Source organism: Lytechinus pictus, chromosome 7, assembly GCF_037042905.1.
Source record: "Lytechinus pictus isolate F3 Inbred chromosome 7, Lp3.0, whole genome shotgun sequence".
NCBI lineage: Eukaryota > Metazoa > Echinodermata > Echinoidea > Temnopleuroida > Toxopneustidae > Lytechinus > Lytechinus pictus.
This window is the reverse complement of record NC_087251.1, coordinates 32,747,959-32,892,137: the sequence shown is the minus strand read 5'-3', so window position 1 is coordinate 32,892,137 and position 144,179 is coordinate 32,747,959. Positions and strand designations below refer to the sequence as shown.

General features: G+C 36.3%; 3 protein-coding genes across 3 annotated transcripts; 1 reads left to right on the top strand and 2 right to left on the bottom strand.

Annotated features, from left to right (window-relative positions):
* Window positions 1–37,485: 37,485 nt before the first annotated feature.
* On the top strand, window positions 37,486–62,292 carry LOC129264531 (cyclin-K-like). The gene is made up of 9 exons (XM_054902412.2): window positions 37,486–37,661; window positions 43,118–43,291; window positions 43,745–43,826; window positions 46,101–46,232; window positions 46,441–46,604; window positions 47,454–47,623; window positions 48,340–48,440; window positions 50,688–50,715; window positions 53,992–62,292. The coding sequence occupies exons 2-9, from the start codon at window positions 43,155–43,157 to the stop codon at window positions 55,605–55,607; spliced, it is 2,430 nt and encodes an 809-aa protein (XP_054758387.2). The 5' UTR covers window positions 37,486–37,661; window positions 43,118–43,154; the 3' UTR covers window positions 55,608–62,292.
* A 5,663-nt stretch (window positions 62,293–67,955) lies between these two features.
* LOC129264532 (tetratricopeptide repeat protein 13-like) lies at window positions 67,956–102,699 on the bottom strand. The gene is made up of 18 exons (XM_054902413.2): window positions 102,201–102,699; window positions 92,098–92,225; window positions 88,801–88,876; window positions 88,086–88,222; window positions 83,415–83,507; window positions 82,796–82,912; window positions 80,551–80,661; window positions 78,335–78,417; window positions 77,649–77,790; window positions 76,538–76,706; window positions 75,093–75,249; window positions 74,528–74,791; window positions 73,691–73,864; window positions 72,000–72,203; window positions 71,344–71,488; window positions 70,322–70,401; window positions 69,443–69,601; window positions 67,956–68,900 (listed from the first exon to the last, which is right to left on the bottom strand). The coding sequence occupies exons 1-18, from the start codon at window positions 102,613–102,615 to the stop codon at window positions 68,786–68,788; spliced, it is 2,769 nt and encodes a 922-aa protein (XP_054758388.2). The 5' UTR covers window positions 102,616–102,699; the 3' UTR covers window positions 67,956–68,785.
* A 10,582-nt stretch (window positions 102,700–113,281) lies between these two features.
* On the bottom strand, window positions 113,282–143,834 carry LOC129265259 (mitogen-activated protein kinase kinase kinase 10-like; the record flags this gene model as incomplete). Its single annotated transcript, XM_064101473.1, has 9 exons — window positions 113,282–116,602; window positions 116,806–120,057; window positions 122,387–122,500; window positions 125,382–126,107; window positions 127,483–127,647; window positions 128,385–128,516; window positions 132,320–132,560; window positions 134,173–134,348; window positions 143,672–143,834. Coding segments are annotated over 8 exons (2,268 nt in total), but the record flags the coding sequence as incomplete, so codon positions are not given.
* Between the last annotated feature and the right edge of the window lie 345 nt (window positions 143,835–144,179).

Sequence of the window (144,179 nt, the reverse complement as noted above, 5' to 3'; positions counted from 1 at the left end):
TTGGGGGGGTTTCGGGGGAAATATTGAACAAATATTATTTTGCTTAATTTTGGCCAATTTTGCCCAATTTTCCATGTCGCGGGTGGGGCGAGGGGGTCGAAAATTCAAACTCCCTGGATCCTCTTGATTCTCGCTGTAATAATCGGTTAGGATGCTAAAACATTCCAGGGAGCGAAGACGGCTGATTTGGGGGGGTTTCGGGGGAAATATTGAACAAATATTATTTTGCTCAATTTTGGCCAATTTTGCCCAATTTTCCATGTCGTGAGTGGGGCGAGGGGGTCGAAAATTTAAACTCCCTGGATCCTCTTGATTCTCGCTGTAATAATCAGTTAGGATGCTAAAACATCCCAGGGAGCGAAGACGGCTGATTTGGGGGGGTTTCGGGGGAAATATTGAACAAATATTATTTTGCTCAATTTTGGCCAATTTTGCCCAATTTTCCATGTCGCGGGTGGGGCGAGGGGGTCGAAAATTCAAACTCCCTGGATCCTCTTGATTCTCGCTGTAATAATCGGTTAGGATGCTAAAACATCCCAGGGAGCGAAGACGGCTGATTTGGGGGGGTTTCGGGGGAAATATTGAACAAATATTATTTTGCTCAATTTTGGCCAAATTTGCCCAATTTTCCATGTCGCGGGTGGGGCGAGGGGGTCGAAAATTCAAACTCCCTGGATCCTCTTGATTCTCATGATTCTCGCTGTAATAATCGGTTAGGATGCTAAAACTTGAACAAATATTATTTTGCTCAATTTTGGCCAATTTTGCCCAATTTTTCATGTCGCGGGTGGGGGGAGGGGGTCAAAAATTCAAACTCCCTGGATCCTCATGATTCTCGCTGTAATAATCGGTTAGGATGCTAAAATATCCCAGGGAGCGAAGACGGCTGATTTGGGGGGGTTTCGGGGAAAATATTGAACAAATATTATTTTGCTCAATTTTGGCCAATTTTGCCCAATTTTCCATATCGTGGGTGGGGCAATGGGGTCGAAAATTCAAACTCCCTGGATCCTCTTGATTCTCGCTGTAATAATCGGTTAGGATGCTTAAACATCCCAGGGAGCAAAGACGGCTGATTTGGGGGGGTTTCGGGGGAAATATTGAACAAATATTATTTTGCTCACTTTTGGCCAATTTTGCCCAATTTTCCATGTCGCGGGTGGGGCGAGGGGGTCGAAAATTCAAACTCCCTGGATCCTCTTGATTCTCGCTGTAATAATCGGTTAGGATGCTAAAACATCCCAGGGAGCGAAGACGGCTGATTTGGGGGGGTTTCGGGGGAAATATTGAACAAATATTATTTTGCTCAATTTTGGCCAAATTTGCCCAATTTTCCATGTCGCGGGTGGGGCGAGGGGGTCGAAAATTCAAACTCCCTGGATCCTCTTGATTCTCTTGATTCTCGCTGTAATAATCGGTTAGGATGCTAAAACATTCCAGGGAGCGAAGACGGCTGATTTGGGGGGGTTTCGGGGGAAATATTGAACAAATATTATTTTGCTCAATTTTGGCCAATTTTGCCCAATTTTTCATGTCGCGGGTGGGGGGAGGGGGTCAAAAATTCAAACTCCCTGGATCCTCATGATTCTCGCTGTAATAATCGGTTAGGATGCTAAAATATCCCAGGGAGCGAAGACGGCTGATTTGGGGGGGTTTCGGGGAAAATATTGAACAAATATTATTTTGCTCAATTTTGGCCAATTTTGCCCAATTTTCCATATCGTGGGTGGGGCAATGGGGTCGAAAATTCAAACTCCCTGGATCCTCTTGATTCTCGCTGTAATAATCGGTTAGGATGCTTAAACATCCCAGGGAGCAAAGACGGCTGATTTGGGGGGGTTTCGGGGGAAATATTGAACAAATATTATTTTGCTCACTTTTGGCCAATTTTGCCCAATTTTCCATGTCGCGGGTGGGGCGAGGGGGTCAAAAATTCGAACTTCCTGGATCCTCTTGATTCTCGCTGTAATAATCGGTTAGGATGCTAAAACATCCCAGGGAGCGAAGACGGCTGATTTGGGGGGGGTTTCGGGGGAAATACTGAACAAATATTATTTTACTCAATTTTGTCCAATTTTGCCCAATTTTCCATGTCGCGGGTGGGGCGAGGGGGTCGAAAATTCAAAGTCCCTGGATCCTCTTGATTCTTGCTGTAATAATCGGTTAGGATGCTAAAACATCCCAAGGAGCGAAGACGGCTGATTAGGGGGGGGGTTTCGGGGGAAATATTGAACAAATATTATTTTGCTCAATTTTGGCCAATTTTGCCAAATTTTTCATGTCGCGGATGGGGCGAGGGGTCGAAAATTCAAACTCCCTGGATCCTCTTGATTCTCGCTGTAATAATCGGTTAGGATGCTAAAACATCCCAGGGAGCAAAGACGGCTGATTGGGGGGGTTTGGGGGGAAATATTGAACAAATATTATTTTGCTCAATTTTGGCCAATTTTGCCCAATTTTCCATGTCGCGGGTGGGGCGAGGGGGTCGAAAATTCAAACTCCCTGGATCCTCTTGATTCTTGCTGTAATAATCGGTTAGGATACTAAAACATCCCAGGAGCGAAGACGGCTGATTTGGGGGGGTTTGGGGGGAAATATTGAACAAATATTATTTTGCTCAATTTTGGCCAATTTTGCCCAATTTTCCATGTCGAGGGTTGGGCGAGGGGGTCGAAAATTCAGACTTCCTGGATCCTCTTGATTCTCGCTGTAATAATCGGTTAGGATGCTAAAACATCCCAGGGAGCAAAGACGGCTGATTGGGGGGGTTTCGGGGGAAATATTTAACAAATATTATTTTGCTCAATTTTGGCCAATTTTCCATGTCGCGGGTGGGGCGAGGGGGTCGAAAATTCAAACTCCCTGGATCCTCTTGATTCTTGCTGTAATAATCGGTTAGGATGCTAAAACATCCCAAGGAGCGAAGACGGCTGATTTGGGGGGGTTTGGGGGGAAATATTGAACAAATATTATTTTGCTCAATTTTGGCCAATTTTGCCCAATTTTCCATGTCGCGGGTGGGGCGAGGGGGTCGAAAATTCAAACTCCCTGGATCCTCTTGATTCTCGCTGTAATAATCGGTTAGGATGCTAAAACATCCCAAGGAGCGAAGACGGCTGATTAGGGGGGGGTTTCGGGGGAAATTTTGAACAAATATTATTTTGCTCAATTTTGGCCAATTTTGCCAAATTTTTCATGTCGCGGGTGGGGCGAGGGGTCGAAAATTCAAACTCCCTGGACCCTCTTGATTCTCGCTGTAATAATCGGTTTGGATGCTAAAACATTCCAGGGAGCGAAGACGGCTGATTTGGGGGGGTTTCGGGGGAAATATTGAACAAATATTATTTTGCTCAATTTTGGCCAATTTTGCCCAATTTTCCATGTCGCGGGTGGGGCGAGGGGGTCGAAAATTCAAACTCCCTGGACCCTCTTGATTCTCGCTGTAATAATCGGTTTGGATGCTAAAACATTCCAGGGAGCGAAGACGGCTGATTTGGGGGGGTTTCGGGGGAAATACTGAACAAATATTATTTTGCTCAATTTTGCCCAATTTTCCATGTCGTGGATGGGGCGAGGGGGTCGAAAATTCAAACTCCCTGGATCCTCTTGATTCTCGCTGTAATAATCGGTTAGGATGCTAAAACATCCCAAGGAGCAAAGACGGCTGATTTGGGGGGGTTTCGGGGGAAATATTGAACAAATATTATTTTGCTCAATTTTGCCCAATTTTGCCCAATTTTCTTTGTCGCGGGTGGGGCGAGGGGGTAGAAAATTCAAACTCCCTGGATCCTCTTGATTCTCGCTGTAATAATCGGTTAGGATGCTAAAACATCCCAGGGAGCGAGGACGGCTGATTTGGGGGGGTTTGGGGGGAAATATTGAACAAATATTATTTTGCTCAATTTTGGCCAATTTTGCCCAATTTTCCATGTCGCGGGTGGGGCGAGGGGGTCGAAAATTCAAACTCCCTGGATCCTCTTGATTCTCGCTGTAATAATCGGTTAGGATGCTAAAACATCCCAGGGAGCGAAGACGGCTGATTTTGGGGGGTTTCGGGGGAAATATTGAACAAATATTATTTTGCTCAATTTTGGCCAATTTTGCCCAATTTTCCATGTCGCAGGGGTCGAAAATTCAAACTCCCTGGATCCTCTTGATTCTCGCTGTAATAATCGGTTAGGATGCTAAAACATTCCAGGGAGCGGAGACGGCTGATTTGGGGGGGGTTTCGGGGGAAATATTGAACAAATATTATTTTGCTCAATTTTGCCAAATTTTTCCCAATTTTCCCATTGCGGGTGGGGCGAGGGGGTCGAAAATTCAAACTCCCTGGATCCTCTTGATTCTTGCTGTAATAATCGGTTAGGATGCTAAAACATCCCAGGGAGCGAAGACGGCTGATTGGGGGGGGGGGGTTCGGTGGAAATATTGAACAAATATTATTTTGCTCAATTTTGGCCAATTTTGCCCAATTTTCCTTGTTGCGGGTGGGGCGAGGGGGTCGAAAATTCAAACTCCCTGGATCCTCTTGATTCTCGCTGTAATAATCGGTTAGGATGCTAAAACATCCCATCCCAGGAAGCGAAGACGGCTGATTTTGGGGGGGTTTCGGGGGCAATATTAAACAAAAATTATTTTGCTCAATTTTGGCCAATTTTGGCCAATTTTCCATGTCGCGGGTGGGGCGAGGGGGTCGAAGATTCAAACTCCCTGCGCCAAGGGTTAATAATATAAGACGTAAGTAAATAAACTAGACAACTTTGAGGTTAAGTGTGACTGTCTTTAATGACCATGGCCAAGAGACCAACACTAGATGGCGCGCTTACAATTTGCGGTTGCAACATCGAATCATCATAATACTAATACAACATACTGGTGTAACTGCCTTTTACTTTTCTCTCCTCTTTTACAATATAATCTGAATCTAACAAAATCATGATGATTCGTAACTAGCTCACTATTAAATAAAAGGGTTAGACCTTCGTTGGTGTAAGACTCTAATAAATATAGACACCAATGTATCATAACGAGTTGAATATTAAACTAATATATTAATACAACAAAGGTCACAATACAAATAACATCAAATGGCACTGGATCTTCTTGATTCTCGCTGTAATAATCGGTTAGGATGCTAAAACATCCCAGGGAGCAAAGACGGCTGATTTGGGGGGGTGGGGGTTTCGGGGGCTATATTAAACAAAAATTATTTGCTCAATTTTGGCCAATTTTGGCCAATTTTCCATGTCGCGGGTGGGGCGCGAGGGGGTCGAAAATTCAAACTCCCTGGATCTTCTTGAATCTCGCTGTAATAATCGGTTAGGATGCTACATGTATCTTCATTTGAAGTATTCATATATTGCGTTTGTAAATCATTTTTCTAACATATTTTTCTAAGTTAAAAAATTTGAAGCCTAAATGAAACACTTGTACTCTCCTTGTAATATTGCACCCTAAGTGATAAAAGGTGAAATTGTCCTTATTATTGTTTGCACCCAGAAATGTTCGTTTGCACAATAAAAGGGGCAACATTTTACCTTTTAAGGTGTATGTTAAAAAAAATTAACTTTCATTACATGGTTCAAATCTGCACCCTATATGGTGCTTAATGTAGCTTATGTTACACCCATGAAGGTGCACAAATGAGCATTGCTCTCTCTAGCACCCCTTACTGTACCAACCCCTAAGGCTCAAATTTGAACCCTGATTCTTAGTGTGTTCATCAAACCATTTCAAGGTTGAATGACTAGACCTCATTCACAATGCACTCATGGATAGAATTCATTTTTACACAGTTCTTATAATAGCCAGTGAAACTGTACCAAAAGTCCAACACCCCTGTCAAATATATTTGACAAAATCTGTAATGATAACAATATTTTTTAAAGAAGGGACTTCAGTTGGTGTTGTTGATACAAAATGTACATATGAATTCATTCTCATCTGTTACTATGGAAAAATTTGGTATTCACTTTTCTAACAGGTGAACCACACAAACGGTGAGAAGAGGTAGAAAGAAAGAGGGGGACAGCGACTGGAAGGAGATGGAAGTCCAGACACTCTGCCACTGTGTGCCATTGAACAAGAAATCTCTCTTTGGATAAGGGGGTCAAGCTTCTAGTATGAAGGTGAGTTTGTATATAAAGTTGTATTTATTGAACATTCTACTTGTAAATACAAGTATACTGTAGGGTAATATTTATTTTTGTCTCACCTGCATAGCAGAGTGAGACTATAGGCGCCGCTTTTCCGACAGCGGCGGCGGCGTCAACACCAAATCTTAACCTGAGGTTAAGTTTTTGAAATGACAGCATAACTTAGAAAGTATATGGACCTAGTTCATGAAACTTGGCCATAATGTTAATCAAGTATTATTAAACATCCTGCCTGAGTTTCATGTCACATGATCAAGGTCAAAGGTCATTTAGGGTCAATGAACTTTGGCCGAATTAGGGGTATCTGTTGAATTACCATCATAACTTTAAAAGTTTATAGATCTGATTTATGAAACTTGGACATAATAGTAATCAAGTATTACTGAACATCCTGTGCAAGTTTCAGGTCACATGGTCAAGGTCAAAGGTCATTTAGGGTCAATGAACTTTGGTCAAATTGGGGTATTTGTTGAATTACTGCCATAACTTTGAAAGTGTGTTGGTCTAGTTCATAAAACTTGGACATAAGAGTAATCAAGTATCACTGAACATCCTGTGCGCATTTTAGGTCACATGACCAAGGTCAAAGGTCAATGAACTTTGGCCATAATGGGGGTATCTGTTGAATTACCATCATAACTTTGAAAGTTGAAGGATCTGACTCTTGAAACTTGGACACAAGACTAATAAAGTATCACTGAACATCCTTTGCGAGTTTCAGGTCACATGATCAAGGTCAAAGGTCATGTAAGGTCAATGAACTTTGGCCACGTTGGGGGTATTTGTTGAATTACCATCATATCTCTATAAGTGTATGGGTTTAGTTCATAAAACGTGGTAATAAGAGTAACCAAGTATCACTAAACATCTTGTGCGAGTTATATAGTAGTTTTCAAAATCAGCACTGCTGCTATATTGAATCGAGTGATGCAGGTGAGACGGCCAGAGGCATTCCACTTGTTTTATTTATTTTACTCTTAAGAGCGGTTGTAAATGTGATGTACTGTTATATCTATTTAATTCATCCACATCTTGTAATAAATTCATCTTAAATTTACTCACAAAAATGGATAATATCAATCTCATGAATTTTTATAGAATGTCAAGTTTGAATTGACATCTGAGCCCTCTTAATATTTCAATCAATGACAATATAATTATGGAATGCATTCTCAAAAATATGTAAGAGCAAGAACAATGTAACTCGTCAAAATGAAAACAAAATCTAGGTAGACTATTGGATCCATACTATTGTAACAATTATTTTCCACTTAACTTTTGCAAGAGATTCAGATTCAGTTGATTTTATTTTTTATTAGAATCTCAACAAAGAGACTAACAATGTGAGCTTACAAGCATAAACACAATATAAGTGCATTTAAGAATAAAATAGTAGTAGTAGAGATAGGTGGTAAGTTGGTAACATAAACATGACCTTGACCTCAATACCTCGTTGTATTTGTTGAATTACTGCCATAACTTTAAAAGTGTGTTGGTCTAGTTCATAAAACTTGGACATAAGAGTAATCAAGTATCACTGAACATCCTGTGCGCATTTTAGGTCACATGACCAAGGTCAAAGGTCAATGAACTTTGGCCATAATGGGGGTATCTGTTGAATTACCATCATAACTTTGAAAGTTGATGGATCTGACTCTTGAAACTTGGACACAAGACTAATAAAGTATCACTGAACATCCTGTGCGAGTTTCAGGTCACATGATCAAGGTCAAAGGTCATGTAAGGTCAATGAACTTTGGCCACGTTGGGGGTATTTGTTGAATTACCATCATACATTCTCTATAAGTGTATGGGTTTAGTTCATAAAACGTGGAAATAAGAGTAACCAAGTATCACTAAACATCTTGTGCGAGTTATAGTAGTTTTCAAAATCAGCACTGCTGCTATATTGAATTGCGTGATGCAGGTGAGACGGCCAGAGGCATTCCACTTGTTTTATTTATTTTACTCTTAAGAGCGGTTGTAAATGTGATGTACTGTTATATCTATTTAATTCATCCACATCTTGTAATAAATTCATCTTAAATTTACTCACAAAAATGGATAATATCAATCTCATGAATTTTTATAGAATGTCAAGTTTGAATTGACATCTGAGCCCTCTTAATATTTCAATCAATGACAATATAATTATGGAATGCATTCTCAAAAATATGTAAGAGCAAGAACAATGTAACTCGTCAAAATGAAAACAAAATCTAGGTAGACTATTGGATCCATACTATTGTAACAATTATTTTCCACTTAACTTTTGCAAGAGATTCAGATTCAGTTGATTTTATTTTTTATTAGAATCTCAACAAAGAGACTAACAATGTGAGCTTACAAGCATAAACACAATATAAGTGCATTTAAGAATAAACTAGTAGTAGTAGAGATAGATGGTAAGTTGGTAACATAAACATGACCTTGACCTCAATTTTGTGTTCATGTATTTTCCCCCCATTTCTTGTTCTTCCCCTCTTCTAAAGTTCTCTTATTTCCCCCACTACTAGAGGTGAGTCGCCTACCCTGCACCCTTGCCCTCCTTACACCACACATGAACATTTTCTCCAATGATATGATTGAAATTAAATATATTTTCTGACTTCAATATACGGGTATCAAAAATAATTTTCGGAGACTATTAACCCATTTTTTGTCTCACCTGCATTGCAGAGTGAGATTATAGGCGCCGCTTTTTAGACGGCGGCGGCGGCAACACCAAATCTTAACCTGAGGTTAAGTTTTTGAAATGACAGCATAACTTAGAAAGTATATGAACCTAGTTCATGAAACTTGGCCATAAGGTTAATCAAGTATTACTGAACATCCTGTGTAAGTTTCAGGTCACAGGATCAAGGTCAAAGGTCATTTAGGGTCAATGAACTTAGACCATGTTGGGGGAATCAACATCAAAATCTTAACCTAAGGTTAAGTTTTTGAAATGTCATCATAACTTAGAAAATATATAGACCTAGTTCATGAAACTTATACATAAGGTTAATCAAGTATCACTGAACATACTGCATGAGTTTCACGTCACATGACCAAGGTCAAAGGTCATTTAGGGTCAATGAACTTTGGCCGAATTGGGGGTATCTGTTGAATTACCATCATAACTTTGAAAGTTTATGGATCTGATTCATGAAACTTGGACATAATAGTAATCAAGTATTACTGAACATCCTGTGCAAGTTTCAGGTCACATGATCAAGGTCAAAGAACTTTGGCCACGTTTGGGGTATTTGTTGAATTGCCATCATATCTCTATAAGTATATGGGTTTAGTTCATAAAACGTGGAAATAAGAGTAACCAAGTATCACTGAACATCTTGTGCGAGTTATAATAGTTTTCAAAATCAGCACTTCTGCTATATTGAATCGCGTGATGCAGGTGAGACGGCCAGAGGCATTCCACTTGTTTTAATTTCACATTCTATCTTTTTTTTAATTTAAGCCCGTGATTGCAACATCATAAGGCTCTTCCATAAATCATACATACTGTACATGAATGTGAACACTCTGCTATTATCAAGTTGAGCTGCTAACGTGGTTTGCACTGATTCTTCTTATTTCAGATTGTTCAAGAGTCAAGACTTTTGAAGACGTGACGCCATGGACCTGGTTGCACCTGGCAAGGGAACTATATGACCATGATGACAAATTTGCTACCGCAGATCATATTCCAATTAGTATATCAATTCATTTGGGGCACTTGCCTGGTCACATGAAGGCTGGTTCGAATAATATTAGAAAAGGGAAGATAGATTGGGTGAGGATTAATGATAGTCTCAAAGATGAATATTGCCGCCGAACTGAGTTAGGGTTTAATAAAATAAATTTGGTGTCTGATGCCTTTTCTTGTAATGATCCTAATTGTACAACTAGTGGTCACATAGGTGACTTATGTAATTTGTATAACAGTATTGTAGATGTTTTATGTGATGCAAGTGATTGTTTGTATAAGTTTAAAAGGGTCCAGGGACATTCAAAGCCTGGCTGGAATGAACATGTTGCACAGCTTCACTCACAGGCTCGAGAAGCTCTTTTGCGTTGGATAGAGGATGGCAAAATTAAGAATGGCCCTCTCTTTGAGTTGAAAAATAAGGCGAATGCGCGATTTAAATATGCTTTACGTTTTGTTAAAAATAATGAAAACACTATGCGTGCGGATTCAATTGCTAGTAAACTGCAGAATAAGAGTTATAATGATTTTTGGAAAGAAATCAGGTACATGAATAATAGTAAATCACCCTCACCTACAAACATTGAAGGTGTCACAGGAGATAATGAAATATGTGAACTATGGAGAAAGCACTATAAGGATCTGCTAAACTGTGTTAGAAGTGAAAAGTTTTTAGTTAACAATGTTTCTTTTCATGATGATATGATTGTTTCCCCGGAAGAAATTGTAAAAGCCATTACGAAGCTTGATGGCAATAAGTCATGCGGGTTAGACGGTATAACTGCAGAGCATTTAAAGTATGCTAACTCCAAATTAGGTCCTTTACTTGCTGTATGCTTTTCTGGTTTTTTAATTCATGGAATACTACCCGATAGTATGCTATCTGTTATTTTGGTCCCTGTGTTAAAGGACAAAGCGGGCCGAATTGCTAGCAAAGATAACTATAGACCAATTGCGTTAGCGAGTGTAATTTCTAAAGTCTTGGAGAAGATAATTCTGTTTAGGTTAGAAAAATATATTTCAATATGTGATAATCAATTTGGCTTTAGAGCGAAACATGGAACTGATATGTGTATTTTTGTTCTAAAAGAGATCATTGCGAGCTATCAAAAGAGAAATTCCTCAGTGTTTTTATGTTTTCTTCATGCCTCCAAAGCATTTGATAGAGTCAATCATGGAAAACTCTTCCAAAAAATGTATGATAGGGGGATACCAAGTTATTTGATCAGGATATTAATATATTGGTATGGTAACCAAACTATGATGATTAGATGGGGTAGCTGCCTATCCGACTCGTTTACTGTTGTTAATGGTGTTCGACAAGGATATTGTCTCCATACCTTTTTAACTTGTACATGGATGACTTATCTGTGAAATTGAATGATTGTAGTACTGGCTGTTTAGTTGGTTGTACCAAGATTAATCACTTGATGTATGCTGACGATCTTGTAATTTTTAGTCCGTCAACTGCCGGGCTGCAGAGTTTGTTAAATGTTTGCACTCAGTTAGGTATGGATAATGATGTCAAATTTAATGCGAAAAAAAGTCATGCTATGTTTGTTACTTGTAAAGATCATAATAGATTAGTGTTTCCAGATTTCTATCTGTGTGGCACCAAACTTGAAGTTTGTAAGGAGACCCGATATCTTGGTCATTTTTTCACAGAGGACCTATGTGATGATAGAGATATTTATAGACAGTGTCGCAAACTTTATGCACAAGGAAACACACTGTGCAGGAAGTTCCATATGTGCTCCCATGGAGTAAAGATTGCATTATTTCGAGCATATTGTACACCGTTGTATACTGCACATTTATGGTGCAGATATAAAAAGAGCAGTTTAAGGAAACTTATGGTAGCCTATAACGATGCTATGAGAATGCTTCTTCAGTTACCTAGGCACTCTAGTGCTAGTAGAATGTTCGCTGACGCTCATGTACCTTCATGTCAAGCCGTTCTTAGAAACCTAACTTTTAAGTTTATTGAGAGAATTGACATTTCTGAAAATGCTATTGTAAATATATTGGTTAACCCCTTACAGAGCTGTACGAGGTACACCTCGGAACTGTGGAAGCGTTGGTATGACAATTTGTTAGCAGAGTCATAAGTAATTAGTGGTCTACTAATATTAGTCTGTATCTTTGTCTTTTTCGAGACAAGTTACTCATTTTGCCATATGTAAATATTTCCATTGTACTGTTGTACTATTCACTTACTGCTTAACAACTTGTTTTAGGTATTCATTGTTTGTTCCTAGTTATTAGTGTGATTTGTTTTACCCCTTTTTGACTGTTTATACTTTATTTGTTCTTTGTTTATTCCAGTATTATCTTTGTATGTTTGTCTTGATGTATATTACATGTATGTTATTTGTTGATATGGACCTCTGCATATGCAGCTGTGTCTGGATTAAAGCCTTGAATTGAATTGAATTGTTCACTGACTTAAGTATTCTCTAAACGCTTTGTAAAATTAACAAAAGTACTCATTTTCATTTTTCAAAGATAATAATCATTATATTGATATTGTGAATACCTTTTTATGATTTTTATCATAAAATTATTATAATGATAATGATGATAAGTCATAATACAAAGGAACAATAAGTAGAAAAGAAGGCGACAAAGAAGGAAGAGGAGAAGAAGATTATGAAGAAATAGAAGAGGAGGGGTGGAAGTGGAGAAAAGGAGAATAAGAATAAATTACTTCACTGTGAGTTCCTCTTCATGAAATCTTACAGAAATCTTTCTCTTTTAAATGGAAATATTTATTAAGCATACAAATGCGATATAGTTATTCATGTTTTTTTTAAATGTATTATGTGTCATGTTTGTAGTTGTACACTTGATTTAGGTATTGTATTAATTTAGGATATGAATAATATATTTCATTTGAATCGACACTGTAAAAAAAAATAGTTGAAATGACTGTATAAAATTGTGGCAAAAAATTACTTAAATTTTTTCCAGTATTTATGAGTTTGGTAGTTTTAAGTAAAATTTACTTTTTTTTCTTTGCATCCATTTTTACTCAAGAAAATTAAGTTACAATAACTTAATTCAATTAAGTAAAACAATCACTAAAATATTTGAAAAAATCAAATGGGGGAGTGGACTTTCGTGATTAAAAAGTCCGCTCCCCCCATCGTCCCACTTTTAGTGGCATCATTTTCATCTTAGACATCTTTTATCCAAATATTAGACTTTGTGCATTGTCACTTACCTGTACATGTATAGGTACTGACAGATATTTATACGCGATCGTTTCATTCATACAAATAAAACAATGAGAATAATATAAGCATTTTCCGAAAACCTAAAAAGAAATCTGAAATTTTCTGCTAAATTTAATGTTGCTCAATCTTTAATTCAACAAAAGAATAAAATGCACACCCTTATCCAAAACAATTTCAAACACAAATAGATAGGCCTATGACAGTAAAAAAAAAATGACTTGCTCTAATGAATATTCATGCATTATTTCAATAAGGCGTTAATTGAAAATATAAGTACATTCAACATGATTTTATAAGTAATAATCATCTTTGCCTAATTAAGTTAGATTCACTCAATTGAAGCAAGCTAGCAGTACGTGAATTTTCTTAAATGTATATTGAACCCAAATAAATCAAGTAAATTAAAAGACAAGTTGAAACTACTTTAAAAAAGCAATAAATAATTATGAATTATAATTTTGAAAAGATTATATTGTTTTACAAATTTTGGTGTGTATTTATTTTAAAAGTAATAAATTTACACAAAATGTCATTCTTTTTGCTTCATCTCTTTGTTTTGTTGCTTTCAATGAATCGGGAGGAAGAGGGGTGGAGTTAAAATATGATTTGCCCCTCAGAACACACGTTTCCCTACTAGAAATAGTAATTAATATTTGTAGAAAATTGTAGGATTATTTTTTTATAAACTCTGAACCCAGGTAAAAAAAAACAGTTGAAACCAGTTGAAATTTTAACTGGTTTCAACTGGATTTAACTGGGACCAGTTGAAACCGATTGGCACAACTGGTAAACTCCCATCATACCAGTATATTCCAGTTGAAACCAATTGTCCCAACTGGACATGCTGAAAACATACAAGTTGATTCCAGTTGAAACCAATTAACTATACTGGTATAAATTAGTACACCAGTTAATACCAGTTAAAACCAATAGGCCTTGCTGGTTTATCTACCAATAGATTCCAGTTTAAAACCCATAAGCCAAACTGGACCATTTGATGCCAGTTGGAACCCATAACTCAATGGGTGCATATACCAGTTAATGCCATCTTAAACCCATTAACCATACTGGTATATCATTTAACCAATTGATACTAGTTAGAACCAATAGGCCTTACTGATATATCTACCAGTTGATTCCAGTAAACACCCATAAACCAAACTGGACCAGAATGTACCAGTTGAAACCATAGACCTCCCATATCCACTTGAAACCCATTAACCATACTGGAATATCAAACCAATTGATACCAGCTAAAACCAATAGGCCTTACTGATATATCAACCAGCTGATTCCAGTTAAAACCCATAAACCAATATGGAACAGATTATGCCAGTTGAAACCCATAGACCTCCCATAACCCACTTAAAAAACCCATTAACCATACTGGAATATCAAACCAATTGATACCAGTTAAAACCAATAGTTGTCCCATGAATTGTCAAATTAGAAAAATAATTGATTGAGATGAAGATTTGAATTAGCAAGGGCGAGAAATGAAAAGGAAATATCATGAAAAAATTTGAAAGATCCAGATATGCAAAAATTACACTGTATAAGGAATAATGAGAGAAAGAGAGAGAGAGAGGCGAGGTGAATTAGAAATAGAAAAAAGTAGAAATGTGAAGAAGTCATTAACAGAGGTAGAGAGATGTATAGAGAATTAAAGAGATAAATTTCAAGAATGATAGTGGGCCAACCTCGGAGGGTGGAAGATAATGAAATGGAAAAATATGATAAAGCATTTTTTGGGGAGGGGGTTGGTTACATTTAATGAGAGATAGAAAGAAAATGGCCAGGTGCTTAAAGATGAAAAAAATATAAATGATGGGTGACAGAGGCATGGATCAAGGGATACAGGTGGCATGAATGTGTCCCAATTTAGGCACAAGGCTGTGATGAGTAGTGGCCCCTCATATGCACTCCTCTTGAAATTTGGACAATAAGTGGGCATTTTTTTAAAAGTACCCCCCCCCCCATCGCCCCATCTTGGCCAGTTTTGGGCAAGGAAAACCGTATCTCTTTTATTTTTTTCTTAGCAAAAAACAATAAACCAAACCATCGGATTAGACCATTGTTCTGAAGTGAGGAACATTTTTATTTAGGCCTATTTATTTATTTATTTATTTATTTATTTATTTATATTTTATGTCAAATATTTTCTTGACGAAATTGCCCCACTGTGCTTCCAAATGTGTAACCCTCGCCCAAACTGCTCAGGCAAGAGGGTTCCATGACACGATTATAAAATAGACAACTGAAATTATATAGAATTAAAAAAATAATGAATAAATGATTACAGGGATATATGCATAGTTGTCAATCGGAGTTAATGGTTTGGGGATGACTGATATAAATATTGTTCTCTGCAAAGGAGTTTTCTTTTAGTTTAAAGGGGTGGCTTCAGGAATTTAAATTTTTATAGGGCAGACATGGTGTAAAGGGCAAAATTTCAAAAAACTGCGAGCAAGCAAAATTTTGGGGTAACTTAAACTAGAACTATCAATGAAGGTGATTAATACCCCTGCCCTACGCCGTTATCATGGCAACAGTTTCCAACACATGGAAAAAATATATTTATTGCCCATCTTTACCCAAGATCTACATGTATGTGTGATCAAGTCATGAGAATTGCTGATGAAGTAGTTTGAACCTCAAGATTTTTGCCTAATTTTGGACATATTGTATAATGTTACCATGGCAACACGATTTCCGACACATGCAAAAATATGTCTTGTACATCTTTACCTCGAGGCAAATGTGTGAGCAAAATTTCATGAGAATTGGTTGAAAACTAATCAAGTAGTTGGAACCAATAGATTTTTACCTAATTTGGGGCCTATAATATGTTGTAACCATGGCAACACAATTTTCGACACACACAAAATATGTGTCTGTCACACCTTTACTTCTAACTTAATGTGTGAACCAAATTTCATGAGAATTGGTTGAAAATTGATGAAGTAATTAAACCTGAAAATGTTTTACCATTTTTTGTCATATAGTATGCCGTTACCATGGTAACATGATTTCCAACACACAAAATATGTTTTGGGGCTAGGGGGAATATCCAACTTCCAACACCAACGCCAACACCGGACTTGAAATCAGCCAATGTGTGTAGCAAACTTCTTGTTTAATCACATCTGAATTAAGCACAAAAGGGGCGATTCTAGACTGAAAGTCAGAGTTATTAGCATTATTTTGGGAGGGAGGGGTGGTGCTTGTAAAATATGTGACGTTGATATTTAAATTATGATATTATTCTAAGGAAAATGTCCTATCCTCAACGAAGTAAACACATTATAACTATTAAGCTTAGGCCTAGTTTTGGTTATAAAAATAAGGGAAATATTTATGATTGTTAGTTTTTCAAATATTGAAAGAATACATCATACGCTATCCAATGACACAAAAATTATTTCGAAAGTCCAAGTAAAACTCAAAATATCATCAAATTACAGAGGGCATAATTAAAAAAAAATAATCGTGAAATTACCCTTAAGTCACTTCTTGCGGAAAGCCGCCGCTTATGTCTTGATTTTAATCACAACATAAATTTATGTCATGATTTTATAGCGTGATTTATGCTGTATGACATAAATCGTGACATAAATCATGACATAAATCAATACATAAACTTTTATGCAACAGGGCCCAGAATTGTTTTTTTTTTTCAAAACCACTTGCTCGCTATGGCTATGCTTTGTCGCTGAGAAGTAAAACCTAAATCAAAATATCTATCTTATAATTAAAAATCACTTTAGAAAGCCTTTGCTCAACTTAATTTCTACAAACACACAATTACTTCACGCAGTTCATAATCTCATTTTAAAAATACATGAATCTGTTTGCACAAAAACTCATTTTGATAAATGAGTGCCTTTTGGCGTTGACCCCCCCCCCCATAATAATTTTATGCTGCCCCTGTCCCAGGGAGTGGAGAAAAACATACGTTGAGAATGCCAGGATCAGATGACCGTGGTAATAATAATTATTGCAATGTAAATCGCCTAGAAAAATTATGGATTATGTGTACACAGGTAACTATATCATTATTTTAATATGTCTCTATCATGAAATTATTTTTGTTTTAAATGTACAAAGGTTAAATTTTATTATCGCTCAGTCCCCTCGCTCACATACATTTTACCATGTGTGATCTATGCCGCCTAAGTATTGTTAGTTCATTGTTCTGGATATCGTAAGTTTGAAATGCCTTGGCCTCGAGGTTTTAAGGCCTTGGCCTTGGGTTTCCATGCCTTGGCCTTAGCCTTGGCCTTTGGTATTGAAGCCTTGGCCTTGGAGGTTTGAGCCTTGACTACAACACTGAATAGCCGACTAATGCCATGGTTAACTTCGAACTGGTTAATTCCGAACTTTACGTTTAATAAGGATTAGACAAATGTTAGCTTATTTGCCATGGTTTGTCTAGTCCGTATACGCGCCCATGGTTTGTCTAGTCCGTATACAAAACCAGTCCTAGATCTAAAAAATATTATCTTAGTTCGAGTCTAGTCTCTAGATCTAGATCTAGACTCTGATCTACGCTGTATCAGCATGGAACCACTAGTGAACCAAGGGGGGGGGGCAGACTGCCCCTCTGACAACTGACTCAGGGAACGTGCCCCCCCCCCCCTTTGAGAAGCCAAATTAATAATTTGTAGTGTAAAAATGCAATGAAAAAGACGTATGTCCCCTCTTTTGAACGTGAAGATCTTTTTTTTTTTTTTTTTTTTTTTTGGGGGGGGGGGGGGCTTGTCACATTTTTCGTGGATGAAATATCCTCCAAAAATTTGTCCCCCTTTTGGAAAATCCTAGGTACGCCAGTGCATCAGTGGCGTAGCTACGGGGGGGGGGGGGGGGGCTGGGGGGCACGTGCCCCCCCCCCTGAAAAAGCAAGGACCCCCCCCCCCCAAGAAAAAAATCCTAGCTACGCCACTGCAGTGCATAGAACGTATTCTAACGTCAGGCACAAACTAACGTCAGTGATCTTGATCCCTGTCTTCACCCCAAATTAAGGATTTCTTAGCTGAAAAAAATTTGACAAGCAAAAAAAAAAAGATCTTCACGTTCAAAAGAGGGGACATAAGCGCATTTTGACATTACAAATTAATTTGGTTTCTCAAAGGGGAGGGGGGGCGGGCACGTCCCCCCCGCGCGCCCCCCCCCCCCCCCTTTGGTACACTAGTTTGTTCCGTGCTGATACAGCGTAGATCAGAGTCTAGATCTAGAGACTAGACTAGAACTAAGATATTTTTTTTAGATCTAGGACTGGTTCTGTATACGGACTAGAATTATTAAACCATGGTAAATAAAATCAAACGTAAATTTCGGAATTTACCGGTTCGAAGTTAACCATGGCATTAGTCGGCTATTATTATTAGTATTAGGCATTAGACAGGTCCAGATTTGAGGTAAAGTTAATGCGCTAGCCTAAGCTAGCCCTAGCCTAGCACATGTCTTGCCATTAATGGCAGCTAGTTTGATAAGTGTTTAAGAATTGGATATATATACATAGATCTAAGCCTAGGTAAGGCCTGTTACAACCGATAATGTCGCACCAACGCATAATGTCGCAGCAACGCATAATGTCGCAGATTGCGACATTATGCCAAGAGCGTCCAACGCATAATGTCGCAGTCAACGCATAATGTCGTAGTTTTTCTAACGCATAACGTCACATGTCGCAACGCATAATGTCGCAGCAAAGTGTCAACGCATAATGTCACATGTCGCAACGCATAATGTCGCAGCGGTATTTTCTTCAGGACTCGAGCTACAGATAAGATATAAAATACGCTTTCACTAAGTATTTTGAGTCACGAGAAAGATAATTTGGAAATCAGGATTACTCTTTGTATGGATATTCATCGGTTTATTGCCATTTCGTCTACTGCCTTTTCCCCACTATCGCATGGTCTGATATAATTTCGTCTCCCAATAGTTAGTCAACAACTATCAACATAGTCCAATAACCATTTCGTCTAATTACCATCTCGTCTAATAGCCAGTTGGTCTAATAGCCGTTTTGTTTATTATCATTTAGTCTAATTGTATTTTTTTTCAATTGGTCCAATATCTACTTTGTCTACTCTCATTTCGCCCACGTTCCATTTGGTCTAATTTGGTCTAACTTCAGATGGTTCGCTATCACTTTGCCTAAACCCATTTCGGCTAACAATCATTTGGTATCGTTGCCATGGGCAGCGCGAGCCGAAAAAATAGTATCAGATCTAAGAACATAACAGGACACTCTTTTAATGTTTTGTAAATCGTAAAATGCATGGGTAACTAGGTATCTTCCTAGATTAATGTTAATAATGCGAGCAGAAGTTTTGTTGATATTTTAATCGGAAACTGGATAATTCAAGCACGTTATAAATATATAGAACAAGCTGCGTATCTCAATAAACTTGCGTGCTGAGTGCGCGTTTTTTTTTTACCTAGAATTTAGGCATTTTGAATACATGTTTTAATCATTTCATTTATTTCCGTTTCACAATGTTGTATATAATGAACATATCATTAAAAAAAATATATATAACATAACATAACATCTTATAAAACATAATAAGGCCTATACATTTAATAAACACAATTAATAACATTAAGCTGCCTTAAATATGTTTTTTTTTTTGTATTTTAGAGTAAAACGGAGGGGCTGCCGAAAACAAGCAATGCTTGTATGTGAGGCCAGCGCTTAAACTTAGTTTCATTACTTAATTTTACACAAATGCATAAAAATATAAAGCGAGAGCGAAGCGCGAGCTAAAAATACTTCATATTCCAGTCCGAAAAGTGGTAAATTTAAGCACTTTTTCAAGCACTATGCATGAACATTCTGAAGTGGATGTGGACTCGAGCACGAAGTGCGAACGAAAATGTTAGCCTATATAGTACATGGTGATTTTTTTGTACCTGGTTGCTAAGAAAGCATGAATACTTGTAAGCAAGGAACCAGAGAACCGACGACTTAATGTCCTCTCCAAGGGACCTGTTAGGTATAAAGACTATTATGCCTTACCAAGGGACACTAACGCACCAATTAGGAATCAAAGCATGTCACCGGAATCAGAAACCCCCGTTTTACCGACTGAGCTATCGCGCCTCTTTTGAGACATTAAATTTTTTTTTTTTCCAAGTCTTCACCTCACCCTATTTTATTCACTCTTCTGTCTGCTCTTATTTTTCCTCATTTTCCCTCCTCTCTTTCCCCGTTTTTTTCTATTTTCTTTCGTTCCCCTTCCTTTTTCATGCGGGGGGGGGGAGCCGGGCCTTTCCCTGGATCCGCCTGTGCCCTGTCGGCGGATGGTAAAGGGTTTTTTGCACTCGCGAGCTGATCTGAACCACAAATCAGGAGTAGTACTGCAACAAGTCGGCAATGATACATATAGTCACCGTAGAGGTCTAGTGCCAGTAGACCAAATATGGTTATAAGATGAAATGAATATGCCTATTGGACGAAATGATGATTGGACGAGATGGTGATTGGACCTATTGGTGATTGGACCCATGGCAACGATACCAAATGATTGTTAGCCGAAATGGGTTTAAATAGACAAAGTGATCGATAGCGAACCAACTGAAGTCAGACCAAATGGAACATGGACGAAATCAGAGTAGACCAAGTGGTTATTAGACCAATTGGCTATTAGACCAAAAGGTAGTAGACGTGGCGATATTGGACAAAGTGGATATTAGACCAACTGAAAAAAAATACAACTAGACTAAATGATAATAAACAAAACGGCTATTAGACCAACTGGCTATTAGACGAGATGGTAATTAGACGAAATGGTTATTGGACTATGTTGATAGTTGTTGACTAACTTATGGTAGACGAAATTATATAAGACCATGCGATAGTGGGGAAAAAGGCAGTAGACGAAATGGCAATAAACCGATAAATATCCATACAATGAGTAATCCTGATTTCCAAATTCTCTTTCTCTTGTCTCAAAATACTTAGTGAAAGCATATTTTATGTCTTATCTGTAGCTCGAGTCCTGAAGAAAATACCGCTGCGACATTATGCGTTGCGACATGTGACATTATGCGTTGACACTTTGCTGCGACATTATGCGTTGCGACATGTGACGTTATGCGTTAGAAAAACTACATTATGCGTTGACTGCGACATTATGCGTTGGACGCTCTTGGCATAATGTCGCAATCTGCGACATTATGCGTTGCTGCGACATTCCGGACCTTTCGTTTGAGGACGCGCACGCTTATTTACGACGTTAGTTGATTTTGGAAGAGACTTTTTGGGCCCGTCATCATGGTCGTCCTGCAATGCAAATTGTGTGACATGAGATTTTTTTTTCGTTTCGCATCTGCGACGGAAACATTCAATATGCGTTTCGTGTGCAAAATTTTGGTTGCTACTATGGTAACAGCGATATATCTCATTGAGGACGACGTTCCAAAGCCACATTTGACTCCTCCTAGAGCTCGAGAGGCCGCCCGGGGGGCCCACTTCCATTGATTAGTGGATACCAGGAGCGACCACGCGTAAAAGGGGACAGAGTGGGCAGGTACGTTACGTATAGGCCTATGTAACGTTATAAGGGTGTCAAAACGATGTTTAAAATGCTGACAAAAAAGGGATATCCATTACTTGTAGGGTTTCACAAGCTAAATTCTTGTTAAGAGATGCATTTTCATAATCTGGAAAAGAATTACTTCCCAGCTTGTTTAGGGTACTTTTCGAAACCCCATGGTCGTGCCTGGTATCCACTCATTAATGGAAGTGGTCCCCCCGGAATTTGAATCTAATCCCCCATTTCTGGGGGAAGTAAAACATAATGCCCATTACATCGTGTGCGAGAGGCATATCGTTTGTGTAGAAGGAATAAACAAAATAAACAAAAGAAACAAAAAGAAACGAGTTCAAACGTATCACATAATGGTGTGCACATATCAACTCACGCGAAATGTTCGGCTGGAGAGGTTGATCTGACCCATGAAATCAATTGCCAGTAATACACCAATAATCCACAATAAATGTAATATCGATTCGATGGACTGTAATGATCTATATCTAAGCCTTCATTCAGTAAGTTTTTCCTCACTCAATATGTACTCGATTTGTTTGAAAAACCACTTTCTTATCCATGTCATAATCTATTTTAGGTCTGCATTTCGAATATCTCAGGCCATCAGTCGTAATATACATGCTATGTATGGTGCGAGTGTCGCAGAAAAGGATTTTGCACACGAAAAGCAGATCTGTAGGGCCTGTAACCCCCCTGTAACACAAAGTTTAGCATTGATTGTAGAGCAGTTTTCTACGTTTGATTCTATTGACTATAATGCACATTCAATCTTAAAAATCAAGTGTATGATTAAGCGTTAACTTTTGTGTTAGGGGACCCTAATATTAGCGTCCGTGAGGATTGCGAAAGGTCCCAATTATCGGTTGTAACAAGGCCTATGTAACTATGTAATACCCTTTTTACACAGGATTTTCTTAACCCCGGACTATCGCTAACCCCGTACTATCCTTAACCCCGTACTATTTTTTTTCCTTTTTACACATGCCAAATTGTTATTGCTAACCCCGGAAAAGGAATGCTAGCTTTTTACACACGAAACTCGCTAACCCCGGACTAGTGGTTTTTGTCGATCATTCGTAGTACAAGTACTTCACTCGTACCATTTTACACACGCTACAATTCCCTTAACCCCGTACTATAGGTGGGGCCAAATTGCCATTTAGCCCCACCTATAGTACGGGGTTAAGCTTAGCCCACTTTCGTTTTACACTAGCGATCTTAACCCCGTACTATCGCTCTTAGCACCGCAATTGCTGGGATAACCCTGCTTTTTTGCAGGGCCAAATAATCCCGTACTAAAGGTGGGGTTAGCCCACTTTGCAAAAATGCTGTGTAAAAAGAAAGTGGGCTAAGCTTAACCCCGTACTATAGGTGGGGCTAAATGGCAATTTAGCCCCACCTATAGTACGGGGTTAAGGAAATTTTAGCGTGTGTAAAAAGGGTATAAGCTAGGTACCGGTAATTTGACGATGCTAATTCATTCTGAGCAACTGTACGTGAATGCTTACGACGGGCACTGGTCGAGGCAAAGTCCACGACCTATTGGCAGAGCAAAAAAAGGGCAAGGGAAAAACCCGGGGAAAAAGAAAGGAAAGAGAGGGGAAAATAAGAGGATGAAGAACTTAATTAGTGAATAAAATAAGGTGAGGGGACGACTAAGAAAAAAAAAAAAAAAACTTTCATGTCACTATATAACGTTTTCGCGTTCGCATTGCATGTTTGATGAGATATAGGCCTAAATGAGATTCTTCCTCAATAGCCTGATATGGAGCTTAAAATATCCAGTTTTGAAGTCAATATACAAAACATATTTCAACTCCGACATCGAGCTTTCATTAATTTGTTTGATTTATATATAAATTGATTTTCAAAAAGTGTCCTGTAAAATGTCTGTTTTATTGTCTCAGTATCAACATTTCTATGCTCGCGTTATTTGATTTGTCAGGTACCTATATTCTCTTCGTGTTTTCCATAAAGTTCTCAAAATATCCCTTTCAGGTTTGATTATCAAAATCTATGAGCCAGCGCTGCGCGCTTGCATTTTGATTGGTGAGTAATGCATACCTCAATAATTTCCTCTATAATAATAAGCAATTCTATAACAAACTTCTTAAATTCCCTTTTTCATGACATCGCGATTTGCGCTCTCATTAATTTGTTGAAAATATATTAACCCATGCATCCTATTTATAATTACAATATACAAAAGTGCTTAAAATCTCAAGTTTTCAGGAATTAATATCAACAAATTTCGAGCTGTCATTGGCTTATTAGATTAATAAATACAAACAATAAAATTTCATGAATTCCTAATAATTAAATTGTCCTTTTTTTCAGAATGGAATATCTCGCGCTTAGAAAGAGGAATAGATTAAGAAAGTCATCATTTTCATATGATTAAAAATGTCCTTAGAATGTCCAGGTCCTAGATGGATAAAAATAATAAGAGTATCAGCATGCGCTTCGCGCTCTTATCATTTATTAAGAGCGATCCATAATATCCAATTCACAATTTTCATACATAGTGCTTGAATTAGTGCTTATTTATTGACCCTTTTTCAGATATGAATATCAAATATTTTTAGCTCGCGCTTCGCGATCACATTATTGATTTTCATGATAAATAATAAATTTAGAATGCCCAGATACTAGGTATAAATCTTAAACACACGCACGCATGTTTATTGAGATACTCAACTTGTTCTTTATTTAAAACATGCTTAAATTATCCAGTTTCAGAATAAAATTTTCTGCTCCCGCTTCGCGCTCACATTGTTGATTTTGGATTCCAAATTACCCATTCTTTTCATGAATTACAAAAAATGAATAGAGTGACCCGTATTTAGGTCTAAATCTCTTTGTTTTTCCGCTAATGCTTCGCGCTCGCATCGTTTAGTTATATGCCTATCCTGCCCATGACTATAAAATATGCTTAGAATTTCCATATTTTAGGTTGGAATATCAAAAATTTTCAGCTCGCGGTTCGCGCTCGCTTTATTTGATTATTGAATATGTATCGATTTACGCCTAACTACAAATAGTCCTCATCAAGTCCCTTTTCGATGACAGTTATCTACGCATTTGTTCAGGATCACAAACATTGCCCATCAGTGTTCGCTATTTAAATATGGCTTATGAGATTAATATCTTTTATAAGAATAAAGCAAAGAAGTGACTGTTACGAAGAAACAAACAGAAATCATCTTAGAGTGGCCGATCGGGGAAAAGATTGGTGATTTTTTTTTCACCCCCCCCCCTTCTTGGCGAAAGCTGGATCCGCCCCTGAATTTAGGCCTACTTCAGCACCCCCAGCCAAAAAATCGTTCCCAGGGCCCGGGGGGGGGGGGTCAGTCAAAGTACACATGCGTGACCAAAAAATGCGTTTAAAGGGGTGGGTTTTTTCAGTTTTGAAGGGGGCAAGGCCGGGCGCCTGGTTTTGGAAAAATGGCCAATGGTCAATCGCGGGGTCAAACGTATTAAGAATATTTTTCCCAAAAGTTTATTTTTAGGGGTCATTTTCTGGCGACAACTTGTTTAGGGATCAAACTGTGTAAATGAAGCCCGCGAAAATTTGTTTAGGGCGTAGTGTTTTGAAATAATTTGGGCACGCATGTGTGTATACAGCAATATTTTGACCGGCCTCCCGGGGGCAAAAGGGGCGAAAAATGAGAAAAGGGACCAGTATAGGGAGGGGGTGGGGGAAAGATACATTGGAAAAAGAGAAGAAAAAATTAATATTATACTTCCATATAATTTTTTTTCACAAGTTGATTAAATCGGCTAAACAGCTATAGGCCTACGTGTATCTCCTATATCTGTACAGTCAGGCTCTACAGTGCGTCTAAAAAAAACTATACACTTTTGAAATGGCTGCCAAACAAAAAATATGTCACCTTGGGGAAAAATACCTATATATATGGAAAGCCAATAAATTAAACTTTCAAATGACACCAAAAAGTTGGAAAACTATTCATGCGTGAGTGAGCACTACACACTTAAACAAAGGGTATGAAAATTAGGGTGGGCAGGAATTAGCCTTCCAATTTCTTTCAGTTTTTGAGAGGCGAGTCCCTTGGAACTTGCAAAGTTGAGGGTGTTGTGATAAATTAATGATCAATCATTATTAATTTAGGTTCTTAGAGCTAATTTCAAGAATTATCATATTTAAATTTAATGCATGAGTGAACATGAATTACATTTTTAGTGCATCATTTTGACCTTTTCACGTGGATCTCAGCAATGTGTTAATGGGAGTCAGAATAGGGATGAGATATGAGGTGGGGGAAGTAGGTTGATGGGACAAAGGCCAACAGAACACTTAGCCACCCTCCCCCCCCCCTCTCTCTCTCTCTCTCCCCCTTCCTCCCATCCTGAGAGACTAGCCTTTGCTAGGGCGAGCAGGAATTAGCCTTCCAGTTTTGTTTAGTGGTGAGTCCTTTGGAACTTGCCAAGTTAAAGGTGTCATGCCAAATTATTGATAAATTGAGATCAGTTTTTGGTTTCTAATTTAATAATAATGTGGTTCTTATATAGCGCATTTCAGACCTGAAAGGACTCTCAATGCACTTTACAAAAATAAAAAGTATACAATATAAGGAATTACTTAGAATAGCAATTGGCAACAGCAACATTAATCAGTTACATACATGTATGGCATAAGTATTTGGAAAGGCCTAGTTGAATGCTTCATTAAAAAGAAATGTTTTCAGTTGTGATTTGAAAAGTCCAGGGTTATTTCGTGATCGGAGAGTACTGGGGAGGGAATTCCAAAGGATTGGGGCACTGTAGGAGAAGGACCTTTCACCATGCGTCTTAGTTCTTAGTCTGGGAAGGAGTAGTTGAGTTGATGATCTAAGTGTCCTAGAGGGGGTGTATGGAGAAACAAGTTCAGAAATATATTGAGGGGCAAAACCATGTACAGCATTAAATGTTATTAGAAGGACTTTGAAGCGAATTCGTGATTTGATAGGTAGCCAGTGAAGTTCTTTGAGGATTGGGGTGATGTGGTTGTGTTTCTTGGATCTGGAGACAAGTCTTGCGGCTGAATTTTGGATTCTTTGGAGCTTTGCTATATCTTTGTCCGGGGTTCCGTACAAAAGACTGTTACAGTTATCAAGAAGGGAAGATACAAAAGCATGAATGAGGATCTCAGTCACATTCTTACTAAGGTATGACCGAATCATTCCAATACGTCTCAGAGCAAAAGAGGCCTTGCGACAAACAATATTTACGTGTCGGCGCATGTTCACATTCTTATCAAAAATGACTCCCTGATCACATACTGAAGGAGATGGCAGAACCTGGCCAATCATTGATGTCAAAGGGAGAGGGAGAGCCTCCTGCACTCGTCTGAAAGGAGATGAAACATGAAGCAACTCCATTTTGCTGTCATTAAGTTTAAGATGATTGCTCACCATCCAGTTCCGTACTTCCTGGAGGCAGATTTCCAGTCTCCCTACAACATTCTCCCTTTCCGAAGACTTTAAGGAGACGATAAGTTGTGTGTCGTCAGCGTAAATCATTGTAGAGAAACCATGTGCCTGAATGATGTACTGAACTGGCGTAGTGTAGCAGATAAAGAGAATCGGACCGATTACCGATCCTTGAGGCACGCCCCACCGCAATGGTGTTGAATCTGAGGTGTTGTCTTGAATGCGCACTTTCTGCCCTCTTCCAGACAAGTAAGATGTGAACCACTGCAATGCCATACCAGTCACTCCAAATCTGTATTTCAGTCTAGAAAGCAGAATCTCATGGTCGACCGTATCGAAAGCAGCCGTAAGATCAAGAAGGATGAGCAGAGCCTCGTTCCCATTGTCTAGGAATTGAAGAAGGTCATTATGTACACGTAGTAAGGCAGTTTCCACACTGTAGTGTTGACGATACACCGATTGCCTAGATGGGAGAAGAGAGTTACTAGCCAGATATGATGTAAGCTGCTGACTGACCACACGTTCGATCACTTTCCCAAGTAGCGGGATGTTTGATATCGGACGAAAGTTCTTCAAGTCCTCAGGATCTAGATTCTGCTTTTTCAGTATTGGTGTAACAACAGGGACCTGAGAAGCGGGGGTGCTGGGGGTGCTGAAGCACCCCCAGAAATTATCCTGGGGGTGCTGCGTGTATTATTTTCCATAGGCAGCACCCCCACGAAATCAGGTTCCCCCTGTATTTTTTTAAATATGTTATAATGTACATAATTATCACATCCGACAATCGAAAATCATTTACATAGTCGTTCACATATTCCAATAACATCCCTCCTATAACGCGACTCAATCAAGCTCCGGCACTCGATACAGACGTGGTCGCGCGCGATACGGGAGGGACATGGCTGTGATTGGACTTGAAACTTCGAGGGTTTTATGCCGAATCAAGTGTGCGCGCGCCCGTGTTTTGTAAAAAACAATTACAAGTCAGACAATAGAAATCAAATTTCACAGTCTTTTTCACCCTGCCCCCATGGCCCTTGGAAGCGGGGGTGCTGGGGGTGAAGCACCCCAAATTTTGGGGATGCTGCATGTGTTATTTTTCCATAGGCAGCACCTCCTTGAAATCTAGTGGTAAGTTGATGAATGACAGACCCTTTTTCAGATCGGAATATCAAATATTTTCTGCTCGCGCTTCGCGCTCGCATTATTCATTTTTTTAATTAAAAAAAATGTATTTACAATGCCCAGATACTAGGGCTAACTCTTAACACGCGCACGCATGTTTATTCAGATACGCAGCTTGTTTTGGGGCTACTCCGGGCTGAAAATATTTATATCAAATACAATGTTACGAAAATCTGATAACAAATAGTTAAGTTATTTAATTCTAAAGTTTAGCAAAAGTTTATGAAAATGGTGATATGCATGTCGTCATGAATATTTAATAGGTGGGTTGACATAGGCGGAAATCTGTCCCCAAAGGTAGGGGGACCAGGGCCTGGAAAATTTGACAAGCAAAAACAATTTTTTAACCCAAAATGTAAGGTCATTTAGTCCAAAAGGTATTATTTCGATTGTGAAGTGATGTATTTTTCTCCATGAAAGACCCCCCCCCCTACTATTTTTAGTTTCTGGGATTTCTGCCCATGCGGGTTGAAGATATCACATCCCCACTATCTTGTTTCTTGTGTTATTACATGGAATCAAAATTGTTTCATTTTTTTATACCAGTGTAAATGATATGTCTCCCTTATGTATAATGAAAGACTAAATCAGTTGTCAATTCAACTGTTTTTTGGTTATTGAAGGGAAAATATTAAATAAACCTAACTTTATATAATAAAATACAAAAAAAAACAAGTGGGGATATGACATCATCAGTTTGCTCATTGAATATAAATGAAGACATGCTTAAAACTGTTTCACCGGAATAATGCTAATCTTTAAAATGCTTAACTTTGATATTCCTTGTCGGATTTTGATCATATCTTTATTCTTATGCTCGTCTGATTTCTCTTTATCTGTTCAAACCATATTAAATTCAGTGTGGAGTTTCAGATCAGAATATCAAAGATTTTCTGCTCGCGCTTCGCGCTCACATTATTAATATAAGAATATATCCAATTACCCATCTTTTTCTTGATTTACAAAACGTGAATAGAATGTCCCAATTATATATGTAGGTCTGAAATCTATTTTGTTTATGCTCGCGCTTTGCGCTCGCATCAATTGTATAGTTATATACCTATCCTGTTCCATGATTAGAAGAGTGCTTAGAATGTCTCGTTTTTTGGTCGGAAATCTCAATTTTGATTCCGCACGCGCTTCGCGCTCGCATCAATTGTATAGTTATATACCTATCCTCTTCATTATCAGAAAAGTGCTTAGAATGTCCAGTATTTAGGTCGGAATGTCAATTTTTTCAGCTCGCGCTTCGCACTCGCATTATTTGATTGTTGATATATGTATCGTCTACATGGATAACTGCAAACAGTCCTTATAACACTTCCCTCGATCAGACCAGAGCGTATATAAAAAATATCTGCTCGCACTGATCACGTTCGCAGTTATTATTTGTTACATACGCATCTTGTTCAGGACCACAAACATTGCTCAAAATGTTCAATTTTTTAGGACAAAATACATGAATTTTCTCCCCCAAAAATCGCTCGCGCTTCCTTCGCGCTCGAGTTATCTAATTATACAGTGCGTCCCAAAAAAAAAACTATACACTTTTGAAATGGCTGCCAAATAAAAAAATGTAGCACTTTGGGGAAAACAATATACATATATGGAAAGCCATTAAAGTCAACTTTCAAATGACACCAAAAAGTTGGAAAACTATTCATGCTTGAGCGAGCACTGCCCACTGAAACAAAGGGTATGAAAATTAGGGTGGGCTGGAATTAGCCTTCCAATTTATGTCAGTTTTTGAGAGGCAAATCCTTTCGAACTTGCAAAGTTAAGGGCGTTGTGATAAATGAATGATCTACCGTGACCAGTTTTGGTTGCTTAAGCATTTTTTTATTATTAAATTTAACTTTAATGCATGAGTGAACATAAATTACACTTTTTGGGCAGCATTTCAACTTTATCATTTGGATCTCTTTTTGGGCAGCATTTCAACTTTATCATGTGGATCTCAGCAATGTGTTTATGGGAGTCGGGAGAATAGGGGATGAGATAGGACTTAAGTGGGAGAAGTAGGTTAATGGAATAAGGGTCAACAGAACATTCAGCTCCCACCCCCTCCCTCTTTCCCGCCATCCCCTTCTGTTGAGAGACTGATGGCTATTGTCATGTACGCATGTAGTCCAGAGCAGAATGATGATTTGATTATTAATTCTGAATTGGGGCATCAACTTTTTCCTATCGATCATTTAATCAACAATTTATCAGTAAATCAACTCATTCAATGTGCAATGTGATCAATCAAACATTCAGTTTTTTTCAATAAATTACTTCATTAATCATCATAATCATTAAATTTCTTGGTAATCATTCAATAAAAAAAACTCAGCCACCGGTCACTTGGCGGCAGTTAAGTTTTGAATAGGCTACAATCCAGGAAGTGAGACAGAGAGAGAGAGAGGGGGGTGGGAGGTGGAGAGGGGAGGGTACATATGATTTTTTTAATTTGTAAAAGGACAAACAAAAGAGGAATGCCCTTTTAACCAAGTCTTAGCATATCCCGCCCTGTTGCTTGTAACAGGTACCATCACATTAGTGACTCTCACGAACACACTTCTGAGGTCCACGAGATGAATATGCTACACTAAAATTACAATTCCTGTTCAGTCATGCATTACATTTCAATTTAGTAACTCATGAAATTTGCCTAAGAAACCAAAACGTATCTCACTCATAAATTGCATAACACCCTTAGCTTTGTAACTTCCAAAGGACTAACCTCTAAAAAAAACTGTAAGGCTAATTTCTGTACAGCCTAGCCAAGCTTAGTCTCTCAGGAGGAGAGAAGTGGGGGGGGGTAGAGATGGAGGGAGGAGTTGCTAAATGTTCTGTTGACCTTTATCCCATCAACGTACTTCACCCGAGGAGTAGGTGATATCTCCTTGCTTCACCTACCCCCCCCCCCCCCTCTTCTCCTGACTCTCATGAACACACTGTTGAGATCCACATGATAAAGACAAAATGCTGCACTAAAATTTGCAAATCATGATCACTCATGCATTAAATTTCAATTTAATAACGCGTTAAATTTTCACAAACAACAAACTGATCACATCTGATCTTTAATTCACAAATAACCCTCAACTTTGCAAGTACCAAACAAAAAAACCTGAAAGAAATTGGAAAGCTAATTCCGGCCCACCCTAATTTTCATACCCTTTGTTTAAGTGGGCAGTGCTCGCTTAAGCATGAATAGTTTTCCAACTTTTTGGTGTCATTTGAAAGTTGACTTTATAGGCTTTCCATATATGTATATTGTTTTCCCCAAAGTGCTACATTTTTTATTTGGCAACCATTTCAAAAGTGTATAGTTTTTTTTTGGGACGCACTGTATATCTTTGTTCTTTTATAAGAAGAAACCTAAGAAGTGACTGTCATATATATGTATATATATATATATGTGGGGGGGGGGGGGTTGGGTGTGTGTGTGGTGCCATTAGAGGTGTGTGTGTGTGTAATTATGGAAAATTCAATTGGGTCCCCTCCCCCCCCCCCCCACCTTTGAGGAGAGATTTCAGCACCCCCACTGAAAAAATCGTTCCCAGGTCCCTGGTAACAACTGCAGATTTGAGTGAAGTTGGAAAATTGGCAGACATAAGACTCTGATTTGCCATATCTGTGATGGCAGGAAGAAGAGTATTAAGGCATCCGCTAAAGACACATGCAGGAACAGGGTCAAGTACACAAGTTTTCACCTTCTTAGATTTAATAATCTTGCGAACATCTTTCTCTGAAACTTGATGGAATTCTTCAAGGAATTCTTCATGAGTTACTAAATTGAAATGCAGTGCATGCGTAAACAGGAATTTTAATTTTAGTGTAGTATTTTAAGTTTAGTTATGTGGATGTTAGCAAGTGTGCTTGTGAGAGTCAGAGTAATGTGATGGTACCTGTTGCATGCAAGGGGGGTCAGATAGGGTAAGACTGGGTTAAACAGTTAGAAGGGCGTTCTTCTTCTTTGTTTTTTCTTACAAATTCCCTCCCCTTCACCCCCTCTTTCTTTCTTTCTCCTGGATCATAGTATTCAAAACTTAAATGCTAAGTGACTGATGGTTGATGGGTCTTTTATTTTCCATTGAATGATTCTAAGAAATTTACTAATTATGATGATTTATGAATTCATTGAAAAAGCTGAATAATTGATTGATAATTTATTGAAAAAGCTGAATGTTTAATTGATCACATTGATTTACTAACAAATTGTTGATCAAATGGTAAAAGTTGATGACCGAATTCTCAAAAGTTATCAAATTGACAGTCCGCTCTGGACTTTATGCGTACATGTAATAGCATTCAGTCTCGATCTAAGGGAGGCTAAACATTCTGTTGACCTTTAACCCATTAGCTTACTCCACCCACTTAAGTCCTATCTCACCCCTATTCTCCTTACTTCAATGAACACACTGCTGAGATCCACATGATAAAAAGTTAAAATGCTGCACTAAAGATTACAACTGACACTCACTCATGCATGCAATTTCAATTTAGTAATTCATGAAATTTGCTCAAACAATTTAAATTGATCATTAATTTATCACAACACCCTCAACTTTGCAAGTTCCAAGGGACTCGCCTCTTAAAAACTGAAAGAAATTGGAAGGCTAATTTCTGCCCACCCTAATTTTCATATATATACTTTGTTTAAGTGGGTAGTGCTCACTCAAGCATGAATAGTTTTCCAACTTTTTGGTGTCATTTGAAAGTTTAATTTATTGGCTTTCCATATATATAGGTTTTTTTTTAGACGCACTGTATGCTTATCAGGCTTATAATATTGGCTATGTGTTCACGACATCTTGTATTCATATAAGAGAGCATATTTTTTTACGATTGATTGATTGGTTGGTTGGTTGGTTGGTAGGTTGGTTGGTTGGTTGGGTGGGTGGGTGGGTGGTTTGTTGGTTGGTTGGTTGATTGATTGATTGATTGATTGATTGATTGATTGAATGATTGATTGATTGATTGATTGATTGATTGATTGATTGATTGATTGATTGATTGATTGATTGATTGATTGATTGATTGATTGATTGATTGATTGATTGATTGATTGATTGATTGATAATATTGATTGATTGATCTCTGAATCAGAAGGCTTGAAGAGGATAACCCACAAAAGTTCGGAAGCTTGCCAGTGCGAACTGCATATGGGGTCCTCGAAATGTAGCTAGCTAGTAATAGGCCTATTTTTTGTAAAATTTTATTTCATCATGAATAACCATAACGGCAAGCCAATAATCATTCTTCAATTTCAATGCAACTGCATCCTATCTTGCAGTCAATGACCGAACATGTAACATACTTGTGTCGCACTCTCAATAAATTGTCAAATATATAATCTCAATCGCATTAGAAGTTTCCTGGATAAGGACACGTGTCATAATGTTGTTAGGGCTCTTGTGCTTTCCAGGCTCGACTATGGTGATTGCTTAATTGCTTGGGGGTAATAGTAAACAGGATCTTGGAAGACTTCAACGCCTTCAAAACAAATGTGCACGATTAATCTGTCAAAAACCTAAATGGTGTCATGCTATACCCTCTTCTAAATGAACTACATTGGCTACCTGTTTCTGATAGAACACATTATCGAATACTTGTTCAAACCTATAAATCTCTGTCAACCACACTACCTTCTTACATTTCTTCGTTATTTCATCAACAAAGATCTATACATACTCTCTTCGTTCTGCAGCTGCTCCTTCCTATGTCATTCCAAAATCCAGAAAACAGGCCGGTTTCAACTCCTTTCAATCTCTTGCCCCCCGTCTGTGGAACAAACTCCCTCCATCTCTTCGAAACCTCTCTTCTTCAAAAAATATCTCAAAACACACTTATATAACCATAAACCTTAACTTGTCTTATGCAATCAACAGCGCTTTGTATCCTCTGGAAAAAGCGCTATATAAATCCAATTATTATTATTATTATTATTATTATTATCAATTTTTGCACAGAAGCCCTAGGTGAATATTAATGTGTTCACTCCTGGCATTCACGCCAAGGCGTGATTGGTGAGATGAAACTCTCAATGCATTTTTATTGAATAATTATAAGCAATATAAGCAAATGCTAGTGCTTGAAGATCACTTGGTTTCTCTTGTTCCATTGTGACAACAATTTCTGTATATTTAGATGTTTGAACAATAAACTCCCTATAGATTGACTGGGCGGTATGCAAATATAATTGTGAGTGATCGTGTGAATTCCTCCCTGATGAAGTAGATCGGGCCGATGAATTTCATTATTTTTTTTAGTGTCAAGTTCTCAATTTTTGTTGGAGACAATCCGAAATGGATCTTCTATGATCACTACAAATGAAAAGCACAGTGAATATCGAATAAAATTTTAAAGGTCAAGTGCATGTCTTAGTATTCTTACAAGCTGCAGCCAAATGCTTGTGACATGGCCCCTCCCCAAAAGGTAAGCCCCCCCCCCCCCCCCCCCGATGTCGAAATTACAGCCTTATATATTTCTCAAAATATAAAGCCTTAAATATCCGATAAAAAATAAAAACATTAAAGAGACATAATAATTGATTGACGCGTATTTTTTTGTCTCCTCCCCCTCTTTCTTTCTTTCCAGTTTCTTTCTTTTCATTTTTCTTTGGCTTTCTCTGTTGTTTGTTTCTTAACTACTTTTATTGTATTCGTTAATTTATTTACTAATTGCATACCAGAATGAATCCAGCATAATACTTCACAACCTATTTCCCTTTATTCTGTTCATGCTCTACCTCTGATTCAGCCCGGTGATTTAGAGATGCCAGAGATACTCCACCTAACTTTAGTATATCCTAAATTCATGTCGAAATGTTTATTGGGGGGTTCTTATTTTTATTTGGCAACCAGTCAATTTTAACTATTTTCGCCATCATAAATATTATATTATTATTATATATTATTATTTCTTTGAAAAAAGTAATTGAATAAAGTAAAATTCAAATATTTATTTCTGTTTCCTTTCTTTCTTCTTTTTCCCTTCTATGTCTTTTTTTTTCCTCAGTTTTTTTTTCTCCTTTTTTTCTTCTTTCTTTCTCTCTTTTCTTTTTTTATATTAGGATATCTACTAGGATTTAAAGTCGAGTAGGTGTGTCTCACAATTTAAAACCAGGGCTTTTACTTAAAATATGTTGTATAGGCCTACTTGTATGCAAGTAGGATGGAGATGACATGCAGAGAAAGAAATGAGGAAAATCACAGCTCCAATCCTACACCCGTACCGGAGTATGGGGATACGTCTGTCCCGTTGATGTGAACATCAACGTCAGTGAAGTCTCAATCTTTCCCGGAGACAAGACGCCTTTAAATCCTACCTACTTTGGGAGACAAGCCCTTGTAGGCAACCGCGTAGCCAGGATTTCATTTTGGAGGGGGCGGTAAATGCACGCGAAGCGTGCCAACACTTACAGAGCGCGCGAAGCGCGCTCCCTAGGGGGTGGGTGCAGGGAGGGGGAGTTTCCCCCTCCCTTGCGAAGCGCGAAGCTTTTGGTGTTTCATAAATTAAAATGAAAAGGAGCCGTCTCTCTTGTCTCTAGTACCTATATCAGCTCCAATTCAGTTGACTTTATTGTGATTTTGAACCTTGTTTTCAAAAGTGATTGTGAACGCACAAAAAGGAATACAATGGAGGAAATTAAAATCATTATAACCCCGCGCGAAGCGCGGAAGCTAAAGCGTTTTATCGATTTTTTTTCCATGAAAAGGGTCCCGAGAAAAGGGTATTCTCAAAGATATATTGAATACTTCCCTTGGAAATATCAGATTTGATTACAAACAATTTAGCGACAGTGCATATCTTTAACTCGCAAAACAGAGGAGAAGAAGTGTATATGCCGGGAGGAAGATATTCCTCCCCGCGCAGAGCAATAAAACTCTGAAATTTCAAAGGGCGGACGTTTCATCAAATGCAGATATATCTAATACCCTATCGGCTCTAATTCAATTGATTTCCTAAGATTATTGAACTTCATTACAAGGAAAATAGTGCGCAAAAAGTTGAAACTTCTGTGATTTATTAAAATAATATAAAAAAGGATGCCTAATTTCTTTGACTTATCCTGAAGCGCTTCATTTTGAATTATAAAGAAACCTAAGTGTCATTCAAAATTTCAAACTGAGGGCGCAAAACAGGACAGGAGATGAATGTGCAGGGAAATAACATGAAGATTAATAGAATTTGAAAAAAATATTGTACTTTTTTATTTAATACGACACGAATTTTATACATTCCTCTTTTTAAATTAGGAACCTGTTTGCCCCAAATTATGGTTGTTTAGTAATGACCTGAAAAGCGGGAGAAGTTGACTTTATGGAGGTGACGGCAGAAATTGATATAAAGATTTTACCCGCCCGGAGCCGACCCGACCAGAAGTTGCGCGATCAATAAAAAAAAAGATAACTTCATATACTTCGGCCTAACCTTACTCTAATTCCATGCCCTAATCTATACATTTGAACTTTAACTGGCAAGAAACACATATAGCTGAGGTGAAAAAGCAGAGTTAGAGAAAGGGTGGGGAAACAATTGAGAACTTCAATATTGTCATTCAATCGCGCGCAGCGCGGAAGCAAAATTCATATATAAATTTAAAGCAAGAGTGAAGGAGTTTCTCTTTTGAGAAAAAAAATAAAGAATAAAAAGAAAAAAAACCCGACAAAGCTACCTTTCTTCCCTTTCCTCCCTTCCCTTTTCCTTTTTTCCTCTCTTTTTTCCCTTCTCTTTTTTCTTTTTGGGGACGTTTTGGGGGGGGGGCGACCGCCCCCACCGCCCCCCCCCTGGCTACGCGCCTGGATGGAATGTGATTTTGGGTGAGTTTGGGAGAAAAAAAAATCAATCCATATATATCCATATGCATACTTATTCATCATTTAAATATAATTTGTAAACCGTAAGGCAATTATTCTGAAGGCTATACATGTTTGGTTAGTCATGACCATATAAAGATGTAATTGCAAAATAAACAGTATTTGGCAAGAATATACGGTAATTAAAAGTAATCAAGAGCAGTCCAACTTGTACATAAAACGTTTTCTATTTTTCTGTTTTCTTCTTTCTCAATACTTCCTCCACTTTCTCTCTCTCTTGTAATTCTTTTTTTTTTGTCGTGAGTTTGAATATTCCCCATGAAGCTTGGCATATTTGAAATGAATTGAATTGAATTGAATTGAATTGAATATATGATTATTGGCAAACATGGTGCTTTCGGTCTTTTTTCCGTTGCAGCTACCATATCATACTTAACCAATACATACCGGTGCACAGTTTTTTATTAGTGTCGATGTCGCGACGAGTCTGTTTAATTGTTACAAACTTATACCTTATTTGCATTGACCAAATGCATATTCCGTCATTTCTTCATATTCCACGGAAAATTGTGTAACCAAAGACATACAAAGAAGGTAAAATATTTCTTTATTAGAATTAGATTTTGACTGTTAAGTGTGGCGAGTGCTCACTTGTGTGTGAGTGGATTGACTGTCGATTCTGTGCACTGACTCTGTGCCTGTGGTGTCCGTGTCATTTGGTCCTAAAATCGAATGTCAATGCCGTGAATGCGTGCCGCTGATATGCGTGGTGTGGATGTGGCTAGCCTGGCCCTGGAGCCAGTGATCAGTGAGGGGAGCCCGGGGGGGGGGGGGGGGTAATTGACAAAAAAAGTGGTAGGTATGTGCCGCGGGCGAGACAAAAACCGGGGGCCTTGGAGCGGACTTATTAATGTAAAAAGGAGGGTCGTCGGAACTACAAATGTTTGTGAAAACGGGTCCTTGGAACCACTCTAGCCTAGGCGACACCGCTATTCCAACGCGTGTTGGAAAAGGCGACGCCAGACGGGTACGTTTTGGCCTTGAATTTCCAGCCCATTCCTCTAAATTACGGCCTAAATTTAGGTCTAACTTATTTATTATATACTAATTGACTAATTATGATGTAAAATGGGTACTCACCGGTTCTTTTCTTTCCAAATTTTGTGTTTTCATCGCCTCATCTGGCCAACTCTTGCGGCGGCTGTTGTCGCCATAGGATCCTGTACATGCAAATCCAGGGCGAGTTGTTACATGACGCTCGCGAGTCTCTGGGCTTTATGGCCTTTAATCAAGGCGTTCATTTTGTTATAATTTTATAATGACGCTTTATAAATATCGAAATCAATGTAGACGAGTCTGTGCAGGGGCATAACAGAGATGTTATATTCATTGAAGTGGTTTATAAATCTTATCTCGGGGGTCTATATGGACATTTATCAATTCTTTGTTCTGTGATATATTGTAATATAAATTATGAACGTCTGACAAAAAGATAACCAACCGATCACCTGACCGATCAGCTGACCAGTACGTGAATCACATCGGAGTTGATCAGTCCTCACAGCGTTTGGAACGCTCACCAAGAATTCAAGAAAAAAGACTGAAAATGTAAGTTTAACCTCAATCCATTAACTTTTAAACATTGTAAAAGATCATTTATGATGTTAAGAACTAATTCATACCAAAATTTTTACCATCCAATTTGTATTAAGATGTTGTTTGAAGGTTTGCATGGTGGTATGTACAATCGCTGATGTGGTTTACGGTACACCATGTGAAGTGTTGTAGAAACAGTGGATAGGAGAAGAGAAGAAATGGATAGGCGAGAAAGTGGAGATTTGAGAGTAGAGTATTCTTTCTTGAAAGTAGTCCTGAAAAGGACTGTAAACCAGGAAAGATTGATGAGTTGAGAACAGCTTGAGTAGTAGAGCTAGTGAGGAGATGCTGGCTTGAGTCGGCGAGTAGAGATGATGAGTAGTAGAGAGACTCTTTAGAGACACTCGTCGTTTCGGGCAGGTTGACTGTCCGTCTTCAGGAGTGATCTGTAAATGCGTGTGTTCAGTATTGCAAGGCTGGTCTGTAATACAATCACTTAAGTTACTTTACTGTGTCCATCCTATGTGACTCGCATGATTCGTGATCATCATGTTAGACTACTTGACTCTTTGGCCAGGAGGGGTTTTGAGAATGAAAAATATTTGCCAATGAGAGGTTACAGATAGACTTCCATATGTCCCCTCTCCCCTCCATTAAAAGGGAAGATTTCTCCCGTCCAGCCCCCCCCCCTAAAAAAAAAGACACCAAAAACCTCTCTTAATTTGTGACTTGCCTTCGCCACTTTGTATTTTCGTAGGATTTGATCCTATTGCACCTAATATAAGGCACGTCAGGAGTCAAATCAAGCACACATTGTGAGGGGTATTAGGCACGTGAGACATATGCATTGTTAGGCAGGTGTTCAACGTTCTCGCCAGGTTCACTCTGACGATTGGCGGCGCGACTTTATACCTCGGTCACATTTGTTCTACGGCGGCCGTACGGCGAGTCGAAAACAGCCGTTTTAACATTTTTTGTACCAGCTGAATAAAGGTGGTTTGAATAAAAATGAATAAAACGGCTGTTTTCGACTCGCCGTAGAGCAAATGTGACCGAGGTATTATTTGGAAGCCTCGGAAGTTTTCTTCCGAGGCTTCCAAATAATGGGCATCGGTATTCATGAGACGGGGTCCCCAACTTATATAATTTGCATGGTTTTTGTTTGGTTTATTCGAAACTCACTGAAACTATAACTCTCATAAGACTTCTGTTGATGATGTTTATACTAATAATTTCCAATCGAGATTATTTTATCGCTGTCAATTATTGCTGTGTTCATTTGTATTTTTCGTTACTCACCTATAAAATAATGAATGTGCTGTGCTTCATTATGAGCGTGAGAAATATTTTTAGTCATTCATAATACTCTAATATTACGAATTTGTTGTTCTTAAGTGCGATTTAAAATGTTTTTAAAGTATAGGTTAATTGACAGGAAATAAGATTTCTATTTTTACATAATACATTATGTAGGCCTACAAATACAGCGTGTGTGAAGGAGAGGAAGAGGGGTGGGGTTGTAGGATGGTTGAAGTGAGACAGCGATAGGGGAGGGGTCGTGGCGTGGACAATGACAAGGGGATGTTGAGATCGTGTGTGTGGGATTGGTGAAGAAGTCAATATTCGAAGCGAATATATTTTTATAGACGTGTCTATACTTCTACCGATGATGAAGGCCGAATAATCTTTCTTCACATGTATATTTTGGTGAATTTAAAAAATATTTTCTTCCACCATGAGTGGGATGATCGAGGTACGTGATTCAATAAATTGCATCACAATATCACTATAGGTGTAGTTTGAAAATAACGAACAGTTTATTAAAAATGAATAAAAGAGAAAGATCTTCTTAATTTTATAGCCCCCATCCAGCGTAAACACCATGAAGAGTTTTTGAGGTCACGAAATCAGCTGATTCGCACTCAAACAACAGAATAGCGTCTCATTCACATTCCAACTCATTTCATAAATATCATCCACTCGCAGTATAATTACGCTAACGACGTTGTCAAGATATAACTCCTATATTAAAAGCACAATTCCGATATAAAACATAAAGACATAAGTGAACTTGAAAAATTCATCCAATGATATTCAAATTATACTAGCAACTCATTGTGGGCGTGAAAAAACTATATACATATCCGATATCCTCTAAAACGTTCACACATATCAACTTCAATAATTCGTACTTGAAAGGAATATCTGTGAATGAATTGCCAATTCCACTTTGTTGAATGTGTACTTCTATCAAAATCTATTGAATCACGTACCCCTCCCGACCCAAGGTGGATTTTCCAATCGCCATAAAGATTATGCAGCCACAATCACAGTAGACACATCCATAAATGAATATCAATTTCATTCGCTACGAACAATCCCTCCCCACAAAGTCACAAACATCCCATCATTTTCATCTACATTGCCCACGGCCACCTCCCATTATTCTCCTGTTTTCCTTTACACAAATTAATTTCAAATGATATTTTATTTTAAATCGTAGTTAAGCAATTGTACAACAAATTCATAAAGCATTCACTGTGATGACTAAAAATATTTAATTGGCAGGCAAAGAGTAATAAAGAACAATACAAATGAAAATACACTGTACGTATAACTCACATTAAAAAATGAGTCGTAATGATAAAAAATGTGAATAATATTAATAAAGATTATTAATTATGAAAATTATAACAGATTCAATGAATATATGAAAAAATCAAATTAAATTAGTTTTGGATCCCATCTAATTTCGGAAGACTATTGGATCCCCGGATCAAGGATTTTGATGCCATGTGCGATTTGTATTATGAATGTGACCGTTGCGAGCGCAAGTGCAGTGGCACAGAACTTGGTAGACAATTAATCAACAGTTTCAAAAGATCGATTTAGAGATCAAGACTTTGGAAATAATGGAGTAAAATCGGAATTTAAATGTGAATAAATCATTTTGATGTAAGTAAATGAGTTGGACATTATATCAATCCATTCCATTTGCTTTGTCATTATTAATGTGATCTTTGAATAGTTTTCTCAATTCACTCTACGGCAGTGTCATCAGAATGCATTCAATGAATTCATGTAGATGTAGCTATAAAGGCTGGGGCCTGGGACGAGATGAAATTATATTTCGATCGAATTTTTATAGTAATTTTGACACACTTTATTTTGTGACAACATCAACTGAAATTCGTAATAATCTAAATTACATTGCCCAAGCCAGTAACCCACGATACCCCTCTCCCCTCACTTGTTTTTGAGCGTATTTACAACCATTTTAAAGACGTAAATAATGTGAGCAATGCGATACGCAAATGCAAAGTAAACATCTTCGCGCTTCCCACAAAAGAGATTGGGCCTCGAGTTGAGGTCGTATCGTATATACATGTATAGCGCACTAGTAGTAGTGAGTGAGTCAAAGAAATCCCGGGAAGAAATCGTGGACGAAATAATCGACAAGTTTATTTTAGGATCTGAAAAGCAGATTATTTTTTAAATATATTATTCAGTTTTTGTGTAGATCTAGGCCTGCTTTTCAGTTGTCGGCCACGGTTGTTCAAAAAAATTCATGAAATTCACCTTTGCAAAATGGAATTCAGGTTTATGCTGTGTACATTTTCAGTGACAAAACGGAATTTCTATTTTTAGATCAAGTTGAAACGGAATTACAAATTTTCAGAAACGGAAAACACAATTTTTTGAAACGGAAAATCACTGTCTCTATCCTTGACACTACAAAAACCATCAGATCAGGTTGAATCCATTAGTACACACGTTATAAATTCACATCACATTCGCATAATTGCAATAGTGATGTTTCATAATCAGTGAATTTACGTGTGAAGGAATGTGTATGGGTAATTTAAACCATCAATTTCGAAACTGATAAAACCATGGTTGCTTATCGCTAGAGTACATGTGTGATATTTATCATCAATTGTACTTAACGGTATTTCTAAAAAAGGTCATACAAGTTGTAAATCGACGGTCCAGTTTCTATGGACTCGACCTCATGGTTCATGAGTGTAGCGTACACAAAGCATCACCAGAGGTATCATCCCCCCTAATCTTTACTTATGCATACATCACAGGCTTTCCTCTTATAGGCTACATTAAACATAATGCCTGGACTGATCTCACACTGAGTTTCAGATCCCTGCCTAATAATCTCCTGCGTCCAACTTGCAGGCATCACTGGTCTTTGAACGTGGCATCTCTTGTATCTCATGTATTCAAAATTTCCTGGAAAATCACTACTACAAATCCTACTGGCCGATGTTACTATCAATCTTGTCGAAATTTGATAGATCTAGGACTAGATTTATCACATTTTAATAAGATTGGTGGGGCTTACTTGCCTTCTAGCCCTACTTATAGTAAAGAGTTTAGAAAATTTTTGCCTGTGGGGGAAAAGGGGTATCAGTTAACATTTGCAGTTATGTTATTTTTCACAGGTTATTCTTAGGAAGAGAGAAGAGATAAGATATCATCATGCCTTGTTGGTATTATGAGAAAGAGGATCTGGAGAATACGCCCTCTATCAAGGATGGGATAGATCCTGGCACCGAGGCTCGTTATCGCAGAGAGGGCTCACGCTTTATCATCGAGGCCGGAACTACGCAGAAACTGTATCCTATTTATATTACATACCTTGCAGTTGAAATACACAGTTTATAAATATGTCTTAAATTTCAAATGTGATCACAGATTTCTATGGTACTGGACTTGCTTCAATCTCTACAATTTTATCCTTCAAAGTAATAGCTAATGCTGTAACCAATAATTTGAATGCATTCATGAATTGAAGCAATTGTTGATAACCTATTGATAAGATGGAAAGTTTGCTTATCTGTGCCTTTCCTCATAATTTTCCTTTTAAAATGTTTTAAATATGTACATCAATAATATTATTTTGTATTGTTTATGGGAAAATGAGTATTTGAGCACATATCTTTACATGCATGTTGATAATATTGCAGCAGCTAGGAATTTAGATGCTGAGAATGAGTGTATAATTACAGGTAGTTTTTTCAACAATGGCATAGTTTCCCCAGCTTATTTTCCTTAATTTTGAGATTCAGACGTTATGATACCATGGCTACTGGAGTCGTGTATTTTCATCGTTTCTACATGTTTCATTCATTCAAGGAGTTTCCTCGATATGTAAGTATAGTAATTTATTTGAAGTGGTAAATTAATCGGTTTATTTGTAAAGTGTTCTATTTTTTCTTTCTTTTTCTCTCGCTGTTCATTTTAAATTGTATGTTCTCATCTCCAGATTGAATCAGACAATGAATCTAAGAAAAGCTATATCGTACAATGCATTCTTGCTTACTAGTGTACCTTGTTTTATTTCAGCAGAGATGTTGAGGAGACTGTGCATTTAGCAATGCAGCTCCAAAATTATGGAACCAACTTCCCCTTAGCGTTAGAATGACCCAATCTGTTCCTTCTTTCAAAGCATTATTGAAGATACATCTGATCAAGGGAGCTTTTAAGTAGATCATCATTTTTAGTTAGTATAAGCAGTAGGAGTAACCAAAGCGCAGTAGAGTATATTTATATAGTGGCTGCGCTATACAAATTTATCACATTATTATTATTATTAAAAAATTACCATATATATTGTAGAAAGTGACAGGTGGATGTGTTGTTTGAATTATTGTACTAAAAAATCATTCGAAAATAATGAGTGAATATATACATTTTCACGGAAGTAAGCCAAACGGGTCCAATTATTTAGTGCAGCTATTACAGTGAAACCTGCCCAACGATTGCTTGTCTATAAAGAACACAATTCTGGTTTCCTTTTAAAAAGTATTCTCCATTGACTCATGTATTATAGGAACCTGTTCGTACAGACCACTTTTCTTATGGGGGTTGGTGGTCTTGTGGTTGTGACTCTTGTCTTTCAATCAGTGGGACGTGGCTTCAAATCCAAGCCATCAACATATTTTCTTTCAGCAAGAAATTTACCAATGTTGTGCTGCAGTCGACCCAAGTGAGGTGTAAATGGGAACCCAGCAGGATTAATTCCTTGAATGCACCGAGTGTTGGAAGGCAGCTTGAGCTAAAGCTGGTTTAATAATAATAACAACAATGCGCCTCGGAGTGGATTATTTTGAGATAGATGGCACTCTATAAATGCCTATTATTTTATTTATTTTTCTTGTCTCCCTTGGGTGGTTGTGTAGACCGATTTCACTCCACATATGCATATAATCTAATGCCCTTTACATTATGATATTTCTCTGGCTGTAGCTGACTCCCCGTACAGTCTGTAAAACATTAATAACATTAATAAATCTTACTGGGTACCCATTTAACTCACCTCTTGGAAGAGTGTAGCACAATATTGGTACATTTTGTGCTGAACTAAATTAATGCCTGAAGCAACTTTCAAACCTGCTTCCTTATTGAAAGGGTCATAATACCTCCAAAATATGAGACTTAAAAAAATTGTCAATTATCCATTAGCTATGACTACTGATTTTAATCTATTAAGTTGAGTACTTTTGAAAAAAAATGAGCTGATGTGATATGTAGGGGAAGGCGGGGTAAGTTGAGGATAGGGGCAAGTTGAGCCACCACCCCCAGGCCATTTAATGAATGAGTCGGACATTGTGGTGGTGTCATGCATTGATGACCCATTACATAACCCTTAACCCCACCACATTGTTTTCAACTTTGAAACAAAAAGTACTTTTATTAGAGGGAAAAATACAAATTCCAGCCAAAAAAGTAAAAAATGGTGTGATATAGAAAAGTGCTTTTTACCCACACACGTCTTTAAATATAACAAAGAAATAAGAACAATATTGTTAGTCCAGGTATGGATTCTCATTCTTGTCATAGTCTTTTACATGATGGATGCATAAGAAATGTGTGGATGTGAAAATATCGCATTAAGTTCGGACTGGGGTAATGTGTGCCAGCCAACATGGGGCAAGTTGTGTCATGGTAATTCTTATAGTAATGTATAATAAAAAATAAAAAAAACCTTAAAAGCCATTGATATGGAGGCAGAACTGAGCAAATTTACATGACAGTTCTTTTACTTTTAGAGGATGTTAGCATTTATAGAGAATTAGCAAGTGAAGTCTTTAAATAAAACGTTGACATACCGGTTCTTCCCGCATACATTTTGTACATAGTTTTTGTGGCTCAACTTACCCCAGAAGGTAGCACAACTTACCCCACAGATGGGGCAAGTTGAGCCATTTGACATCGTTTTTTTTTCAAAGGTCACAATGACTTTCAGTGTGGGGGTAGAAAGTTATATATAGGTAAAAAATATTTCCCAAGAATCAAATTTAAAGGCAAGGTACTTAATACTACAATGTTATTATTCATATCAATTCTAACATGCAAAATGCAAAAAGTGTCACAACTTACCCCGCCTTCCCCTACTAATATAACTGTTTTATCTTTGTACAGATCATGGGTGCAGCCTGCCTGTTTCTCGCTGGTAAAGTTGAGGAAACTCCCAAGAAATGCAAGGACATCATCAAGATTGCCAAGAATATCCTTTCTGAGCAACACTTTGCTGCCTTTGGTGATGACCCCAAGGTGAGATTGAATTATACCAATAGACAATCACGAAATACACCAATAAATCAATTGTCTACTTATAGAGATTGGTGCTGTGTTTTGGTTTAATTTTACCAAAGCATGAATTTTCCTATTGCATGATTTCCTACTCAAGTCTCCTACAGGCTAGATGTATAAATCTAGTAAATAATGCTTGATGATCTTCACAATTTTCTTTGTTTTACAGGAGGAGATCATGACACACGAAAGAATCCTTCTTCAGACTATCAAGTTTGACCTTCAGGTGGAACACCCTTACAGCTATCTCTTGAAGTACGCCAAGACATTCAAAGGAGACAAGGATAAGATACAGAAGCTCGTTCAAATGGCCTGGACCTTTGTAAACGACAGGTAAAAATCAAATGAAAGATATTAGATAGTCTACAGTTGCAATGTTGGCATCATTCTGTCTCGAAAGAAAGAGGCTTTTTGTGCTTTGAGGCCAACGCACATATTGCGACTTCTATATGATCTGATTTTGGAACAAATTGCATTTAGTTTATTTCCTGAAAATATGAATTAATATAATTTCTTTATTTGAGGTTAAAACTTACTGTAAGAATACTAATTTCAAAATTATCGATAAAAATGGAGTAAAGGCCAAATTGTATTAAATAGTAGCCGAACATAATCATATGATTTTCATGACATCAATACGACTAGATATTGAATTCTCTTTAGTCTAATAAGGAGGGTACAATAGTCATGTCTATAAATATTAACATAAATTGTAACAGTGTCACAGGTGGAACACCCTGCGGTGGCGTTTAGAGTCTGTTTGTAGTGGAACTGCCACGGCCACCTTAGCCATAGAGTAAGATCCTCAAGAGAGACATGTCCTGTTTACAGAAGGGAAATTGTTTAATTACATAGCATGATGGCATGCTTTGCTACTTCTGTATGTTTTGTTAGTGTTGCAACTATTAGTATTGTGGTAAACGTATTCATTAATATTTTGGATACCCTGCCAACCGCTTGAGGTGCACAGTACACACTCCCCCTATATTTATGGTGTATATCATTTAAATTGTGTTCAAAGTACAGTAGGTACACACTTCATTCTTGTCATAAATTGTACATGTATCAGACGCTCTTGTTGAAAAGTCAGATTTGTGTGGTCCTTTTTTATGATACTGATTCACTCTGCCATGGATATCTTCAGGGGTTACTTCATTGTATCTCTATTGTTGCTTCCTTTAGTCTGTGCACAACACTATGTCTCCAATGGGAACCTCACATCGTAGCAGTGGGATTCCTCTACTTGGCCGGCAGACTGTCCAAGAGTGACCTGATGGACTGGTCAGGGAAGGCTACCAAGAACAGATGGTGGGAGCAACTGACCGAAGACATTTCCCTGGACATCATGGAAGGTCAGTAAATTGACCCCTGGGGCCCGTTACATTAAACTTGTTGTAATAACAAATTTGCAAAAACAGTTAAAAAAGCTACTGAAATCCGCTTCGTCTCCTTTTCCATTGGTCTCATCCCACATGGTCTAATCCTAGTTTGTCAGCAGCCAGTTAGTCTACCCATTTAGTCTAATATCCACTTGGTCTAACACCACTTAGTCTATTTAGTTTGATGGACTATTTATGAACCAAATTTTCATTTAACAAAGTGCAAAATGATTAGTAGACGAAGTGGAAATTTGTCCGATTGGGCCTTGGACTAAATGAGAATATGAGATTAAGAAGGTGTTAGACTAAGTTTAGTGTAGACCAAACAGTGATTAGACCAAATTTAGACCAAATGGGTTTAGCCCATGTGGTATTAGACCATCTGATAATTCCACTAAGTGGGTATTAGACCAAGCGTAGTGTAGACCAAACAGCAATTAGACCAAATGGGCTTAGCCCAAGTGGTTTTAGACTACATGTATCTAAGAAGTAGACCAACTGTTTGTAGACCAAGTGTATATAAACCTGATTGCAAGGCGAGGGTCAGAATTATCTCTATAATAATATGCATACCTTGTAACATACTTTGTTGTGGACATAAAGTTTCACCTTAAAAACTTGTTTAAAATTTTGTTTTGAAGTCATGATTATATTTCCTAATGCTTTATTTCTTATCTGTTTTTATGTAGAAATTTGTCACAAGTTGCTGGACTTGTATGCCGCTGGTCAGCACAAAGGACCTGGTTCTCAGGGTACTCCTACTAAGGCTCCTCCTAAAAGACCTAAACCTGTAAGTACGCCTACTTTCTAAAGGAAAAGTCTTTGAGGGAGATAGATTTCCCGAAGTAGTCTCATATTGCCCGAGTCTTGACGCATTCAATACGGGTCTACTGAGAGGAAATATAATGTTGTGTCTCCGGAAAATTAAAACCAATCAATATTATAATTAGTATTACCTGTAGGCCTACAGCCGTATGATGAATTCAAGCTATTATTTGTAGCAATTTTTATCTCATAGTGGGCCATATTTCTCATGAATTCTGTAATTTGATTGGTCGATTTGTTTGTGAGACAAATCGTATTTACCTATTTTACTTGGTCACAATGATCAAACAGGTAATATGAGCCCGTATTACCTGTTTGTTGTTAAGCTGTTGTTGTTTAAATGTTGTTTTCATTGTTATTCGCATGCCCAGTGCTGATTTCAACCACGTAATATAAGGAGACACTTAAAAAAAGAGATAAAATTGTTACACCCTGCTTGTTCTTACGAAATACAGGAAATATCTACGTTCTGGTTCCATAATCCATTCAGCCTCTTGCTTCATGGAATATAGAACCAGAACGTAGATATTTCCCGTATTACGTGAACAAGCAGGGTGCAACTAATAACATCTGTTTGCCTCTTGGTACTTCCAAAATTGAGGATACTCGTGAACTTAATGAAGTAATCCTGTCTAAGTAATTGTGACGTGAAGTGTATACAGCGCTGGGGCGCACACACTTAACGCGTAAACATCTCTATGAGCGTACTCAAGATTTGCGCTGGGGTTCGATGAAATAGGAATACTATTTACTACATAGGCACCATAGGAAAATGATTAATTCGCTGAGGAGGGGTGTATGAATATTATTGTACCTAATCATTCAGCTAAACCCTGGCTGGGCCATTGTGACATGTTTCGTGTTGAGTTAATCAATCAGACAAAAAAAGTGTTTATATCTTGTCTCTAAAATGTCTCATTCAGGTAATAACTATATAATATTGACTGGCCTTGAGGGGAACATCAAATATGTCGCCCGCAACAGAGTCACATTGGCCGAGACTTTAGACGAGGGCAATATGGTTCTTTTAAGGGCGACATATTTGATGTTTCCCAAAAGAAGAGCCAGTCAATATTATTATTACCTAAGGCTGTACAATGTGTAATTCAAGCTATTATTTGGAACAATTTATATTCCTGTTTGCTTATCACTACTTTTGGCTTCAGCTTATTCACGAACTTAGCGAAGTAACCCTTATAAGCAATTGTGACGTAAATTGTTACCTTGTAGTCGCGGATCATACAAGGCGCGCACATACAGTCAACGCGTAGAAATCTTGCACTTGGGTTGCGTTTGTGTATCTACAATGCGTTGGTTCATAAACTGGTTTCAGCCAGATTTCTCAAATACTGAAATTAACAATCAAAATCGGCTCCTACTGCGCAAGCACACTAGCAAAAATATGGCCAATATTGCCCTCTGTTTTGTACAGGATTCCTATGGGCAAAGCCCGGGGAGAGCAACATGGCAAATGTTTACTTCGTTGGTCTCGGATTGAAAGTAGCGAGCGAAATATGACTTTTGTTTATATCTTAAAATGCCTTGTATAGATAATAATGTTATATTTCCAATGATATACAATTGGTCAGTTTGGAGTCAGTTTCGCTGGTGAGACTGTTGCATCAGTAACTCGAAACCCAGTTTTAAGGTGGCCGAGTGCCATCTGATATCTGATAATGCTTAAATACTCCATTCACAGCTCAGCAGGTGATTAACTTGCATTTGAAATCAATTATAAGTGAGATAAAATCGATTTTACCAGATGTGATAAAGTCTACAGCTTTTTTTTTTTTTTGGAAAGGTATAAATAACATCAGTTTGCACTATTTTAGAATATGCGTATACATGTAAACTGTGTACTTACTCTACCCGCACTTGACACTACAGACTCTCACAGTGCAGACATGGTTGTGCGTGATTGTACAACCATTGCACAACATTAGGTTTCCGTGAATAATAAAGTTTCTCATTTTTGTTTTTCTTTGAGATTGAAATAAAGCTGCTGATATAAAGGAAACTCAGGTCGTCACTGATTACTGTTTTATTCTTTATGAATGAAACATTCTTAAACAGATCCTGTGCTTGAAATTTTGATTAATGATTATCAACCCATGTAGTTACCCCGGTTATGTGTTGTGTATTTGAGTATATATGTGTTTCTTATCTATGACTGATATGATAATATTTTGTTCTTTTATTTTTTATTTCACAGAAACCAGCCCAAGATGGAGGCCACGGAGGTAAGACATACCAGGGATTTTAAGAAAACATTATTTCAAGATTGCAATGATTCTTTGTTGATTGATTTTTTTATATCCTGTAAAGAATTTGTTAACATTCCACATGACATGTATTAAGAGAGTTGTGTAGTACTAAACTCAGGATTTTTCATTCTTGGCAATGATATTAAATTGTTATCAACCTCTTTTGGACATCCAGTCCCAAAGTTTCTCAATTTTTCAACTGCTACAGGCATAGTATATTAAGAGCATTATAACTTGTCATATAAAGTACATAAAAAGAGGCAAGTCTTTTTAGGATAGGGTCTAGATGTACATATTTTACGGTATAGCCCTTGAATATTTAAGTGATGCTAGTTATTGCACAGGTTCGTTATTCCGAAGGTTCTTTAGTCCGAATATGTAATTTGGTTTGTTAGTTTGAACGTTCGTCAGTCCGAAAATAAAATAAGCTTCATTATTCCGAAAAAAAAGTTATTTTAGTGACAAAAACAGTGTTGTAATACAAAAAATCATATGCAATGCAGTAAATAGTCTCAGCAGAGAATATAGTATGTATTGTGGGGGTGAAGCGTGTGTTAGAAGCGGCTTTGATGGAGCATCTTCATTTTGTTTTCATCTGAGCAATTGCTGCCTGAGCAGATGGATTAAGAATGTTGGGGACTGTGTGTTGGTCACCCATGAATAACCTCCAGATAAGGGGGATTTCCTGGGGGAGGGGAACTCATTATTTAACAGATTTTGCTGTTAATAATTGAAAAATAAATAACCCCATCGCCTCAGCGCGCACAAACACACACTGACAAACTAATACAATCATAAAAATTATAGTGTGTTATTTATTAATATGTATGCTCCTAGCCTACTCCTCACCTTTTCTGCATCGTCATCAAGATTAGCCATGCATGACGTAGAAATAATCATTATGGTAAGAGGCCACTAAAAAGCAGGAAAATATCACCCATGTCTGTTGTTGCAGTACTTATCAAACAAATAATCAATAAGATTTTAAGTGTAATATATCCTTCATTAAGCTTCTCAAACAATTGAACAAACAAAACCTGAATATATTTCATATATCTCAGTTCTAGCAGTGTGAGAAGTTAGCCAAATAAATAGCTAGTTAAGAGGAATGAGACTTTGCCTCGCTACTTTGCTGAAATACAGCCCCTGTAATTTCAGAGAACTCTTTCATGAAAAATAGCGTACGGTATTTTCAAAATGTCCATATTGTCTTTATTTTTCGCCCGATTTAGATAAAACTTGAAGCCATCCTATTTTTTTAGAGTTTACTATATTTTTATAAGTCAAACTTTGGAATTACCCTTTAAAAAACTTGTCTTCATTCAAAGAAATCCATATAAGTTTGCTAAAAGTAATTAACCTCTTGGAAGCATAATTGTCAATGTGCTCCATTGTGAATAAGGCTATAGTCAAAACACTGCTCGCCAACTTGTCGTCGACTACTGACCTTGATTGGAATTGGAATCAGCTCTTGCAAAAGGTTTTCTGAAGTTGGCAAAAGGTTGACAGTGTTTGGCTACATGTCCTCTCAAATATTTTTATCAGCGTCAGGTTTTTTGCCGATCAGATTATCAGCAATCGGCGTCCGGTTTTCACTAATGTGTGGCCGTGATGTAAACTATCTGAAAATTCAACACCTGATGTGATATAAAAGGCAAGAGCTTGTCTGATCTGTGTACAAAGTAATCATTTCACCAGCCTTTGCTTGGGAAAAGAAAATAAGCAAACTATAGAAACATATAAATCGTGAATATCCTTTCATTGTGACTAATCAATGTTCTAAAACACCAACTGAATATTAAACTCAACACCTTGTCCGTTCTTATCTGTATCGTTGAGTCAGCAAAATACCAGGATTGGCTTGAAGAGCAAGCTACGTGTGGAGTGGCTCGAAGAAGTAATTGATATTTAATTCATTTTTGAAGGAGTCTATAAAGAGAATGAATTTACTATATCTGCAGAGAGTTTATTCCAGTCAAGTATGGCTGATACAAAGAAAGAGTCGTGGAAGGCCCTTGCTTTGTGATGGATCTGTTTGAATTTTATTGGGTTTTGTCTTGTAGATCTCTCATTCAACCTTCTAAAAACAATTACAACACTTGATGGATTAAAAAAGCTTCGTGACCAATCCTTATCTGATCAAAAAGATTTGCATGATAGAAAGTACTGATGTTTTTTTATGTTAAAAATGTACATCAGGAAGTTTTATTTTGTATGCTCTGGACCAGTGGTCACATAGCTAGAAATATTTGTATCAAAATTATAACAGGATTGATATCTGACGGTCACATCTTGCAGTCTTAAGTTAATGCCAGAGATGTTTCTGAAGCTTGATGTAGACAGGGACATTTGTCTTCTATAATAAGAGCTCTTGTAATATCCTGGGTCAATTAAGCATAAACTTTTACTTTGAGTTTCGGCTGTTCATGTCGTGAATGCCAACTACTGAGAGTGGATCATTTTCTTTGTGTTACTGTAAGTTTGACGTAGGTTTCACATTTTCTTCTGTGTGGCAGATCGTTGGTCTATATTATGTAAGCTTTGCTGAAGTGAACTGCTGCATTCCATAACGAGAGCAGATTTCTGTCTACTCATTTTCAAATTCTTTACGAATTTGATTGATCTGGCGTTCCAACTCTCTCCATTTTCTCCTTCTGGGGCTCCTATCTCCACGTTTATTAAACTTTTATTCGAGTTTCGGCTGTTCATGTCGGAAATGCAAACTACTGAGAGTGGATTGTTTTCATTGCGTTAATGTAAGTTAGACGTGGGTTTCACATTTTCTTCTGTGTGGCAGATCGTTGGTCTATATTATGTAAGATTTGCTGAAGTGAACTGCTGCATTCCATAATGAAAGCAGATTTCTGTCTCCTCATTTTTAAATTCTCTACGAATTCGAATGATCCGACTTTCCAGCTCTCTCCATTTTCTCCTCCTGGGGCGTCTATCTCCTTGCTCTACCCTCTGAAGATTGTTCAGGATCACAAATGTTTGGATTAACAAATCCTTTTTCATTTTCAGACTAATGAATATCAATGGGAATAACGAACCTTTGGAATCACAGGCTGTAACTGAATATTCAATATTTCTGGGAATATGGTAATAGGTAGTAGCCCTTTAGGAAGAAATTCTTTCAGTTTTGATCATGTACTGAAGAAATTGTCCATGAAAAGCACATTGCTCCTAGTTCCCAGTCTGGTCGTTTCCCTTAATTCACATGTTTTGATGTATCATGTATTTTTCATTTTGTAGATCCAAAAGCAAAGATGGTCAAACAAGAACACCCGAGAGAGAAGCAGAGACTACCACCTCCTCCTCCCCCATCAAGTGGATCGGCTCCCCCATCTCATCCTGCTCACGCCGCTGTAAAACATGAAAGGCGCCAAGCATCACCGGCACCACCTCCTCCTCCCCGTGTGCATACCGGTGGATATCCTTCATCTAGTACTCACCACACCCATCAGGGGCCTTCTGCCCCACCACCACAGCAGCAACCTGCTCACCAGCAGGCACCACCTCATCAAGCTCCGCCAATCCAGGCACCACCTCATCAAGCACCTCCACAGCAGGTACCTCCTCCACAGGCACCACATGTCCCTCATCAGGTACCACACCCAGCCCCACATCTACCAACACACCCAGTATCTACACCAGTCCCCCCTCATGGGGCACCGCTGCACCAGCCCCCTCCAACCCAGCACCATCAACCCCCAGTTGGGCATCATCAACCGCCCCAACAAACTGTACCGACTCCTGCACCACAGGTCCCACCACCACCGGCTACAGTGACACACCCAAATCCTTATCAGCAGGTACCAGCCTACACACCCCCGAATCCTCCTGCATCTACATTTGCAGCACCTCAATACAGTAATCCGCACTATTCCACTGGATCTGTACAGCCACCCACTTTTCCGCCAGCCACAAAACCTCAACCAGTGATTCCCCCTCCAGTACCCATTCCAGCCCCTGCTCCAGCTCCTGTTCGAGCTCCACCTCCTGCTCCAGGTCCTCCTCCCGTCTCAAGTTCAGGCCATCAGCCATCTTCTCAGCCACCATATCAGATACCAGGGCAGTTCATGAACCACCCTCCACCTCCAACTTTACCACACACCTACACCAGGCCGCCACCAGTGACTACACCAGCCCAACAGTACCAACAGCCGCCGCCTGCACCATCAGCTGTACCCCAGCAACCACCCATGTACCGGCCACCTCCACCACCTTCAAGGCCACCTGCCCCAGGAATACCCCAAACGACACCTAACATGCCACCACAGTTTCCTCCTCGGCAATTACCTCCAGTTCAGCTGCCTCCAAATCAAGCACCACCCAGCTTACCCAATCAGTATCAACCTCCTACACCTCCTATTCCTACTCCTACCAGTCAATATCGGCCTCACACGCCACCGGTGTCCCATCCACCAGTGCAATCCCAGTACAGCTTCTCAAGATCCCAGTCAGGGGAGACACCCACAGCAACTCCTCCTGCCCCTCCTCCTCCTGGCATAGCACCTCCCAACTACAGACCGCCACCCAGCAGCCAGCCAGCACCCGGTCAGCCCCCTGTTGATGAGTCCATGATGAGTATTGCCCAGGAATATGCTGCCAAGCAACTCCAGAGTATGGGCGTGCCTCCCAATGTGGCCATGCAACCGGTTGCCCGATTCGGTGGGCCACAGTCACAGCAGAGTGCCAGCAATCAACTGCCCGGGACAGTAGGTAAACAGCAGCAGCAGCAGCAAGGAAACTTCAATTCTGGCCTTGCTACTGTCCGTATCACTGGTCGTGAAATGATGGGCAGGAGGCCGTCACATGGTGGTGGCAGTGGCGGCGGCACAGGTGGTGCAGGTAGTTCTTACAGATGAAGTTCTTGAGTTCAACTGAACTTCCATTATCGTTTTAGGTCAAGGTAAAATTTGTAGTTCATTGTATATCATATAATTGCTGTAATATATGAAGCCTCTTTGAGAGAGGGAGGAAAGAACATAAGTCGTATGCAGTGTAACTTCCAGCTAAAAACCCACAATAATAAAGTCAAGGTGAAATCTACTTTAAACTTTAAAATAATCCCAAATGAAAAATTATAACTATGCACTCTACACATCATTTATGTTGAAAATCTTAGCAGTTTGTAAAATAAAGAAAAAGGCTTTTCGAATATTTTATCAGAAGATTTTTCTTAATGTGAGTTTTGAAGTCCCATAACCCCTTTCATTGACTACAGAAAACCTTGTCTTGCAACTTAAATCTAGTGCCGCACACTATGCGACGCGATTGCACAAATATCCGATTACCACAAGTTGCCAATTGCATCTCAGTGCAATCGCATTGCATGCCCAGCGCACATATTTCCACAGCTCTGCAACACGCTGCTTATCCATGGCACCTCTAAAACAGTTTAAGTGTGATTTTAAGTCAAACTCCCCAATAGCGTATCCAGCATCAGCTATGATAAAGAAATGTGTAGGCCTAGACACAAGCATAATACTATTGTCCCCAGACAATTTGGCCTATGTAATGCTTTGTAGGATCTCATGCTGGATACACCCCTGCTCCCAGTTAAGACTCCCATTTACTTTTGGTATATAATGCATCACCGCATTGGTCAGATCATGATTAGAGGATGCACACTATTGTTTTTTTGTTAATGAGGTTACACATTAGATACCAAGCGTGCATTGGTGTTTAATCGCAGCTTAGTCACACTTAACTCAATGTGAAAACCTGTCCTGGGGCCCGTTGCAAAAAGAGTTGCAATCAATCGCAACTCTAAAAATCATGCGTAACTTGATTTTCTACCAATCAACAGCACACATTTCGGACTTGCGATTTATTTTTGACTTGGGTTTAAACGCAACTCTTTCTGCACCGGACCCCTAGTGCATCATATCAGTATCCGCTGAGGTCTTGAGGTCAAAGGTCACTCAATTATGAAGACAGAGATGTTGGCTTATCCCAATTCATTCTGTACATGTTTTATTTGACATGTGTATTGTATTGAAAATAACGGTTTTGGTTGTTACTCATTTAACGTTTCTTTAATAATTCATTACACATTAATTTACCGTTCTTTTTAGACCAAGTTAATGTGGAGGTTATATTATATCATGTACATGTAGAAATTGTATGCTAAATTATGTAGAATGGCAATGATTGCACTGAATGAGAAGGGGGGTGGTCTTGTGCATTTCAGATGTCAAATGAAATAATGAAAATTCAAATGGATGGAGGCCTCTCTTCAAATTGTTTTTAGTCCATCATGTGTGAAGTATGAATATTCAAATTTCACATGCTAAAAGAAGAAGAGCTAGACTTTTTATTTGATAAAATCTATAGTGATTTAGCTCTGATAAAAGATTGATTCTTGGATTTGTTTTTATCTGGAATGCACAGAATAAGAAGGTAATTTCATGAACATACCTACATGCTTTCATAAATGTAAGTAGAGTATGGTCTGGACAAGTTGCATGATCATTGGATAATAGCCAATGTACATGGGATTTGGATATTGCTTGTGTATATTGTCATAAATTGGAAGCGCATAGAGACATTATTCATAATTGTGATATGCGCTATACAAGAACTGTGTATTATTTGTATTATAAATATTTTACCAACCTACCAATGATTATGAACAGTTGGATGTGAATACATAAATCATTCACTTCAGAGACAATCCTGCTGCTTAGATACTAAGGGAAAGCAACAAAATGTACATACTATTCGTTGTTATGATCCCTTATTTTTCACATGCAAATGAAAGTTTTAGAGCATTTTTTTCTATTTTAGATATTCTCAAATCTTTGCAAAACCCCACTTTGATTTGTCTCTTACCTGTATGTAAAATAGCTTGGACCTGCCCGACATGTACTGTATATTAGGGACAGTAATTTTCTGTTTAATACTGGTAAATCAAATCAGAAAATTGTTTTTGGTTGTCTACTTTTCATGTGATATTTCATGGAGTTTACCTTTGCAAACGGAATTCATGCTATTGCTGTGTAAAAAACAGGATCTCCATTTTTAGATCAAGTTTGAAACAGAATTGTAGGTTTTCAGAGACGGAAATGACCATGTTTTGAAATGGAAAATCTCTATCCCTGACTATGGTCTTTGATTGTACTATATGGTTTGCTTACTTTTTATTCATGATTTCTTTTTTTTTCTTGAAAAAGAATGTAAGACCAGTAGCTGAGAAGATTCTTTCAAGTTGCAGGACCATAGCTGCTGACCTCATTGATCGATGGTGGTAGGCCCTAAACCTTACAAACATGGCTACCTGTCTGGTTTGAGCTGGGATCTTCCTGCCAGAATCACACAATTAGTGACATCACTACGAAGAGATCTATTTTTCAGTGTGCAGAGAAGTGCACTGGACACAGTTCTGCATGGTATACAACTTACCACAATGTAAGTGCTTTAAGAATGATATTTTGTGTAGCCTGAAGTATGTGAGACAATGCAATCGGTTTTCCAGTACTTATGTACTGAGGGCAATAACCTTTGTGAAAATATTGGGTGGCAATTTTCTCAATATCAGGATTTTATCTCTCCTTTTAATGATTGTGTAATTCCTTCTCTTTACCTTTACTATAATTTCATCCCATTTCTGTACCCTTTTGTTGGCTGTGTGTCAATCCACTGATAATAGTCTTTCTTTATATACCTCCCAGTACTATTTGTTCTAGCTGTTGCTCTAACTTTATCTTTGTTTCACATTGATGCAACATGATATTTTCCATGACTGATTTAAGATTAGAATGTGCTAAGAAGATAAACAATTTTTATAAGAAATTCATATATACAGACATTGATATTGTTATTTTTTTAATGCAGAGCAATGTGAATTATTTTGCAATATATCTCCTTTTCTGTATGTATTTTTTGGTCAGACTAATTTGAATTAATATTTCAATCTTTACTCGGTCATTTCACCATGAACCTACATGAACCTCATGTTGTGCTAATGCCGAGTGTGTATCCATCATGTAACCACAGAATGTGAAGAGATAATGTGGACTGCACGAATGTTAAGATATGTGATGATCAAGGTAGATTCTCAATATAGGTTTGTCTGCCCAAATATTCAACTTCGGATATAAATTTTTCACCCATTTTTATGAGGGTTGTGCGCTTTAATGGTTTTTCCACAATGTGTTGAAAAAAAAATACTCCTTCAATCAGAGCAATATATGTAAGTATGGAATCTTGTTTCAGAAGTGCAATGTCAAATTTTGATTTCTAGAGCCTTGCCAGTGTAGTGTTTCAAGTTGACCCATATTGATATTTGAAATATTGATGGAGCAGTTTAGACAATATGGGTTTGGAGCTCAGTGGAATTGATCAAGATTGATCAAAAACTGGTTTGCACACCAAATCGACGCAGGTAACCATTTGTTCTGCGCAAAGAAAAGAGAGAGCAACGTATGTTAACATAAATTTGTTTTAGTGGCATACGATATCTTTATATTTAGTGTTTGGAATCTGGTAATGTTGCAATATTCTTCAAGTACTGTCTGACCACAAGGAATGGTGTTCCGTTCAGCTTACGCATGATATCCAGAGCTCTTCAAAACCTCAAGCAAGTCACACACTTCTTGGAATCACAAATGCTGATATGTTGTGAGAGTGTTGGCCTCATTGTGGTGACATTAGCGGAATCCTCATTGGATCTAGTTCCAGTTGGTCATTTTTGTCTTTTCCAGCCATTTGATATTAATTGGTGTTAATTGGATGTTCCTGGAGTTATTCGACTCAGATGAAATGAAAGGCATGTCTTGGTTTTACAGAGTCAGAGTCAATAAAGGCTATTTTCTGCTCCTCATGCATGCCAGTATTGTCACCAAGAGGGAAACGACATACATTTGATACATTTTCTGAGCAATAGCCTATAACTCTACTTATTAAACCACATTGCACTTGTTTGAATTCTAATAAGGCAGATTCTTGAAGTATTTGTCAACATGTGTCCAGGAAGAAACACCCTCTTTGGAATGAAATTTGAATAGATTTCCTGTTCAGAGGAAACTTCATCACATTCAGGTATTCAGAAATGTTATCCCTTAAAGTGAGGGGAAGTTACTATGTTTAACCCTACATAGTCCAGGCTATTTTGAAATTACAAAGACGGGAAGGGGAGCTTTTAGCCCCCCCCCCCCCCCCCCCCCGATCTCAGTTGTTGATCTGGACACTATCTCTAGGGTTCTCATCAAATTTTTTCTGATTAATTTCACATGTTCTCTTGAATTTGAATTCCCAAGTGAAGGTGGGATGTGTCCTTGGTGACTTGTCAATCAAAGCACTGCATCACAGATACAAACTATAATGAGTGCATGATGATTGTATCACCTCCGGAATAGAATTTGAATTCGTGATTGTGATTAGCGTTCGTGATTCTAATCATGTTCTAGTTTTGTTTCACACGTGCTAAAAATTCATCATTAGCCTATTTTTCACTGGAGTCATCAAAGGGCGGGTTGTGGCCTAGTCTTCACAGATTTATCTCAAAAAATGTTGTTGGGGGCTTAAAAAAAGACCCCCCCCTCCCTCGGGCTAAATAGGGTTAAGGTATGCATGTATCTGCTTACCATTTATATTTGGAGAAGGGCCTCCACTCTATGATTCAATTTGCTTATGATCTTGTGCCATCTAAAAATATTTAATGTGAACTTGTGGGTCTTTCATATCTTTGCAATGATCATACAATGCATAATTTGCAGACCATCATAGAAGTATTTCCTTTTTGCCTGTAGTTCCTTTGATCATGTCAGAGAAGTTTCTCAGCCAGGTCCTGAAGCTTGACATGAAGTGATGCTAGGCTGTTCATTCATCCATTTTCCGGTCTGTGGGTAGGGCAGTGATTGGTAGATTTTTCTAACAGTGACCCTTTGGCTAAAGAAATGGTTTCCTATATCCACTGTGGAAGAACTTTGGGAAATTTTGTTGGGTGCTGTCTGTCAGATTTGACATTGCATGATTTGGTAGATTGTTCCAACGCTCCATGACCCTTTGTCTAAAGAAGTGGTTTCCTCCATCCAGTCTGAAACAAGTTTGAGCAATTTTATTGGGTGTTGTCTGTGAGAGTTGTCATTGGTTCTTGATGACCATTTGGCTGAAGAAATGGTTTCTTGTTTCCATGGAAAGATTTTTTTGAAATTTTATTGGGTGTCGTCTCTGAAATTTGACATTTTGCTTCACTACTAGGGTTCATGCATTGTATTGCAATGATTGATGGGGTATTATAAACCAATGTGGGATATGAAGTGTACTCCCTCAGGACAAGCCTGTGTTGAGGTCCTAACTTATTAGATCTATCTTTCATTGTCGGTGCCTCGCCTGATCTCTCAGAGTTCATGGTTTTGTGATGGATACAGTATGCAAGCAAACATTTGGTTCTTGTATGATGGTGAATGAATAAATTAATAAATAAAAATAAATTCTTTTTCCTGTTGGTTTCTATTTTGATCAAAATGCAGTGTTCACTGAAATTCATAGAAACGCGATCGCATCATGTACAGAAAGGGTATATTTATTTTTGAAATTATATATTCCATTTGCTCTTTTGAAAAGTTAAACTCCCCCCCCCAAAAAAAAAAAAATTAGAAACAATACTAAAAAATATTAATTTGAAAATTAGAACATTATAGGGTCAGTCATAGATAGATAATGTTGAAAGAATGTGAAATGATTGAAAATGGGCAGATACAGGGAGCATTTCATGACAAGTTTTTGTTAGTGATTATCACTAATTTGCTCTAAGCCAATCAGATGCAAGGATTTGTTGGTGAAAATCACTGACAAAAATCTTCATGAAAGCTTCCCTGGATGGATAGTACAGGGAGGTATGGGAAGAGAGCACAATCAATGGATTAACTGCTATTCATTTAGAAGGGAGAAGGGGGGATGGGAGGGGAAATGGTTGTAAGGAAGGGAGCAGATTAAAGGAAATGAGGTGGTTTTGTTCAAGGGTGAATGAAAAAGACAAAGGAGATTAATTCTTATGGCAAGGAAGAGGGAAAGGGTGTAGTTGGGAAAATTAATTGTTGCCCCTAGCAACATAATCACTTGGAAAGTTGATACATTGTCTTGCATACTATTTGGCTTCACAAAATATCATTAATAAAGCACTCTCATTGTGGCAAATTGTATACCATACACAACAGTATCCAGTGCCCTTCTCTATACACTGAAAAATATGTCTCTCAGTAGTGATGTCACATATTGTGTGATTTTGTCAAGAAGAACCCAGCTCAGACTAGGCTGCTGGTCATTTTGTGAGGGTTGGGGTTTGCCCCATTGAATCAAGAGGTCATGGTATGGTATCTTGTATACTTGAATTAATCTTCTTGGCTGCTGGTCATTTTTTTTGGGGGGGGGGGTCACTTTTCTTTGATAATCCATGAAAAATTCTGCTTATATGTGTACATTAAGTATCCGTATTCTGTGAAACATGGTATGACCCCCTATTTTTTTTTTAATCCCCTGACCAAAGCTAAAATGAAAAGTTGATCTGAATACAAAAGTATTAAAAGCAATTATTTTGAACTCTGATTTTCGTTGTGTATTACTTTCCTTTGCCTCTATTCCAAAGCTATAATTAAAAAGAACACAAGTCAACAAATACCTTCCTTTTCATTTTATTGTGCTTCGAACGAAATTTTATTCAAAGTAAACATTCTGATGCAAAGGAATGGAAGTGCATGAAAGACATAACCAAAAACAAAACCCTTTGATACCATATCAATAAATAGATTTTACACTGTCAATGCTGAAAGCACATTCGATGGAATGATAAACAAAACAATATTCTACAGGCTTATTTCATAATGCAGATGAAAATATTAGAATGTCTCTACTGAAAGGGTTGTTGAAGGTGCAGGTGCAAAAAACCATCTTCATTACATGTCACATGTGAAAATTCAGACATTCTATTTTTTTTTAATGTGCATTAGTACTGTGTTAACGTAATATAATCTTTTCAGACTGGCATGTTACTGACTAAAGTCCATATTGTGGACTCTCATTTAAATGTCTTGATGTGTGGTTAAATTTCAATTAAATACAGCTCTGTCTGCTTTGAAATGTCAGACTTCATTTGGAATGATTTTTCTTTGCTGTTTTGTATGAGAAAAGGGTAATTATGTGAATTGTAAACAATTTGTATTTTACATCCTCCACATCTTAACTGTTTCAAGGCATACACATTCATATAATCTAGTAAAAATTTAGAATAGTAGCATATTATATACTATTTGAGGGATTTACCAAAACTTATTTTCAAGCTTAGACCAGATTACAGACAGAATATGAAATATATATTTCAAATGCATTTCTTAAGGCCCTCATTCCACAGACCAAAAATTGGCAAGGTCTAACTGCAGCCTCCAAGATCATTGAAGTTTGTCATCTCTGTGGAATGGCTCAGAAAGACCCCTCAAAGAAATTTAAAATGGACTTTGCCTGGTCTTTCAATGATCTTTCAATTATCAGGGGTGTGAGAGTTCAGATTTTTTTTGTTTTGATTTTCAGCTTAATTTCAGCTTATTTTTGGCCTTCCTCTGTACAAAAAGTATGGGAGCTCTTTCTGTTTCAGACTTTTTCAACACTCTTCAGCTTTTTTCAGATCTTTTAATTTGTGACCACTCACACCCCTGAATTATGATCTCTCATGAGTCTTACAGTGATCTCCGCAAAAATCTTGAGTGTCAAAGATCATGGAAAGACTAATAAGAACTTTGAAATTTCATTGGAAGGCCACTGAAAGACTGCTGAAAGAACACCAAAAGGCCATTTTCCTGTAAGACTGCTGAAAGACCATTTTGAACCGTTTCAAAAAGTTTTGGAGATCATGAAGACCACTAAAAGATCCATCAGGAATCGTGAAAGACCTCGGAGATCTTTGAAAGTTTGTTGAAAAACCTTTGAAAGATCAAGTAAGTTTCATTGTCTTACAGCAGTCTTTCAGAGGTCTTGCTCTCTGTGGAATAGGGGTTTAAAGAATGTCGATTACAAACATGTGCAAGTACATCTCTCAAATCATCTAAAGATTAATACTTCATAGGTACATGCATGTGCAAATACTTGTGCAAGGAAGAGATTAATTGAAAATGGCAAGAAGTTTCTCATAACCCATCGATACATACAGTAACACAAGCAAGATTTTAGTACTGGATTCATTAGATTGCGAGTTTGTGAGCTGACAGCGTAAATGCTTGCTCGAGATTGAATTTCAGAAAAAAATTGGTCTTTGAGATGTTTCCATCCTGTTATTCTCTACATTTATAAAAATTATACATTCATTCTTGTGGTCTACAAAGGTACAAAGAAAATAAATTATACTGGCCCGTATTTTGAAGTCTGGTTTAATTCAAACTCTAGTTTCAAACTCTAGTTTAAAGTTGTGGTTTAAGTATGGATAGCCAAAAGTGGCATAGATCTGTAACAGTATAATTCCAATGAATCAGTTCATTTTTCTCTCAAATCATTCAAACTGTTTCGGAAGGATCAATAAGCTAGCTTTGTTCACCATTCACAACTTAGGAAAGAGCACAGTTAACATAAACATACAAGGAAAATTTTGACATATTTGGCTTTCCAGAATTTTAGAACAGAGTTAGACCATGGTATAAGTTAAACCTGTCTTCAGAATACGGGCCACTGTGATTATAAGGTTCACCTCTCTCCAAAATTGTGGATATTCAATGGGGAAACTGACCTGAGTGGAAAGTTGTTTGGAAAATAAATCAAACAAGGGACAGTTCAAAGAATATCTGCTAAACAAGAAGTTAGGAATTTCTATTCACTATACCTATGGGAATTTCTAATTGGCCACCTAGGTAATGCTATTGTTTGTAAGCAATCTCATTTTTTACACCTCTATAATTTTCTCATTTACATGTATTTGTTTGACTTTAAAAAAAAAAAATTAAAGTCCAATTTAAAAAATAAAAAAAAATTAATAAATGTGTAATATCCCTCTTTAGTGTTATTTCATAAAAATAAAGGGGAATTACTTTGAAAGGGTATCATTACAGGGCAAGAATTGCACCAATGTAAGTTGAGCATTTCAGCTTGGGGCAAAAACATTTCACAAAAGTTTCCAAAATTGTCTTCAAAGGGACATTTGTGATTAATTAGGACAGATTGTCCCCATGAGTTTAAATGACATAACCAATGAATAGTTCATTTGTGATTGCAATTAAATGAACATTAAGTTTGACATTGGGAGATGAATCAGTCACATAAATTCATTAAACATGTATTCAAAACATTTGTTAAAGCCAATGCGAACCAGCGGCCCTGTGTAGCACACCAGCTCAAGTCCTCAACTACTTGAGCCTGGTCGGGTTCCTTACCCACAATGCAACATTGATCTGTGTAGTCTTGTCATATAGACCTACTAATTCTCTATTAAATACATTATTATTGCAATGATTATGGCACCAAGTTGCAGCCAGGAGAAAGAAAATTTCTTCTGTTTTAACAGCATTGTTATACTAGTATATCCCATCGCTCAGCTGTTGTTTGGTTGGTTTTGTTCCATATATGCACTAGTTCCATTGGAAGCAGATTATACATTAAAACACATGCAAGTCACTTGAAAGATCGGTTGAAGGAGTTGATCACAACGTCATAAATATAAATAAATGAAATATAGTTTGATAATAAGAACAATAATAAATAACCTCTGCCAGTCTCGCAAATGGAGAAACAAAATATCAATTCTTTTCCAAAGTGACCTTGACCCTGTAACCTGGGGCCCATTTCATAAAGGACTTGCAACTGTTGTAACTTTGCCATTATGGCAACTACCATGGTAACATGGTAGTTGCAAGTCCTTTATGAAACGGGCCCCTGATATCATTCTCATCTAATCTCTGATGCCTGTTGTTAAAGATAGATTACATCCATATTATCTTAACCTCAAGTCTTTTTAAAGTGATATTATCATCCATTTATATGAAAAAAAGGTGAGATAAAGACTCATTTGTAAAAAAAAATTGCAACCAAAATAAAGCAATTATATAGCCTTCCTACATGGATCTGAGTCCTAACCTTGTTTGACTCGAATCTAATTAGCATAAATTGCTTTTGAGTTGAAAATGCAGCCCACTAGCATCACCTATTCATGTCAGGTGAAAAGGGGCTGATATGAATAGATTAGCAACTCAATGAACATCCAATGATTTATGGGAAATGTGTATCACACTCAATGAGACTGCACTATAGGGACAGCAGGGGGGGGGGGGGTGGCAGCCCCTCCCCCTATGATTTTTTTATGTAGCAAAATGGGGGAATTTTTTTTTGTAGGAAGAAAAAGGCATTTATATACCTTTGCATTCACAGGTGTAGTAAATGGGCACCCTTTCGAAAAAATTCCTTGAATGCTCGAGTGCCCGATCACAGCAGCCGCGCCCAAGCCAGGGTAATAGTATGCAGCGCTTAGAAACATTGTATTATGCACTATATAAATGTTGAATATTGTTAGTTATTATTATTATTATTATGTAATTCATATAGCTGCAGCGCAGATACAGTGACAATTCCAACAAATATCATGACATCATCATATAACCATCCAAAACACAAGACTATTATGTATACAACACTTATCTTGTTATTTATGCTGACCTTAGTAATGCTAGTGGGGCTGCGTTTTTTTACTCAATTTCAAGTTATGTTAATCAGGATATTGCGGGGAAATCCATCCCAAATGTTTGAGTCTGAACTAAGTCAGGATTCCTGAAAAGCGGCACCTATAGTCTCTTTCTGCTATGCAGGGAGACAAAAATATGAACCAAACATGATGGATATTGCGATTTAGCATAATCACAAAAGATTTCTCTTGACATGATCGTACTTAATTTTGAAAAAGCATGGAAGCATTTATAATTTAAACAAGAAATAGCCAGATTATCTTTACAAACAGACTAAAACTAAGGGACAAGTATCTTAAAGATTAAACAGCTCGAGGTATAACACATTCTCATGTGAGACGACAGCTGGGTGAAATAATACACACACATTTTCTTTTTTGTACTTCAAATATAAATTTTCATTAAAAAATCAATCTTGCATGATTTTTCCACATCAATATTACATGTAAACACTGCCTTGCCATAAATATAGACCCTGTAAAGACTTTATTGTAATAATACATAATGTATATCTGTGATTTGAAAGTACAGAATAGTACATACATGGAATGTTTTAAGTTATAATTTATGAAATAGAACTTTATTTCAAATATAAGATTAAGAAATTCTTACTTCAATATTTATTTGACTGAAGAGTCGATTGAATTTTAATATTTAGGAATAAAACATTTCAAGGTTTTGAAAGCAAAAGGAATCCAACATATTCTAAAAAATTCCTTTACAAATGGGAATGAGGGATGTCAAATATTGACATAGGAATATCTCACGATACGATTTCAATTTTGCTACAGCGTACATTATTTATGTCAACAAATTTGGTATTTCATGATATATTTAAATAATCTACAGCCAAATAACAAGAGAGATGTTTAAAGGAGAATGAAACCCTTGAAACTAGCTGAATCCATATCAAAGAGAAAAATAAAAGAAACATATTGTTGAAAGTTTGAGGAAGATTGAATGAATAATAAGAAAGTTATGAGCATTTGAATATTGAGATCACTAGTGCCATGTAGATCCTCCCATCGGCAATGCGACCAAGATCTGTGATATCACACACGTACAACTCCCTCATTACTTTAGTACTTATTTCACTTATATTCTCACTTTTATAGAGTCTATCACAATGTTAGGTGTTTTCTTTATGAGATGACAAGTACAGAGGTTTCACAACATGATATCATTGATGAATCGTTTGTCATATGATTAGAATGAGCAAAAAGAGATGTTTTGGGGTATATTTTCAGTGTCCGAATGGGAGAGTTGTACGTGTGTGACATCACAGATCTTGGTCGCATTGCCAATGGGAGGATCTCCATAGCATTAGTGATCTCGACATTCAAATGCTCATAACTCTTTTATTGCTAGTCCTATTTTACTCAAAGTTTTGTTGATCTTATTCTTTGATTTTTCTGCTTTCACAAAAGCTAACTTGCTCCAAGAGTTTCATTCTCCTTTAAGTGAATCATGTTTCAATGATTAGATATGTGACATTTCACACTGTACAAGTTAACACATCTTCAAACAATAATTTGTTAGAAACCATGATGATATGGCAAGTATATTAGGAACTGATAGCAACAAATAGAAATAGCACCTCCAGTACCCTTCAAGTTTTTTAGGAAAGACGCAGACAACTTCAAAAAGGATTTCTCAAATAGAACCCTCCACCTCATACTAGGCTAAAAGCACAAAATAAATAATGCAAAAAATATACACAGTATAAAATCAAGGCCTTCGGACTTGACAATTTCAGAATTTAGAATATATTCAGGAAAAATTACATGCCCCACACTCTCTTGGAGCAAGAAAATTGCACTTCTTGGTATTGATTTCTTCAACATATTCCATTATTTAAACCAGTTATTCTAATTCATTTAAATACTTTTAAAAAGTTTAAATATAGTTTGATATTTATATCAAGGTCCTATTAAGTCAAACTAGTCATTCAAATATATTTTAATAAAAGTATCTTGAGTTATAAAAACACAGATTAAGAATATCTTTGATGAAAGGTGTTTGTTTGGAAAGAGTGATACATTAAATTCCCAAACTTGGATACAATAAATGATTTGTTACAAAATAAGTAACTCAAGGACACATGTCTTAAGGTAATCTTTGATATGAAAAAACAATGCTGATATAGTCTGTTATAATCAGACTCCTCTTTTACCATTCATACTTTTAATGATGATCTAATGAGTTGTGCATTCGAGAGACAATCTGCCCCATATATAAATAAGGTTCCTGCCAGTATTGTAACCTAATGGATGGTATTCTTATAATCAATCCACTCCCAGGAATTGCTGATGACCATCTGACTTTTAACTTGAAGTATACTACATGAATACCATCCGTAGGAGCTTGGCAAGTCCTATACCCGCAGTCTACTGCCCACCGGCCGTGCAAAATGATGCTCCCACGTTGAGAGCTTCTAACATAGAACGTAGAGTAGGAAATGCTTCTGAGACCTGAGGTACGTCTGCTAGGTTGAAGGAAGACCTGATGATGATGAAAGAAATTAAGAGATAGATAAGTAGGGTGATGGAGTGAGAGAGGGAGAGAGAAATGGTGAAAGGATACGATATGGAGGTGAGAGAGAGGGGGAGAGTAAGAATAGGAAAAAAAGGGGGTAGTGAGTGATAGAGAGGGGGTGGGGTAGAGAGAGGAAGAAAGGGAAAGAGAAGTGAAGAGAAAGGTGAGAGAGAGGGGGGTGAGGAGAGAGGGAGATGGAGGGGGAGAGAAATTTAAAAAGATAGGGAGACAAAGGCAGAGAAAGAGCAGGAGGAAAATAAAATGACAGAATAAAAAAGAAATATCAATTATTCATAGTGACCATTATTTTCATAATTCATGAGAATTAGACATTTCTTTCAAAAGAACTTCATTCTGACATAGCAACCTCAGTAGTCTGGTTATATCAAAGATCCAGTTGTACTTTGTTTTCATCAATTTAACTAAAAATGTGAATATAATTTATGTTTAAATGTCAATTGAACTTCAGTCTAATGTTGATAATATCAACATCACTTCAGTATCCTTACCTCTTGATATTCATCCAACTTTGACCCCATGAAGCAAAGGTCTGAGGGGTACCTGACAGCAAAGCCTCCATCTCAACCAGCTTGCTCTTCGGTATCTGACTAGTGACCTCTCGACCCAACGCCATTACCAAACCAAGCACAATGGTGTATGCCACAGAACTGTATTAAGCATTAAAGGAATGTAAAAAAAATAACTTAGAATTGCTGGAGAGCACTTCTTCCATCAATGTCACTGATTCATAACAATTGAATTGCACCATTAAATTGTGATAACCTGCTCTTACAATGCTCCTAGGATGAAAAAGAAACATGTATCTCAAACAGTGCAAACATTTTTCCAAGACCTTCTACTTTTAAAGGCATGGGCTAATATTACAATGGTTTTATTTGCAAAAAATACTGAATTTTGATGAGCATTATTCATATGAATGGAAAAAAAACACCCAGGAAGAAAAATAATCAAATTCATGCAGAGAATTTCAAGATATCTGTGACTGAAAAATCATCATTGAGAGATGTATTCTGAGGTCATAATATCTATTACATATTTTATTTTATCTTTTAAAATGAATCATGTCACAGACACAGGTGACAAGTGGGACCTTGCAGCTTAGGTTTTTTAAAGTCAAGTCAATGTTAACCTTTTAACTCCCAATTTGATCAGGGCCATGTCCCACAAAGCTTATTAATTGATTGCTAATTTTTATAAATGATCACACATGCAATAAATCATAAAAATAAATCCTTATCATTGATTGCAGGACCAATATCATCATCATCATCAATCTCATATGTATACATAAGCAAAGTTTGAAATTTGTTTTATCAAATGGATCTTCAGATATCGTAAGAAGTTTCCGTTTTATGTGAATAGCTTACCTTGTTCCTCTTGATATAGGCATGAGGTTATACACATAGTAGATCATAGAGAGCACCAGATTGACGATAGACTCATGATCCTGAAAAATATAATCAAGAAATAAAACACGATGGAACATTCTCTGAACTCCAGTTTAACATAGGCCCTGGTCTATATCTCTGCTAAAATTATGGAAAGCTTAATGTGTAAAAATTTTGTTTCATTACATGTTTCATCATGCTATAATGGCAAAGAAAACTAATTAAGCCACAATTTCTCGACAGTTCTGAATGATCTAAGTAACAGATGAGCTGATTTAATCGAACCTGTACAATTAGAGACTTGTGTCACAATTTGCTATCCATATCTAAACCACAATTTTAGACCAGAGTTCTGAATACAAGCCACAAACTTAAAATAGCAGATAAAATACAATTCAAACCTAAAATAGCCACAATATATTAAATATGCAACTGTATGATAACATATAATTCATATAAAAATTAGGGGAAAAAAGATCCTAAATAAGAGTAAATCAATTTTATTTGCTTTTATAATGCCAACACTTACATAATCCGCCATCTCCAAGTTAACGCAACATAATTACCTTGACTTTAGCAGAGCAGAAATTCTTCAAACCTAATCGTTTTCATACTACAGCTAAAATTCCCTTTTTCCTCCCTAACAATAACCTGCAACTCTGAAGGGCCTTTAAGATATCAATGATGGGCTTCACTACATGTTTTTAATAGATTTAGTCAGACTTGTTCCCTGGGGAACACTCCAGCAAGCAGGAAGCACAAGAAACTGCTGACTATCATAACCTACTGGGTACCTGAAGAGCAAGAGGCAAATTTATGACAACAATTGTCTTCCCGGAAAATACTTGTGAATTCCAACCTTAAACCTCTTGGTTTCCATCATTCTGGGAGTGTTTCCTGAAACAACCCGTCAGTAAATTTCATTGACTAATTTGCTTTGATCCAATCGGAAGCAAGGGTTTCAGTAGCTTATAACATTTATCAGTGAAAGGTATCCTTACCATTTCTTTGGAGGTGACTGGTCCTCCTCTCTTGCTATGCATCTCTTCAGATAAGAGAGCCCAGATGTAGTCTATTTCTGTATGGTAATGCTCTGTCCGACGTTTGGTCGTCATTGTGTCAATAGAAAATATTACATTGGCAGCACTGCAAAGAAAGAATAAAAAGAATGAACTATCGTTTTTTTCAGCTTTATTGACCTCAATTGACCTGTGACCTTGACACAGTGAACTTTATTTCAACTCACTTTACTGCTGATACTTGATAAAATTATATCCACTTTGGAAAAAGAACACATAATCAGAAAATTAAAAACAATCTTTGGGTTGTGTGTGTATGTTGATACAACATAGGCTTAGTTCATTTTACATGGAATAATCTTTGACCTTGATTTTACAAAACTGATGTCAGATAATTTAGCAAGACTTAATTACCCTAATATCCAAGTTTAACCTCCATAATCAGGCTTGATAAACGATTTCAACAATGTAACAAAAGTTAAAAATTTTCACTGACAACAACCCCACCATTAGCGTTGCCACAACTGTAGGAAAAGTAGCACCAATCTATCGCCTGCTGTGCAGTTAAAAGAAGACAACAATGTATTAACAAATTACTTTACAACAAAAGAATAAAGGAGCAGAATATGTAAACTTACACTTCTCCACTGAGAGAAAATACGGCACCCTCAAGTTTGGCATTTCTATTTTGAAAGCTGTCTAGCCGTGTTGAAATCATAAACCCTGGTAATCTGTCATTGGACATCTTGAGTTTGTTAACAAGGAAGACCAGACCCTCGCACGAAGCGACTTTATCTAGGTTTGCTAGCAATCTTTCCTCTCCCCGATCTGCTTTGGTCATACTTTATAGAGGAATAGAAAAGAAAAAGGCAGTGTGGGAGCTATACGTTAGAATTTAGCTCTTATTTGTCAGTTCGACCCATCACAGAAGAACAGGAAGGAGGCATCTTGTTAGCTTGAAGTCCAGTGACCTACTGCCTGATCTGGACAGGGCATCATTTATGACTCAAAAGGACACTTGGTTGTCTTTGCACAAGGTACAAAGAATATTCAAATTAAGTTCAGAGTATTAATACAAAGGTAATATATGCATGAAGAAGGTCCAATCAGAGAGAGCCTTACTTTCATGACTTAGCCAACCAGGGAAGACAAGACAGTAATTAAAATAGCTGAAGAGGAGATCAAAAGATGAGGAATTCCATAACAAAAGGAAAGGTCATGTAAGGTATGAAAGGAATGGAGAATAGATGATAACAAAGAGAATGAGGATAACAAAGGCAAGAAGGATGATGGGGGCTGGTGGTAAAGAAAAGAGGAATGTAAATGAGGATTATTTTGGGGGGAGAGCAATGTTCTATAAATGTGAAAAGGAGTTAAAGGCTAGAGGTGAACTCTGCCTTAGAGTTCAATGCACAAATCAAAGGATCATTAACCCCGACTTATACCTTGGTCACATTTGCTCTACGGCGGCCATACGGCGAGTCGAAAACAGCCGTTGTATTAATTTTAATTCAAACCACCGATATGTAGTTGGTACAAAAAATGTTAAAACGGCTGTTTTCGACTCGCTGTACTGCCACCGTAGAGCAAATGTGACCAAGGTATAAATGAACTTAAATACCACACATACAAATAAGTTCCCAACAACAGTATATAAGAATAAAATCTCTTTGATATGAATAGTTTTTAAGGTTTTATTGCATGTAAATATTTGTATATTGTTATACAAATATAAGTTATGTATGGGAACTGTCAATTAAAATCGTGTCTGTGGGACTTAGCTTGGCAAATGTTCAACTGAAAATGAGGGAACAGACCTTTAAGCATATTTCCATGAGTAAACCAATTGCTAGCCACACATGCTTGGATAGATATTGCTCTACCATGAATTCTTACAGCTACATCTACCTTCCTCAAATTCTAATCACTTTCCGGTTCTTAACATACAAAATCACATTTTTGCCTATTCTTAACTAAGATTTCTCCTCCCCCTCTAAAAATAATTAAGTTTTAAAAAAATCATATGAAAATTATGAATATTTTGTCTATTACAAATATACATATAAAAGTTATTTTTAAAGTTATTTTACAAAAGAAATACCCTATCATCCAATAGGTGACTAATAGTTTACAAAGTACAACATTAAACCTTGTCCTTACCAATAAATTTGGAACCACAATACAATCTATGATACAATTGTTTTGAGGTTGTTAGTTGTTTTTTGTTGCAGATTGGAAAAAAGTTTAGAACCATCTCTTCATTGAACGAGGTCTGGAAGAGAAGACTTCATGATAAAATATTAGATGGCGGTGACGAATTACTTCTTACCTATGCTGATATATCATTCTTTTAGTGAGGTTGAAGACTGTATCGAAATAGTTGGCAAAACGTATATTGAGGAGTTGACCGCGTACTATGTTCATATGACTGTTATATCCAGCTTGGTAGCTTGATGATGGCATCTGATCCAACCATAAAACTGGTTGGTCAGGATCAACATACCTAATGAAAGATAGCGATAAAAGGATAGGAAGGCAGGGAGATAGAAAGGTAAAAAAAAGATGAGTGATTTTTCTTTAAAAACAAATAAAATTCCTTTTCATGCATATGAGGAATGAAGATTGAAAATTTGTAAATAAACTATAATCTTCAACATAAAAAAAAAAAATGGAATGTGAAAAGATAATTATTGTCATGGAAAGGTTTTCATCTATGATTATTCAAACCCTGACAAAGCCTTTGAAAAGCAAAATAGTGAATCATATATTGGACATTGAAACATGAATGAATCAAGACATTCTTTCATGTATTCAGCATTTACATTTTTACAAAGTTCTTTACAATCTTTTTTTTATCTGACCATGCACATATGAGATAGTTTATGACGTTGCCTCAAACATCGAACAACTATTTCAATCATGATACACTAACCCTTCCTGGATTGTTTCATATATGCACAATTTTATAAAAAGTCTAACATCAGCCAATTCAAGTGAATAATTTTAATGGCTTTATTATTGCAAATTTGTTATAACCAGTTTTATGAAAAGAAGCCCTGGTAGAGGACTTCAAGGAAAAGGACAAGTGAGTTTGCATAGCAACCTCTAATGCAGAAACTATCTTTTAACTACAAACATTTATCTTGGTAATGTGAACAACCCTCACCTTCTCCATTTGATAGCTACATCCATCATATCTTTCCATCCAAACCTGTTCCCATTGCCATTTCTAAAGCTCCGTCCCTGTCTCCAGTAAAGCTGCATAGTCTGTGCTACCTCAAGGGATCCCAGACCAACGGCTAGCTGCATGCGTTCGTTGGGCAGGAAGCCATCTGCATCGTACTGTGACAGCCGCCCGATGACCGATGCACGGCAGATCAGGTTGCGCGTGGCGGGTGAGAGGTCATGAGATTCTAGTTCATCAATATCGCTGTAAAAAAAAGTTAAACAAGATATAAGATTTCGCCTTAAATGAGAGATTGAATTAATTTGAAATTGATGATTTTTTCCCCTTAACGCCAATCTAAAATCAAAATGATATCATTAAAACACATATTGATACTCTGACGAAAAGGGAGCTATTAGCCTTCAAGTCTGAGAAGGCTGTATCACCACAGTTTCAACCAATTTATATTTAAATAAAAATGTAATTATATCCTGTTAACATGTAGCATAGAGACTAGCAATCAATTTAGAGTTGCCATCTCAGAAGTCTTGAACTTTTACTCTACCTTATATCTGGGCTCAAACCAGGCATTTCTTTGTACCCCTCCGACTGGAATGGAAGATTCTTGACCCATCTGTCTTTCATTGTACCATCTAGATCCTGGTCCATACTATATTCACTGAAAGGGGTGTCCAAATGAGCATGCAGGTATCTGGACAACTCTAGCAAATGATGCAAGATGGTAGATGCATTCAATTCAAAAGGAAAATAAGGTCATCTTTCAAGGCCCATATTTCAAGTAATTGGCATTCAAAGTATTGACCAAAAGTACATTAATTATAATGCAAATAATCAAATAGATATGCAATCATAGTAAGCTACTATATATATGCATACTAAGTGATCATCTTTCTGTTCATTCTATTATACAAATAATGAATGTTTATGAGTGCAATGGACAGAATACTTAATGAGGTGAAAGATGAAATGATCCATTTAACTCTGCTACGCCTCGTAGAATGGATCATACAATTCATCTTTCGCCACATGAAGTATTCTGTCCATTTGCACAAATGAAAAGAACGTTCATTAATTGGTTTATATGACATAAAAAAAAAAATGTTTTTCATATGAAATCCATTAATTTCAATGCAAAGTGTGCTCACGCAGTGCAAGCTCGGTCTATTGGTTATCACATACATACAACAATGGCGCTGTAAACACTGGTGGCGCCTGCGTCTCGTTGCGCGAATGCAATGGACAAAATCGTATGGATCCAATATTGCATGGTTGGTGACGTCATTGTAAAATGGGCTGAACGACTGATATCAAACAACCAATCAAATGACAAGGATCTATCTAGGTGTCATATAATCAATATTAATATTACTAAAGTGCAAATTGTCATGCATGAAAGTGATATGATCAACTCTGGCAATATCTATAACATTCACAGATATGCTACATTCCATTCTAATGATCTTGCTACAGGATTAGTCAAAAGTCAATCACTTAACAAAGCTGAGTTCTCCATCAATCATTGCTCATGGTGATGGCACTTTTGCGCAACACTAATAATATATGCAACAATTTGAACAATGGGAAATAGCGGCTGCAAAAGCATATGTTTATCAGTAATCATTTAAATATTAGTCTTTCCACTGATTAAAAATCACGGTTTGTTATATTTCATATCATTCCATTTCAAATGAAGAAGACACAATGCTTTAGATCTCTTCCGTTGATCAGCTTTCTTGAAGACTTGATGAATTGTATATGGGTTTAAACCTTTATATTTAATTCTTAATGCTCTATGTACCTTGAGCACCCTGCAGGGTGGATTTGGCACTTTATAAGTTACATCCTCATCACCACCACCACCATCACTACCATCATCATTGTTGGTGCTGGTTTTGTTGTTGTTGGTGGTGGTGGTGGTATTATTCTCATCATCATCATAATCAAGATTACATAAAACCCATGCAGACATGGCCATCTCTCCTTACTCACCTCTGATATATTTGACCTGTTCATACTCCAGGAAGTCAGCCGTGATGTGTTTCTGTATCATGAGTTTGGTAATGGTTCTCACAGCATCGTAATACTGCCCTATGGAAACCAGGCAAAGACCTTTCATGTACCGGCATACCTCGTTGGTTGGGTACACTCTCAGGCAATACTTCAAAGTCAAAGAGAAAAGGATGGGAAAATTAATCATATGATTTATGCGGTAGACTATGATGGTTTTTAAGAGAAGTTTTGAATAGATAACATAGTAATAGAAAGATCATGGGCCTATTGCCTATTATGGTAACTTTTTCTTCCAATGGCAACTACCGTGGCAACAATGCTCAACAGCTAATCAAATTCAGGAATTCGATGGAAAAGAGAGGTAAAGATACCATAATAGTAATTTTTATGCAACATGGCCCTGCATTCATTCTGATGTCATGAAAGACATACATGTTTCTTTACAAAAGTCAGCAAATGCATAGCCAAACAAATAATGACAAATAATCCAATATAATATAGACCTATATAAATGGAAATTTACCAATAGGTGGAGCTCAAACGACTGAAACAAAAATAAATTGCTCCTAATAAAATTTCTTCTCATTTCACACATTTCATCACTGATAGACATGAAAGAAACACATTTCTCTCATACACCATATAAGATTATAGTATCTCAATATCTTAGGCATCCTAACAACCAATTAATATATCAACACAATATAATGTAAACTGATATGGATGCACGATCTTACATCTTCAATTACATCTTAACACTTTAACACCTGACACTATGAAACATCAATAAGCTCCTTACCTTTTTCACTTGATATATGAACACCTTACTCCACAACGCACCATTATCTTACACACACCAAACATAGAAACACCTTACTCTACAAAGCACCAAAATCTTTCACACACCTACATTTAACATATAAACACCTTACTCCACAAAGCACCAATATCTTAATACACATACCTAAATGTAACATGTTTCACCTTACTCCACAAAGCACCATTATCTTACACACACCTAGCATCTAAACACCTTACTCTACAAAGTACCAATTCTGACATACACCTAACATAGGAACATGTTTAATACCTGGAAGTCTTTGAGTGCTTCCTTGGGTTTTCCGGCATGATAGTGCAATGACCCTCTCTGTTGTATAGACTGTATATGATGTGGACTATAGTGGAGAGCCTTGTTAAAGCTATCCAAGGCATTTTCATAATCACCTAGCTCCCTGTGTCATTGAAATAACATCAAAATAAAACAGATAAAATTGCAATCTCCTTAACTTATTTATTTCTTTAACAAAATGACATCAACATAAAACAGATAAAATAGCAATCTCCTTAATTTATCTTACTAAATGAGAGGATAAATGGCACATAATCCAGAATTCAAATTTGACAACAAAATCAGATACTAAATTAACATATGTTTGATGAAAAGACAGATGACAAATAACAAAAGTTCAAAAACCCATATCAGAAACAATTGATTCAGAAAAGAGCATATAAGTCATTTGATAGTAATAGAAACAAAATTGAAGTTTTAAATGTGGTTTAATCCCTGCAAACCAGGAGGGAAATTCATAATTAGTTATGAAATAAACTTCTTTATTTTTACAATCATAAACAAAACTACTAATAAAGAAAAAAATTTAAAATGGGAATAATAATTTTGTGGAGAACACCACTATGCCAGGTAGAAAGGCACTATAGACCCCTTCTTCAAACAGGAACAATTTCATTTCATCATTCAAGGTCATATATTGTTCTTACCTGTATGCACGAGCTAAGCTTCTTAATACTTCAACGTAATCAGGTTTTAATTCTAAAGCTTTCTTGAATATTCTCACAGCTTCCTAATAAAAGAACAGAAAAGAGTTATATAAATTAATTGATAATTCAGACAATAAACTAGCTTGAGTGTTGCACATCACTATGTATACGGAATTATCACTTTTTCATGTACACAGTCTATGGGGAAATGGAATTTCCATTTTAAGACATACTGAAACGGAATTTAAGATTTTCTGAAATGGTAAAGGCCATTTTTTTAAATGGAAAATCACTGTCCCTACTTTACGGACTGTATATAACCTCCACATTTCCAGTATAGAGAAATACAAAAACAAAAATAAATAGGAAGAGAAAGATAACAACATAGATAGACAGACAGACAGACAGGCAGACAGACAGACAGACAGATATAGAAAGACTGAGACAGAAATAGAAGCAGACAGAAATAAAACCAGACATGAAAGCAGACAGACATACTGAAGAATAGACACATGGGGTGGTATTCTGAAAGTCATGGTTCAGTTATACACGACACTATTATGAAGTGCCAATTGTCAACTTATTCACCAATGAAAAATTATTCTTATCCCGCTGCAAAGGGTTCTCAAATAATTAAGTTGTGAAATGGGAATAACACGAAAATATAAAGAATTTCAATGAATTGGTATACTATAATTGTCATGAATATGAAGAAATATAATGAAGTCGGTCTACAATAGAAGTGTGGTTTTGAAATTCTAGTTTAGACCAGGGTTAAACCTAGGTTTAATTAGCAGAATACCAACCGGGTGGTATACATAATTCATACAGAAGGCTAATGAATAACCATAGGCTTACAAAATTAATAGATAAAGTTAGACATACAGTCTGGATGCATACTCCATACATCATAAAATTTGCATGTCCTTGTTCTAGATACAAACCATCAACTAATAGGCCTTCCAAATTGGCATAAACCTTCAGCATTTTTCATCTTTATATTTCCATCTTTTCACCATAATGGAAAGTGCACATACCAGGGACCATATATTCATAAAACCTTTAATGAGTCTACTAATCACCTAATTGGTATTGCGGTCTACGCAATTGGCTGATAACTAGACTCATTCGGGATTTATGAATAGGGCCCCCGGTGATTACTTGGTTTTTACTAGTGATTTTACTGGTGATTACTAAGTGTTTTGATTCCCGATAGAGTTCACAATGTCATGTATAAAACAGGAAGAGGAATATCCCTTACACAACAGAAACTTCAGCTCCTTTCAGTATCAACAAAAAAAATTGTGATTATGAGCATCAACACACAAATTCATTCTATTCTTTATACTGAAACCTTGGTAAACAAGAAAAAAATAATGAAATCACAATTTCTATAAACATTAAGACTGTACATGAGAGAAAATTCAATTCTGTACTTAACATTAAACATAGGAAAATTGCAATGTCTATGTATGTGTGTTTCCTCTTTTCTTGAAATCAAAATTGTATCTATTGAATAGTGTTATTTTGCTAATAATATACAAAGGTTTAGAGCTCTTTTATCTTTATAATTTCAGCCACATTCCCATAGAATATCTCTTGATGTAATTTCTATTTATCTCATGTCTATTTCATCTCTTACAGTATACCGATCTCTAATTTCATGAACAAGAAAAAAAAATATTAGGGTTTTCCTGAATTCCGGGAAATCCGGATCATTTTCAGGTAATTTTCGGGAAATGAAAAAATTCCAGGAAATTCAGACAATTACAATTAAACTACAATTAAACGTAACAACTTTCAATATTCATGTTATATTCAAAGAATTGTTTGCCACATGCATTACTCATACTCAACGTTTTCTGCTCGCATTCCACACTCGCATTATGTAATTTTGTTGCTATTTTGAAAACAGAAAAGGTTGAATTCCTTGATTTTGGTCACTTGGACCCAGTTTGGGTTCCCTTCAATAATATCTGACTTTTGTTAAAAAACAAAAATTGAAAATTCTAGGAAATGTCTTTGAATTTCAGAAAATTTGAGATTCAGTTTTGGGAAATTTGTTTTGGATCTGTTGAAACACTGCTCTAAAGGGCTAATGGCATTGATAATCATTATTACTCTGCAAGGCTTTATAAACACATCATCCCCGCACAAAGCCTTCTCCTAATTAATAAAAGACACAGCACAATGAATGTAATACTTCCAATACATACATGTAATTTTCCTTGATGATATAAGGATATTGCCAGTAGATGAACAACGTCTAATTGTGTCTGATCTTTTTGAACTGATTCCATCAAATCCTTGGTTGCTGCTACATATTTCTACGAGGAAGTTGAAAACAAAACATAAAATATCAAGTAATGATAAAATAGTGCAATAATCTTTTTTTCTGCATATAAGAATGCAAGGATTGTTTCAGTAGGCAGACATAACTAAAATGGTGGGGTTTTTTAATAGAAGTCATTTTGATAAAAGCTGTAATAATAATAATGCAGTTCTTGTATAGCGCATATCACATTATGTTATAACGTTCCTATGGGCTTCCAAAGGACTTGGATATTATTACCCTGGCTGTAGCCCCGCAGCCTTTTACAGCGCCGTGGCATTTCAAGGAATAAATTCCTGCCAGGTACCCATTCATCTCACCTGGGTTGAGTGCAGCACAACGTAGATGAATTCCTTGCTGAAGGAAATTACGCCATGGCTGGGATTCGAACCCATGACCCTTTGTTTCAAAGTAAGAAAACTAATCCACTAGGCCATAGAGCTCCACAGGTGTAAATCCCCAGGGAGGGAATATTGTGCATACAATGAATGTGGGCATTGTATTGTGCATACAATGTATGTGGGCATATCTGTACAGTGTTTTAGAGATATTGTAGGTCTACTGATATGATAACTGCTATATAAAAGGGGAATAATATTATTACTATATCATTAATGAAGGCAAGGGCTTTGACAGAGATTTCTAAGATGTTCAATGATATAGAAGACTACAAATATTTTTGTTTGCTCAAAACAACCACTCTAAGAGTCAGCTATAAATGGGCAATACATGTTTTGAGTAGGAATCATCAACATTTGAATAAGAAGGTTAGTACTAGGAGAGATGGCTCTTACGCTATTTAAAGGACAAGTCTACCCCAACAAAAAGTTGTTTTAAATAAAAAGAGAAAAATCCACGAAGCAAAACACTGAAAATTTCATCAAAATCGGATATAGAATAAAAAAGTTATGACATTTTGGATTTTCGCTTAATTTCACAAAACAGTTATATGCACACCCTGCTCGGTATGCAAATAAGGAGACTGATGATGTCATCCATTAATTATTTCTGTTATATTTTATTACATGAAATATTCTAATTTTCTCCTCATTGTCAAGTAATACAACGATTAATTCCTTGCTGATCATGTGGAATGAGCATTGTTTAATACTATATGGTTCAGTCAAGTAGGTCCTTCTTGTCAAATCTGTAAAAAATGAAATATTGTACAATTCAAACAATAAATAACAAAAGAAATAGTGACATCATCGACTCTCTCATTTGCATATCACTGAGTTGAGCATAGAACTGTTGGTGAAAAATAAGCGAAACTTTAAAATGTCATAACTTTCTTATTTTACATCCGATTTTGATGAAGTTTTCAGCGTTATTCATGTTTGATCTTTCTGTATTTATTTAAATCAACTTTTTTTGGGGGGTGGACTTGACCTTTGGATAAGAAGGTTAGTACTGGGAGAGATGGCCAATTAACAACTTTGTTAGATCTAGTTCCCACCATCACGATTTGCACCACAATTGAATCCGTGGTCTTTATCGTGGAGTAATTGTAGTGATCATATAAGATCATATCTCGTCAGCCGTGGCAATCGTATTGATTGTATGAAAAATTCTAATATTCTAAAACAAATTTGCGATCAGTTTCGAAAGGCCAATCGTGGCGTTCGTAACGGCTCGCATGAAAGTGGGAATGAGGCTCTAGCTGAAATGAAATTGAGCTCATAATACAATCTTGAAGTAAATAACTTAAAATATATTCAGTTTATTAGAGCAAATTTGATTCAAATAAGTCTCAAATATTATAATAGCAAACCTTGTCTCTTTTAACAACAGCCTCATCCAATTACCAGGGCAATCATATAAATTATAGGAATTATATTTCCCACACAATTAATGAAAGCGTTATTTTTCGCCAAGCTTGTTGGCAACAAAACATCTTTCTATCCTTTTTTTTTTACATTACCAAAGTTCCATTCAAATGGCCATCTTACAATACCCTGTTACATCTGTCCTTCATCTTATAATGAAATGTAATTTACATCATTACTTTCCATAAGACCTGGAGAATAACTAAAATTCCTAGAAATGAATATCAATCAAACAAATTTGCCAATTGGATGTAAATGAAGCCTCTATCAAATTTATTGATAGGTTTATCAAATATGACATACCTCCTCTTTAAACATCATGTAACCTCGGTACTTGTATAGTTTGGCTGTAGGCCGTAAGTCAAGTGCTTTTGATATATCGCCATATGCTTCTCGATTCCTTCCTTGTGTTGAAAAGACCTGCCCAGAGACAGAATAAAATACCATTTATCATTATCATTATTACATTACACTAGCACTGTTATCGTATTGCTATTATCATTGCATGCTCTGGTAAATATTTTGTGCATACATGTAAAAGGATTACATATCTGGCAACGCTGACAGCCAAGAAATAGGATCCAATTGCTTTAGAAACTACTCGAAATAGGAACATCCTTCTAATTTTCCTAAATCACAACGCAAAATTTTCAGAGAGTAGGAACATACAGGTTAAAATAGCAATGTTCCCACTCAATAGGAACATAAGGCAGGTATGCAGTAATATGTCTGAAGAAGGAAGCAAATGATGCCGACTTCTAACCAGAAATACTGGACAACCTCAAGGAGACTTCCTAATTACATGTACTGGGTACATCAGTTAAAAAAAACAGCTTTCATAACTATTGCCGAGACAAATCAATGTCGCAATTATTAGGTTTTAAGTGGAAATAAGAAATGAGGTTCCAATCTCATAGCTTACCTCCGCTCTCTTTTCCCATCCGATTGGATCTTTAGGACTGATTTCAATCACCCTGGTGAAGTCTTGTATAGCCAGTGCAGCATTCATAGGGTGCTGAGAATTAAAATCATACAGAAGTAATATTCAACATATCATGGATAATTTGATTTGATTTGATTTTATTGATTTTATTTAAACACAATAAAAAGCCCTTGATAAGCCAATGACTGGTTTTCAGAGAGGCTGTGCAATATACAAACAAACACAAAGAATAACAAAACAGAACAAAAATCAGAACAAAAAAACAAAAACACAAACACAATTGTAACAAAAATTAAAAAAAAGTTGTTCAATTTCAATCATAAAAATCAATACAAAATTTTGGAAAGGAAATGAAGTTATAGTTTGGTTGAGCAAATGGGGTCAAAAATCAATCACAATAGGTTGCAAGACCTGTGATTGATTTCGGGACCTAAAATTGAATTAAAATTAAAATTGAATTAATTGAAACAGGAGTACAATTATCACCATCACAGAAGAAAGTTATGTCCCTACCCCCTTCCCCCTCCTTCATCTCTCTTTCTCGGGTATCTTTATTCCTCGTTACCCATTTTTCTCTCTTTGCTTTTTTTTGGGGGGGTGAGAGGGAGAGGGTATTTCCCTTTTTATTCACATCCTGTTTTGTGCTTGTATTCTAGATCTCTCTCATCTCCTTTCTTCCTCTATCACTGTCTCTCGTCCTTGTTCTGCATGACTTGTGTGCCTCCCATACCGTATCCTTTGGGGTTATCTTCCTTTCAGTATACTCTTTCGTGTGTTCATTTTTCCCCAATTATGGCATTTTTTATTCGTTAATCATCTACATTATAGAATACTAAACTTTGTAGCTCATTTAAGTAGATCATTGAGCATTTAATCAAAATGAAAATGCTGCTATATTAATCCTATATATTATTATTATCATTATTATTATTATTATTATTAATTTTAGCATTATTATTATTATTATTAATTATTATCATTATTATCATTACCATCATTATTATCATTATTATTATTAGTAGTAGTAGTAGTATTAGTATTATCTATTATCATTATTTTGTGTATAGTAAAATAAACATGAATACCAAACACAGTATAATGTATGGCTACACTAAATAAATTCATCATATTTTTCTTAGCATTATAAAAAGCAGTCATTTATGGGAAATAATAATTCCCCATTGCCTTCACCCCTGGCAAGTGACCTGCAAATGCCCCGCACTAAGGTAATATTGAATAAGATCAACACATGGATGAATGAAGCCCCCCCCCCCCCTTCACTTGCATGTAATATAAAGGGGAAGAGGAATCAGTATAATATTGAATGCTGACTAGGATTTTGTGTTCTTTCTTTTTACCACTTGATTGTATTGTATTTTCCAGACAGCCTTTGTCCCTTGTTCTTTCTTTCTGTTGTTAATGCAATATAAGAGCACATACAACACTCTAAAGCCAGGGTAATAATGGTAATTAGTGCCCTGAGCGTGGGAAGTGGGAATCGAGTGCTTGATGAATTGCATTCTCATTATTACTTTTATACTCTCAATATCCAATCACTTCTTAGGTTATCTCTCATTAGGCCTGACTGTTTCCACAAAATATTGCTTAACTTTAAGGCCCGTATTCTGAAATCAGGTTTAACTTTAACAGACCACGGTCTAACTTTGTGCTAAAATTATGCGGAGCCAAAAACTCAAAATTTCTGCTTATATTGTATATTTCTTATATTTACTATTTTGCTTCCCTTTGCTTTTATAATGAAGAAGGTATTTCAGTTATCATTCTGAGACTGTTATAATTGATATGAGTGTCATAACAGTTAATACATTGAACATGTACTACAAAAATAGAGATTTGTAGCCCAATTTTGGCTCTCCATAGTTAAACCACAACTTTGTACCAGGCTTTAATTTAAACCTGAGTTCAGATTACGGGCCCCAGAGTCATTAACTTTATTTGTTATCAGATTTTGATGAAACTTTCAGCATTTTATTTGGTGAATTTCACTCTATTTTTTTAGATATAATTATTTTCAGCCAAGAGTATCCCTTTAACAGGGTATCCAGGCAATAGCCTTCAATGGCCTTGGATTTATATAAGCCCTGTACATTAATTTTACTTCTATCAGAAAGTCATACACATTATGCTGCATTTACGACCCAGGGTAGTAAGTAAATGGGTGGCTTGCATGAATATTTATTTCTTGAGATGCTTGCGCAATAGGATGGCTAATGTGCTATTACCGGACTAATGATGGCTATTACAAGTAGCAACTTCGGGACTCTTCACAGTGGATAATGTTCAGTGCTTAATACATTTCTTTATTAATCAATTATACTTTGAATGAAATAAATCAATCTTACTATATGCAAAAATGATGAACAAGATTGAGTTTGAACAACAAACACTATGTCATTTTCAATTGGATTTCAATAGGTATGTGAGTAGTAGTAAAATTTTGATTTTTTTTTTAATTTCATTGAATTGCTAGTATCACAGTCCGCAATCTGATCAATGCATGTATTTTTTTAAAGATAGGTGTCAGGGGGTATAAAACTTGATTGTATTGCTTGCTTCTATTGGTATAGTGTACAGGTAAAGAAAACTACAAAATTTCCATCGGCAAACAAATGAATAAAACACTAGATAAATGGTAGTAACCCAATACAGTGCTCTTGTTGAAAAAAAAATTAAATACAATTCTTGTTCTCATGCCAGGTGTTTTTGTTAAGTAATATTAACATATAGAGGTGAACAGCTGGACTCTTCTCACAGCTGTACACGGTGAATCATGGTAAACAATAGTAATGACAAACCTCTCTAGTAATACTGTACATGTACTTGTTGACTGGTGATTCACCTTTTCATTTAAACAATACTACTGTTTACAAATGTTGGGATATATAGGATTCTATTTAATAGTTGTTGTTTTTTTAAACATTATTATGAATGAATTAATACATACATAGGAATGCACATTACAGACAGTTAACCTAATAACATTAACAACATAATGGTTCAGAAACAATGCACACACTCAACAAGTTGATATTTAGATTCGAATTCCTTTATAACTGTGAACCGGAAATAACTGTAGACATTAAAATTCCGTTTGTGAGGGCTGCTTAAAAGATTATTTGATTATGGTTCTTTTTTTGTTCGTGGTGGCTATTTCAAAAATTTTCAAGGTCTAATCGCCCTTCGCACCCACTTTTTTTTTTTTTTTCACTGCAGGAAATCATTAGGCCTAGATGTAACAAAGCAAACTCCTTGTGATATTCTGTATACCTGTTCAGTAAGGTATACTGTTGCACCAAGTGCTGCGAGCCTCCAGGAGAGTTTCAAAATATTGCTTTTTTTTTTTGGGGGGGGGGTGAGTATTCAGGCACCAAGTACACACACAATATGGCCACTCACATACATGTATACTCCCCTGCTTAACAACATGGATAGGAAAAACGGGGATCAACACACTAAAGTCAAAAGTTATTTCAACACTTTGGAATCAGCATAGCAATTCCCTATAAAAACAAAACTTCCCTGATGCTCAATTACAAGAGCAGGGAAAACAAGATATCTCTGGTATATTTATTGGTTCATCCCACTTCCACCCAGACACATACACATATATGCTTTTCACATTGCATTTCCTTAACCCCATACTATCCTTAACCCCGGACTATCCTTAACCCCATACTATCTTTTTTTGGATTTACACTGTCTTTCTTAACCCCATACTATCTGCTTAGCCGGGGTTAACGCCTTAACCCCGGACTATCCCACAGCTCATGAATATTGATGATTTTACCATACAGAGTGTGATTAACGTGCAATTTCGACTTCTGTGATTGGCTATTGCTTAGCCCCACTTTTCCTTAGCCCGGTTTCGTTTCACACTGCATCTCTTAGCACCGCAATTGTGGTGCTAGCACCACAATAAGCCGGCTAACCCTGCTTTTTTGCAGGGCCAGATAGTACCGTACTATTTACCGTGCTAGCCCACTTTGCTAAAACATAGTGTGAAAACGAAGTGGGCTATAAAGCTTAACCCCGGGAAATTTCTTAAATCCTGGGAAGTCTGAATCATCTCCAGGTAATCTTGGGGAGATGAAAACACTTCAAGAAATTATGGGAAATCAAAAACTTAAAATCACATAATAATTGAAAATGTAACAAGTTACAATATTCATGTTATTTTGTAGAATTATCTGCCTGGTTATGTGGCTAAAAATTTGTCTACACAGTTGCAAAAGAGATTTAGTCCCTACTGTAGGAAGTGTGTGTACAAAAGAGGTCTTACATGCCTTGACTTTTTTGGGGGTCATTAGGCCTAGGTTCAGTCTCGCTGCATTATTCTCAGATTTTTGTATAAAAATAAACTTAAAGATTCCAGGAAATAATAATAATAGCTGGATTTTATATTGTGATTTTTGCCTGAGGATACAAAGCGCATGCTATCATTACCCAGGCTTTGTAAGCTGACTGCTCATATAAGCGCTCAAGCACGAGACTAATGAGACTAAATTTTAGTAAACTGGGATTCAGAATCTGGAATTTGTATTTGAGCTTTGAAAACGCTGGTTATTCCCCTTCCCCAAAAAATAAATGAATAAATAAATGAATAAAAAAATGGAAGAGCATGAATCTTACCTGAATGCCTCTTCTTGCATATCCCACTGCTCTAGCATGATACGCCCCGACAAACTTAGGGTTCTGCTTGATGAGGGCAGATAGAATGTCAATGGCCATCTCCTCTCGCCCAGTATTCATCATTGCAAGGGCAAATGCTGTCATGTACAATACGAGAGAAACAGTACAAACCTATTTAAAACTGAATTTTTTTTTTTTTTAAGAGAAAAAATATGAAGGTGTTTGTAGAATAATTTTCATAATCCCATCTAAAGAATAGCCATTATATCATGATTTTCTCCCCCCCCCCTTCACTGTTCAGGAAAAAATATGAATAGATCTGTCATTACATACTCTTACCCCTACACTGGTGGAAGTAAAAATATCAAAGGCACAAAACTCTCAAGCCCGTATTCTGAACTTTAATTTCAATTAAACCTTGGTTTAAAGTCGTGGTTAAACTATGGAAAGCCAATTGGGGAACAAATCCCAAACAGTACACATTCAATTTATTAGCTCACATGCCACCCAAATTATTCATAATTGTCTCGGAATAATAACTGATGTATTTTGAAGCATTATTTCTTCCTTATGAAAGCAAAAGGAAACAAAATAGTAAACCTAAGAAATATACAATATAAACAGAATTTTTTAATCTTTGGCTCCCCATGGTTTTAGCACAGAGTTAGACCATGGTTAAACCTGACTTCAGAATACGGGCCTCTGTCTTTAATACCTAGCTTATAGTCTAAATCTTCATCACCACATGGGAATGGGAGCATCTTCTTTTCATGTACTACCTTGGCATAATCCTGCAAGAGAAAAAAACAGGATAGGTCAATAATACAAGATTGGAGTCTATTTAAGTAGGATAAAGACATCCTAGCTTTAATAAAATTGTAAATCTAATGTTGTATTCTTGGGACCATTTGTTTGTGTATCACTTTTTTTATTTTTTAATCAGGGCACCTATGAAAAATTAATGAAAACTCTAATCTAGTTTTGATCTAATAAACTTCATGATTGATTTTTAGGTTACACATGGTATTAAATTTGAAACCTCAAATAAATATAAACTATTAAAAGACAATCTGTGAGTATGATATTTTTGTTTTCATTGAATTTATGAATGTATTGAATTTATCTCCCTCTTATGTTACGATATCACCCAATTTGGTGCAGGCAGCCATATTTGTTTACACCTCAACCCTTCTAAGTTGGGACAAGGGGCAAGCTGGGCAAAGAAGTAAATATGGCAGCAACAAACAGGATCATATCATTAGAGGCAACCAAATTTAACTAAGAAACAAGTGGAACGCCTCTGGCAGTCTCGCCTGCATTACGCGATTTAATATAGCAGCAGTGCTAACTTTGAAAACTACTATAAAATAATCATTCACAAAAACACCATTCATATAATGACATAATACCACGTTCATTGACCATAAATGACATTTGAACGGTGACTTAAGACTTGTCAACTACACCCATGTCCACATTTCATTCACTCTATCCATAAACTTTCAAAGTTATGATGGCAATTCAACAATTACCCCAACATGGCCTAAGTTTATTGACCTTAACTGACCTTTGTTTTGTGACCTGAAACTCACAGGGGATGTTCAGTGATACTTGATTACTCTTATATCCCAAGTTTTATGAACTAGATCCATAAACTTTCAGAGTTAGGATGGTAGTTCAACAAGTACCCCTAACATGGCCAAAGTTCAGTGACCTTTTATGACCTTTGACCATGGTCATGTGACCTGAAACTCGTACAGGATGCTCAGTGATACTTGATTACTCTTATGTCCAAGTTTTATGAACTAGGTCCATAAACTTTCAGAGTTAGGATGGTAAGTTAACAAATACCCCCAACACGGCCAAAGTTCATTGACCTTAAATGACCATTGACCACGGTCATGTGACCTGAAACTCGCACAGGATATTCAGTGGTACTTGATTAACCTAATGTCCAAGTTTCATGAACTAGATCCGTAAATTTTCAAAGTTATGATGGTAATTCAACAAATACCCCCAACTTGGCCAAAGTTCATTGACCCTAAATTAATCTTTGACCTTGGTCATGTGACCTGAAACTCAGGCAGGATGTTCACTAATACTTGATTAATCTTATGTCCAAGTTTCATGAACTAGATCCATAAATTTTCAAAGTTATGATAGTAATTCAACAAATACCCCCAACTTGACCAAAGTTCATTGACCCTAAATGACCTTTGACCTTGGTCACGTGACCTGAAACTCGAGCAGGATGTTCACTAATACTTGATTAATCTTATGCCCAAGTTTAATGAACTAGGTCCATATACTTTCTAAGTTATGATGTAATTTCAAAAACTTAACCTTAGGTTAAGATTTGATGTTGACGCGGCCGCCCCGCCGTCCCTGCCGTCGCAGTCGGAAAAGCGGCACCTATAGTCTCGCTCTGCTATGCAGGCGAGACAAAAATTCTAGCAGATATTTCCTTCAATTTGTCTTTGGTCCACCTGGACCCCATCTTACAAAGAGTTACGATTGATCTGGGCCACCGTCTTACAAAGAGTTACATGATCAGATCAATAGCAACTACGGACGGCCGCAACGTCAACATGTATTATGCATAATTGTTCAAAATATTTTCTAGCTACATGGATGATGTATATTCATGCATGCATTGTTTTCTTGAAAATTCACTACGCTTCTCTTTGCATACAACGGACATGGTGCAAATTTTTTTGTAGAAATAATTATGACACTAATGGATTTCCATAGAGTTACGATTGATCGGATCAATCGTAACTCTTTGTAAGACAGGGCCCTGATCAACCTCATATGTATGGAAATCCATCAGTGTTCTATAAAAATCAAGAAAATTTTTTAATCTTTCAATCATTTTTTTCTTTGGTACACTATGACCCGACAGAAATGATCAAGAACCTACAGTATGTGTTATACCTCGGTCACATTTGCTCTACGGCCGCCGTACGGCAGGTCGAAAACAGCCGTTTTATTGATTTTTGTTTTCAAACCACCTATATGTAGCTGGTGCAAATAATGTTAGAACGGCTGTTTTCGACTTGCCATACAGTCGCCGTAGAGCAAATGTGACCAAGGTATTACTGCAAAGAATCAGAATTTGTATGATTTACATTTTCAAAGTATTTCATAGTAAAGATTTTACATGAAGAGCAGGACATTCATCATTCGGATCTTACAGTGCAGAGTGGTTGACTATAGTGGCACCTGTGTGAACTATATTAGTGTACACAGATGGGAGAAATACTATACAAAGAGCTCATGAATAGATGTACATGGTACACGTCGCCCAAACAGTTTGGTGAATAGATTGATAGCATGAAATGTGTACGTATGTATCCATTCATAAACTATAAATTATCATGGTTGAATTGTGACTATCCCGACTATCCCGACATGGTTCACTGAATATAATCATTTAAAAAATAAAGAATTTTATCAGAACAAAGGTCAGTTTTGGTGAACTATTAGAGAGCTGTGCAGTTTGTAACTGAGTACTTTGAAGTGTGAGAATGGTCTGTATAGGATCACCGAGTCTGAATGTGTACATGTATTTGTCCATACAGGTAATTTTTTCCTAGTCAAATATATTGGGACCCCATTACTCTGTTCGCCTTTAACAGGAGAATTTCAAATTAGAAGTGTTACATAACACATGATTTGCTCAATGTGGTCTAAGGTCCAAAGAAATATTTCCACCTTAGGCTTATGTAAGAGAACTTTCAAATTAGAGGAGTTATTATAATAACACATGTTTTGCATAATATTGTCTTAAAAACTGCTTTAACTTGGACAATATGGAAGATCAAAAATGCTTAACCTGTGATTTAAATATAGGTACACTGGGAAATTTTTAAAAACATTTATGTACATTAATATGCACACGCTTACATGTAGTTTTCTGCAGGGACATAAAAGGAAAATTTGTATTGACAGGAATTGGATATCAAGGAAACAAAATGATTAATTGCACATATGAAAACTGTGTTGACTTTACCTTTACGCTTTGAATTTCAATTTGATTGTTATCTCCCAGTCCAGCTAATATGGGAAGTTTAGACCCACACAATCCTAAACCAAGTAGATCCTCTCCATCTTCACTTATTCCCATCGGATCTCCGGCCTCTGTAAACAAAACAAAGTATTTATTTCATATCAGTAATTATCAATTTGCTATTGCAAGTATCCCCCCCTCATTATAACAAAGGAGAAAAAGATAAAGTTCTTTTTTTGGGGGGAGGCAAAAATGTCTTAATAGTCATCTACATGTACATTTTACTTTTTAGAGCAAATATTGATAATAAATAAATTTTAACGTAATACACATGAAAATTAATTTTAGTGTTAAAAATACAGCACAGATAGAAAAACAAATAAAAAGGGCACGATGAATCTCGAAGGCCAGTGAGAAGGACAATGGAGCAAATCAAACGGGCATCCCTGACCGTGGTAGTTGGTGGCCTTGGAATTAATATAGCCATGTTCTACGAAGATTTATCATACAGGATAAATCGGAATATGTGATAATTCAAATAATAAAATACAAAGGATAAAGTGAGTGCATGACATCATTAATCCCCTCATGTGCATTCCAACCATTATATACTATACATGTAGATGTATTGAATTGCTTTGTGAAAATAATCATAATATAACTTTATTTTCCATCTGAAATAATATATACATGTGCAAAAATGAAGAACTCTATGAACGTATGATTTTTCTTTATTTATTCAAGTCAGTTTGAGGTTGACTTTACCTATTAAGGAGAAAAAAAGGAAGAACATAACATATTTCATTCCAAAGAACAATTTTTTTTTTAACAAATAGAATTGCACAATTTATTTTTAAAACTGATTTCTTTTTTGTATTCATGCATATTATTATTATTTTTTTTTTTTTTTTTTTCGTTTATTCTTTTTTAATTTTTTTAATTATGTTTTTATTGTTTTCATAAATAATCAATTATCAGGAACATGAATTATTAGTTAGATATGAAGCCGTTCTGAAAAAAAAGATGGTTATACTTGATTACCCTTATGTCCACATTTCATGAACAAGATCCATTTTCAAAGTTATGAAGGCAATTCAACAAATACAAACATAGCCAAACTTCATTGACCTTAAATGACCTTTGACCTTGGTCACATGACCTGAATCTCTTTCAGGATGTTCACTGATACTTTATTACTCTTACATCCAAGTTTCATGAACTACATGTAGATCTATACTTTTAAATTTATGATGGTATTTTAAAAACTTAACCATAAGGTTTTGTTGTTGACCCTAAATAACCTTTGACCTTGGTCAAGTGACCTGAAACCCGAACACGATGTTCAGTGATACTTGCTTACTGTTATGTCCAAGTTTCATGAACTAGATCCATAAACTTTTTAAGTTATGATGACGATTCCACAAATATCCCTAATATTACTCAAGTTTTTTTACCCTAAATGACCTTTGACCTTGGTCATGTTACCTGAAACTCGCATTGGATGATCAAGGATACTTGATTGCTCTTATGTTCAAGTTTCATGAAATAGATCCATAAAATTTGAAAGTTATGACAATTCCTCAAATACCCCCAACATGTCCAAGGTTCATTGACCTGAAGTGATTTTTGACCTTGGTCATGTACCTGAAACTCGCACATGATATTCAGGGATACATGGTTGTTCTTATGTCCAAGTTTCATGAACTACATCCATAAAATTTTAAAGTTATGACAATTTCTCAAAAAACCCCAACATGGCCAAAGTTTGTTGACCCTAAGTGACCTTTGACCTTAATCATGTGACCTGAAACTCAGGCAGGATCTTCAGTGATACACTATTACCCTTATGTCTCTAAGTTTTAAAACTACCATAAGGTCCATATACTTTCAAATTTATAACATTTCAAACACTTAACCTTGGTTAGATTTCGAAAAGCGGCGCCTATAGTCTTGCTCTGCTATTCAGGGGAGACAATAAAATCTCAATGTTATGTTATGATGGAAATTCAATACCCAAAACATTGACCCTATGACCTTTGACCTTGGTTGTGTGACCTTAAACTCAGGCAAGATGTTCAGTAATACACCATTACCCTCATGTCCAAGTTTCATGGACAAGATCCATATATACTTTCTAAGTTATGATGACATTTCAAAAACTTAACCTTGGTTAAAATTTCGATGTTGATTCCCCCAGCATGGTCCAAGTTCATTGACCCTAAATGACCTTTGACCTTGGTCATATGACCTGAAACTAAAACAGGACGTTTAGTAATACTTGATTAACATTATGTACAAGTTTCATGAACTAGATTTATATACTTTCTATGTTATGACATTTCAAAAACTGAACCTTAGGTTAAAACTTCAATGTTGACGTTGCTGCCGCCGTCAGAATAGCGGCGCCCATAAGTGAAGGATTAATCTAGATTAATTCAAACACTTAACCTTGGTTAGATTTTTACTTCTAATTTTACTTTACAATAATTCCTTTTTATACTGTAGTAATTATAGATCAAATGGTGTACTGAATTGAAAAAAAACTCTTATTCTAGTAGATACTTCATTGCATACTTTCTACCTGTACATACATGTATTCAGGGGGAAATTCGATGATTTCCATTAAAGGAGAAATATATTGATTATGAATATGGTCTTATTATATATCAGTGGAAAGGTAATGATGTGAGGATTACCATTAGGTCATTCAAAATAACGAAAATAATACATAAGGTGGAAATCGCCAATTAAAAAGCGCTAAAATGCCTCTCCGAAATATGCCTCGCATCGGTCTCTGAATTGACTCGAATTTTATGACGTCACTGTCTGTACGAGAGGCGTGATTGGCTCTCCCACGTCAAGCTCCACTTGCATGCAAAACCTGTTGCGAGTGTACGTTTTCTCCACACTGACACTGAATACTTCGATCATGAAATGAAAGAAAACCCAGTAGTTTATCTAGATTTGGATTTTCAAATTGATGATTATGAAGATGAAGAGAATGATGATAAAGTTTCTAACTCTAGAAAAACAAAGTGACGTGGATGGTGGTAAATTAAGGGAATTACGCCGGTGATGATGAGTCGGAAAATTCAACTTGCAAGCCGATTCGCTACCAACGCATGCAGCTGCTATAGCTGCACCGCGGGTCAAATCCATGAAAATGAATTCCATGCAGCATGACCACATCCAGACCGAGTCTCTTTCCTCTATCAACAACATAATGAGAAGGAAAATAATAAAATAACTGTACTTACAAATAAGTGAATACAGTATATCCGAACCTAGGCTGAAGGTAAATCAACTCAAGGAATAGCAGCAGACGATATGCACAGACGATGAATTTCACGTGGCTGGAATAGATCGTCACTCGTTCTGTTAGATAAAATTTCTATCTCATTATTTTGACTAAATTACGAAACTCAGAGAATTAGTATTCTACATAAAAATTAAGTAACACCTGATACTATTTTTTGAATTACGATAAAATATTTTTGAAGCAAAGAAATTGAGGTAAATTAAAATAAGATATAAAGGATCATCCACTTAGCCGCATGCGATTGTAAACAATCAAAAGCACATGGCCAGCTTGCTCCACTGAACTGAAAATACGTATTTTCAGTTCAGTGGCTTGCTTGCCCATAGAGTTGGATCATGGACCTACTACACATGGTTGGATAAAGCGTAGCTTTATCCAACTCTACGTGCTCGCCTTGCTGATTGTTTACAATCGAATGCGAGCTAGGCAGATTATATTTTATATCTAATTTTAATTTACCTCATTTTCTTTGCTTCAAAAAGGTTTTATCGTAATTCAAAAAATAGTATCAGGTGTTACTTAATTTTTATGTAGAATACTAATTCTCCGAGTTTCGTAATTTAGTCAAAATAATGAGATAGAAATTTTATCTAAACAGAACGAGTGACGATCTATTCCAGCCACGTGAAATTCATCGTCGGTGCATATCGTCTGCTGTTATTCCTTGAGTTGATTTACCTTCAGCCTAGGTTCGGATATATTCACTTGTTTGTAAGTACAGTTATATCATTATTTTCATTCTTATTATGTTGTTGATAGAAGAAAGAGACTCTGTCTGGATGTGGTCGTGATGGAATTCATTTTCATGGATTTGACCCGCGGAGCAGCTATCAGCTGCATGTGTTGGTAGCGAATCGGCATGCAAGTTGAATTGTCCGACTCATAATCACCGGCGTAATTCCCGTAATGTGTATACCTCGATCCACGTCACTTTGTTTTTCTAGAGCTAGAAACTTCATCATCATTCTCTTCATCTTCATAATCATCAATTTGAAAATCCAAATCTAGATAAACTTCTGGGTTTTCTTTCATTTCATGATCGAAGTATTCAGTGACAGTGTGGAGAAATTAAACGTACCCTCGCAACAGGTTTTCCATGCAAGTGGAGCTTGACGTGGGAGGGCCAATCACGTCCCTCGTAGACTCATGCACGTCATCAAAAATCCCCAATTTCGCGGACGTAATTCTGCGTGTTTTAAGCATTCAGAGAGAGAACTTTAAACTATCAATTAACTGAGTTTCATCGGTCTCCATGATAAATTATTTACACCATCGTGTTCTTTTAATTTTCTCCTTTAATTTGATATATAATTCTCAATTTTTAGGATTTGCAATATATTTCTACTTTAAATAAATTGTAAATTGTATTAAAATGACCAAAAAATACCTCAGTAGGGAAATTACTTTTTTAATTTGGCTGATAAAGTGCAAAGCACTATACAGTATACATACTGTATATGCTTCAGTGAATACGATGATGAGTTATACCCATTAAGAATATTATTTTTTAATCTAATCAACTTCATTCTGATGTAAATCCCAAGCCAGCATGTAAAACAACAAAACAATATCACTCCAATCCACACAGACATCAAATGCAATGGAAAATTTCAATTATCTTTTTTTACACATGTTATTAAAAGTTAAAATTACCAATATATCACAAAACTCTGCAAATAATACATGAGCAATTCCAGTGTGGTAGCAAAGCACTCAGCTAATTACATGTAAGATCAATAATTCAGTAAAGTGGTACTCAGAGAGGGGGGGGGGGGAACAGTGGGAGCCTGGATAGTCTGGGAACCTCCACTGCTAATCACTGGAGTACATATAACCGGGGTGTTTCAACATGTAAAGCTGAATTATGCTGGACTTAATGCAACTGGTTTTTTAATTTAAAGGACAAGTCCACCCCAACAAAAGTTGATTTGAATAAAATGAGAAAAATCAAACAAGCATAACACTGAAAATTTCATCAAAATCGAATGTAAAATAAGAAAACAGTTATATGTACATCCTGGTCGATATGCAAATGAGGAGACTGCTGACGTCATCCACTCACTATTTCTTTTGTATTTATTGTATGAAATATTCTTATTTTCTCCTCATTGTCAAGTGAAACAACAATTAATTCCTCCCTGAACTTGAGGAATTAGCATTGTTTAATACTAAATGGTTCAGTCAAGTTGGTCCTTATTGTCAAATCAGCAAAAAATGAAATATTGTATAATTCAAACAATAAAAAAACAAAAAAAAAGGTGAGTGGGGGACATCATCGACTGTCTCATTTGCATGCCACAGAGATGTGCATATTACTGTTGTGAAAAATAAGGGAAACTATAAAATGTCAAAACTTTTTTATTTTCCATCCGATTTTGATGAAATTTTCAGCGTTATGCTAGTTTGATTTTTCTCTATTTATTCAAATCAATATTTTTCTGGGGTGGACTTGACTTTTAATGATATTGCCATGCATCTTGAACTCGCCCTAATTGTGTTACGTCACCAAAATCTAATGATAGAGCACATTTCGTTATTAAAATGATTATAACTTTAAAATTATTTACCCTATCCCTATCCATACAAAAGTATACTTTTTCTGAAAGAAAATTTTGTGAGGAATTCAAAAACAGCATTAAAATGAGGAACATGTACATGTAGTGAGGTACTGCTCACATCTTATTAGTGAACATTTTTGATTTTTTAGGACCCCTAATACACTTTTTTTTTCAAACATCCATTCTTTCCCCATCTTTGCCCATACCATTACTTATTAAACATATTATTTGTATTGCTCAAGAAATCCCCTTTTATTTATAACTTATGGGGAATCATTCATTTCATCAAGATAAGTTTTATATGCAAATTTATGTAAATTTCAAATATCTAAAATGGACATTGTTTCATGAGTTTATACTTTAAATTTCTATAAACTATAATTAATTAATGATTCTGTGGTGTGTATAGAGGTGTATTGCTACATACCTGTTATATTTAGCTGTAAAATGAGACCAAAATCAAAGGTCTAACCCCTTGAAAATCAAAGTTATTCAAGCTTATGTTACATGTATGTGTACTGCTACAACCACCCCTCAATTTCCCTTATTTGTGATATAAAACGCAGCATCGCAAATCGATATGCATATAAACTGATACTGTTTATCCTAATACAGCTTAAACTCAGCTTTCAAATGACACCAATTTCATTACAATACGTCTCCATATGGAGAGTAAAAAATCACATCATAATGAGTTCCTGTACAATAAATTTTTGGTGACTTTATACAGATTTGGGAGGTTTTCTTAATCAATTATTGTTAATTACAATTAATTAATTGAAATAAATTGTGTCAAGTGTTTCATTATTATACTAGTCACATCAAGCTTTAAAATGAAACCAAAATCAAACCCCCTGTATACCAAAGTTATTCATGTTTGAAATATGAAATGCGTCTTTGCCATAGACTTCGTATGGACTGCTTTCCCATACCCTCTCCGCTTCCCCCCCCCCCCCTCCACCACCACTATTTCTTTTGTATTTTATTATATGAAATATGAAGTAGGGCCTATTCAAATTTTCTCCCCGTTTTCCGGTGAAACAAAGTATTATTCCTCCCTGAACATTTGGTATTACCATTGTTATATTTTTTGGTCCAGTAAAGTTGGTGTTGGTCCTTATATGTCAAATTGGTAAAAATTGAAATATTGTATTTATAATTCAAACAAAGAAACACAAAAGAAAAAGTGAGTGGTGGACATCATTGACTCTCTAACTTGCATGTCGCTGATTTGTGCATATAACTGTTTTGTGAAAAATAAGCAAAGTTTTTATGAAATGTCATAACTTTCTTATTTTACATCTGATTTTGATGAAAGTTTTTGCATTATGCTTGTTTGATTTTTCTCTATTGATTAAAATCAACATTTTTTCTGGGGTGGGCTTGACATTTAGATTGGGTGACTTCAAGTTCGGTGTTCGGTGTTGGTGTTGGTGTTGAGAGCGTAAAAAGGCCGCTGAACCGAGCTCCAACACCGAGCTGGGTTCAGAGGAATGATACCGATTGCGTTATCGATAGCACATAACGTCACACCTCTGCGCTGCGCTGCTAAATCATCTCAACTTCACGCGATAAGTCTCGACGACGAAAATGAAATCTGAGAGAAATGCATTAAATGCTCATCGTTCAGAATACAAATGTTTTAATTAATTCAAGAATTCAAAAGAGTGAACATTATTCTTCATCAAAATATATACAGCTCAAATGATTTGTACTTAGCTAAACTGTAAAAGCTAATTTTACGGGGATGTTTCATCGTGTTCGCCGCCTGTTCAAGAGCTTGAGATTGCCAACACCAACACCAACACCGAACTTGAAATCATGATTTTCCCAATCCCTGGGGGTTGGTGTTGGTGAATGGGGAAATTGCACATAGATCGTCAACACCAGCCGCAGTGCTGGGTTCAGCAGACGACATTCAACACCAGCATTCAACACGATCTGCCGGAAATACGTCATATTTTCCAAGGTCAATCCCAACACCAGCCTGATTTCAAGTACGGTGTTGTGGCTAGTGTTGGTGTTGTCACAACACCAACACCAGATTTCAACACCGTCCTTGAAATCACCCATTCTTAAATGGCACAAAACTTGAACAAGTCAGTTCTACTAGATACCTTGGTGTTAATATTGATTCTCATTTGACTTGGGATGAGCACATTAAACAGTTGTGTAAAAACCTTTCTTACAAAGTGTATATGTTGCGTAAGCTTAGTAGTACGTTAAATACCCATTTACTGAATACCCTTTTCAAATCCTCCATCCAACCTGTCATTGATTATGGAAGCTCTGTGTGGGGAAATTGTTCAACGAAAAATCGTAATCTTATCAAACGGATTTAAAAAAGAGCTTCTCGTATAGTCACTAAGAATTATGGTGTACGTGATATTAGTGTTTCAAAATTATTTAAAGATTTAAAATGGCAAGACTTTGAGACGCGAAGAGAAATTATAAACAAAAATATTTTTGAATAAGATTGATATTACTCTTTAATCAGATGGGTTTCTTTTACAATGAATAGAATAATCATGTTTACTTTTTAAATTATATTTTAAATGTTAGTCATATTAATTTAATATTTTGAGTTTGGTTCAATATTCTCCTTCTTAATATTCCTCTTCTCATTGTTTTTCAATTTCTTGTTTCATTTCTTTCTGACTCCCATGAGTCCCATCCCCCCTATTTTCGCTCCATCCCCGGAGTCGACTATTGCTCAATCCTCAGTCGTTTCTATTTCACTGACATTCAAACAATTGTTTCTACTATCAAACTCGACTTATCACATTTCTCTTGATTCAAAATTTTTGTCGTACTCTTAAGTTTTGCTATTTTGTTTGTCTTATATCTATTTTGTTGCTTGTATATTAATCTTATGAATATTGAATTTATTTTACTGATTGCATTTTGTCCTTCAGGACCATGATGTAAAACAGCCATTGTGCTGATACATGTTTTTATCCTGAATAAATATTTTGAAATAAATAAATAAATAATAAACAACTAACTTTAATACCTGATTGACACAGTGGTTACACTCCAGCCTCATATGTACATTCACTTGTTTGATTTAATATATCAGTGTTTGCACAAATCTCTTGTAAACAAATATTGTGTATCAAATGCAATTCTTAAATCTACAAAACCTGTTGAGTTTAAAAGCCTAAAAAAATACATGTATTTTGTAACTTAAAATCAATTTAATCATATTGTTTACACTGGGTTCTAATGGTATGACTGCATATTTTCAAAACTACTCATTAAAATAATGTATTCAAAATATATTGTGGGGGGAGGGGGTTATCAACAAAAAGGGAAATGAAAACCTTGTGCATTTAATACTCAAATTATGGAATCATTTTACACCATTTCACCAAAATAACTTTTACTTTATGGATTACTCTTTTAGTACTGGTAGTGTAAGTTTCCGAGTTATAACCCAGGGTAGGTGCTGTGGGTGAGACCCTCAATTTCATCCCTAAATTCCAATTTCATTTAGAAAGCATGACAATTTAAACATTATGCCGCCCTCTATATGTGTCTCGTAGCTAAGCTACTAACAAAGAGAACAAGATGGCTGCGTAAACATCTGCAAGTTTTTTCCCCGTCTTCTCATAATATATTTCTCACTTTTTTAATGAATATCTGTTTTAAAATGAAAACAATAATGTATAAATGTCGGAAATGGAGTTCTAACAATTAGCCCATAAATTTACATGATCTTTTACAGGGAAATCTTGGGGGGGGAAGATTTCAATTTTAACCATCGTATAAAAATCCCTGGCTCCGTGGAGAGCAAGCACACGTTACTCATTAGTGAATGATTTTTACTCTCTACTAGGAGCCTCCTGGCTACATGTAGGATAGATGGGTGGGTATTTAAATCAGCGTACATGGAAACTTTTGTTCTTTTATTTATTTGTTACTTTGTGACTTTACACCAACGTTCAACCCCAACTTCTTACTGAGTAACTTCTTGACCGAATGCAGCATAGTCATAGACAGTGGCCCAAGTTAAGAAAGGTGTTTTTGTGCAAGATCTTTCATTACTATCAAATATATCATTTATAGGCACCTAATCATTTAAAAATGTGCAAACTATGGTGGACATGACAGTCAACATAAAATTTAAACTTAACATGTTAAGTTTAACATTAGATCTGACTAGTGACTATATATACCCCGCCCCCCCCCCCTTTCCCTGAAATTAGATCAATTGAAGAACTACTTACGCCCCTCGACGCATCCTGGAAGAAGGGATATGCCATCTAGAGCAATGCCTTGAGAAGCAAGCAATACAGTGTGCCGAACTCCCTCCGCTCCTTCCACCGAGACCTTCTCAAACTCGCTCAGCCATTTCTGCAGCTCATGAGTAGCTATCGGTGTCGCGTCGATGTCTATCACCGGACCTCTCGGCATCTGGTACTTCGGTGGGTTGGAGCATTGCTCGTTGGGAGCTGGTACTGGTACCACCTTGTTACCGTCTAAATGGAGGTGGAGATTTATATGAACAGGTGGTTCCGTGCTTCCATGTTGTTGGCTTGCAAACGATATTTTTATAGCAGACGACTTTGAGGCGAAAGCGACCAACATAAACAAAATTTTCGCAACATATTGCACACCGTGATCCTCCCGACTAAACGCCATTGTTAGTTGACTGCAAATGATACCACAACAGAATTCTTCGGAGCTGTATTTTACATTCGCTAGCTATGTATGGTGTACGCGCGCATTTAAATGCAACACGTGTCGCAGGCCAGCCGAGGTATGGTAATAAACAAATGCATGTACATGATTCGAGACGGAGGAAAAGACATTACGTAATCGGGTAGGCCTATTCTTGTTATCAAAGGCTGATGTGAAATCACTTTTGCCTGAATGCCTCTAGATGTAGTAGGCACCATAGGGGGCAGTTAATCAGGGAATGGGAGGGGTGATAAAAAAAAAGATATAGGACCTACTAAAATGTGCAATCACTTTTGTCTGGATGCCTCTAGATGTAGTAGGCACCATAGGGGGCAGTTAATCAGGGAATGGGAGGGGTGATAAAAAAAAGATATAGGCCCTACTAAAATGTGCAATCACTTTTGTCTGGATGCCTCTAGATGTACTTAGGCACCATAGGGGGCAGTTAATCAGGGAATGGGAGGGGTGATAAAAAAATATATAGGCCGTACTAATAGACAAATGCATTTTCGTCGCACAGTACATGGATTCGAGACGGAGGAAAAGACATTACGTAATCGGGTATTCTTGTTATCAAAGGCTGATGTGAAATCACTTTTGCCTGGATGCCTCTAGATGTATTAGGCACCATAGGGGGCAGTTAATCAGGGAATGGGAGGGGTGATAAAAAAAAGATATAGGCCCTACTAAAATGTGCAATCACTTTTGTCTTGATGCCTCTAGATGTAATAGATGTTCCCCTCCCCCATCGATATATTTTCTTGACGCTCATGAAACTGAGAGAAGAAGGGTAGCTTTTACGTAGCTTTTCCTTGCTTTTCTCAAAATAATGAAAACCTAAACGAGATGGATTTGCTTCTCTCCAAGCTCATTTTTCTTTTGCTCGTTGCGCGTGGAAAATTACGATACTATAGCCGGGGGGCAGGGGTGGCAGGCTACATTGCCCATCCCCCCCCCCCCCAACCTGGCGGAGTCACCGGGAAAAGAAGTGGAGGAGCCGTGATGTACTGGTCCTGACTCTCGCCTTGTAAACAGAGGGTCGTGAGTTCGAATCCCACCGCGATCTGGCGTCCCTTGGCGAAATGTTATGCCACTCTCGACCCATGCAGGTGGTAAATGGGTACCCGGTAGGATGTGAAAGTCATTGTTGCTTGCCCACACTCTAAATTACAGGGATTTAAAACAAGTCCACATGGACTGTAGTTAGGGACCAATCGAATTCCGGATTTAGTTTGAATCCTTAAGATTCATTTTTAAATCTCGAAAGATTTAAATTTAAATCATTTGAGATATAAATTTAAGTCGTTAGGATTAAAACTAAATTCAGAAATCGATTGGTCCCTAGCTACAGTCCATCTGGACTTATTTTAAATCCCTGTAATTTAGAGTGTTCAGTAGGCCTACTGAAGACAGTGTGCGCCTCACCGGCGACTGACTGGAATACTCCCTAAGGAGTGGAGGATGTGCACACATTGTGTGCGGGAATGACTGATTGAATCCGATGACTGGGGAAAAAGTGAAAAGAAAACAAAGAAAAAAAAACATGAAAAGGGAAAACGGAAGGAAAGCGGGAAAGGGAAGGAAAGAAGAACATGTGAGCAAGAAACTGAATAAATCATTCAGCAATACTAAGACATAAGCATGATATTAGTATAGAGAGGGGATTAAATTATGGTTGCAAAAGCGGAGGGAAATGAACTTAGAATGGAATGAGCCAAAAGCTAAGTTGGAAAATGAAGAAAAGGGACAATAACAAAAACAAGAAAAGAACTTGATAAGACGACTGGGTTGCCGAGGATTGAAAATAAAGAACGGGAAGAAAGAGATGGGTGGCATGTGGCGTACGCATGGGGTGGTTACAGGGGTTCATTAACCCCCCTAAAATTTTATGATACCCAACCCCCCCCCCCCCTAATATTTGCTTGAAGGTCTCTTTTTTTTTGCTTGTCAATTTTTTTGGAGTATACGAAACGACGTAAAATTAATTCAGCTTGAACCCCCCCCCCTTAAAACAATCCTGCGTACGCTAAATATGTACGAAGTCTATAGGAATGGTCGCAATCATGACAAAAAAAGTCCTTAGCCAAAGGCTAGACATATGGGCTAGACATATCCCCTGTATAGCTTATGTCCCTATACCTAAGTAAAGCCTTACGTTGGCAAGAGTTAACCTAAACAACTTTATTGGCTAAAATCTCCAAAGATACCGGGGGTTCTTTCAAATGAGACCCCGTGCAGTAGGCGCTCAATAACGGACCCCTGTAAGACCCTTCCTGTATTAAAGGGGGGGGGGTCTACATCCAAGGGGAAACTCTGGGTAGAAGAGGAATTACTATCTCCACTTCATCCACTTTTTGGCGTGTTCACAATTTCTGTCAAAAACAAGTTCTATAATCACAGCAAAGTCAATTAAATTCGAGCTTATATGTATTAGAGACGAAAGAGAGGTGTGCTCTTTGCTTTGAATTTTATCAAACATCTGAAGCTTCGCGCTTTGCATGCTTGTGGGGGCTGTGAGACTCCCCATTCAAGCACCTATCCCACGCCCTTGGGAGCGCGCTCTGTCCCGCCTTCCAAAATTAACTTCTGGCTTCGTGGATGATGAAATATGGCTCAATGAGCCTATTAATAGTATTAGGAAAAGAGGAAGTCATCATATTACCTATATATACATTACGTATATCTATTACAAATTATAAGGAAGTATCGGCCTATATACCGATCTTTTGCATCGATGCAGGTATAATTTATTGTCCAATAATGTGCCCATTTTATTTACATGAAGGGCCTACCTGAAATACAAGTTAAATGAAAAAAGTTTAGTGTCAAAAATGAATGACACAAAGGCGCAGATCCACTTTAACGGGGTGCAAATTTGCCTTTAAAAAGGGGTCATCTCTACTTTACAGGGTTCGCAATAAATGCATTCAACAAACATGCTGCGCCATTAGATTGTCCAATTTTACGGGGTGCACCAACACATCTCCCCCGCCCCGAACCCTTGATCCGCGTCTGATGTTTTCAGAAAATACATATGAAAGCCCTTTTCTTTATTTCAAGCGAGATGATGTGAGCCAGCAAGCCACAACTTGAGACTCTAACTCGGCTATGTGGGAGAGCCTTGCATTGCTTTACAGTACTATGTTCATTTAATCTCGGTCAATCGTTTAATTTTCTTATTAAAATCGTGTATGATTAATAGCTGACTAGCAATGGTTTGTAAGAACCTATGTTCACTTTGTAATTGTATTCCTTCTTCCATCATCCTACTCTTGTGATATTGGTTCTATCGGCAAACAACACCCGAAACTAAACTAAAGCAAAATAGAGCGCTATCCAAGTTACTTTCGTGTTTTTAGCCTTAGAATTGATTTTTTATAACGAGAGCAGGAAAATTATTCCAGTCTGACCATTTGAGTGTGAAATGTATACATTTCATAATCATGTTTGTGATAAAGAGTTACTTTTTATTTCCTACAATTCTCATGGTAGCCATGTACTATTGGATTTGTTAACCACACTTTAATAAATTAAAATCAAAGTCTTTGTTCTCCTATGCAAACAAAGCTTATTAACACCTTTGTGTGAATATTTTAATTATATTTATCTTATCCAGTGTCAAACTGTCAAAATAATCATTGGAATTTGGATTTAAAAATACACATAAAATCGTAATATAACCAATATAAATGTGAAAGCTGAAAGATTTATCCTGATAATTAAATTAATAGATTACAAAGGAAGCAATCGGGGGATGGGGGTCTCTCAGTCCCTTCTTTGACCCCCTCCCAACTAGAAGGAGCTATAGGATGGGGCTCAAAGTGCACGAAATGTGTTAATAATTATGTTGGCATTTGAGCAAATTGTCCACACACACACACCCTCACCCTAACACACACTCTCACTCTCTTTCATGCACACACAACCGCCCACACACACATTTCTCTTCAAATTCATGATTTTTCATGTTAAGGGGAAAACCACTTAAATAGTCTACATACATTCATACCAATTATGACAAATTTTGAAGATCTATATACAGACACCACTTACATTCAATCATTCAATTTTATCAGAAGTCTCAACATCCAATTTCTAAAGATGCAATAAAAAACGTAAAAATTCAAATTTCGCTAAAAGATGCCAGTTGTACAAATATGGCAGTGCCAACACTGTGCTCTGTATGAAGAGTTGGGTAATGTCTTCAGTATGCGGTCATCGTGACGATGCAAATTCTAAATGTTTGGAATTTGAAATTTTTATGTTATGAGAACTGTATTTGGAACTTGACCCTAAATGTATAATTTTCAAATACATTGTGTATTGTTCTTTTAATTTCAATCGAGTTTAATCCTAGAATGTAGGCAAACATTAAAATATCAGAAAAACAATACATCAAATCAAAATAATAAATGCCATTATTAGCTGTATGTTGTTGGTGGGATCATTGATGCAGTAAAATTATTTTGCAGCGCATTTGTTTTAACAAAGAATATATTACAATACTGACTGACATTAAATGAGAAAAAAAACCTATAATCTGATATTACTCCTACTTAGGGCAAGGGTAGTGGAGCGTTGTGGCCCAGTGGATTAGTCTCTGGACTTTGAAACAGAGGGTCGTGGGTTCGAATCCCAGCCATGGCGCAATTCCTTCAGCAAGGAATTCATTCACTGTGTGCTGCACTTGACCCAGGTGATGTAAATGGGTACCGGCAGGAAGTAATTCCTTAAAAAGCTGTCTGTGCCTTTATCGGTTGCCGAGCTTAGCCAGGGTAATAATAATAGCAGGGCCTTTTTTAAAGTGCCATGAGAATTGAAAGGTGGACCTGTGCGCTATGTAATTATACACCATTATTATTATTAATATTTGCCCTTGAGGCCTGACATGTCTTATAAAGAGTTGTGATTGATCTGATCAATCACAACTATGGAAAGCCAATCATAACTATGGAAAGCCAGCAACCACAACATAATAATGTGTATATGTCTGTTAAAAACTTTCTCTGAATACGAATTATACTCCAGCATGCGTCAGTGACTTGATGATTCTACAGTCCTTCATTTTCATGAATGAAAAATTATGAGGTTGTTGGATTTCCTTAGTTCACCTTGATTGGATCAATTATTAAGTAGTATTAATTAGACAGGGCCCAGACTGGGAAATATACCTCACTTTATGCCACTCAATATTATAAAAATATTATGGCCCGTATTCTTAAGTCGGTTTAATTTAAACTCTGGTTTTAAGTTGTGATTTAACTATGGAACGCCATTTGTTACATAAATCTATAACAGTAGAGGTTCAATGCATCAGCTCATTTGACTCCCAAAACATTATTAACTGCCTGGAAACGATAAGTATGACAGTTGTCTTCACCATTAAAGAATTAGTAAAGAGCACAGTAAACATGGACAGCATTCACTGTAAACAAAATTTTGAAACATTTGGCTTCCCATAATTTTAGCACCAGTGTTGAAATTACTTTTATTTTTAGGGAGCCATTTTGAAAAATAAAGGAGAGCCATTTTTGTTTTTATGAGAGCCATTTTCAGTTATCGAGAGCCATTTTTTAAAAATGATTCAGCGCGTGGTTTCGCATCGCAGTTCTTCCTGTTTGTTTACAAATTAATTTGATGTTAAACATTGTTTATTTAATTGCTATTTACTTTTTCTTTATTGTTATTAATTGTTTATTATTTTCTTTATTGTTGTCCATTTACATGTAGATCTAATGTTTATTGTTTGTATCTCATCACTTCTCGTATATTAAATTAAATGGACGTTCTATACTTCTTTTTAATATACAATTTTGTCCATCAAATTGAAAAGGATGAAGTTTATCACATTTGAACAGAATTTGTATTTATTAGCACAGAGTTAGACCATGGTCTAACTTAGTTTAAGCCGACTTCAGAATACGGGTCTATGTGGTCTGTGTCAATCAAGTGTGTGGTTTGTTTTTTTAAATCCAAAGATCTCTTTTGCCCTCACCTTTATCACCCTCCCTCATTCATCCCTATCCACTCAGTCCACTCATACACATGCAACCATTCTCAGCAACCAGAACTTTTACGACATCAACTACTGCAACAACAAGTTAACAAAGATCATCAAATACTTCTTTTCATATATTTTTGTACAAAATCTGCCAACTTCACATCTTTTAATATCCTTATTTCAATTCAATATTTTTTTGTTGTCTGCTTCTGTTTACAAATCATTAATATATCTATATATAATCATATTAAATGATAATAAAATGACAGGAATGATATACATGTGAGGTTTGATAATAATACATATATGTATAGATATATAGATATATTACAAACTGGAACAAATATACACAAATAAGTAAAAAAGAAAATGCTGTACATACAGTAGTACAAACTTATCATGTTTTAAAACATAATTATAAATGAAGCAAAATTATACATTCAAACCTATTTTTTTTTCCTAGTATGTACTGACTTTTTTTTCTCATATTACATGTTTTCTTTTTGGTAAAGTTGCTGTAGTAATGTGTATCCAGCACGAATAGAGTACTTCAAACAAACCTATTTTTACAGAGACATTACATTGTCTGTATTGCATTAGTACGAACAATAAATACAAATCTGAAATCTAAAATATAACATAACATACAACTTATAAACTACAGAGACAAAAAAACCCTTTCTTTTTGGCTTGAAAGAATACTATGAGTTTCTAAAAATTGTAAATTGTAAAATACCAGAAAAAGTGATGTAAAAAACCTGGGTTTTGATAATCGCTTGCATCTTTTAACTTGAAAATCAACATTCCTTGTGGGAATTGAAATTTATCAACTTGGTGTCAAAAGGGCCAAAATACTTATTTTTCCCCAAAAAAGTAAAATAAGACATCTTCTGTGGGTCACAAGAACTTTGATATTATATCAATCTACAGAACTAACTTTGCAGTGTGTAAATATATGTAGAATTAAAAAGAAAATACAAAAAAGACAAATACAAAGTAATAACATTACTCATATCATCCTCTTACTTTACCCTGCAAAGTGATTTTTTTAATAAATTCAAAGCTAATTTAATATTGTTAGTGAAAGAAAATTAATGAATACATTGTAGATTATCATAAACTTGTTATTTAAGTGAATACAGAACTGAATTCATTACTTCATATGCAGTAAGGAAAAAAAACGAAAACACAGGCACGAAAAATAATAAAACATAAATCAATTGTACCTCGTTACTAGTAAGACAGCAAAACTTAACCTCTTATTGTAAGTGTGTGGAAACTAGAAAGTAAAACTACCCTTTATAGATACCATATTGTTTTATTTGAGCAAATGACCCCAACGTATTTGATCACACACTCACACACAAATGCCTTAACTGCCATCCATATAGGCAACATACAAACCAAAGCTAAAACACATAGTGATATGATTTCATATTGAAGGAATACAGTGTTTAACAGCAGTGAATACAAGCCTTTAAAAGATTATAAGGCCAACACACCATACATTAATCATAAAGTCAAAGTTTACAAAAGAAAAAAAAAACAGCAACAAACAAACAAACATCAAAACAACCAGGAGGACAAAGATACATAATTTCAATTTTTTTCAAATGGTAAAGGTCTTCATGATAAGCAGGTTATCATCCTGTCATAAAAAATATATATATTTGTCTGTTCATTTCAAAAGTGCAATATATACAGACACGGTTCAGTTCACAAATCATAATTTTGACTCTGGAAAATCTCGAAAACAACACAATTTCTGATGGAATGGAATTCAAAGGAATAAGAATCAATTGTGAAACAATGTAATGTGGAGTGATGATAGATGAAGTTGCACAGGATATTAAAATGGATGAATACTAAACAAACAGCATTTCATAACTAATTAGTACTTTTAGGCTCAGTATGTTACATCACACATGTATACAGAATTATACTTATCAATATATTATTATCCTTTCAAATAGCATCATCATTTGTCTCTTTAATAAATATTTAGTATATCTAATTGGACAAAACTAAACTCTAAACTTATTACAATGATGTCTCATCATTTTGCCAAAAAAACACTGTCCTATCAAAAAATTAATTTCTTTAAAAGTGTTGCAATTTGATTGCTGCAACTACAACAACTACAACAAAAAAATGTGTAGTCAAGATCGAAAATGGAAGCGAAAAGTTATAAAGATTACTTATAAATATTTGGTAGATGATTTAGAAGTGAAAATTGGGATTGCTTAACCTTAATATGCTACATGTTCACATGTTCAAAATTATACTTTTTGAAAAGTTGCAAACATTTCTGCACTTTATTAATCACGACACCCAAAATTGTAAAGAACAAATGATAGTTAAAATTATCAGGGTTATTATAGATGTAATTTTTTTTCAATCTAATATAAAAGATGCATTGTGAGATAATAAATACATTATTTGATGACTTTTTAAAGGAAACCAGTGAATTTTTACAGTGTATTCTATATTTTACAGGCAATAAAAAAATCAGCAGAGCAGGTCAACTTAAACAGACATACTTTGGTCTGGCAAAGACAACTGTGCTACTCACAAATAAAAAGTTAGCATATTCATCGAGTTTACAATCTGCACTAACCACCATTGAGGCAATATGTACGTAGCAGTGTACTGTGAAGCCCGCCACACACTACATGATCTGACTGCGACAAAAAAAATTAACAAGTTTGAAGAAGTAATATTATCCTTTTTGAAGTTCCGAGAAGTGATATTATCCTATTTGAAGTTCAGGACAATGCTAGGAAAACTAGAATCAACATTTGGCTTTGCTGCAAATCTAGAAGTTGTAGTAAAGTCTAAATCGGCTTCAAGTTACAACCGATGATGATGTCATTTCGATTTGAAATCGATTTGATTTTATTCCGATTGGGACGCTCAAAATAGACTGAAATGTCGCCTTTGGTATATCACAAGACAATTCAGAACTTTGATTGTGAATGTTCGCATCAAATGCTATTGTAATTTGTTTGAAAATCACATCGCGATGGATCATGCAGTGTGTACGTCGGGCATAAGAGAACCAAATGGCCGAGTGAACCTGCAAGGTTAAATTTAAGATATATCATTCATTGACAGGACTTGTGTTAAAGGAAACCAAAACCCAAGAGACAACTCTCCACTTGTTTTTACACAATTTTTCAGAATGTCCCTATTATCTTGAAAATTGCAAATTGCCTTATCCTGAGCATAACATATATTATGGGAAAATATGATTCACACCACATATGTCAAGGTCAGGAGGAGATGATGTTAAATGTGTAAAATAAAGGGGAACATCTGAAAATGTGTGTACAAAACAAATGGAGGGTTGTCAGCCATTTTGAAGCATGTTTGCCAATTTGAGGATCCCCATAGAAAGTACAAGACTTTTTAAACATCCATAACTTGCCTATTTCATAATCAATTTTGATGGAACTTGTTTTAAATTGTTCCTCTTGTTTTACTCTTTCCAATAAGATTGCTTCTCTTCTCGGGTTTTGGTTTCCTTTAAGGTACATGTACAAGAAGGAGACACGCGAGAAGTAAAGAATAGCAATGGTCTGAACACTGATGCAGCAGTGCATTTTGCAGCAAGTCTACACTCAAGCTGGGCTAAGCAGGCACAGGATACACCACAATTTAAAAAGTTGGACTAAACTTCTGGGGAGGGTTTCATGAAACATCTTCGGGGTGATTTTCACTGACAAATTTGCTCTGAACCAATCAGATTAGACAGTTTCAGTAGCTTATAACAAAAAAGTCATTGAAAATCACTGACCTTATTATGCAGAAAACATTCCCATGGTGTCTGGCTGGATGAAACATTTCAGATTATCAGAACTCAAATTATTTCAAAGCAATCATCATTACAAATTTCAACACACAGAAATGAAAGGTCACACGTATGAGGAAAAAAGCCCACCTCGCAGGACTTGAATACAACATAAGTCACATGACTGTTTTATGAATACCCACTACAAACCTTAATATATCTGCACCATCCAGAAATCAATGCCATGTATTGGCTAAAGACGAGCAAATTTGAGTCAGTAATCACACCACAAACAGCAAAAATTACAATGACCATACTATTCCTTGATGTTTGGCATCCTGACAAATATACAGACCATCAAATAAAAACAATCTTCACACAAAAACAATCAATCTATTACAAACGGAAAACACCCGAATGCAAGAGCGGCATATTTCAAATAAATAACCTTTTCAACCTTCCGTACAGATTTTGTAAGAGTCTCTTCATTTACAATATTATATAAACATGAAATAGAACATGAATCAATCACATTTTAATGCCTATTTGATTTTCCAAAAACTTGTTGATCAAATGGGCGTTTCTAAAAGCTGTCCGTAATGAAACGTTTGACCTAACCAATTACTTCAATATGGGAAGCCAAATGAGTGTATGAACTAAAGGTGGAATTTTTAACAACTAATTGGATTGATAACAAATCACTTTCAGTGCAACATATTTCTTTGAATTAAAATATTTGAAATAAATTCAATGCATGAGTTAATTTAAAGTAGAACTCTTGGCTTGGCTTGTAAAAATCTTTTCAATAATGACTGATTTTCCTCTTTTTTTTGGGGGGGGGGGGTAGTATTATATAACTAGTACTATTCTATTCCTATATTAAGGTTGGTTGGTACATGATGATATTTAAACCAATCAGCATGCATGATTTCATTTATCTACTGATTTTTTTTTTCCAAATTGATATTTGCATCAATATGAAATAAGTTTCTCACAACATCCCACTGGCATCTTTTTCTAGATCAGTGTAGATGTTCAACTACTTCGTTCAACTTATTTATCAAAGTTGTGATTGAACTGCTTATCTCCTAAAGTGTTGAAAAGTATCATGGAAATCAATTGATATCTGATGTCACGAGATGGCGCTGTTTCCATTCTGTATTGAGAAAAATACTGGACAAGATTGTACAGATTTAAAAACATAACTTGGATATGACTTTGTTCATGAAGAATTTTTTGGGAATTTATGAAATTTTGTCAACTTTGCAAGGTTTGTATGCACCAAAGCAATCCTGAAAAAGGCAAGTGCAAGCCATTGTGATGTGTCACACTCTTGCTCACATCAGACATGATCTGATGAGGAGAATCTAAGACTATTTCTCCACCCAATCTACTCCATCAAATCCTAAACATTTCCAGGCCCAATAACACAAATCTTTTCAATCAATTGCAAATTTAAAAAACGATTTTGATTGGATAATAGAAAGTAAGTTAAACTAGATGAACATCTTGATTAGCCACAGATGTTTTGTTATTGATTACACACACGTGCAACCAAACAACAGTGATGTGAACAGAGCTCAACATTCCCACAGAATTGCTTTCAAAACTTGGAATAGGCCTTTCTTAACTCAGTGGTCGCATTGACTTTTGGCAATGGTAAGAGACCATAAATTCAAGAGAACTAGTTATAGAATTCTTGAAACAAAACACTGTTCAAACTTAACTTCAGATACAGGATTATGAATTTTTAGTTCCTAAATGCCACTCTGGATGAATGGTAACTGAGTGTGAATGATAGATTCATCTTCATTTAGCTATATTTTATAAAACTACAAGAAATTGAAGATAAATAACATGATGCTTCCATCCTACATTCACAATAATCTTATAAACACCTTGCTTGTTATCACTTTGTTAATTTCAAAATTAAGAACCATCTAACACTTGCGCTAACCATGCCATTCCTATCATCTCACTTCTGTACATGATATTTAAAAACCATTACAATATTCATTTTACATTTCATGTTCATCTGTTTAGTACTGCTGTCTTAGTACTCCTCACAATTATATCTAAGTTTGATTGAATCTTTATAATACACTCCACTGAATGGTACACCTTTGGCCAGTATTGTGTATTTCTGATTAATTCGCTTGTGTTGCCTGCAGCACTTGTTTATACAACCTGAGTTTATCACACCACAGAGCCCACATTCTTGAAAGCAATCCAACTTAAGCTATTTGACTATTTAATCATTTAAACTTGTTATCATTTGAAAAGTTTAAGCCACTGATCAATATCAATATTCTGGTTTATTTTCAAAGTGCTATAAAACATACATTGTACGCATCTATAAATATTTATTATCAAACCCATTCATCGGATTCAATCATTTATTCCTGCACAAAACGTATGCACATCCACTCCCTGGGGAGTAATATGGCCAGTCACCATTGAGGTGCACGTAATACCTGACAGCTACAAGGAAATTTCACATCCTATCAGGTACCCATCAAGCACCCGGGTGGAGAGTGGCAAAGTGTGGATCAACGCCTTGCCAAAGGACGCTAGGCTGTGGTAGGATTTGAACACACAACCCTTTGATTACAAGGTGCGAGTCAGAACCACTGCACCACAGCTCTTCCCGTAATGGAATAGCTCAGTTCCATAGAACAGAATAAATTAATCACACAGTTCTTGCAGAGAGTGGGTTTTATATTTCAAAGATGTTTTTTTTTTTTTAGGATGGCAGTTTTTTAACCAAAATTTAATTGTAAAAAAAAAAAATCATAAGTGCATAATGTAGCTGCTACATACCGTAAGTAACTTTGCACAATACAACCTCAACTTCTTTCTGCAAGGGACAATGCCAAATTCACAATTTTACACTACGACAAATGTCAATAACCTTATTATTTTTCAACTTATTTGACAATGTCAAGAGCAATAGGCACATAACATGTAGTTGGATTGCTTCCAAAAATATTGGCCATTTTGAAAAAAAAAAAAATTCTCGACAACAATGCAGCAAAAAATGATCTCTTACAGAATGAGAGAGGACTTTATCTGTCTCTATTCACACCGGATATCAGTCAACCATCTCTCCCTTGCATTGCAAGGATAGGGTTTCCAAACATTGCTTACAAGCATGCAATAGTTTGAAGTAAGATTGGATGGCAAGATTTCATTGGATGCGTGCCCACTATCATCGGTCTGATACTTAGTCTAAAATAATTCAGGATATTTCTTCAGATTTTATCAATGTGGACTTTTACAACTTAATACTACCACTGCTGCTGCTGCTGCTACTACTACTACTACTACTACTACTACTACTACTACTACTACTACCACCACTACTGCTACTACTTCTACTATTCCTTCTTCTCCTCCTATGACTTTGACTTCAACTTGGTAATATTGAACGAGAGGAACACAGTTTCAATTCCCAGCCAGTGTTAATTTCAGTCAGCAAGAAATTCATCTGTATTTTGCTGCATTCAACCCCCCCCCCAAAAAAAAGGGAAATGGATACATTTATTCTTCTTGAACAAAGCTTCATTCATTGGTTGAATTCACCGATTGCTGGGGCTAAACATCATTGTTACTTATGCTACTGCGACAACTACTTCTACTACTATAACCACCTTTACGGCAGAGATTTATCTGAGATATGGCTTATCTGAAATATACTTTTAATAAGAATCCTCTCATGATACTAAGGTCTCGTTAAAATAACTGAGTAGGTCATCATTTAACATCCAGAGGGAGATTAAATGCAATACTTACATTTCTGCTCACAATTTCCATTGGAAATGGATTTCAGAACCACCCAGTCAAATAATCTATCTAATTTCATTGTATTATTACTTCAGCACTATGAGAACTAAAGAATAGCTTAAACAAAATTATTCAATTTCATAACACTAAAATAAAAAAAAGAGATTTCATTTTTCTTGCATTGCTTTCTATAAGAAAAAACATTTAATTAACTATACTACAACTGCAGCACCTTCTTCCGTTATTCAAAAAGGAAAGGCAACTCATAATGCAATACATAAATCCCTGCAAAAATGTTTACATACAACTATCCTATGACCTTACAAACTTAAATTAATTATTTTTCTAAAATAAAAGGAGATATTTCCCATTCACTATAGGGCAATTCCATAAAATAATCAACCTTTTTGTACGTCCGACCCCCATTTTTCTTAAGTCATACTTCACTTCATAAACTGACCAAGTCATGGTCCTTTGAGAACAATACAGACTATCAAAAGAACAAGAAATCAGAGACAGAAAATTTCATGAAGTTCCCACATGTAGGGGGTCGGACGTACATATTTTGTGGAATTGCCCTATAAATAATTGAATCAATTTACCTAACATCTGGCTCAGACAAATAAAACATCCACCCCTACTTCCCGAAATAAGTTCTCGACAACTTGACATTAAGAAATAATCTTTTCGTCTTAAAAATACTGCCAACAATTTCATGGCAATTAAATGACATAAAATGTAGCAAAACAAAAGGAAACATACTTTTGAGCTTAACTTTTTCAGCAAAACAGATAAAATGTATCTTCTATATGTAACAAGGATACAATTCTTTATATAAACTATATCTTATACTGGGAAGTTCTTGAGAAAATATTAGGATAACTACATAAGGAAATTTTTCAATCAGATTGTAGCTTTCTGAAATAAGAAATTGGTTATTAATTCTTGGACGGGTGGTGAGACACATTCTGTCTCTAAAGATATGTTGCTTTTTTTATATCCAGGTTGACAAACTTTTAATATCTAATAAATCAAATATTCAGGAGAGTGAAACTGAATCAATGTGGAAAAACAATATACAGTCCGACCTCTCTTATCCGGCCTCCCCTTATCCGGATCTCTCTATTATCCGGACGCACATTTGCCGAGATTTTTTTTTGGTCTAATTCAATCTAGTACGTGGGGGAAATGAGACTTCAATCAAACTCAATCCTATACGCAAACTCACTTTGATTACCGGTACATATATTTTCCAATATAGTCTATCTACAAACAACATTATTTTTCATGAAAATATCTCATCCAAATCACCGAAAGAACAAAGACAGGATAATATTCCAGTAAATCAGAGCGTTTACAAACATTTCATCACGTTCTCTTTTTATTTCCCGGGGAAACACATGTCTTGCTAGCTAGCGCTTGTTTGAGCCTACAGTCAGTATAACAATGGCTGACATTGCGAAGCTGCGATACCCGCCGCGATGATCTAATTGTAAAACTTAGTTTCATCTAGTCATTCTCTTTCTTTCAAAGTATGCTTGATGTATACCTCATTCATATTAGCAGGTAAATTATCCAAGAGTTTTGGCCATCGATCGATTTCATTTCCGTTAAAATACCGCTTATAATTTGAACTGACACTGCAGTGAATACTGTCTGTGTACGCCCACTACAATAGATTACGTGTAGCTACCACCGTTGGGGAGGCAGCTGCGTGTATTTGATATTGGGTCTCCCAGATCCAGATAAATCCCTTATCCGGATTGGTGCTGGTCCCAACGTGTCTGGATAAGAGAGGTCGGACTGTATTCACAAAGATTGCCTCAACATGGTATAGTGGCTTCTTGTCTTAAAAAGTGGAGAGGCTCTGGCAGTCTCACCTGCATCACCAATTCAATATAGCAGCAGTGCTGACTTTGAAAACTACTATAAAATCATTATTCACAAAAAACACCATTCATATAATGATACAATACTACGTTCATTGACCCTAAATGATATTTGACCTTGATCATGTGACCTAAGACCTGTCAGTGATACCATGTCCACATTTCATAAACTATATCCATAAACATTGGAAGTATGACAGCAATTTAAAAACTACCACCAACGTGGCCAAAGTTCACTGACCTTAAATGACCTTTGACCTTGGTCATGTGACCTGAAACACACACAGGATGTTCAGTGATACTTGATTACTCTTATGTCCAAGTTATATGAATCAGATCCATAAACTTTCAAAGTTATGGTGGCAATTCAACAAATACCCCCAACTTGGTCAAAGTTCATTGACCCTAAATGACCTTTGACCTGGGTCATGTGACTTGAAACTCAGAAAGGATGTTCAGTAATACTTGATTTACCCTTATGGCCAAGTTTCATTAACTATGTCCATAAACTTTCGAAGTTATGTCGAAATTTCAAAAACTTGAACTTAGGTTAAGATTTTGATGTTGATTCCCCCAAATGGTCTAAGTTCATTGACCCTAAATGACCTTTAACCTTGGTCATGTGACCTGAAACTCAGGCAGGATGTTCAGTAATACTTGATTAACCTTATGTCCAAGTTGGAACTAGGTCCAGAGTTATGCTGTCATTTCAAAAACTTAACCTTCGGTTCAGATTTAATGTTGACGCCACCGCCTTCGGAAAAGTGGCGCCTATAGTCTCACTCTGCTATGCAGGTGAGACAAAAATTAAATGCTGGATTTTGGACAGAATATCACTTGTAAGGTTATCTAGTCATTATTTCCCTCAAAATTGTGCCATAGGATCTTAACATCCAAGCAATGATTTATAACTTTAAAAAAAAATTATTGTAATTTAATGAAAATGGTTGAAATACTTTTTTAATGGGTTTTTTAAAAAGCTATCTAAGAAGTCAGATTAGATCAATCAAGAAAGAGGACAAGACTAAAGAAAGTTCAAACTGATCAACAAACTTTAAAAATAATTATAATAATAATGAAAGATATTTCATTAGGCCTACAGGCAAATCCGAATTGATGATAAATAATGAAATGTAACATTACCACTGGTGAGATTCCATCATATATCTCGCCTGCTAAAAAGAAGAGTTTTTGTCAAAATAAATCATATATCATTGGCATTACATGAGTGCCGAAAACAGGCAATTCCGACAATAAGAATAAGTTTCTTCATTTTCGTGTAATGAATTACTTGGAAGAATAAAGAATAAAATACATGGAAAATCCTGTTTGGCTAGTGGTAATAATATTCTGCCTACAATATATACCTCTCATCCAATACAGCCTTAATCATAAAAATTCTTTGATAAGGGCATTGACTGATGGTTCTTTTGTTGGCTTAGCTTCGAGGGCACGGGTGGGGTCCCTCTTCTGCCCCTCCATGTCCTGGTCCAGTAAAGAGGCGCGGTTGTTCACCCCTGAATGATACTGCTGCTGCTGTTGCTGGTGGTGGTGGTGTTGTTGTTGGTGATGATGTTGATATTGATGTTGGTGGGTGGGCGTGGTGTGGTGGTGGTGGTGGTGCTGCGTTGCCGGATGTTGCGATGGTTGGTGGTGCGAAACCTGCTGCTGGTAGTGGGCATTATATACATGGGACTGTTGTGAGTGAGAATGATGTTGTTGCTGCTGTTGCTGATGATGCTGATATTTCTGCACCTGCTGCGTCGTTTGTGGCTGGGAGAAGGAGTGTTGGAATGGTACATGGTGAGGGGTGGTGTTAGATAGTGGAGGTGAGGTGGCCCCTGAGGCGTTGCTGCTACTGTAGCTACTATAGCTGGCTGTGGAGGAGTCGGCATGGTAACTATGACGAGGTGTGGTATTGGCAGACGATGACACTCTCCCTATTAGATCAAAAAATACAGAACGATTCTTAGAAAACATGCAAAACATCAAAGAAATTTATATAAAACATCTAAAAATTAATCATAAAACAACATCAAAGCCATTAATATAAAACGAACTAATATCTTCACCAATATTCAAACATTAACTTTATCTCATATCTTAAAAATCACATATGTATTATTGTAAAAAGAATACAAATCTGTTAGCAATATATAAAGATATTAAATGTCTATTTTTTCACCATATGAATAATTTTTGTGCAAATTTCCAAATAAAATTGCTTTTTGCTTTCCATACAAATCAAGCTACATTCAAAAGCACCCATGATTTATCTTGGTAACATGAAAATGAATATGCACAACATCAATAACAACTTCTTTAAAAGAAATCACACACAGCTACAAAGAGCACTGGCCATATCAGTATTTGAGTATAGAAAACAAACTATAGGAGTGCATAATCAGTTGAGTGTGCATATTCACAAGAAGAAAGGAGGTACGATATTTAGGTGTTTAACCAGCAAAATGGGAGAGAAAATATATATCTTTAAGTAAAGGAGTCATGAATGGTGATGACATGCACATTAATTCATTAATAAATACCCCTCAATTGAAAGAGAATTAGGTAGGGAAAGCAAGCATTGAATATCTGATGGTAAAGCATACTGGGTTCTATATGGGTATTTGAGTTCCATTTGTAATAAAAATAAATTGTGACAGCAGGGAAAAAGTCATATAACAAACAAAATGGTTATTAAACAAAAATTGATTGCAACCAGAGGTCAGAGTCTGAAATTTGTGCATAATAAAATGGTAACTCATCTAACTCAACAAACTTAACTATCTTTCTCATTGTCATATATCAATGGTAATATAAGTGTAACTTTGCAAGCTGTTTTTGCAAATCATCACACTGTTAATTTAAATCAGAATGAAAGCCTTCTGGATAAACCGAGTTCTAATATATTTGACCATGTCAAGTGATAAACATGTACAAAAGTATAATAAAATAATATTAATTCTTCACTGTAAAATTGATTTTGTATCCTTTATATGTTGCTTTGGTTGATAAGTCATAAGCCTAAAAGTACACAATATCAACCTCTAATTCATCTGACTAGCTTTCCCCACTTGACCTGGTTCTTAAGAATTAACTGGAATTACAAGAAATATGCAGTTATTATTTTTCTTGATTTATAGATACTTGAAAATGACGAAGAAAATATCCTTTTGAAAAAAATACAATTATTTTTTAATTAGAAAACATCGATTGAGTACCATTTGTAACAGGCGAAAACATTCAAGTGGGTTATTTCTGCAAGGCAATTGTAAAAGAGCTTACCATGAGCAACACGAGCAAGTTTTACATTTCAAAAATATATATTTTTTGTTTTGGTTTCAATTTGATCTACATTTAGAGATGCACTGAAGCAGAATAAAGAATAGCAAGCAAATGTAACAATCTTCATAATATTCCTCCCATGTATAGCAAATGATACACCATCTTATCCTCTGCTTTGAAGTCTAGATGTAAGAAATGAATGTATCATATCATACTTCTTTTTTTTTCACCTTCTCTGATTTATGAAAAGTACAAGCATGTTAATTATAAATACAACATTATAGCTATGGAAATGTGCATATGAGTGTAATACGATGAGGAAGAACAAATTGAAAGAAAAATGCATAATATCTGTGTAGCACAGCCAAGCAGGAAAAGGAAAAGCTGAAAGTGGTTTCACTATGAATACACAGGCATATATGACTTGATAAATGGCACATCTTCACAATCTGTACATGTACATATGAGATTTCTATTATGAATACATGAATGATATAATATCTACATGGGAACACCTATTAAATCAACACCATAGCTAACAAACACCACAGCTAAATGAGTGAGATAGGCGTGTCAAGAAAATTTTGTTAGGATTTGTGAATTTCAATTTTCATCACGTTCCAAATACTGGACTCCCATAAAATTGCATGCAGGAGGAAGTTATTCAGAACGTGACTTATAACAACATTTTGCAAAATAACCAGGGGCCCATCTAATGAAAGCATCTAGCTCCAGCTCCTTAACTTCAGCTTGACGCTGTCTCTATGGAAAGCCAGGCTGTTTAGACAAAATATAGATGAATGGAATTTGCAAATAGCGATTATATTTATTGTCCAGGTTGGCCTTCCATAGGGATGGCATCAAGCAAGAATTACGACACTTTCATGAAACAAGCCCCAGTTGTGCATGTGTGTAACAACTATCTCTCTCAGTACGCTACGGTGAAACCCCCCGTACGGTGTGTGAGATAGAGAGAGGACTCACGATGAGGCGATTCGTTTGAAGACTGGTTCTGGGGTGTGAGGTATACTCTGGAGTGAGGGCGGGGTCGGGCACAGATGTCAAGCGAGGATGGCCTCTCCATCTGTGAATCTCCCACTGCACAACAGAGATACAACCAGTATTCACATCAGTATTCACCCGTCAGTATTCACATCAACCCCATTAAACACCCACAATCCACCTCAATAAAACCAACTTGGTGACATTAACCCATACAGGTACACAGCTTTCATAAGGTTGAAATTAATTTCATTCTGCTTCTTAAAATTGGCCATTATTTAACCATTGACCTTTAATTTTCTATTCATTTTCATACTTTAAAAATATTGATATTAACAGGAGCTTTGATTAATCAGAAGTGAATTAATTTACTAAAAGGTTGCCAATTTCATTTTTTTTTACAGTGATTTCCTGTTTTCATAGCATTGCCAATTTAGAGTGTGTAGTGAGTAGCTCAAGAACAGTACCACATACTATATTGGTTATAGTATATTTTTATCTTTTCTGACCATATTCCAATTGTAATTGCAATCATTCAGCAAAATGAGACACTGCAAAAGTGTTTCCTCAAAAAGACACTTAAGCTCTATGGGTTGAACTCAATTGTGTATGAATTCGAATTTTAGAGATAAAAAAAATAATTAATAAAAAAAGAATTAAAACAAACAAAACACAAAGGCTAATCCTCATTAAGTACACATTCTAAGGCATATTAATTATCCTACACTACCGATAGTCAATTTATTCATTATAGGATGGTTTTATGAAGGTAATTTTCTTCTTTACAGGCCATTTCCAAAAGCTGTTCATAATACTGGCCAAAATTATGTACCCAATTTATAAAAAGGTGTAAATTGTAATATTATATCAAATAATCTTAATTAAATTGTCATTGTTAAACAATTATTTCAATATAAATCTTTTTTCTCAACTTTTAACTGATGCGAGTAAACATTATTTATATTGATATTTACGACAATCTTATTTTCCATTTAATAGCCATCTTCAAGTTGTGTCTAAATTAATGAACACCAGTACGAAACATCTCTTAGGTCTGCATGAGACTAATATGATCCTGCGTGTGAACGTGTGAAGACAAGTATGTGAAGGAGAGATGAATTTCAACAGGAATACCGCTTCCATGGAGACCCATCTACCCTGGAGCATAAATGCAACCATGAATTATCTAACATAGCAATCTTCTAGTTTAATTTCACACAGAAGAATGCATTTGATTTGGGGGGAAAGTCCCTAGTAATTTCCCCAAACATGGTCTCTAATTATGATGAAACAATCTAAGATTTATAATGATATTGGTGTTTCATGGTGAATTTTAATGATGATGAATTTGCTCATGAGCCATTTCTTCTCATACAAGTGAATTAGGATGGTGTTTTATTTAGAAAACATCTTACATATATGATTAAAAACGGGTTAAAAACAATGATTCAGATTCTATTAAATGGTCATAATTTGTGACAAGGTTATTCAGAACATGTGATGTGAAATTTGTTTGGAATTTCATTTTATTCATTCACTAGGTGAATGGCTAATAATATAAAAACTTCGAAATCTGCAGCTGATTTAAGGTAGAAACACTAACCTGTTTTAATCATATAAAGTAATAATCATAAGATTTAATACAATTTAAAGATACCACTAAACATAGAAATTGTCTGTACCTAATAACATATTAATATTCATGATTCAATGATGCTTAACGGTTTTGCAAGTTTCCAAAAGCACTATGCATCAGCCTTTGAAAATATTGCATTCCTATATTTTAAAGTCCTTTTTATAGTTTTTTTTCTACCTTCTAGCAAAACAAAATGAGAGAGCATTCAGAGCAATTTCTTCTACTTCAGAAAGCTATACAGGGATTTGGTTTCACCCCAATAGCTTTATAAAACAAGATTTAAACCTAATACAACCTGGGCTTTGCAAATTGGAAGATTGGCAAATCTAAAATAAGCTCATGTATATCTTTATCAATGCATAGAAGAAAAATATGAAATTATTTTCCTCCTACTTGAGGAGGATTCTCATCAAATATTTCTAGAAATCTGCAAATGAGTTTATATTAAAAACTAAAAAAATCATTCCAAACCCCAGTAAGGAATAGTGTGACCTAGTTCTACAATCTATGCAGCCAATTGATTTAATCATGCAAAAAGAAATAAAAAATCTATATGTATGGCAGAATATTCTAAGTTTATAACACACACCAGCTCAGACATGATATGGTATCTTTCAATGAATGGAGAATGGCAAGTAATGGAGACAAAGCTCAATGGAGATATCTGAGAGTTGAAATGATTATAAAAAAAGAGAACCTGGGGTGCGTTTCAAAAGATTTAGGTATGAATTAAGTCACACTTAAATGCCGACGCGTACATGATATGCAACGCGCAATCTTATTGATAGATACGCAGTAGTGCGCGTCCTCATGACACGATCTGACCAATACGTTCAAGCATTTCATACCGTACGCAACTCGGTATTTAAGTGCGACTCTCAGTCATACTTAAATCTTTGTGAAACACCCCCCTGATCTGATAAATCCCAAATTTTCTTGATTCATAGTGTATTATAGGTAGTCCACAGCCACAGATTTTATAATGATTTCAATATATGATTGTTTCTTTCTTTATTTTTCTTTCTCAATCTACAATTTCAAAGGGCTAATAGAAGTAATTGAAGTTTGCGCTACACAACAAAACTGAGTATTATCATTTACCGGTACTCTAGTTATTATTCAAGGCATATGAATACCAGCTCCAAACAAGATACATGTACCATATCTAAGCCAACCTGTGTTGCGTTTATGTGTCTCTTGCATCTGAACTCTAAATGAGATACTAAATGGGAATCCATTAAAACATGAACAATGCTTCTGAAAGTTGATCAAAAAGGAAAGGGGATCCACTTCAAGAATGAGACGTGTTCTAGGGGGGGGGGGGTGAAAGGCCAGACTTACCAAAGCTTGTCCTCCGTGGAGGAACTTGGGGAGGGTTCCTTAACGGTGATGACACATCTGATCCCGGACTACATGTACTCCACTGATCCCCAGTACTATCCCATTTGGTGGATGGGGTTGAACTGTCAGACGGCGTCCGTGTCCTACGCATACTGTTCAAGTTATCATCAGCGGATGCTGTTCTCCTGTGAGTCCTGACTGTTGGTGACGGTTGGTTTTCATTAGGTAAGGAGTCTCTGTGATCTAAGTAAGCAGGGTTCTGTTTGACTATTGACTGCGTGGAAGGTGGTTGATGGTTCTCCGTGGCATTTGTATCATTCCACATCCCGGTGCTCTGAGGCGCTGCTACCCAGTTCTTTGTCAGGTTCGACGTTGAGCTCATGGATAGGTAGTCTTCATCTTCCAAACCGTTCATGTCATTATCACTCGTCTGCGTACTGACCTCATCCGCCGAGGCCTGCTTGGCGTATTCTTTCCTCCGATGTTCCAGTTCTCCACTCTGGTAAATCGACAGGTTAGTAGTGCGGACGTCGTACCCTAGAGCCACCGAGGCCAGGATTGCAGCAGCGCCATACAGACCCATCTCAGCCATCCCTGGTTTACTGGTCTTGCGTCTCAGAGAATCCCTCTTTGGGTCATGGGTTTCCTCCTCTTCATGGTTGGGTGTAGGACCAACGTCTGGCCAATAGGGCTTGGGGTTGGCTAGGCTTACTTGCCAGTTACCATCTAAAGTATAGCAGGGAAATTTGAAAAGTTACAATTATGAAAGAGAATAAACATTAAGAAACATGAATTTGTAAGATGTAGTTTCTGACTGATGATGCAATACGCATCGTAAAATTGAAAATACAATCAAATATTGAAATTAACATTGTAAAACCTTGATAATCAAGACAAAAAATCTTAAGACATTTCTCACCAAAGTGACACAGCTATCAATAGCATTCCCAGAATAAAATTTCTTACTAACCCTTCACTACATTTCTAGAAGGCATGTATATTTTCATGCCTTCATGCAATGATCATGCAATGATTCTTATTATAAGTTCCTTGACCCGATATTCTAGATCCTCCTTGTCAAAATATCAGCGATAGCTTGCATGATTGGACCACATTTGCATTTTATTGAAGGATGTTAAAGTATTAAAATATGCCACACTAGATTAGATCTCAATCACACACATATTCTAGAGATATCAGATCATGCTGTTAACCATGATCTGATATCTCTAGAATATGTACTGCAGCAATCTTCATGACTGTCTCCTGTAGCTGCTCTGTATACAACTCTGTCCCAACAATGGAAAATTGAATCCTCAAAAAGCTAGCAAAGAATAGTATTATCTCAAGTATTTTGCCTTCATTATCTTTTTATTATGTTTTTTAATTTGCATACGCACATAAAAGTAGGCGTTGTTACTTCCATTATCAAAATTTTTTCCTTCTCTTTATTACACACTTTTCAAGAGTTTAACTTATATTTCTTGCCTGCTAATCTAAAAACCCTATTAGGAAAATCAACTCTTGGGTATTACTTTGTGGTATCAGGGTCATAAGGTCTAGAGGTTAAAGCATTGGACTCATGATTGTGAGGTTGTGAGTTCAAATCCCCGCTCAGCAATTATCTTCACAACCTAAAAGGCCATAAAGTGATTTCTGTTGTCAATAAGGTCAGTCACTAATACTGATTAACTCAGACACGAAATATTTCCAATGTTATTAATCATACCGGCTTGTTGTTATGCGGCAGAAAACTGAGGTGCCAAATTCCTATCACTGGGCAAATCCATAAAATAGTGAACCTTTTTTGTATGTCTAGCTCCCAATTTTCACCATTCTTTAATACTTTAATTCATGAGCTCCTCAAGTCTGTGATAATGTGAAAGCATCACAACTGCTCGTTTGAAGTCAGAGACAAATTACTCCAGGAAGGTCACTACAAACTGAAATTGATAGAATCAAGGGTGTGATTTACGAGTCAAGAGGCCAAAGGAGAAACATCCCATAGACTTTGTACAACTGAATCGGGAAGAAGCCAAGGCCAAGGTCAGCCTCGACTCCATCCCTGCAAATTGACACAGCTCTTTGTCTGAGGCCTTACCCAGCATCGGTGATAGAGGTGACTTGCCGTGGATTAGGTTGGGGGCGCTAGTAAACTTCTTGGCAGTAGCTTCTGACAGTGTATGAGGACGGAATGTCTTCTGACGCTGTTTCCGTTGCATTGTGCTTGGACCCCATGTCTTTCCCTTCGGCTGTTCCTTTGGTACTGCAAGCAGAGGGAGACACAAATATTGATTTGTGAAATCTCATCTCTTGGTATCCAATAGAAATCTGCTGCCCCACAGAATATGATACGTCTATCATGTCTTTTTCTCTATACCTGTCTTTGTTTCTTTTAATTTCATTGTCTTTACTTTCTATGTGTAACATTCTCCTCTCCTCTTTCTGCAAATCTATCAGTTTTAGTACCTCTAGAGTATTAATCCAACAGAATACATTCAAGAGAGATCTCTTATCAAATTTCATATCAGTATTCCATAATGAATTCACTAAGGTTCTATTCATTTTACCAATAACAAAAAAAAAAAACATTGTAGACAGTTAAACCTGAAATTTCATCCTTCAAACAAAGGAAACATTTATTTTTTTTTTTTTTCAAACCGAGGTACTCCATTTTTAACATTCAAATGAAACTGCAGTTTACAGCCTGGAAAAAATTTAAATGCCCTACATTTTATGGTTCTACAATACTTACTGAATGAATTTGCTTCCTCAGCAGCTAGACTGTATGTCTTTTTGATAAAATCAATATAGACAAAGCTTTTAGATACTGTCAAGGGGCCACAGAACATAAGGGGACTTCAGCCCCCTACCCCAATTTTTTTTTAGTAAACTTGTGCCAACAAACAACCATCTTGATAAGATTGTTTGCATGGTCCGCCCTCTACCCCCATTTTTTTAAATCGTTCCGTGGCCCCCGCTGCATCTGTAGGTAATACTTACATGCAAAGACCCGTAACCGAGGAATGGGACTCTTGGGTGGACTCTCCTCTGGACTGAGGTGTGAAGAACGGGGATCTCCTCCACCTCGTTGGAAGGAGGGGTCAGCCTTTACTGTCAATTTATGATGGAAATCTGCACAAAATATAAATGTTTTCATTACAGATTCAGTGAAATTACACGGACGAGAAAGATCAAAGACAAAAAGCGATGTACATTAGTGGCAGACTGAAGCTTTATATACAGTACATCCAACTGTACTTTCTTCAAATGAAGCTTTAAAGAGAACTCAAATAGGATAATTCAGAATGAGAAAATGAGTCAAGAAGACAAGATATAAGGTCCCCATGAGATCACTTCAATTGAAGAGAAAATGAGACAATGACAATGGTCTTGATAACATGACTTCTTTTGGACAAGACAATGATACAACATTCTTGAAGATACAATGAGACTATGACATTGGTCTTGATAACTTGACTTCCTTTGGACAAGAAAACTTCCTTGAAGAGAAAAACTAGCACATGAATGATGTGGAGCTCATCCGGCATCTCGCCACAAAATTTAACACAATTTTAATTTCAGCCCAGTTGACACTGTAGTCAATTATATTGGTGACATAAATTGAGGATATAGAATTGACATTGATGAAGAAATGACATAGAAGCATTTTTTGTGATCTATGAATAAATTTCATATAAACTAAGCATAAATAATGTTCTAGTAAAAATTCCTTAACTCTGTGTAGAACCTTGGTGAACCTCATGTACAGTAGCTCTCAGATGGAACAAAAATAATCAAAATCAATCAACAAATAAATAAGTATTTTTTGTGAGTTTTGAAAATATATGAACAAATTAGCATATTTAATGAGTTTCAAAATTCTGTGTTGAAAATTTGTATCACCACATCGGGCTATCATATAAAGCAAACAATATTGAAATTGATCAACAAATGAAGAAAAAACATTTTTTGTGATTTATGAATAAATATTGCATAAATTAGCATAAATAATTTTCTAGACAAAATTTCAAAATTTTGTGTACAAGTTTGGTGAACCTCATGCAGCTCTACCAGATTGAAAAAAAAAATCAAAATCGGTCAACAAATAAAGAAGAGGCATTTTCTGTGATTTATGAATAAATTTTGCATAAATTAAGATAAATAATTTTTCTTGACTTCCTTGGGACAAAAAGACAACTTCCTTGAAGAGAAAAATGAGACTTTGACGATGGTCATCTTGAGTTGGCTTCTTCAAAACATGACAACGATACAACATCCTTGAAGAGACTTTAGAGACTATGACATTGGTCTTGCTAACTTGACTTCTTTAGGAAGAGACAACAATACAAGATCCTTGGAAAGAGTCGTCAACACAATAAGAAGATATGTAATCATATCATGTAATCCATTCATGTCACTTTGTCCTTTGTATTTTACTCACAGTACAAATCCAATTTCCTTTGAATCTACTCTTCATTCATAAATAAGCTGTTATGAAGCCTCATTTATTGTATTTCTAACTTGTAGAATATAATACAATCATACTAAAGGGAAATTATTATTGATAAAATCATGTCATAATTCTATATCAGTGCTAAACAAATCATTAGTTCCTAATTTGTTATTATCTTCATGATTATTATTTTCCATGATAAATCAACTTCCCCCCTCCCCTGATAATTTTCTTTTCCAATAATTTTTTTTCCCTTACATAACGTAAATTAGGTAAACACAAAAAATTCCCACAGTCATGTCCTAGAAAATTCTGCCTATTTAAAGAACTGTAAACAGATGGTGAAAAGAAGATCAATCAAAATCACCCCCAATATTCCCACACACACACACAGAGGAGGAAAAAAAAAGAACTCCTTCCACAAACACTTCATAAGCTACTAACAAATACAAATAGGAGAAAATGCCAACAAGGTACATTACAAACCATTTTGGAAGGGTAACCAGTTTTTCAAATCGACCTTTGCATGTGATCTGTTGACATACAGACTACGTTCGTGAATCGCAGGTGCACTGAGAAATGGCATTCCTCTTTTCATCCTACTTAATCAGGCAAACATGAAGCTCAATGGAATTTCAAATATGGATGAGCGACTTCAATACCAACTAATAATGGATTGGATTTGTCGGTTCATCCCAGTTAAAGTTTAACATGAACCCCATTACCTTTGACTATGACTTTCACAGTGAACAAATACCACATCAAAATAATATACTCAATGTCAATGCTTGTGTACGATATACATGAATTTCCACAAATATTTCACTTTGAAATCGATGTTTTTAACCTCATTTGAAACATTGTTTTTAACCTGAATTGAAATATATTTTAGTTTTTCAAGAATCATAGTCAATGATGTCTACGATGTATATCCTAGACATGAGACAGAGAAATATTTTTTTTTTTTTAAAGAGAGAAATTGCTACATGTAAGAGAGCGCAGCAACTGGACCTGGGGCTGGGTAAAGTATTGCAATTTTAGGTATTGAAAATTCATATTTTGAAGCAATTTGAAATAATATCTGATATACTGTATAACAAAAGATATGAATTTTTTTCTTCAGGATTTCAAAATCTCCATATCTATGGAGAAAATCATAGATTGATTAAAAAAAAAACTTGCTAATGTTTAAAAAAAAACATAAATATTAGGAGCAGGAATACCTACTAAAAATTACAGTTTGGGAAATACTATGTAATTCAAACAGTATATTATTTGTTTATAACGTTTTGATAGCTAAAGTGATGCCCATGTCAAATTGGAGAGATTTTCTAGGAGAGTGAAAATCACAATTCTTCGGGAATGAATTACATATGACAGTAAAAACATGCACTAAACTTGACAAAACTAAATACAAAGCCCACATTGAATACAATTCTCACTTTGAAATGCAAGCAAAAGAAAAACACTTATCTCCTTTCAACTTAAGACCTACTGAAGAGACTTTAACCTTGACTTTACATTTTTAGGTATGTTTGATAAGCACTGAATTGCTCTATGCTTTATTTGTAATGTACATACAAAACTACTGGACTACTGTTATTATAAACAAGTTATGCATGGTACCATGTCTTGAGAATCAAATGAGCAAATATTAAAAATCCTCACTGACTTCCCAACTCTCTCCAATGAAGAGCTTTTAAATTCAGGAGTTTCTGAAATCACCAAACACATGATGCTACGGTATTGACAAGAGGACTTGAATATTTACAAAAGAGGGTTGTATTGGAAGTTTTGTTGATTCAAAAGGCTGATTACTTCCTTTTAATTCAGAAATTCTTTTAGAAATAATTCAGTTCCTGTTTGGTATACATGGTATACAAAAGAACTTACTAAATAAAAAGAAAATTAGTACCCTTCATTCTCTTTCAGTTACAATTTCGATTCAATCTGATAAGAATTACTATACATGCATGGACGACCATAGTAAAAAATTCAAGACATGAATTCTATTTCTGTTTTTGCATGCTAAACTAATGAAAACATCTTCGACCATTACATTACAAGACAAGTTTGACTAATATACAGTATAATAATAATAGGTCCATTTATATAGCGCTGTTACTATGTGCATATACTCAACTGCGCTTTGATATGTGGTATCATATTATTACCCCAGCCGTAGCTGAGCTGGCATATCGGCGCTAAAATGTCAAGGAACTAATCCTACCGGGTACCCATTCGCCTCACCTGGGTCGAGTGCAGCACAGTGTGGATAAATTTCTTGCTGAAGGAAAACATGCCATGGCTAGGATTTGAACCCACGACCCTCTGTTTGAAAGGCGAGAGTCAGAACCACTAGACCACGACGCGCCCACAGTCACATACAAAAATACAAAACTTCACTTGACTACCTCCCCCCACAAAAAAAAAGAGAAAAAAAACACCATAAATAATTTTTTTTCCATTATTGATTGGTTACCTTGAGGAGTACTGATACGTTTGTTGCTACGTCGTAGTTTGTTAGCCTTAATCTTGCCATGTCTCTTCTTAGGGACGGGTTTTTCGTCCTGCTGCTGTTGCGTGATGACCAAGTTCAGTTCCCTCTCCAGGAGCTCAATCTCCCTCTCAGCTAGATCCTGCTCCCTCCGCTTCAGCAGGGCCGCATGGAGCTTCTGCTGGATCTCTGCCTGGGACAGCTCCTCCTCTCTCGTCCTCAGCTCCTACAGATATCATTGGAAGAGTCACATCTCATTAAATAATCTCTCTCATACATGTATGTTCCATTCGAGATGTTTTTAGTAAAAAAACATTGTGTAGCATCATAAAACATGATTATTGCTAAAAATTAAAGCAAAAATGAATACATTGGGAGGCTAAGGAATAAAGTTTGGAAACATGATCAATGAGAGAATTATAAATAGAAATAACAATCAACAACATACAAATCTAAACAATGAGGTCAATTATCAGTGAAGTGTTTACGATCTTTCAAGTGCCATCCAACATATCCAATTACCTCTTTATTTTCAACCCCACGGCATATCACCCAATAAAGAATAAAATCAGGACTCTAGACCTGAAAAATCCTTTATCTGACTCTTCCACTAGTCAAACCCTTGGGTGTTGGCATGATATTTGCCATATTTTTATAACAGACACATGAAGGAAAAATACCCTATAAAGCCAATGACACATGGTCACTACATGTATGATCTTCAAGCACATACACTCATTGCTCTTTACATGTATTTTTTGATTTTCTGAACTATCACCATGGAAATATTCTCTCTCTTTGAAGTACCCTTGTCTGAGTTACGAATCATTGTTCTCATAACTGTAAATAATGTTGCTTGCAAACTACTTGCAGCAGCAAAAGCTTTTGCAATTACCACTTGATAGCAAGTCCAGCTTGCATTCTGTTCACTTTGTAAGAGAAGCATATGGCGGAGCTACCCACAAGCAGGATACACAGTGGTAAAACTGCTACCATCAAATCTGCCACGTTTGCCAACATATGCCAAGATGAGACTTGCATAACATCACACAGAGAAATATCTGATTTTATCATCTACATGATACTTGGATCTATCTACCTGTTATGCTAGTTCATTGAATCAACTTGCTGCTTTTTGCGCATAGCGCCCTTATCAGTCAGCTCCCTGCCAATGCGATCAATGCGATACTGCTAGAATTCGTCATAATTTTGCTACTCATCCAGACAGGACACAATAGTAATAGTCAGTTCTTATATAGCGCATAACACATTATGAATAACGTCTCTATGCGCTTCCAAAGGACTTGGATATTATTACCCTGGCTGTAGCTCAAGCAGCTTTTACGCGCTCGGCATTTCAAGGAATAAATTCCTACCAGGTACCCATTCACCTCACCTGGGTTGAGTGCAGCACAATGTGGATTAATTTCTTGCTGAAGGAAACTACGCCATGGCTGGGATTTGGACCCACGACCCTGTTTCAAAGTCCGGAGACTAATCCACTGGGCCACAACACTCCACATACAACTAAGATGCTCTCCCAATTTGTGATAACTGTTGCATTTTAAGTAGACATTGAGCTCCAATTTAACATTTTCCTTCATACAATTGTGGTATTTAGGCTAAAGATTGTTCTTTTTAATTTTTCAGCACATTTATTGCTTCAATTATTACACTGAAAAACACTCTTTTAGGAATGTTACTCTAACAATTACTGTATAAACTTTTGAACGATTGTTTAAACTATAATCAACAACTTGCATAAAAGTTTATATGAAAGTGACGGGCTTAAACAATATAATTTAATACAGCATTACAAAGTATCATCAATGACAAACCTTTTCTTTAACCCTCAGTTCATCAAACATCTCTTGGATCTCCTCCTTCCAATCTTGTTGCATTATATGGAATGAATCCTGAGGTGTGTTGATAAACGGTGATTCCGAGATGTCTTTGAGCTGCTGCATGATCTCACAGAAGGTTGGCCTTTCGTGAGGATCATAGTTCCAACAATCTGTAAGAATAGGAAAGAAAATATATATTTTAGAGATATTTTCAAAACTCTGTGTCATCTCTTTTAGTAGGGATCCCACTATAAAGATATTATATTATAGTAGATTTCCTGCATTCTCTATTTAAATATTTTGTCTAAATATGATGAAATATGTCAATTGGTAATGAAAAGCTGCTGCAAGATTCCTGCATACTTTTGACAAGGTGCCCAAGATATCTTAAAGCCAATTTGTTTCACTAGGATCATGGAAAATAATCTGTCCAGATATTTATTAGAAATAATCAACAAAATGTCATATGATTTACACCATGAACACCATGAACATGTAGTTGTTTCTTCAAGGATGCTCTAATGTCATATCCTCACCCACTGCCTCTAACAGAAAGACCCTTACATAGCGGAAGAATCATTTAGCTATAAAGAGCATCCTTGCACCAATGTCTCAGGGAAAAAATAACATGAGGTTAAGGGGATTTTGCCACCCCCTACCCAAAGAAAAATTTCTCAAAAAGAACCCTGGAAAATCAAAATAAGAGCCCCAAAATATCCCAATTCCCCCTGAAATCTTAAAGCTAATGCAACATTGCATATGTAGGCAGTAGGCTGTGGAAAGTAACCCCAGAAAATAGAAAAATAACACTTTTTCCCTGACATGTCCTCTATCCCATCAATACAGCAACAAAACTCTACTCCATGAATTCTTAGATTACCCTTGCTACAATATAATTTTCTGTCAATTATGCCGTTGCTCTCAATCCTTCATCTGACTTCTTCCTCCTAACTTTTCTGCCTGCCGTTGGCCTCACTGAAAACAAACCATGCTAAGTATAATCCACATAATGTATCTTTCACTGGCGTACACAGATCTAGGAGAGTAAATTGAGCTAAATTGAAGAGAGGAATATGGATGACATTTGGAAGGTGGACCTGTCTCTATCACTCTTGATTCCTCATGCAACTCCCAATATTGAGAAATGAATGCCTCCATGTACAATGAACGGTAGTATGAGAAATCAATCAGAAATGAAGGAAGCGGGGAATGAACAAGGGTAGGTTGGAGAGAGAATAAGGAGTCTTCACATCCGATAAAAAGATCATGAATATGACGAAAAACACATTAGGGTATTTTTCTGAGATGGGGTATTCGGTGCGGTATACAAAAAAAAAATTGTACATACATACTGTATGGACCAAGAGAAGGGATCATCACACTACAAAAGAGAGACAAGGATTTATTAATCCCCCCCAAAAAAAAAATACATTTCAAAAGTTCAGAAATTACATTCTATGCATTAAAAAAATTACATGATAAACATGGCCTTTGGCATAAAATATCTATACAGAGAATGCATTTCCAGAATATAAGTTATAAACTGAACTACTGCTCTTGTGAAGCAGGAACGCCTTTGCAGCAGAAGTGTAAAGAGAGTGGTTACAATAGAATCAGGATTGTTTTAAGTTTGTTTAGTACCATTGAACCCTCAAATGGTACTTTAGTTATTGCGAGAATGACAAAAAGTTAGTGAACCCAACCAAAAATGAACACATTTACAGTGTTCAAGTTCTGCCATGTTTTAGATATTTCATTATGAAATCAGGTGATAAAATATTAGATTCTCTGGGCTCGCCAAACATTGTGGTATTGTCCTACATTCAACACTCAGCATGAAGGAGTGTATTATGGTGGGGTTCACTAACTTTTGAGCACAACTGTACTTTCAGGTACATAATGACCCTGTGATTGTTGACCTTCTACCTTAACACCACAAAAGTAATTAGATCGCTGTCACTTGTAGTTTCCTAAATGCATACTTTGAAGAAGTTGGAAGTAAACCCATCAAATGGTTTTTAGTTATTGCTAAAATGAAAAGGAACAGACAGACATCCTGAAAATATACTGCCTACTGCAACCACTTATTGTGTGCCAAGGCATAAAAATGGATTTAATGTGCTTTTATATCAACACCTCCACTTACAAAATCCGTTTTCCCCTACAAATAACGTATAAAGAATCTATCACAGCTACTACGATGGTGTTTTCTTCAAACAAAACAGATAAAGAATCCACTAGCTTTTATCATATTCTAAAATCTAAATTTGAAGGGAAATGGATCGAAGTGGATAGAAGATTTAATTAAGAATACATCGAAGGTGTGAAAAGGCTTTGGCATCGTTGTTTTTAGCGGATCAGTATCATTGATGGCCTGCAGTGGTCAAGGGATGACCTTTCTAAATGCCAGGCACGTCCAAATGCCAATTTCATCCAGCAATGGACACTACCTGAGAGAAGGAAGTTGAATTTACGATTGGCTCTTGATGGTATTGATTACTTTCCTACATAGGAAAACACAACATGACACAAGACATATCAGATGGAATGGACATGTACCGTATAATGGTGATTCTTTATATGACACCTAGATAGATCCTTGTCATTTGATGGGTTGGTCGATATCAATCATTCAGCCCATTTCACAATGACGTCATCAACCGTGCAATTTTAGATCCATTCATCGTGCAATTTTGGATCCATACGATTTTTTCCATTGCACGTGCGCACCCAGACTGCAGGCACCAATCGTGTTTGCAGCGCGCATGTTGTATGTACGCAATAATCAACAGACCGAGCTCGTACTGCATGAGCATATTTTGCATCAAAATTCACAAATTTCCTATGAAAAAGAATCTATTTCTAGGTGTCATATAAACCAAATAATGAATGTTCTTTTCATTCGTGCAATGGACAGAATACTTCAATTGGTGAAAGATGAAAGAAATGGATCATTTCATCTTTCACCTCATGAAGTATTCTGTCCATTGCACTCATAAACATTCATTATTTGTATACCAATCATAAATACCTTGCACTCCATTATAAATGATTGCATTCTTGTAAAGGAAGGTGTTTGCTCTTTGCTATACTTGAAATGTCAATCGATCTGTACTTGGCGTCTGTACCCCATTTCAACACATAGTCCTTCATACATACACACAAACAAGAAAAACTGCAATCATAAATATTCCTCCTATACCTGCATTAGAGCCATGTTCAAATAAAGAAAGATAAAGGCAACAGAGGAATCAAACCATTTTAACCAAAGCCAATCAAAGGCAGTAATCATTCAAAACAAATTCATAATACAAGAAGTGACTGGTAAATAAGACTACATTTTGCAACTTCACCTGATATGAACTTTGGTGGAATGCACCCAGTGTGGCAGGTGTTGGGTGGAGAAGAGAAGCTATTTAAACTTTAAAATACATTAGTTTTAATCTTCAAAACATCTGACTTTTGTTGACGAGCTTCAAGCTTTCCAACATCAATTGCAATTAGCAGGGGGAGTTTTGATAATCATTAAACAGATAGCCCAATTAGCATGCACTATCTCCATCTGTTTCAAGCCAAATGGTATAATACACGATGAAGGCATGGATAATGTACAGTCACAGTGAACAGCATTTAGACGCTTGCCATACTAAAAGTATACAAATACATGTATATGTATATGTACATGTACATATGTATATGTACTGATAATTGAGTAGATTTTCATAGATTATTATGACTGGATATAAGTAGTATCAAGCTATACTCTGCACCTATTGTTGACTGAATGCAGCCTATATGCAATGAGATATCATTATAGATTACTGATGACCCAATTTCAAGTGACAACGTCCATAAATTCTTGTCAAGACGTAATGTGATCTTATTTTATTTATGGAATTCATGAATATCATGACTGAAACTCTAGCATATGATAAGACAAGCAATACAAGATAGTAGCTTTCATGATTACCTTCAGGAAATACAATCCACTCTCAAAATCATCTGGGATATCTTTCCTAGAAAGAATCATGCTTCCTGTGTGATCTATGAATTTCAAATCCTGTCAATATTTTACTAGAACTATTCATCTGTACTTGTTTTTATTCCTCAATGCCAATCAACTGACACATTAGTACATGTAGATGCTATGTAGAGCTCTGCATGAATACTCCTTTATAAAGAAAGCATCTGAAAAAAAATTGAAACGAGCCCCGGAAATAATATTGTCATAGATTTTTTATTTTCATTTTTATATTTTGTATACTTATCAATTATCATAGCATTCCCATATGCATAAATTTCAGTAATATAAAGTGTTTAGTTTCCTTTTTCTCTCTTTTTTTTGGGGGGGAGGGAGGGTGGGGCAGGGCCTACTCCTTTTTCTCTCTCTTGCTCTGCCTTTCTTTCCACTCTCTTACACTCTTTCACTCATTTCACACCAAATCAAATTTTGTTTTCAATTCATCACTAGGTTTACCATGAAAATCCATATCATGTGTCAGCAAAAACGATTCCTTCATTTCAACTCGAAGCCCGCAAAACTTTTCTCTCAGACCAAATCGGAAACTACAATCCCACCGGAAGTATAATCATCACCACAAACAACACCTGCATGTAACCAACAAGTGTATTTTCAATACTTGATATTCGAAAAAAAAAAAGGTTTCAATGACAGGGAATGCACATTTACAGGTCATAACAGAAGCATCTCATGAAGAGATCTTGATATCAGAAATTTTCATCAATAAATGTTACAAGCTACTGGAAATCCTTCTAGCTGATTGGCTGAGGGCAAATTAGTCTGTGAAAATCAGCAAACATAACTCAAGCCACAAAACCATCCCCTTAACTGAAAGGGCTGATACATCATAACAAATATACTTTGATGAATATGGATGCAGTTTCACTCAAAATATACCAACGAAACTACAATCCTGGACCTAAATAATGACATTATACTTCACAATGGCAAAAATTCGAAGTGATGATCTAGCTGTATCCATACGCCTCTATATTATGCACACCCGTACTAGAGCGAGATGCCACATCCACAGTATGGTGACATGCACTACGGTTTACAGATTTTCTTTATAGATTTTGCCGCAGCGGATTTTGGTTCACCATCTTGTGCTTGGCTGGACATCACAAGTGGTCATGTGATAGCTTTTTACAGGATGTGGAGACAGAGTTAAAAAACTGGACAGAATGTTATATCACTATACACGGATACAAGTTAGTTTCACCACTGGGCCTGAAAAGAAGCTTGTACAATGTCTGAAAAAAGTCCGAAATGAGAATATGTCAGGGCCTGAAATAGAAGATTGGCATCCCTACACTATAAACAGTATTCTGAAATGCTTTTCACAACGTGTTTTGAAACATAACTGTATTTTTAATACAATTTTTAGTTTTCATCAGTGAAAATTTTAGCTGTTTTGCAACAGGTACTTTTACAATGAAAACATTGGTTATCAATTACAGCATATGTTCATTCTTATAAATATGTTTATTATTGAAATGTTCATGCTGAGACTCCTGATCAGGGGTTTATAACTTTCATTAAAATTTAATCTGGACTTTATTTGATCAATATCGTTACCTGCTAACTAACAAAAAAAGTAATGAATTTCTCACACTAATCGTTATACCTGTCACTTTACGTGTAGCACTACTTGATATTTTATGTTGGTTTTCTCTTTTTCTTTCCCCTTTTTTTCATCTCTTCTTTCCCATCTTGGTGGAAGAGGAATGGTTAGCAAGAAGAATACCAGAGGGTTATCCATTAATATGAGCACCACCTTACCAAGTTACATCATATGTGTACATAACAGTGTCTGAATTTCTCTCAAAGTCAACTTCATATATCGACCCCTTGTACCTGCTAGACATACTATATCTTCTATCTCTTATGGTATCTTTCGAAACAGATGCAAATTTGCAACCAAATCAAGTTCAAGTCTCCAAATTGGCCGGGAATATGGGCTAATCGAAGCTGCCGACCGTCTCCTGCATAATGTTTCAAGCTCCATTACAGTTTCGTGCCTAGTTTGGAAGACAAAATAACGGAGGTTTGGGATACGGATCTGCAAATTCTCGACTCTGCCCGTGCCTTCGTCTCAGATGAAATATTCATCCCTGTACGACACTCTGGGGTCGAATACTGCATCGGATGATGAGATTCATAAGCATTCTCGTCCATCAGGAGGAGCAGCGGAGATGATGGTGATCAGAGATGATGATCTCGAGATGATGACAGTAAGGTTATCCAGATGCTCTCAAAGATAATGGAAGATACACTGATCTCAGAGGTCAAGATTATTTGCCAAGTTTTCATGATGAGATATATACTTTTGTATACAGATCTCTCTTTCAAAATGCTACAGGGCCTCATATTCAACATCCAAAAATAGGCCACTGCACACATTACGGTTGGTCTACGACCTGATTTTGGAAGAAACAGCAATTTGCATATTTTCTAGTAGAATGATTTAACAGAAAAAATATCTTATTTGAGGTTGATTATCAAAATGCTTACATTAAAACGTAGAATTACAAGGCTTTAATTGCATTCATGGCCAAATTTGCCTAAAATCACAGCTTATCATACAATTGCTCCAACTTTATTACCATTCTAAATTGAACTCATTGTTTACATTTATATGAAAAGGAATTGAATAGTCATTAAATTTCATTTAAGCATTCGTATGACGGTTCAGAACTTTGAGCAATAGTTAGTTCCATGTTTTAATCTTCTCAAGAATTGTTGTAACATTTTAATTCAGGTCATAGACCAATCATAAGAACAGCGATGGCCCTCAGATAATGTAAATGATCATCAACAACAACATATCTATTCAGCTGATGGAAATGATCTACTCAAAATTAACCCTCTCAGTAAATAAAATTAACTGTACTTTTTTTTTAATGAGACGCAGAATTCATTAAGAGTAACTAAGACAAATACCTAATGATTTCTATTCTCAATTGTATCCTTAAGGCAAGATAATTAATTTCATCCTCAAATTATCATTAGGATGATAAGTACATTTCTGCAATACCTCTTTAACCATCACCGGCCATTTCACATCTAATACGGATGACAAACACAGGCACCTGAAATGACAATATGATATTTCACACATCCGCCTCCAAGTCCCGGGTAAGCTATTGAATACGAGGTCGAATACATGACAGGACAGTATGATTACTATCATACATGAGAACATGACGGGATCAAATTTCACGATCATAATCGGTATGCTGCTACTTGGCCTGAAGCTAGCAGCTTGAGTTTTGCAATCATTCCAAACTTATGGAGTCTTTAAAGCGTATCACTTGTCCAAACTGAGGCAATCTAAGAATACTGGCTCTGCATGAAATACCCAGGATTCGTATCGAATGATAAATCATTAGAGATGACTTGCAAGTCAGAATTAAATTGGCATTCTGGCTGGTGCTCAATTTTCATCAGTAAATGAAACACTAGCTGTTCTGTCACAACAATGTGTTATAAAGATCTCAATGAATGAAAAGAACAGGACTTTGCCAAAAAATGGAAAATGCAATTTTGTTATTTACATAGTCAGTACGAAGTTTCACCAAGTGAAATGACTATAATGTTGAACCTCTGAATGAAATTACTTAGGCTCTGCACATTAAAGAGGTTAGACCAAATTAATTCAATTTACCTCATTGTACTAAAAGAGAAACTATAAATGAAACTTTAAATCATAAGTAAATTAAAACATTTCTAATTAATTTTGGTGTGTCATCTCCATGAACATATATCCATCATCATAATTTGATTATTTAATATTCAGAATTCATTTCTTGCTTCAGTCTCATTTTCTTTAACCCTATTTCTCTCAAATTTTTATTGTTTTTTTTAAATAAAACTCATTCTATATCTTCTATACCTTTTTTTGAATATGTTTATAAAGCAGCTCCTTCTCATATATGACAGACAGCCTTTCCTTTAACTTTCTGTTGCTTGTTCTTGTCCCCCTCTCTTAGTCCCCCATCAATCTCCTAAAATCGCTCCACTTGGTACGACATCCAAAGAAACCCACCATCCAAGTATGACTCAGATTAGAGGCTCGGGAATGAGATGTGATGCCTCGATTGCCAAACTTAATTGGTGATGCATACATTTGGACTGGAACGGGGGAAATCTTTGTCGATTTAGAAGAACATTGCAAGCACATTACTTACCGACTAGGATCCCGACAATCATTGTGACTACTACACAGATAGGACAAGAAGGGTAATACAAGCTCTTGAGGAATATTAAGCGACAGTCTGTTGAATAATACATCACTCGATCTAAAATCACTTGTGGCAATAGCCTTCAAAGGCCATCATGAATATTCTAACATTGATACAAGAGGGATATATAGAGAAGAAAAATAATAGAATGACATAAAAATGAGCCATATGCTGGGGAAAGAATCGTATCAGTGTATACCATAAGCAGAAAGTATATAGAAATAGAATCACTGTAAAGATAAAGACAGACAGATTGGAACAATGAATTACTCTTTTACTGCAAGAGCTCGTCTGGTTCCTAATCATACTCCTCTCCCAGTTAGACAATTTCACTCCTTTTGGAGTGAGATTTGCATCACCTGAGAGTGAATTTTACCTCTTTTTGGAGTGAATTTATCAAAAGATGCACAGTTCACTCAAGAAAGAGCTAAAATGCACTCTACAGGATGTACAATTTACTCCAAAAGGATTGGCTCCTAATATCACTCTGAGAGAAGTGTCATTAGGGACTACTTTTTTAATGCATTTTGTGACATGGAAAAAGTTGAGATGGTTGTAATAAAAAAAGAGCCACTGAAAAGTAGCAACCTTGAATTTTGGTAATATCAATAAAACCAACTTTTAAAGGACAAGTCCACCCCAACAAACAGTTAATTTGAATAAAAAGAGAAAATCCAACAAGCATAGCACTGAAAATTTCATCAAAATTGGATGTAAAATAAGAAAGTTATGACATTTTAAAGTTTCGCTTAATTTCACAAAACAGTTATATGCACATCCTGGCTGGTATGCAAATGAGGGAACTGATGACATCACTCACTCACTATTTCTTTTGTATTTTATTATATAAAATATTCTAATTTTCTCCTCATTGTCAAGTGATACAACGATTGATTCCTCCCTGAACATGTGGAATTAGCATTGTTTAATAGTATACGGTTCAGTCAAGTTGGTCCTTATTGTCAAATCTGTAAAAAAATGAAATATTGTATAATTCAAACAATAAAAAACAAAAGAAATAGTGAGTGATGGACATCATCGACTGACTCACCTAGTTGTGCATATCACTGTTTTGTGAAAAATAAGCGAAACTTTAAAACGTCATAACTTTCTTATTTTACATCCGATTTTGATGAAATTTTCAGCACTATGCTAGTTTGATTTTTCTCTATTTATTCAAGTCAACATTTTCCTGGGGTGGACTTGACCTTTAAAAAAAGATACATACCGTCGAGCATTCTTGAGAAGATTTCTGGACAGGTTGATGGGATGGGAAGGGTGAGTTTGTTGACAGCGATACCATACGCTACAGCCAGAGTGTCAATTCCTTTGTAAGGGACCTCCCCAGTCAGCAGCTCCCACAGCAGAATCCCAAAGCTGTAAATGTCACATGGAAATAAACACAGAAATCAATACTTTGAAAACTCGGGAGATGAGCATCCGTGACACGTCTGTAAACAACTCCTGAGCGATTGACGGTTTGACATTTTCTGCCAAAACGCCCACCACATAACTGCCGATTGGCAGGAAATCAAATTACAAAAACACATTCTTGATATCAATCTTTATAGAAATATTCAGAAGGGCTTATTTTTAAAACAAAAATCAGTAATAATGGAAAATTGCATCATCACCAATTCACCATCATGATAGCTTTATCAGACCACTTAACTTCTTTCAAAAAATATGTTCATAAAAGGTACATGTACATTTTTCAAAAGTTTAAGTCTTTAATA

What these genes read in the sequence shown, in the direction of transcription:
- LOC129264531 (XM_054902412.2), top strand. Translation starts at nt 43,155, where the DNA reads ATGCCTTGTTGGTATTATGAGAAAGAGGATCTGGAGAATACGCCCTCT. An exon ending in CTCCTAAAAGACCTAAACCT is followed by an intron (nt 48,441 to 50,687) that starts GTAAGTACGCCT and finishes TTTATTTCACAG; the next exon opens with AAACCAGCCCAAGATGGAGG. An exon ending in CCAAGATGGAGGCCACGGAG is followed by an intron (nt 50,716 to 53,991) that starts GTAAGACATACC and finishes TTCATTTTGTAG; the next exon opens with ATCCAAAAGCAAAGATGGTC.
- LOC129264532 (XM_054902413.2), bottom strand. Translation starts at nt 102,615, where the DNA reads ATGGCGTTTAGTCGGGAGGATCACGGTGTGCAATATGTTGCGAAAATT. An exon ending in AGCTTAGCTCGTGCATACAG is followed by an intron (nt 77,791 to 78,334) that starts GTAAGAACAATA and finishes TCAATGACACAG; the next exon opens with GGAGCTAGGTGATTATGAAA. An exon ending in AGTTGGATGAATATCAAGAG is followed by an intron (nt 68,901 to 69,442) that starts GTAAGGATACTG and finishes CATCATCATCAG; the next exon opens with GTCTTCCTTCAACCTAGCAG.